Here is a 107,630-nt window from a genome sequence, read left to right as displayed (position 1 = left end):
GTAAATGAACAGCTACCCATGCTGCGAAGCTCCAGTGAGTCTCAGAACACATGTGACCTGGAGTTACTTAAGTGGTCAAGTAGTGTTTGCTGTACTGGAAACCCGACTGAATATAGACCAGCTGCGGAGCTGGGGACTGATAGATCTGCTGTTAGACGGGGCTGGTGGCACTCCTCTTTGGCAGTCCTATCATTCCGGAAATATTTGATGTTAGGAGAATACATAATGGAAAAAATAAGGCGGAAGTATGAAGCAAAGGCAGAGAAAAGCAATTGCATGGAACGGAGAGGGAGACAAAGTAACTTTTTGCCCCTTTTATCTTTAGAAGGAATTTCCCAGCTTTGTAAGAGTAAGTAGACTGTGCCACACAGCCCACAGCAGAAATGCAAACACCAGGCTGGTGCCAGTGCGTCAGCATGAGGGAAACCACACCTCGCTGTAAACTCAGAGCCAATTCTGCTGGCACTAAGCTAGGGAGAGTCACAGGGACCTTTATGATCAAGTCACACCTTCTGTGTAACACAAGAAAAACTTTTCTCAGGGTTTTTTGATGAAGCCTGCAACTTTTGTTGACATTAGAAAATTTTTCTTCTAGCTTTTAGAAGGATTTCTCTTAGGAAGTCAAAAAGCCTGACTGAAAGGCTACATGATAGAAAATTCACCACCCTTCTACATAAGGTGTCTTGGTGTTTTACTGTGGAATTATTTAAATTCACACCTGATTTTTTGCCTTGTCTATTTTTAAATTTTCAGCTACTGTATCTCATAAAGCTTTTTTCTACTAAATTAAGGAGCTCCTTGCTCCAACTCATGCAGTAATTTCAGAGGATTATGACCTTATTCAATGAAGAATTAGCCCTCTTAGATAAACTGGTTGGCTGAGATTCACTCATCCCTCACCGCAACTTGTCAGATCTCAGCTCTGAATCCTTCTGTTGGTTCTGGGCACAGAGGTCCAAGAAAAAAAATACGCTGCAGATTCATTCACCTTTGAAATGCACCTTGGGTGTTGGCATAAGAACAATCTCCTAGATGCATCACACAAATTCAACTCTACCCCAGGTTTTTGTTTCCCTCCACTGCAATTTAACAGGGACCGGGCCCACTCAGAGTTTACCTTTGCTTTGCTGGAAAATAAGTTTGCCAATACAAAAAACTGTAAAGGTGTGCTGTCCTGCAGGGACCTGCCCTGATGGGGGAAATACGTCTTCACACAAATATGCAGCCATCCTAGGCAAAGACCTAAGATTTTGCAAGTGCAGGTCATCAGTTTTCAGAAAGTGTGAGGCTTTTCCAAAGATGCTGTTAGGGAAGAAGAAACAAAAGGACTAGACCTACTAAAAAGGTCCAGGAAAAAATGGCAAAAATATATAATACAAAAATTCACTATTGTGGCACTATTTCTGTTTGACATTATTTGAGAGAAGTTCATTTTTTGCTTTTTTGTGAAATCTTTCACAGTATTTGCAATTTAAAGAATGTAGTTTCAGAAATTTGAAGTTTTGAAATGACTTTTTAAAAAAATATTGACCAAACTTCATTTAAAATACCTCATATTTTTCTGCAAAATACTTAGTATTTCTGCAACATAGTTAAGTATTTCTGTAATATATTTAAAGTATGAAAATGAAGACAAATTTTAATGTAAGAAATTTTGTCCGAGAAATTTGACAGGTTTGGAATGTGACACTGCATTCTTTATCAGGCTTTGGAAGTAAACAATTATACAAAAGCTAAATGACAAAATAATATCCAGTTGCTGCAAAATGACGCTTCTCTGTGATAGATCCAAGTCAAATGGGGGAATTCTTGTCTTTCCTAGTACTGACTCACCCTTTCCATCTTAAGCCACAGCATGTTGCAGATCTTCTTTGTATTTTTATGCAGCTCAGTTGGAAAGGTTTAAAAATGGCTTGTGGGGGAAGCCCTTAAATACAATGAGCACTTTGGCTAGAATAAAGTGCTTTCAGCATATGCACAGATTATACGACGGTTCTGCTTTCCATACAGTAGGAAGCGGCTGCATCAATAATATGGCATATAATAAGAACCCACAGGAATTGTCATTTGTATTATGTCATTAATCTATAGATTATGTGCCTTTTATAGAGCCTGTGACATAACAGATCATGATGGGTCATCATGTCAAACCTATGGGGGATTAAAAGAAGAGTACTTGCCACATTGAGATTTTGATTTTTAAAAGTTAATTATGCGTTTAAGAAGGAATCTTTTCCTTTCCCCAGCTTAGAAAAAGTTAGCCTAGCATACACCAAAGAATGAACCCATACACAAAAGTCAAAGAATGCAGGACATCCCTTTTCTCCACTTCACTAGGACTCTTCTGTAGATGCAGAAAATCCACAGTGGCTAATGACAAGTTTATACAGCAACAGGGATTCCAAAAGCATGAATTGTGGTTAAGAAAAATAAGGTCAAGCTTTGTTTTAACTTGCATGTCCTGGTAGTAAACTGGCTAGCAGTATTCATGTGAAGACTTGTCTAATGAAATTGTTAATACACCAGCACATGAGAGGACGTTAACTCCTAGCTCCTCCTTTTCCAAAGAACTGCATTTAAAAGCTTTTCATCAGCACAGAACAGACTGTACCAGAGATTATTTATGTATACCAGAAGTCATCACAGAACCTGAGGTGGCCTACAGGGATATTGGGGATGGGCAGACAAGGGTAAGAGGGATTATTCCTCCTCTTCACAGTATCTCCAGAGCCTAGTCAACTAGGAAAGGAAAACAGTACTGTGTGGCTATTGGACCTTGCTTCCATCACCTCTCGTCAGCAGCCAGTACTCAGTGTGAACCTCCTGGATGCCACTACAGCACAGGATGAAGCAGCCAAAATACTCTTGATCTGGGTGTTTCTGAGACTGCCATAATTGCTTCTGGATCAGTGCCTCTGTACAGCAAACTGTGTTCTCAGCAAAGCACACACTTTTAGTCCCAAAAGAGCAAACCGTATGTCTCAGAATTGTTGTGAATGAAACTGATGCACTTAACTCACCCCAAATAATGGCTTGATCCAGGTGCTACTCCCTGGAATAGATGAAAATGCGGGCCTTCTGTCATTCAGTTCAGCAGGGTCCAGATTTCACCAAGAAAGTGCAGGGACACTAGTTGGGTCCTGAAAATGTAGATTTTCAACAATAAACATGAGAATGTTTCACACGTTCTCAGCATCTGAGAAAAAAACCAGCAAACACTCTAGTTGTTTATATAATTTATTGATAGTGTATGTATTTTTATACAGTGCATTACAATACTGACTGCTATAATCTTTTATAAATGCTGAATTAACTATTTTTTAAAATTTTCACAACAAAAATAATCAAATATCATGCCAACATTTTGTAACAAATTATCACATTAAATCCATGTGGATTTCATGACATATCTGTACAAAGGACCCCATATCACAGAGCATTCACAGTGCATAAGGTCACAGTCATTGAAAAAATAAATAACATGATAAATAGATTTGTTATTTACAGTTTACAAACCCATCCCTTTCTGTTTTCAAAGTAAGCAGTTCTAGAAAGTTTTAATAGTATTTAAAGAGGTATTGCACCTCCTAAGGGTGCACTGCAAATGCCTGCAAGTATGAAACACAGAGAATTTTAAAAGTTTCAGAAGTTATTTCAGTGACCATAAATGATTCCAAATACTCTCTTGCAATGGAGGGGATAGGGGGAGCCAAATTCTACTCTCAGTTCCACTGATATAAATTTGTGCCAACTACCAGGACGTTAATGAGCACTGGCACCATTCCCAAGAACACGACGGCAAGAATTTGGTCATAACTTTGCTGCAGAGTTTCAGCCATTTGAAACATAGATGCTTCTGGGGAAGCAGACTTAAGAGTGTTCTTTGCATACACAACTAGTACATGAATGCAGGCCATAATCTGGCTGTAAAAGCCCTCTGAAGGAAGCATCTCAGTTGGTATTAGCCTTGCTAGAGATTATACCTGTCTGGGTTTGACATATTCTGATACCTTTAGATTTTGTCACAATTCCCTGTTGCTATAAATCAACCTTTATACCTGTCTTTCAAGTTTACCAAGATCATCTCAGTGATAAGATGGCAATGATTGCCTACATTCTTTGTGCAAGTGAATAAGAAAAATAAATGGAATTAAATTCAAACTGGTAATCTTTGTCAGAAAATATCCAAACAGTGTTAGTCTCCCATAATCATTCATTTCTTTCAGACAGTGCTTTGTATGTCAGAAGTATGGTAGCAAGCAGAACAATGTGATGTACAAATTGCCATAATCACAAGCCTGTGGAGAAGGAGCTACATGTAGCTCACATTTCAGGACAGGGATGTATAGGATTTCACAGCTTTCTCTGCGGAGAAAATACCAGGACCCCACATAGGGGGAAATGTGAGAAAAGTGTATCCTCAAGTTATTCAAAAGGAGTTTTTTAAACATATACACAATAGGACAGAAACTGGAATGCACATGTCAGTTGAAAGACATTCTTCTCTTTAGCAGAACATGGAACACTTGCATACAGATTTTTCAAAATAGTTCAAGGGAAAAATAAAGGGTTTGGTATAGAATTGCTGGACTAAATGATGACATTTACCTGTGCAATTATCATATAAATCTCACTACCCAACAAAATGAAAAATCCGGAGCTCAAACTCAAAGAAATAGACAGGAAATTGTGTAAATGCACGAGCTGCTGAGATTTTCTTCTGAGTGCTTGAACACAAATAACTGAGAGATCTGAGGCTTGCAATGAGAGAACGTTATGCTCAAAGGTGATGCATTTCAGTTAGGAAGATTCTTTGGTTTCACCTGGCTATCAGTGTTATTTTAGTGTCTCTTTCATATTGCATTAGGTCTGATCTTTCCTCGGCATGAATAATCAGGCAGAATTAACACAGCTTAAAGTACCAAAAACATCTAACTGTAAGACACAAATAAATGGTATTACCATTGCAAGAAACCCAAGAAAGGAAGACAACAAAACTAATGAGGGATTTGTGCAACTAGAGCAAACACATAATAGAAACAAGTGTGTGTAATTAGAGCACAGTCAGAAAGGAAACTGAGGCAGAATAGAGTCTTCTCTGTAACTGCAAAGTGTTAGACTAGTAAAGACCTTTTTCATTTGTTTACATGTTGACAGGATGTTTACAAATATAATCTAAAACCAGAAAATAATTATAGGTTTGTTACAGCTGCAGCAAGCATATAAAAATAAAATAAAATAAAATTGGCACGCCGATGACTGAGCCAGGAGAAAGGTGGCTGACTATGCTGTACCTGTTGGGAAGACTTAAGGTGTTCTTCTGGGCTAGACTTCAACACAGAGAGCAGCCCTTAGGTCATCAAATAGTCATTAAGATAACCATAACTGTAGCTTTTTAGATTTAGACATGTAGATCCTAAGCCTGAAATCTTTACTTCGGCAATACTTTTTAATGCAGTACAATTGTTAGGGTAGATAAATGGAATCAAACATTGTTGAACTCAATGGAAACACTCCCACTTGCTCACTACAGTCAGGATTGCACCCTGTGGGTCTGTGTGGGGCTGTGCTACTCCAGTGGAACTGCAGTGGAAAAGAGCTCCTAAAAACTCTCCTTGGCCAGCGGTAATTCAGTTTTGAACCTTCTGTACACCAGGGCAGATGCACGGTTTTGAAGTCTGAGACAAGGAACCAGTTCTTTTATTTACAAGACTGGAAATCCAAAGTGGTATCAACAGAGCAGAATTCCACAGATTCTAGCCAAAGCTTTTAATCTGCGAAAGCAATAAAATCTTTAGGCTACAAACCCAATAGAGTATGAAAAGATCTCAATACAACAGAAAACCTGGAAACCATGCTCTGCTGTCATCTTAGGACACAATCCAGCAAGGCACTTGGATATATGCTTAGCTTTAAGTATTGAGTCAATCCTACTGAAGTTAAGCTTTGCTGGATATGGGGTATCTTTTTCTGAGGTGGATTACTTTTCAGAGTTAGTGTGCTGGCAATTTTCAGATCACAGTAACAGTTTTCCCTCTCACATCCACCAGCTTTCTTTTCACTCTTGAGCTGAACATTAACTTACACAACATTGTGACATAGATTCCAGACTCAGCCAGTTTTGCAATAGTTAGTACAACAAAATGGCTACAAAATTTTACAGACAGAATCTGAACAGCTGCAATATAGAACTGTACTAATTGCAGAGAGCCAAGCACAAATCACTCCTTTTCTTGATTGGAAAATGGTAAAATTTGTAGTGGTTGCCTGACTACATGACCACATTTTTTTTTTGTACACACGTGAAAGGCACTGGTCTGCTATTACTCAGCAACAGCCTCCTGAATTACTGATACATTCTGATCTGGGTTTATCTGACATACAACAATTTGTCAGTCAGATCTTCCTCAGGCCATTCAGTTTATTTGCACGGCTTGGTCTATCTTTATTTATTTTAGTACATGGATAACAACTACATAGGGACTCTTTAAACTACTTCATATGATTATGTGTCATCAATGCCCTGATACAGCATCTAATAATGCTTTGGCAAACAATACAACCCTGGTCATGTGGTGCTGTCACAGGAGAATCTTACTAATATTATTTATAATGATAAGCATGGTATGGTACCTGTCTCACAGCAGAAGATGCACGAAATGCAACAAATTTAATAAAAATTGTCCTGAAGTGGGTCTATGTTTTATGGGGGACTATAGATGACAGGACTGGCCATGCAATTTAAGGTCAGTATTACCTTCTGAGACTGTCTCTTGCTACAACAGAACACTCTGGTTTTCTGGAGCAGGTGATATTCAGTTTAGGCAGAATAATTCTAAATGATGTCTAAAGGATTCATGGCATTAGCAAACACAATTTCATGCATATTTGGGCATATTTGCTACAGAACAATTTGGTGCCCCTATTCTTCTAAAGTTGCCCGGCTCAGAAATACGAAGGTACAGTACGATTTGCCAGGTCTGGCACTGTAAACATTGATGCCCTCATCACTGTCAACTCAGCTGATGACTAGGCATTCATAACTAGATTTTGGAACTACTCTTCTGTAGTGTAAAGACATCTGAGCTGCCTGAACTGTGCACAGAAGAGCAAATGTTTGCTTGGAGACGGCTAGTGCTCCAAGCCCACCCAACAGCAGAACATAAGAAAAACCCATTTACTCAGCCTCTCTCTCTGCTCCTTTCAGCCTCACATGACAAGATTTTCAGCAGCAAACTGTCCTCTTGAAAGATAGCAGGGAAGAGAGTAAAATGACAAGAGGGATGCTCCTACAGTGGCGCAGCAGTATGCTGCATCTTCACAGCCTTTCTGCAACAGAAGACTCATAAAGATGAACATGAATTCCATTAATTCCTCAACTTTACACTGCAGCAAAAATGTCTTGAATGCCTGGAAGTGGGGTTGCCGGCATACTTGGATCAAATGTGTTTACTGTCATGCTTGCCTATACAACAAAGCATTTTAATAATGCTGTATTTGTTGCCATCTTTAGGACTGGCTAGTACAAGTACATAACTACTTAAGGTGAAAAACCCTAAATGGATACTAATACTGATATTTGTAACAAAGTGTAAAGCAAATAACAAATAAGTTGCTCTTTTTTTCCTTAGGATTACATTGAAATGATCCAATTCCTACAAAAATTCAACAGCAGAACAAACTCCTTAATTTGTACCAAAATAATTTTAAAAATAGTCTTACTTGTAAACACATTGCCTGGTGTAAACAGTATTCTGCACATGAGCTGGCTAAACAGAATTATTTGTCATATATGTCAAAATAAGGAGCTTTCTGATTTAGCGCTTATTTGATAAGGTTTTATAGTATGTTCGCATTGACACAATAATGGGATTTTTTTATACATAGTCTTAAGTGCAAAATATTAATATATTAAAAACACATCAACTGTTAGTTGGTAGATTTGTTTTGGTTTATAAACATTAAAAAATTAAAAAAATCTATGTATAAAGTTAACTGTGCTTCTTTAGAAACTTTATGTGATCATTCACATGCAGCTTTAAAATATTTTCAAAGTTTAGTAGCAATTCAAAATACCACTGTCTCAGTGGTTTGCAATCATATGACTGCTACAATGTGGAATGTTACCCATTATTTTTAATACTCTGGGCCAGATCTTGCTGTCAATTACATACAGAGTAATTCCTTATATCAGATTTATGCTGGTGGAAAGGATATCAAAACTTGGCTTCTACTGGGGGTCAAAAAGAAGTATATCATCCTTCAAAACTGGTACGCAATCAAATCAAGGACCGCATTCTCTTGACAGACTTGCTTTTGTCTAGGTGTTTATCTGCAGTGCTCAGTGTCAGACACTCATCTTCATTAAGCTTCTGAGAATAAATAAAAAATGGAGAATACACCTGCTTCTTGACCAATGAAATAAGCTTCTTCCCCCCACCAATCAAATAAAATAATCAGGGTGGGTTTTGTTGTCAGAAAGTCTGGATTATGTTCAGATACTACTCTCAACTGATAACAATAACTAATAGTTACTGAGCACCCAGTTTTATTTTATTTGTTTAGTTTCTTCTAAATTTACACTATGGGCTTATAAGGGCCAATGCAAAGTTTTAATTGTGGTGTAATATTCCACAAATGTTAGTTTATATTTATGTATACAGCATTCCTCATTAATGGTAAAGCGTATTTTTCAAGTATGAATTTCTGCATGTAATTCTCTTCTTCAATATGCAGATACTCTGACTTTTAGTGTGCATCATCACAAGTGATACAACATACAACCATTTCCTCTTCTTTCTCTGCCACATTGTTCATGTACATTGAAGAGAGTGACAAATATCCAACACTGCCATCAAAAACTGTCAGTGCAGTTCCTCTATAAGCAGAGCACTTGAAGGGGGAAATGATGTCCTCAACAGTGCATGCCATGATATGTGCCTTGGACTTTCTGGTCCTGTAGTTGAGATATTTTGACGGAGCCAAGAAAAGTTCTAAACTTTCCTCTTATTCTTCCATAGAAAGTAAATGTCAAACCAAAAGAACTAGAAAGATTTTTCTCTCGTCCTCTTGCTAACGTTGTTGGTGGTGGTTGATTGTCTGCAAAAGGAGAATGAAAACCGCAGTAGAATGTCCCAGAAATGGGTCATTTTAGAGTCCTGCATCAGATCCACCCACACATCTTTCTGACTGAGCAGCAATATCCAGAAAGGAGGAAAATGCTTTGGTTGCCTCGAGCTAGCATGATAAAAGAAAGGTATGCTTTCCTTCCACACAGGTAAAAGTGCTTGTTAGCTGATGAAGCAGGAACAACACTCAAATTACTGATGGAAAGAAGGTAGAAATCTGAAATGCCTCCTGTCATTTACAGCACATGTAATCAGAAGAATTGCAGTCTCTTTCCCTATTGTGGTTTAAAGTTCTTCTCGGCACATAGGGAAGTTGACAAAGGTGAAGACATTAAATTCTATCAATATAGAGAAACACAGGAAAATAGCATAAAGAAACAACACGTAGATGCCTAATTTCCTGTCAAGTTTCCACTTATTTACATGGATTCCAAACACCTGCAAGCAAACAAAGTGTTAGTTAATTAAGCCTCGAAGGAGACTTTTGGAAATAAACATTACAAGCAAGAAATTAGTGTCTTTTGAATTAGAAATCCTGAACAAAGATAAAAATATATTGTAAGTATTTTATAGATCAAAAAGGCAACATTTGTTTTTCTGATCAAGAAGGAATGTAAAAGCCCAAACTAAGAACTCAAACCCTGCCCTGACTCTCAGATGTCCTGAGATCCTTCTACAAAATATTAAATGAACCTGTTTTAAGGCCCCTTCACAAGACCTTTCATGTAAATGAGAAACAGGCCCCCTAGGTGCTCAGTTTCAGTCTATGGTGCATTTTCAGAACATCAGGCATGTTCTAGTCAGGCAGCACTCATTCATTGATTCAGTATAAAGTAAAGGAAGGCACTGAACTACATGAATGCCTCTCCCTCCACTGTTCCCGTTACAGATCCTCTATGTCCCAGTAGTACACAAGCACCTAATGTTCATTCTTCCAACAGCTTCAGAGGAGGTGCTTTCTTTGATGTTTTGCTCAGCTCCAGAACTAAGGGGAGTTACAAGCTACAGGCCGCAAAGCAACGAAGTCCTCATGAAGTCATCTATTTTCAATGGTGTTGAGTGCCTCTGAATTATTACTCATTTTGCTCAAAACTCTCCATTGAGTTTTGCTGGGAGGGCCTGTTCAAATCAGGGTATCCAGCATAACAAATGATACAACAATAGATGCTTCGAACTCAGGTGCTACAGCTTCTGCTATGAAAAGACTCTTCAGAAAAGCATGAACAGCTAGCATAGTAACACACCTGCATAATCCTCCCATTTTTTTCCAAAGTGCTGATTACCAATATGCATGCAGCAGCATCAGATACAAATATCTACAGAACATCTTTGTTGGTTCACAGGCACTGTGCAGCATGGCAGAATTGGGGATAAGAAAAGATAGGCTCCCACAGCTTATGTATCAGGTACATTAAGAAGTTAGCGGCAGAGTGAACAGCCCTGGTCATTCTATCACTTAAGTCATGCACAGGTGATGCAGAGTTTTGTAGGACCTAGTCATGCAACAGTGTGAAATATCCAGTGACAAAACCCTCCTCTACACAGTCTCCACAGATGATCAGCGAAAGACATTAGTATAAGTGAATATTTTTATACCTTTGGGATTTGCTTCTTCCCACAGAGGGTTCCCTGGGAGTCAGCAGGATCAGACCGTAAGTACCAGCAAAATTGACTTTTGAAACAGAATTATTGTTTCAACTTAACAAGCCATGCGTTACAAGGGTAAATATCTTATGTTGAGTGACATTTAGCATGCCTGTTCAAAGTCCTGAGGTTCACAATCCTCACAGACTAGCCTTCATTAAGGGTTTTGGCTACAGCACTTCATTAGTCCAAGCTGGCTCTGGAAATCAGAGACAAGGGCAATGGGTGATTACCTGGGTCTTGTCACAACATAAAGTACAGACAGGCCTGGGGTATGCAGCTGAACACAGGCACACAGGTGTATTATTGGATCCCACAGTTTCAACATGGCCACTGAAATCAATGGGACCTACATGTATCCAGAATCTCTTACATGAAATGTCATATTTGAGTCCTCACTGAGGACAATGTTAGCTCTTGAACTCATGGTATTGCTAGAAGAATGATACTTTACAGGAATCAATGCTTTGGGGATAATAAGTATTGCCATTTTGTCCTTCTATAACGTGTAAATACCCATTAAATATTTTGCAGTTGGAATACTTGGACACACTCAAATACTTACAGTAAGTGCCACTGATCCTAGCAAAAGTGCAACTGAATAGACCAGCCCTTTGCTGTTTATCTTAACCTGTGGGAATTAGATAGAGAAGAGACCTTTAAAATGCTCAGCATATAATAACTGTGCTTTGGAGTTATTTACACTACAGATCAATTTACTGATCTATGGTCCACCTTCTGTTTTGAATAGTGACTGACTTACACATTTTAAACTATGCAAATCCCTGACAGATTTATCAAAATGAAGAATGGGACGATTAAGGAATCAAAACAAATGTATAAGTAATCCCACCTCCGTAAAAACAATTTGGCATTTATAATGGATTTTATATTAAAAGATCCTCATGAGAGAGAGATATGCCATTATGCTCATCTTACAGACAAAAATACTAAGGTACAGGGAGACAGGTGTGCTTGAAGTTGTGTAGTGAGAAAATGACAGAGCCATGAATGGATATCCATGGCGCTATTTTTCTTCTATACACTATAACGTACTGCAGTTGAGAAACTCAGAATTAATTGCAGCTTTTGGAAGGAGAATTGCTGCCGTAAGTCCTGGATCCTTGGCAAAGAAATAATACCTTATTTAGCAAACAATAACATGCTCAGCGGATTGTTGGCGTTTTTTTAGAATTTTATTTGCATGCTTTCTTTTTTAGGATTTTTTTTTAATAGACAAAAAGAACAAATTAAAGATTTGCCAAGTATACATACAGTTGATCCACAATCAATCACCATGGTCTGCAAACCCCATGGAATGCCAAGGCCCACCAGAATGTCAAAGACATTGCTCCCTACTGTGTTGGATACTGCCATGTCACCGAGGCCTGCAGAGAAAAAAAACAAACTCTTGGGTAAAAACAAAGTATAGGACTGTTACTTTGTGTACTAGAAGGGAATGATCTTTAGTACTTTGTGTACTAAAGGGGAATGATCTACACTGATCCAAGCCCCCTTGGACTGGCCAGAGTATCTGAGGTAGGGAGACAATTTCCATAATCTTTGCATGACTCCTGAAAAAAGTACCCAAATAATTGCACAGTCCAACTACATCCTCCTTGTGTCTTGGAGAACCTTTGCTGGGCGTGTGTATCCATTCAGCACCCAAGTTCAATGCCAGTTAAAATAACAAGTCTTATTCTAGGTAGCTGCAGCCACAGGGAACCTGGAGATTATGTACTGGATTTAGTTTGTGGACAGGTGGCCTTTATCTCATGTGAATGATGAAAAGTGATCCTGGAAAGAACCCAACCAGATGTTACTCAAAGATATCAAGCACTTCTGTGGGGCTTAATCAGCACTGATAACACTCCAGGAACAATAAAATGCTACAGGAAAGGAAAAATAAAAGAGTGAATGGTGGTCAAGTCTGAAGGCATTACTCAAAATCGACTAATGCTCATCACTGCTGGCATCTCATTCTGCACCAGTGTCAATGGGTGTGAGGAAGGCATAATTCTTCTCTGTCCCTGCTCACTTCCCTTAGGCACTGGCCTAACTATCGAATCACTTCCACAAAGGGAATACTGGAAAGGAAGAGACACACTGACGTAAATGGGACACATCCCACAAATACTTTGAGAGTACAGAGTGGAGACAGACACTACCATACCACAGCATCTTCTTGCAGGAAGCTGCTGAGAGAAAGGTTATGCTTTGGATCCATGTTATGGTAGCATCCATCTCTACTTTTTAGATATTTGTCTGCAATCTGTCAGTAAACATCTCTCTTGAATCCAAGGAGTGCAAAGTCCCTGTACTGTCTTTGAGAGAATAGGACTACTTTTTGCCAAGCTAGCGCTTACCTTCACTTTCAGAGGAAACAAACCCTACAGTAGTTTTGCCTAATGCTAAACCATAAGTAAACTAAAGAAGCAGTCTGTTAATTTTAAAATGTAACACATTTTCCTTCTGCTCTTGCAAAAGTCTGTTCACTTTAATACTATCCATGGAAAACTAATTTAGTAGGAAGTCCTGTAAGAATCCTGAATACTTTTTTGTCCTGCTTTTTGTGAGACTTTCCTGCACACGACAAATAATGAAACCTGGAAAATGGAATATTTTAAATATATAATTCTTCTCAATCGAGCAACATTTAACAGCACTTGTGCTGGTTTTGGCTGAGAAGGGGTTAATTCTCCTCACCGTGGGGGGGTCAGCTACTTTTCCAGCTTCCCTCTGCCAGGTGGCGGAGGGCTGGGAGGGGCGGGGCCATGGTGGGGGCGGCTGACCCCGACTGGCCAATGGGATGCTCATTCCATACCATGTGACACCATGACCAGTATATTAAGGGGCGGCAGTTTGTGGCTTGGGGGTGGTGTGAGGTTGGTGGCTGTGTTGTGTGTGGTTTGTTTTGGTGGTTTGTTGTGCTCCCTCCTTCCCCCCCGGGGTTTTGCGCCTCTTGTTGTTCTCCTTTACATTGCGTTTCTGTTGTTGTTTCTTTTAATTATTAAACTGTTCTTATCCCAACCCACGAGCATTACCGTTCTGATTCTCTCCCCCATCTACTGGTGGGGGAGTGAGCGAGCGACTGTGTGGGGCTGAGCTGCCGGCTAAACCACGACAGCACTACTCATCTCAAACTACAAAGGTGGGGCTTTTGAATACTTAATTTGTCACTTCAGAACCCGCGTTCTTTGCCCAGTGATGCGTGCTGGAGATCTCATTATCTGGAAAAAAAGACTATGGGAATTGGAATAGTGGAAAAGAAAATTAGGACCTTTTTTTATTCTACTGTAGTACAGGATATCACACTGTCAGTTTTAATGGTTTTCAACAACAGGAAGAGATGTGGCTACAGGTATTTCTCAAGTGAAAAAGGAAATGTAAAGAGCCTTAATCAAAACTTAAAGATACATGAGAAAGTCTTTGACAATTTCAGCTGGAAAGCTGATAAGGACATAGCTGACATTTACCTAAAACCCCTCCAGTGTGGCTATCCGTATGTCCCAATGGGAAAGAGGTCCTCATCTGGATGAGAAGTATGCCTGGAGCAACATCACTTCTGCCAGACCCTCTTAAACCACTTCACATCACTGGGCTCAAGAAGTCTTTTAGAAATCAGTACAAGTCTTACATGGACATGTGTTGGTCAGCATATATTCTTTGATGTAGTTTTCCCCAGCTGATATTCCAGTTTTGTCTAATGCTTTTATCTTTTTACCCTGACTGATACATACCATACATGGGATAGCTGAGTGTTGAATGACCTTCTAGAATGCTAGGGTGTGCCCAGTCCCAATAAGCAAAAGATAACAGGACAGGGATTATTTTTTTGGTTCACAATAATTAGCAAAGTGTTTTGGCTTTTAATGAGGCTGTGAAACAGTAAATATAAAAGAAAAAAAAAGAATAAAATTGCATTGAGGATTTGTGTATATGGAGGAAGCAAATTAGAGAGCACGTACATAAGATTGCAGTTGTGCTTCAGCAGACACAGTACCTTGTCTTGCTACTATTAAGCTGGCCATGCAGTCTGGGACGCTTGTTCCTGCAGCTAGGAAAGTAATGCCCATGATCACATCTGGTATCCCAAGGGTGTACCCAATCACAGTCACCTGAACAGTGAGGAAAATAGATTAATCTATCATATTTGGAAAGTCTCCTCATTCTAATGTAGTTGTGGCATACTCTTAACTTTAATTTCTGGTGTGGACCGTAACAGGATTAGATTCAGGATACTTATCCATGTCTGCAAATTAAATTATTGTGGAATAATCAGCCTAAAACCAATGCTGTGAAAAGGAAAAGTACTTTGGGTCATATTATTTAACATTTTATGAGCAAACAAAAAGCTCAATTTTCTCTACTTCTAACAGGACATAGAAATCTTTTAAAGAGGAGCACAGACACAATCCAACCTGTGGGTTTTTTTTTAATTATTATTCCCAAGAATGGCAAGATTCTCACTGATTCTATTCTCAAAAGGACTGCAACCAATTTATATTGTGATGTAGGGGCAGAGATATAAAGAACTTATTCTATGCCAACACATGAAGAAGGAACCAGTTCCTTGCACGACTTCTGATATAATCCCAAAGTGAGCAAGACTGGATATATTGTTCCCTGAGAGTCCAGATGCAGCTTTAAAAGAGCTTAGGAAATGGCTGATGCTTGTAGCAGAGCTCTTGGAAAGGACAGGGAACTGTATTTAGCTAGAACATCAGAAGGCGGTTGAAAAAGCATCAAGAAAAAAGGCTGAACAGGCAGCTGAAAAGGAAATAGCCTTGTGAGAGTGAGAAGACTGAATCAGGGACAGGCAGCTGCTTCCCTGCTGAGCCTGCTAATGGTGGCAGTCTTTAAGGCTCTGTGTTGTTTTTTTGAAACAGTTTGCCAGTCTCTTACATGAGGAAAACTGGACCCTTTGCCAAAGAAAAGGTGTATTTTAGGGACCCACTCATAAACCTTATTCTCAGGGGCAAGCTGTGGCTCAGAAATAGGAGCGGGCATACTTCCCCTGCTGCGAGTGATAATGGGGTATTAAGGTTTGGCTGCCTCTTAAAATAAGCAGTGTTGCAGCCTTCATGAGCACACCTCTCATTTGTGAAGGGGATATCTACAGATAGAACCAAGGTACAGAGCATGGCCTTTCAAAGGACATATAGTATGAAATGAATGTGTGGCTTTGGCACCATTATGCCAAGAATGAGTGGCTGCAATATGAGTTTCTCCAAAACAGTCTATGTTAAGAGGAAAGAGGATTACATTACAATGCAAAACTTACATAGGAAGTTGCAAAAAGTATATAGAAAACAGAATCTTCCATGAAAGGAAACATAAATATAAAGCAGTTCGCAAGTGCATGACACATTTGAGGAAGGTAGAGACGTTCTCCACCCAAAAAAGATTTTGCAGGTAAGAAGCTCATGAATAAAAATCCTTCCATATGTATGACTAAAAAAGTATATATATGTAAATATATATGACTATGACTGTATATACATGACACTACACATATTCCAGTACGAAACCAGCTGAAGGTTTCTTCACTATATTTTCCTCTGAAAGGAAAGATGGGCATATAAATTCTTCAGTGGCACATCCTATTAATCTTCCAATTATAGGCATATACAACTTTTTGGGTTTTCATCTTTTAGTGTAGAAAAAGGTAACTTTCTATACTTCAAAATATGGCTAATTTTTCCATCACAGAAACTATTTGAGGAGCTTTCCTATTCATGCCTCTTCTCTGACTGAAAACGTAAACTTGAGAAACTGAAAGAGGGAAAGAAAGAAAAAATAGGAACCGATTCAAATCTTCAAGTAAGCATGCTCCTGAACTGACAATGTTTTACAGACATGCACCTCATACACTGCTTCTCATAGATCTAGGGCAAATGGAGACATACCAGCAATCATAATACTCTTCACTAAGAAGGATTTTCTTGCTTTATTCCAGTCTGCCCAAGGTGTTTTACATCACTTCTGAGTCTTCAAATTATGCCATTCATCTTTTGTGAATGTTTCAGCATCAGACCCTGTAGCCAAATTTCTAAAGGTGTCTCAGCTGCTGAGAGTTAAACATTTTCATGTAAACTCCCTTTTACTAGTAGGATGTGGATGTCCACGTTCTCTTGAAAATCAAGCTGGAACCTTCCTGTACTGTATTGGGCCCTATACAGTAAAGGCCCAATTCTTTGTGCAGAAAAGAGCAGCAGAAAGCTAGAATTATAATAATTAGAGTATGAGCTGAAGAGACTGCACTACAACTACATGCCTTTCTTTAATAAATGCACAAAAGATCTATTTTGAGATGCACATTTCACTCAGTATGGAGAGTCCTGTTGCATGCACTTACCATCCACACCATGAAGTAGGAGAACAAGGCAATCCAGAGAGTGGATAAGATGAATGTCACCATAAAACATCTCTCCCACCGTGGTTTGCTGCAGTTTGGAATGGTGCAAAAGAGCACGAACATCAATGGCCATGTCAAAATCCATTTAATTTTGTTCATTTTTCCATCTACAGGACAAAGAAAGGAAAGAACCAGCTTAGCTTTCCCATCACTATCCCAGGTCCAGTTACACCTCTCTGAACACAGCAGATAATCCCAGAAGGATGCTTACAGCTGTGTGTGTCAGCTCGTTTTCCAGTGTACCTTTCATCTATACCTGCTCTCATCACTCAGCGAAGTTTTGCATGCGCATCCAGAAACTTATAGTCAAGTCTGCCAAGGTCTATGTAAATCCATGAAAGAATTACAATGATTTAAAAGCATGGCTGCTTTTAAAACCAAAATTAACGGTCATGTTTGTTGCTCTTTCAAAGACCTATATTACTATTAATCCAAAATAAAAAAAAAAAACACACCACAAAACAAACAGAACCAAACAACCTTTTAAAAGGGAAGATGGAAATCCTTGTAGTGAAAATAACCCATACCTTCTGTGCAGCAACAGAAAATACTTTCACAGAAAACCAGAGCACAGACCCAACCTATGAAAATGACAAACTTGTTTCACATGCCTCAGTCTGGTCACTTGGGCAGAACTTTAAACTGGTACTTGGGAGATCTAGACTTGTTAACTCTCTCCAACTGCATATAGCGCTACCTTGAGATGGTCTCTTATCCTCTATAAAAGGAAACTGAAGATAATGACTTCCCTTGTACAGCTCTCCAAAACCAACTGGTGAGAAATACAAGAGAACTGTCATTAGTGAAGACAGGTACACACCTTCTCATTTTTTAAAAATGTAAAGTGTTGTTAATGAGCATATAAATCTTAATACATAAAAGAGAATTATTTTATAATTGGGCCATAAATAAATGGGGCATTTATATTTCTATGTTTCATGAGGTATCTTGCTAGTAGGATAACAAATTTGTTTATCAGGCTAAACCAGATTATCACAGCCAACAGCATGGTGGTTTTTGTTTGGGTTTTCTTTACATTGCTTTAGAATTATGCTAGTAAGGATTTCCTCCATTAACTGATAACAATATGCATGAGATCTAATAAAATATGCCATTTTGAATAAAATGGTTGATCACATTGAAGAAAATTCCCAGATACATCTTCAGTGAAGTTATTTAGCTAAATTATAAAGGGCAGGTAATAGTCAGTGAAAGCCTCTACCAATTTCACCAGGAATTTTCTTTCAGCAAAGACACTGGGATTTAGGATTTGTTTAACGGGAGTTTCTGTAAGTGAATTTAATTAGACTGAAATCTGTTCTCTGGATCAATGTGCAGTAGATGCAATGAAATTAAATACTAAACATTTAAAAGTTAGTAATACTTTTGTAATTTATGAGGCTACTTACTAATCTAATTTTACTTGGTGACTCCAAATGCATGTCTTCATTAATTTACTTCAGTATGCATTCTATACTAAATTGTCTTGCCTAAGTTATGAATCAGCTCCTTAACTTGAGATTTCCTTGTGAATTCTGAGATGCCATCAACCCACCAGGAAACCTTAGACTAAACTTGGCTCTTTATTCCCATTTAGCTTGTGGCTGTGGCACTTCTAACACATAAAACTACAGAAGTCTTCTGGGGTCAAGTCTAATTCTAGAATTTTACATGTCACTGGGGATCTATTACAGATTTTACAGGAAAAATCTGCTATACAGATTTTTAACACAGTTATCTTTTATTTGTTCTGTCAAGAAAATGACATTTCTTAGCTCACATCTCACTTCAATTCTGTTAACAAGTCTGTAAATATCCTATGGTAATTTATAACTCCCCCTGTTTAATTTGTTACAGTTTGGATCATTAAAAGACTCCTGTTAGTTGATTTGTACTCTTTGTCTACCCAAGTTGCTAAGCTTGGTTCAGAGTCAAACAAGTCAGCATGGCCTAGGCCAGTAATTTCCTCAGTACATAATTCCAAATGCAGGGCGAGTGGGCAACAGTTTGTCAGGAAAAAATTATGGATCAGATTCTGATCTGATGTGGGTATAATCTCACTGACTTCAGTGCTGCTACACACAGGAGATTCAGTCCCATTTCTCTTTTCGGTAGCATGAGCATAAGAAACAAAATTGCCAGGAGAACAGAGAATAAATAGATGCACCCAGCCTCTGCTGGGGAATATATATCTTGTCAGGGATCCTGTCTAGTGCCATGAATTACTTAAATGCTTAACTCTGAGAGTTCACAGTGCCTTACCACCGGCATTGGTATGCTTGCTCAGTTCCAAGAAAACCAAAATGTTAATGGAGGAGGACTTGCCATTCCCTTATCTTTGCTCCGTTTGAATGGATGTGTGTCAGATTAAAATCCCTGGCTCTATTAGTGGTTATACTTCATCCACACAACATCATCAGTAAGAACTGTTTTTTATAGCTAGATGGTTTGTGGAAGTGACATTTGTATTCATTACAATGCAACTAGGCTTGAGACTTCTGGGAACAAGAAATGCATGTGATTCTGGGCTTTCTTGGGTTAACAGAGGATCTGTCTGGCCATTTACCGTTAGCCTGGTGTTTAGTTCTGAACCACCATGGCCAAAGAAGCCTACTTGACTCACTTTACATTGTTTTCTCTTTTGTGCCAGAATCTGCCAGCTTTTATAAACTTCTGTATAAAGCCTTAAGCGTATCTGGCTTCGGTTCTGCTCAGATGATTTTCTTCAGCTCCTACTATGCTGGGTCATAGAATTTGTGTAGCGCCCAGTGCTAAAGAAGTCTACTCTTATTCTGTAAGCTTGGCAGTTAAGTAAGAATTTAGTAAGTAAGTTTAGCAGCAACCTCGATAAAGTTAGAATTCATTTCCTCAGGAATGGATGACTGCATTCATTTCACCTGGCTTCAATGAATGCACAAACAATATATAGCTTGAAAATTTTTATTTTTAAAATTTCTTTCGAAATTACTTCTTGAGCTGCTCTATTGTTTGGTTTTTGACCACCCACTCTAAAATAATCATTATAATGATTTAGTGATAAATATGTTAAAACTGGGGTACGCTTTTAGTTCATGACAAATTGTTTTATGATTGTTGCTTAGCTCACTAGTACATCTGCAAGGAAGAAAATTATCATCTTCATCAAGGCTATTATTCAATACAGAGATGTTCTGCAAAAACAAACAGTCCCATTACAAGGCCTTAGCTCAGCTGTTTCAACAGCAGAACAAGGCACTCCTGCGTGCCCTGGGTCTGAAGTCTCCTGCAGCAACCCACATAGCTGAGGAAAGGTGTATTTTGGTTGTTGGACCTCCCATGACAATAATGAAAGAATATTGCCTTATTACAGAAAGCACCATGGGTTTATATTCTGTTCACTTTGCCCTACTGTGAAAGAAAAATATGAGGGTTTTTGCATGAAGTTGGTCCTCCTACTTTATACATGCATTTTTCTGCTTCTCCAGATATCTTGAAGCCAAGAATGCCAAGTATTTCAGAGAGGTATCATTACAGGAGAGCCTGATTACAAAGTTTCTGAAAACAAAGCAGCATCCCTACAACAAAGAGCCCTTTGCTAACTTTAAATATATTTCTGGGGTTGTCATCTTTCTAGATGTTTTGCTCACAGTAATTACTTTCACATACAGGTACTGTCCTGGTGAATGAAGTCAACAACACACATTACAGCACTGGCAGGAAAGGAAGGGTTCCTTAAGGTACTAAAGCAAGTGCCTTTTTACAGGAAAAATACTGTCCTATTCGCAACGTTCACAAAGAATTGAGAGGAGCTCAGTATAAAAGTATGAAACTACATTTCTGTTTTCATTTGGATCAGGAGCGTACCCTTGAAGTAAATCTCCTGATTGTCCCCATTGACTGTATTTTGATTTGCAATTTTACTGTATTTTAGTTTGCAACACAGAGCAGCCTTGCATTGCACCAATGTGATTCCCTTGGTATAAAGCTGAACCAGAGGCACAAAGTCCAAGGTGTTCCAAGTAATAGTGGGCGTTTAGTCCTTGGGACCAAGCTAGAGCTGGTCTGAAACAGAACTTCCAAACACATATAATGTAGACAGCCTAAGTGTCCCAGTCAAAAAGTTGCATAGAAAACACTTTTGCTGAGTTTAGACGGACCGGAGTCTGCAACTACACCATCAGGAGTCAGATTTAAGTTACTGTAGTTAGTTAAATGTGATAGCTTTTCCACTTAGTCTTCCCTTTAAAAGTGTGGCAGTCAGGCACAGACCACTGCTCCGCACATTAGCTACTTCAGAACATGCCTGAACCTTCACATGTGAAAAAAGTATCTCCTTACACAAAGCAATTAGTAGCTGATTGATCTAAAAAACCTGTAACATCCCTGAAAAGCATGAACCTAACTGGCACACAGGATTTTTCATAACTGTATTGTTATAAATCCATATAAATCTCTAATTTAAAGGAACTTGAAAAATGGGAAAGGTTTTATCTAATTTAAGTCTACCTGCAAAATGAGAAAGCCTTCCTGGAGTTTACTACCTATTTCTATTTTTCTGGGATTTTGCTTTTGACAATGGTAAACTTAGAAGAAAAATAAGGCCTAGGAAGATTATTGCTGCTGATTTTTTTTTTGTGCTCCACTTTTTCATTTTTAAATTCCTTTTATATCTTTTTAAATCTCTCTACCATTTTTCATTTGGGGAAAAAAAAAACAAACTGTTTTTCCCCCAGTTAAAAGTGATTTTTAAATCACCTGTCCCCTTGGTCCTAGTTAGGCTTTATGTTTACAAATATATATTTACACCCACATATCATTAGCAATATTAATTCACATTTCAACCTGAAAATGTCTAACACTAACATACACACCCCCACACTGGGAGCTTTGTAATAATCCAGACGGCAAGTAAATTTCTGCTAGAAAGTGCTGTCGTTTATCAGAGTTGAGACTGATTGGAAAATTTTAATATATGTAAATTACCCAATCTGAAAAGCCTTACTCATTTCTGAGCATGTGAGGAATCCAGAGGGATATAAATTTTTGACCCAAGTACAGGACTCAATATAGAAACAACTGAAACAGATATAACAAACTAGATCCATTGTGAATTTTCCATCAGAATTATTTTCCACTGAAAAATGCCTTTGTTGCAAAATAAAAAATTTCTGAGAAAATGGTTTTCAATTTGCTGTTAGGAAAACTAACACAGCAGCTGCCTCTCCACCTTCTCGGAGAATCCTTCTTGATTTCAGCTCTGCAACTTTCCTTAGAAACTGTGGAGGCAACAGATGTCTGCATTACCACACTAGAGACAGGATACATAGTGTGTAAAAGGGTATCAAAGAAGGCCTAACCTTTGCCAGCTTTCCAAGCAGGCAGTTGACCTACTAAAACATTCCTACTGCAATACTCCTGCAACACAGCTTTGTAAACAGTTCTTTTTCTGTGGAAAATACCGAGGTTTTACTTCTTATCCTCACCCAAAAAGAAAGTATTTTCCAAACTACTGACACTTTTCTTGGAAGTTCCATTTTCCAGAATACAAGTTCTAAATTCCAGACCATGAGATCTGTCCAAAACAACTCAGATTTCTATTTTCAGCCTGTGACTTTACTACACTTTGCATATTTGGATTTATGCCAGTAATTTTTTCTTGAAGACACATTTTTGGTACAGTGGGAACTGGTCCAGAAAAAGAATTTGCTCCAGTATGCAGAAACAAGCCTTACTCTCAGAGTTACTATAGGTTTACACATGACAATATTAAACAAAAATAAAATGTAATTGAGCAGAGATACTCCCCATATCTTGTTTGACTTTGTTGGATTTTGGCATGGTTTATTTTGTATGTTTTAACCTTGCTGTCTACTTTATCAATGTTTTTTGTAAGGGAGAACTGGGATTTATAGAATTCCTCAAGTCCTTCTTTGACCTTTCAGAATGAAGTGATGAGTTATTAGACTAAAGCCTTGCCCACTTCTCTTCCAATTTATCCTGTGTATCCTCCTCCAAGGCAGAGCACACTCATTGCTCTTCTGGAGCACATTTTCCAGTTTGGTTTTCTACAAAAGGAGCCTGGTTCATGAGCTCCAAGAGTCTGATGCAAATAGAAGTGCAGTTCATAAGGACAACAGTGAGATGTGCCTCAGAAGCACATTTGTATTCTGAAATAAAACTCTAAGGTAGATATGCCATTACATAGGCAGTGGCAAGAGGAAAAAAAAAATTCAGAATTTCATTCCAAAAAACATTTCAGAATGCTACAGTTCGGTCTTGCTCTGAACTACCTTCTTCGAAGAACTTCTCTCTTGTAACATCAAAGAAGCTATGGAAACTAGCTCTCTTCCTAACTCAGCCGCTTCATGTTTCTAAACTTTGGCAAAAGCACCATAAAGCAGGCCAAAAAGAGAGTCTGAGGAGCAACTACAAAGAGGAATCAAAATTCTCAATAAATCTTACTTCAAATACTTAGGAGCAGGAAGTCTGCTGGGTCCACGAGTGATCAAAGTATAAAGGAGCACTGAGAGAAGATAGGGGCATTGCAGAGAAGCTAAAAGAACTCTCTGCATCAGTGTTTGCAGAGACAGAAACTACAGAGGTTTCTACATGGAACTCTTGCCTGTCTTTAGCTCAACCTTGAGGACATACAACTCCATAGGGGATATAACAAAGAGTTACAGCATCCTCAGTGTTCAAGTGAGGTACATGGGGTTTGCTTTGTTCACTGTGTTTTCCAATAAAAGAAGACATCAAATGAAGCTAATAGGAGCCAGGTTCAAAGCAAGTAAAAGGAGACAGTTCTTCACACAACCATGAAACTCCTTCCCAAAGGATGTTGTGGGTGTTAAATTTTTGCAAAGATTCAATGAGAGTTAGACAGCTTAATGAAGAAGAAATACATTAACGATTTTTAAATACTTAGACATTACACCCAGTCCAGGAAGATCCTTGAGCTGAAAATAGCTGAAGGCCAACTTGTCCTGTCTCATTCTTCCCCAGGCTTCTTCATAAAGTCATGGTTGTAATCAGAATATTGGGCAAGACAAACATTTGGTTTGACCAAGTAGAAACATTTTTAATGTTATTAGCAGAAACTGTTAATTCCTTTTTGTGTTTACCATACGTGTTGTCTTCGTATTTTGAATCCATACAAAATGGGCAGGATTGCTAATCTCATTTTAGCTCTGGGAATTATTATTCCTATTTTAGCTAACACCATCACAATTTATATAAAGCATGCATGGTCCAGTCCTGTAAAAGAAGGAGTTCTTAATTTCTCTGAAACAAGCAGGAGCTGAGAACTCTGAGTATTTTAAAGGATCCTGAACATGTGACAGTGAATGGGATTTAAGCATCCATTAAGAGCTGCACAGAAGTGCTTTTCTAAGTCTAGTCTCTAAAAGACTGCTGAGCTATGCAAGGATTTTTACATATCATTCCATTGTCAACATATGCTTGCTCAGTTTCATCCTGCTTTATTCTGATCTGTGTGGGTTTTTTAAAAGTTTAAGACCTGTTTCCAAACAACTGTAGAGCAATCGAACTCTAAAGCATCAAATGAGTCTTTCTCTTGGAAGGTAATCATCATGGCCTAAAGGTTAGGTCAAGAAATAAATTCTTCTTTTAAAGGGACTGTTTCTTCCCACACAGAAACCAAAGGCAAAGGCTGGTTTGTATGATACTGTAGGTAGTTTCCACAAAAACTATGTGTTGTCTGCTGTTTCAAGATGGGTCTGAACCATGGCCTCGGGCTGAATCTCTGAATGTTTGATATATGGGATCTGGGCTGGATGCTGTAGTTTGAGACTGTTTTCATGTAACATTTTAATTCTCTATTTCTGTGTGCTAAAGCCCTACATTTATTGCTGATCACTACCATTGATTGAGGGTAAAAGAACATTAAGAAAAGCTTACAGATGGTAAATGATTACTGGGAATCACTCAGAGATTATATAGTGCTTTAAACTTCACTTATATTTATTTGTTTCAGAAAAAACTTGTTGCTGCAAAAGGCTGTAGAATACACTATTTGAAGGAGGAAAGACAAACCCCAAACTAGGATAAAAAAGGTGTCTACAGAACAGCAGAAAAAAGGGTTTGGTCCAATTCATGGCCATTTCTGTTGCAGCTCTTAAAATATTGGAGGGAATTTTCTACTTAGCACACTGCAAGCACTTGCCTTCCAAAGTCCTGCTGGAAAGTGAAAGCCTATTCTTCACAGAGCTCTTTATAGTACTGAAAGAATACATGAACTTCTGATCTTTAGAAAATATATGTGCCTTATTCCTGGCCTGAAAATATATCAAAAGAAAAACAGAAGGGATCCTGGGAAACTGTCTGCAAACTACCTTTTCCCTAAAGCCATTTCTAAATGTCAGGATTTTTTTAGGCTACTGATTGTGCCACAGTATTTAAATAACAACAAAGCATGATGCTGATTCTTTACATTTTCTCCGAAGTTATTAAAGTGATACTGCTGAAAGCAAAAATAACAGAACTGTCCCTCAGAATAAATGAGTTAAGCAATGAGAATCCAACCAATAGATAATCATCTCCAGACAACAGGAGTAACAAAACCTGATGAGGATTTTAAGCAATCACTTTATGACTTTTATACAGCTCTGAGTTCATGTTGAACTTTTGCTCCATTCCAGTATGAACTGTATCATCAGTGCTTCCACTTTGGCCTGTCACACCTCCATTATCTTTAAAGACTTTCTAAAAAATGCAGAAAAACTGCATTTAAAGAAGGCCAATGGCGTAACTAATAACTCTGTCCTTAATTCAAAGCATTTTGTCTATTGTGAATGTCTCACACTTAGGAAGCTCTACTCCTAAATCTATTTTTTATTCATAAAGAAGTTGTCTGAGTTTTGAACAAATCCAAATACAGTCTCCAGGTAATGTTGCCCCATGTTAAGATTTCTGCATTGTCCTGGAATGTAAGAAGAAATGCATGATTGCACTGCCCTAATTAAAACTAGAATCCAAAAACTTGATGAAAACAATTCTGTTAAAAAATCTTCTTTGCCAACACATGCATTGAATCCTGCATTTTTAAGATAGTTTGGGGAGACATTTTTGGTTTATAAAAGTTGTTTATTACTGTTAATATTATTGTTGTTGTTGTTGTTGTTGTTAACAACATGTTCATGTGCACAAGCATATTGCTGACTTGGATCCACTTATTTCACCATAAAATAAAACCAGTTTTTTCATTATCTCATTGATTATCATGAGCCCTTCTAATGGGCCTATCTTCAGTGAATCAGTTTGTTTTCATCCTTCACCCCCAATGAAAGTCCATGACTGCTGACTGCAAGAAGCTCCTGTAGGAGCAAACAGTACAGTAACACATGAAAACATACAGTTTTATCCAGTCTTCATATAGTATGCCTCAATGTTTGTCAGTCACAAACATCTCTTCTAAAATGACAGCAACAGAAGCAATGGGATCTCTAAGAAATTAGAATCACATACAATGTGGAAAAATCTTCCTCCTTTTTCACTGCGTGCGGTATTCATTTATACCAAGTAATATTTGTGTTAAACAGTAACTGTGTGACAGACGACTGCTGACTACATGTCTGTAAGGGGTGATCTAATCTCTGCCGTCTAATCTCCAAAGCATTTGGGGGAGCATCAACCTGCGATGTGTTAAGGGCACCAACATAATAACGTTGGTTATACTTAGCCCTTCAGACCAAAGCGTTTCCAAAAAATTTGAAAAGGTGAATATTATTACATACTGCTATTCTAAGAATTTTAAACACTGTCAAATATATTCAACATTCTTTCTCCCCCTAAACCTTTCTTCCTCTTCATCCAAGAAACCTAAATCAAGTTATTATATATTTATACACCTAACTCCCTCTGGCCTAGCAATCTCCAGCAGGCCATTATTAACTATGGACTTCAAAATTACTAGCAGTGCAGTGCTTATTGGGTTGGTCTCACATGATTTTTTAATATAAACCTGCCTTACTTGCTTTCCCTTCGCCTCTGGCAAACCAGCACTTCTACCGTTATTGTACATGATGGCTGGAAAACACTTTCCGAAGACCTGCTTTTAGCCATGAAGCCTCCAGCCCAGTTCTCCTGTCATCAAATCCAGCCTTCAGAGAGTCAAATCAATCCCCTACCTCCTTTCTCCCCACATATATTGTCTTTTCTTACAACCAAGTCTTTAGCATTTTAATTCTCTTCTGTTTTCTTGCAATAAACACCTGGAAAGTAAGACTTACCTGGCAATGAAAAAGGAGATAGACTGTCCTCTTCTTTTTCCTCCTCTTGGTTCACCACAGGGATGTTCCCATTTTCAATATTCTCACGTCTCCCATTCTGAAGTGGTTTGCCTGAGCCATTGGCAGACTGGATTAACCGCTGACGCTGCACAGTGTCAAAGACAAAACTGCCATAGTATGGAGAATATTGACTTTGTTAAATCTGGGTTTTGCTGTCTGTCCAGCCCCAGTCACGTGAGCCGTGATGTTTCTCCACAAAGCCTTCCTTCCAGTCAGCAACAAAAAAATCTGTCTGTGGCCTACCTGTCTTCATCAGGCCAGTGTTGACCATCCACCTCAAAATTACTGGCAGGAGTCTTTCAAGCCATGATGGAGAAACTTATCATATCTGTTCTTCCACACCATGTTTCAATGAGCATGGTTATTCTGAAGCACTTCTTACCCAACAGTTCCCACTCAAACCAGCAATAGCACCATAATCTAGTGGTAACAGTCAAGACATTTACACACTGTTAGAGTTGGTTTATGAATGACTCATTACCCAAGACTAACTCCTGTTGCCCTTGTCTGAGTATATACTTTCATGAAGCTCATAACTGCCCCTGCAGACATGTGTAAGACTGCTACAGTGCGAATACATAGTACAACAGTTACACGGACAGGATTTAAATGTCAGTATATATGCCCAGTAATACACTGGAGAACGTGAGATGTAACAGTAATTCTCTATGTTTATAAGGAAAGAAATAATTTTAGGTTTTCAGATGAGATAATGCAGGGTTGATAAGTGTTCTCTTTTTCATTGCAAATTGTTGCAACTTCCTAAAAAGTGCTCTGAAATACCTTGAAAAAATAGTTACTGCATAACATGCAAAAAAATTATGAACTAGTAGATCTGGATAGGCTGGAAGAGTGGGCTAACAAGAACCTTATGAAGTTCAACAAGGAGAAGTGTAAGGTCATGCACCTGGGAAAACATAATCCAGGAGTGCAGCACAGACTGGGATCCACTTGGCTGGAGAGCAGCTCTGTGGAAAGGGACCTGGGGGTCCTGGTGGACAGGAAGCTCAACATGAGCGAACAGTGTGCTGCTGCGGCCAAGAAGGCCAACAGGGAGCTGGGTTGCATCAAAAAGGGCATCCCCGGCAGAGATAAAGATGTCATCATCCCGCTCTACTCAGCGCTTGTCAGGCCACACCTGGAGGACTATGTACAGTTCTGGTCCCCTCTGTACAAAAGGGATGTGGCCAGGCTGGATGGGGCCCAGAGAAGGGCCACCGAGATGATCCAAGGACTGGGAAGCTGCCATATGAGGATAGGCTGGGAGAGCTGGGTTTGTTGAGCCTTGAGAAAAGGAGGCTCAGAGGGGATCTCATCACCATGTACCAGTACTTAAGGGGCAGCTACAAAGAAGATGGAGACTCCCTTTTTACACGGAGTCACATGGAGAGGACAAGGGGGAATGGACACAAGTTGCTCTTGGGGAGATTCCGATTGGACATGAGGGGGAAATTTTTCACATTGAGGACAGTCAACCATTTGAATAATCTCCCCAGGGAAATGGTTGACTCGGCCACATTGGACACCTTCAAGAGTCGCCTGGACAGGGTGCTGGGCCATCTTGTCTAGACTGTGCTCTTCCTAGAAAGGTTGGACTAGATGATCCCTGAGGCCCTTTCCAACCTGTGATTCTCTGTAATTAAAAATAGAGAAAACTCATATCTGAATACTTTCCAAAACTTTAGCAGTGAGAATACCTAAGAACATAGATCCAAAATGCTCTTGTTTAGAGAATGTTTTTTGCAGGTGTTGAACTGGCAAGTATCAGCTCTCTGTGTGCTTATCCATTAAGAAAGAAATATTTTCTGATCAGTGAATTGCCTTCAAGGCAGAACTTTTACAGGGTCAACTGCTGCTGTGTGCCCTAACTGATGTTCTGCTCGACTGTATACCACCAAACTGACTTCCTAATAAATAAATAATAAATGTTTTACTGTTAAACTGAACTTTTAGTACAAATATATTAGTGCTGCATTCTTTCATTGGGGTATTCACAGTACTGGGTAGACACAGGAACTGTGTTATGATGTTCAAATTCCAGGAAATTGCTAAAGTTTGTATTTCCTAAACTATTGAAATTAATTTATTTGCCAAAGTAAAAACCTCTCATATTTGACATTGTAGAGTGCAAAGGATAAAATCCTGCCTTCACAGAAGCCAAGGTTGGCAAGCCAAAGCTTTCACCCCAAGCACTTCATACAAGCTCAGAACAACATCACTTGGCCAGTCCTGTCACTTCAGCTGCAGGGTATGAAAGAAGCAATGTGTCGTGGTGACAATATATCAAGAAAGAGTTAACAGAAACTGTCTAGGGCAAATTCCCCTCATGAAAATATTTTGGTCCCCTTTGGTTTTGCGCTGAGTACTATGCTGAAGACTAAAGAGGTAGGCAAATATCTGATGTGATCCTGATGTCCTGCTAATGTAAGAGCAGTTCTTACAGATTTTTGGTTGCCCTGTCCATTATCCTGTCTTAGCCTGACCACTTTTGTAATGATCAAAAACAATTCTTCTGCTGCAGATAAAATCCAAATGAGCATACCCACCACAAACACACACTGAAACAAACATCATCTGGCAGGGAGATAAGGGAGTCCCTCCTTGATTACTGCCCTCCCATTAAGGCAGGAAGCATCACCAGTTGGGAATCCATCTTCAAATTTGCTGTGACACATCTGCTAGAGGAAAACATAGCTCTACCCCATCCCTAGGAACATGGCAGTATTTGACCTGAATCACTATGAGCACGGCTTTTTGGCAACCTCTCTGCCTCATAGTCATTTATTGCTTTCTTAATGAACCTACCTCATTAATGATGAGTCGGCTTGCCATCCGCATTCTGGTACGTGGTCCAAACTTATTTGTAATCATAATCCGTAATCCAGCTTCAGGGAACCGGTATTTGGGGGGACTGGAGCAGATGATCTCATCCACCATCACAACACTGTTTTTGCCATACTGCTGCATTCCCTTCACTAATGATCACAACAGACAGAGTTAGTTGTGGAATTGATCTTACCATCTTTCCCATCACCCAGAGCCATTCTTTTCAGGCTCAGGTGCGGGTAATATTCATCTGAATGCTTGAATTTATGAGTGACTTTCTTGTAATATTTCTACAGCCTGATGAATCTGCTCATCAGTTGTGCACTTTGTTTAGATCACATGCTGAAAAGGGATTTCACTCTGCTAAAGTAGCCACCAACCCACTCTCAGATGAGCAGGAGCAGATTTCACCCAGCCATTCATGCTGTAGTACCAGTATTCATTACTTGTCCCACTATGATTTTGTAAGCCTTCTCTAAAAGCATGTGCACTGTGGCAGTGTAGACAGCACTCCTGAAACCACTGAAGCTATCCCATTGGATCAGGTTGTTGCACATCCAGAAGTCCCTAATGTTGTGCTCACTCCTTTTGGAAATCTTCACTTTACTGTCACAGAATATTATCAATATCTCTAACATGACAAGATTTGAAATAATGAAAAACAATTGTCACAAACAAATACATGTTATAAGTAAGCCTTTGTTAATATAAAGGAACTTGTACCAAGGTTAAGAGTTTTGTTCTACTGTGTTAAGAACACAAACAAAGAGACAAACTTTTACTGGGAATCAACACAAGTACAGGCAAGGACTTTCAGAGCTCAACAACAAACCAATATTCTCACAAATGCTACAGACTACACATAGCAAGCAGTGCAAGGCTCAGCAGACAGGAGACATACCCATGTGGTATTAGAAAGCAGGGCAGGAAATAGGCATATGACTGTAATAAATATTAATTATTACATGTAATAACATGTATGGAAAAAAACCAACAAAATTCTTTACTGCTTGTTTTCTGCTTTGCTTACCTTGGCTTCACCCTCCCACTCCCCTTTTGCATTAAGTTACTTACATTAAGAAGAGGAAGAGAATTTAGGAGGTAGAAGTGAAAGGTAATTATTAGTGCATGGTTCCACTCAGGGAGCAAAGGAAATCTAAGAAAATATTCAACTCAAACAAAGGAATTAAAACAGACCTGTTCTAAACACACAGAAATCTGTATTGTGGTGTTTGTTTTTTTTTTTGTATTGCCACAATGTTGAAATATTTTTGTTTTTCAGGAAGAAGACTGGATCCATGCATGCATGTAAACCACATCATGCAATAAAGGCTTTGCTGTCTCAAGCACCTTCTAACGTATCTCAAGTTGAAGAAATATATCCTTCCACTGTCATTCAACAAGAAAAACCTAGCAAGCCTCTAAATTACCAATCAACAGCTATATCTTTTACCCTTTAGCATTTGAGTGTCTTGCTTTGTTTAACTAAAATGGGTTTTCAGTTGGTACACTGGGGTCCCCTGAAGTGTCATAAAGAGATCTTTGGTTTCACAAAGAAATACGCCCTACTCAAAGAATCCATGCTGTAGTTTTGTCTTGCAGCTTAGTATATCTCTAATAGAGAATAGGACTAGTAGTAATTTTGCCTTTGGTAAACATAAAGAAGCAATTATCCTCCCCCAGCGCCAACATCTAAAACAAATTAACCTTGATGAGTACTGCAGCTGATGACACAAATAAGTAGCAAATCCATTCCAATGACTCTTAGAGTGTAGCACCTTTTCTATGAAGGAATATATAGCCAGACAAGCTTCCTAGGAACCAGTCCTCACAGAACAGGACTCAACCACAGTAGCGTAACATTTGCTTTAGTTAGACAAAGAAAAAGAAATGTTTGACAGCAATCCTGGTAAGGTTCCATCGGATTAACTGTTCTCACGTGAGTTTCTCCAGTGGTCTCCAAAGTGCTTCTTTATTTTACAGCGTAATGAAAAACATGGAAGCACTGCAGTTTCTCAGAGCACTAAGGAGACAGTGACCAAATATACCCAGCTTTGATGCGATACCATGATAAAAGCCTCAGAACTGATGTAGAATACATCACTATAAATATATAACTAACTGCAGCTATTTTGACTTACTGCAGCACATTGCTCTTCCGTTTTCATAACCTCTCTTAATTCTCACTCCCCATGCCCATAAACACATGTACATTGGCCCCATATGGTACAAACAGGCTCCACCTAAAAATGGCAAAAGTGGTTTTCACAAATGTGAGACGGAGAAAAGGCTTCTTCACTTCTCTTCTGTGATATTCCTTAGAAAAATATCTTCTGAGAACAGCTTTTGCTTTTAACAAACTATCTAAACTTTATGCTCACCATGAAGAGTCATCACCAACAACCCTGTCAAAATCAACAGAAAGCTTCTTGCTGGTATTAGCTGACTGCTGATCAGGCCCTCAGAAACCCACTTTTTTCAAGAGTTTCTGGTTTGAGGCAGGAATCAAACCATGTCACCTGGTGGAAATTTGGGTCAACATAATAAAAGCCAAGGACAGTGAGCCACATGTTTGTACTTTTAAAACAGGAGCATTATAAACAACGTACAAATGTTTCACCTTTACTTGTGTGTTCGCCCTTGAAATTGAATTTATCTTATGGTGAAAAACTCTTTTTTCTCTCTGAAACTTGAGTAATGGAAGCTTTTATATTGTGCCATTGGAAGCTCTTGAAAGTAATAAAACAAGCATAAAAGAGAGCTGTGCAGCATGTGAACTCCCCTTTTATCTGCACCTTGGGCAACAGACTAACCATCCGTGGCAGGAAGAAAGTTCCTCACCCAAAGCAACTGTTCTTTTTTGGGAAGTAACCAGACTTTCCTCCTGTGGAAAATCAGACTAAGGTTAGACCTACATCTTGGTGAAGCCAAGAGAGATTTTTTGGTGGATCCTGAAACTTGCTAACCACTGGCTGGAAGTAAGGCAGAAGCCAGCTCTAGTTCTCTCCCTGCTACTAGCAGTGCTCCTGTTGCTGAAAGGTGCTGCTGGGATGGTGCAACTCAGCTTGTGAAGCCAGCCAAGTGTCAACTAACAACAAATCACTGATAGGTCATGGCATATTTTGACTCAACAGAAGGGAGACGCAACAGGCAGCCATGTGACTGTTTTCTAGGACAGCTTCTTGACACATAAAGCACCCATCTATAAAGCAGCTAGGCTAACACTGCCATCCTCCTCTCCCACTGCTCACTCCAAATCCTGTCACCTCCTTAATCTCTTCTTCATGTCCTCTTTCATCCCAGGTAGGTTTGCCTGTGATAATATCTACACTCTCACACTTTGAACAGTAGTCCCTCCAATGGAACATGTATTTGCTTAATGGATGCTGGAGAAGACAAAGGGAATCTGCCTGAAACTGCAGTCTCAGTGCATCTTTGAGGGAAATTAGAGAAGAAATCTGCTGTGGACAGTTGCTGGTGGAGACACCGTTCTCATGAGTCCAGGTTTTTATTAGCTTTCTTGCTCCTTTTCCTAAAAGTTCTGCATGTTCCTCACAAGCACTAAATAATCTTCACATTTCCTGAAAAGGAGCTAGGTGGACAGGCAAGCACTCTGTACTATTATGCCTTTAGCACAGAGTGGCTAGAGAGGAGAGCATGCAGGGAGATGACATCAGAACCCAACAAATGCCTCAGAAGTAAAAACCACTAATATCTGTGTTCTTTCACTGGATCACCCTTTTCTTTGTCCCCACTTGAATATGTAAGTAACAACTGCCCTAGGAGGTATCCTCTGAACCTTGTGTGTATGTACCTCAACATCCAAGTGACAGACTTCACTATATCCTAGCCAATGCTCACAAAATTCATTGTAAAATGAGATAACAGTATTTCAAAGACATCTTCATTTAATTATGCTACAATGTTCTATGAGAAGCAATTTAAAATCTCTATTAAACTAAATAATAGAGATAGGTCTAAATACCGTGTGTGCTCTCCCTGCACAAACCTGTTGTGACAGTACCTACCTTGAAAAGATTCCAGCCTAAACACTAAAAGCAGAAGAGTGGGATTCTCTGAGTCTGCTCTAAATTCCTGTTTGCTACTATTTGTTATTACATGAGGAGCTTTCCAAATGCTACCTACATTGCTGCTGAGCTCAGTCTCCTAGAATGGGAGATGTTTGCAAAGAACAAAACAAGGGAAGTTCACTCATGAAGAATAGCCCAAGAGCTCACTAAATTATATGGTTTGTGCTTTGAAGGTAGGAATGATTTTGCTCTACAGAGAAAAAAGGGAATGGAAGGGAAGAGGGATAAGACAATGATAAAAACAGGCTTACAAAAAAGCCAAAATTACCCAGGTAAGTTTGCTTACCTTCTGTACCGAAAGTTGGGTATCATCATCTTCCCCTTTATGACAAAGACACAGACAGCAAAGAACCTGTATTTCACAGTTTACTTATGTGCTTGGCAATGTATGCAGAACCATTCAGGTATGTGAAAAGCCAGTCTTCTGAGGATCTGAACTCAACATGTAATCCCTCTTGCCCACTGATCTGCCCATGTCCTTTCCTTCAACACTCAAGTCCCAGCTTCTAGTTCCAAAATAATTTTTGAAGTGAAAATTACCTTCTTCCTGGCAAAAAAAATATCTTTCTTTCACAGTGTTGTAGCTCACCACTGAACAGGAGATAAAAAGGGAGCAAAATTGCCAATGTGCAAAGCAGCTTGTTTCCAGAATATAAAAATATTTTTCATTGTTTTTTTTTTTATCTAGCAGTCTGACTGCTGAATTGTCAAGTTAACCCAATAAAAGTTTCTGCTTATGATTGAATTGTAATACTGTTTTGATCCGCATTAAAGAAATAAAAAGAATATCCTGTGAACTAGTCTTTTTCCAAGTCCTGTCTGCTCAGCCTTACCTTTCCTTAGTAATGGAATGGATGGGTCATCACAACTAGAGGCATAACATTTATTACCATCTTCCAGCTCATTGTTGACTGTGTCACCATTTCCAACATTCTTGCTTTTAAGGTTGAAGAAATTTTGCAACCTCATATTGTATCTGAAAGTGCAAAGTAAAGGTCTGAAAAGGTTGGATTGTTGCATTTCCTCGTCAAACTTTTAAGCACCTGAGAACAACTTATGCAGGCAAGCAGTAAAGCCTAGATGCATGTTCTCTGACAACTAACAGGAAGTTAAGAGAAAGGACTATACAATTTAGTGGCAAGCTGATAGGAAAGCAAGGGCTGTACCTATCTCTCATGAGACACAACAGACTGCAAAAAGACAGTAGAGCAGATTTATTGATGGAAAAACGCTGAAGCTGCAGATTTTGGAGCCAGGACATTCACTATACAATGGCTTCCTCCCTGCTGCATCAGCCTGCAATCCATCTCACTATTTATCTCAGTACTGTTTTCCCCATGGCAGGTGCTTGAGCATTTCTGGGACTGTTGACCTTACCCTTCTAAAGAAAGATGCACGTATTTTAGCACTAGGGTGGGATCTAAGAGGGCTGTCAATGAACTCTGCTAAGACCTGATGTAGAAGAAAAGGGAGGCTGAAGTTCAAAAAGGGTGATTTGTGAGGGAAGGGCACCAAGTCTAAGTAACTTGCAGTAGAAGGGTGAACTCACAGACCCTTGCAGTAACAGTCAGACCTCTAACTCTCCTGTCAGAGGCAGTGACACTACAAAAGAAGGATGTCAGTATACAATCTGGTATGAGACGATCTGAAGACCATTACATACTTAGCAGTCTGTGTAACGCTACTTGACCCTGTTCTTTTGTAACCTTGAGGTTACAAAATATGTCTAATAACTGACACGCTGTGTGCTTACAATCCAGGGTACCCAGTGGACTTTTTAATAGATCTCTGCATAAATGACATTTTGTCTCAACTTCTTCTGAAAGCTACTTTATTTCAGTGCACTATGAAAAGAATGCATGAAAATATTTGCTGTTAACTGAGCACAAATCTAGATGAAACTGATTATGCACAAAAAAGCAAGGGATCTTACACAGAAACATAACTGGCTGTATTGTCCTCAGCAGGAAGGCCAAGGACAAAATCACACCAAAAGAATGATGGTTATTTAACACCTAAAGGGCATACGGAGGAAAAAACCACTTACTTCATGATAAGTATGTAGAATGAATACATAATGATGAGTACAAGGCTTTCCCACCTCAAAGAGAAAAAAACCCAAAACACCTGTTAAAAGGCCATTCAAACAGCTGTATGCTTTACAAGTTTGATGTAGGAGTGTGCATTAAACATCTAGTACAAGTCACATTTTTATGTACACAGGATTCACATCATTAAGATTAGATGGTGTCTCAGCAGACTGGGGGGAAGCAGACCCTCAGGTTCCAATAAATGTGCAAATAAAATGTAATGCTTATATTTCAGAAATGTGCTATGCAGACTGAAACCATAGCTACCCTCTGAGGATCATAATGGCAATACCTTTTGTCATTTCAGTGCTGAAGCACAGGCCACACACTCTGAGAGGACTCTTTTAGAAAATGCTTATGATCTTCCACTAGGAGCCTGCTTGGACTGTTCCTAGGGACACCTAGCACCCCCATAAATGTTAACAGCCAGAATTGGAGCAGCAGAACTTTGGTTACCCTCTCTGCACGTGTGAGTCTTCAGGCCTTACATATAGCTTATTTACTTCATTAATGTTTCCAGGTTCTTAAATTTTCTTTTAGTTTTCCCTGATCATCATAAAAAATATAACCAAAGAAAATACATAGGATTTCCTAGGTGTCAAATCCAGCTCGTACTCCCAGTGGGTATGAATGAAAGTTAATTACACTGCAAGTCTAATTTACTAATCGAGTCTCATGGCAAATACAGGACTGTAGGGAATAATTTACACAACTTACCATTCTATTTTCTCATCATATATGAACTAGAAGAAGGAGAAAAAAAAAACCCACATAAATTGACCATTTCTCTCATCTACCTTGAAAAACAGTCAAATTTATTTAATAAATATCAGTCATATCTAGCCAGAAACCACTCAAGCTTTGACCCTTTCTAATCAGAACTTTCACTGTATGGATTGTACCCCTAACAAAGCACAGACCTCATGAACAAGGCTTAGATACCTCTCAGTGATTGTTATAAATACTATTTAGTAAAAGAGTGTAAGCATGTGATATGCACACATGTACTTGCACGCTGTGCGGTAGAAAAGACAGCAAGTATTCTGAAGATACCCAGCTCTGAGTCCTTTTAACAGCTAGACTAGTTTTAGCAAAAAAAATCAGTCATTTTACTTCTGCTCTTAGGCCAAAAGGTTATACACATTTTACTCCACCCTATGTAACTTCTGTAACTGAATGGGTGGCAAGTGATCGATATTAATTACCAAACAGACTAAGTGGATTCTTGCTCTCCTTGCCACCAAACACAGTAAATGTGTATGTTCAAGAACTACTACACTGCTCTAGATGAACAAAGTGGTATCTCACCCGTTCTCTATTTAGAAATATTTACCCAGAATCTGTGAAATAAAATTACTGTGTAGAAGCAAGAAACAGCCACCTTCCCTATTTAAAATAGAGATGCAGCTCAAATTTTTTATGTCCACAACAAGCAGTCTCCTAGGTCAGAAGAGAGTACTGCTCTGTTTAACAGTAGCCTGCAGAACCTTACAGGCTGTAGGCACAAGATGAATGGACATTGATGAACATGATGGACACATATTCTGTGGGTCTGTATGAAGTTTTCATGTTTGAACCGTATTGTGGAGCTGAGCCCTCACTTCCAGATGTCACTAGAACCAGCTAGAAAAATAAATATTTACCAATGTGTATCAATGGTTAGCAGGCTGGTCCTCCAAAAATTCAAGCAATGAAACACATTAATTGGTAAGAGAACTACTTACAACAATAAGTATGATCACAGATATTGTGTAGTACACAGAGTCCCGGAACACAGACCACTGGGTGAGACAAACCACCTGAAAAATATCACACCTTCAACCAACAAAGTATGTGATTTTAAAGACAAAACAAAGGGGTCTATCTTGCAATCACTTAGGTGTGTGAGCAGAATTATTATTAGCAACAATTCTGGAACCAATCACAGTTTTATGCTAACGGGAAGACATATCAATCTGTTAGACAATGGATCTATAATAGCCACCAGTAATAAAAATCATACAGAAACTTCCATTAATTAAATACATTTCTTACTAATGATATTTTAATTATCATAATTTCAACTGTAAAGTACCATTCATTGTAATGCAGTAAATCAATGATTCCCACTTCATTATATCTGTGGATATATCACACTTATTACTTGAAAAAATATGATACACATTCTAACCAACTACTGAGTAGATGGAGCAAATCTCATGCTTGTGTCCTAGATTCTTTGATCACCGTCAGTACCAGCAAGGATTAGCAGATACCATGGATCAGTTGACTGTGAACACATTATTGTATGAGAAGAACCAGTTTGCTCTGTATGGTACATGTTCAGAGTGCTGGAACTACAGCTTAACTTTTTGGAAACATTTGCTATTTTTAAAGCATTTGTACATTCTTTCTAACATTTCACATTTTTCACAATGCCAGCTCATTTTTGGCTTTGACTAATGCTCTTTTTTTTTTTAAATATCTGCCCATGGAAACATCTAAATTGTAAGCAAATGAGCTCCATAAAGATAAGTATCTTACTAACCTGCCCTGCAAACATTCCACAGACACCAACAATGCAGAGGATGTTGAAAACTGCTGAACCGACAATGGTCCCTACTCCTACGTCTCCATGAGTGATAAATACACCTGCAGAGGGAGCAAAACATGCATTATTACCTCTGCCATTTAATTTTAGGTCACAGGCAATTACTTAGAACATGTACCACCTGAGAACAAGACATAGTTTGAAAGATTAACCAAAACAGGTTTCATAATAAATGCTCACTTCTATGTGGAATACTTTGTGATTTTAGTCTAGCTAGCAGCTCACAATTTTTGACTTAACATCTCTACATATATATTTTTATTAAAAGTAAATTATTTTTTAGCTAGTATTTCAACAGTGAGTCCTGTATTTCACAGCTTAGTTGTTAGTGATGCAGTAATCCATTGAAATTAGTATAAAATGCCTCCAATCATATCAGGAGCAGGGAATTTATTTCAAACAGTGTAATAAAGCACAGAAACCTTTCTCCCAGGTATTCAATATTTAGTGTGTTCTTCTTTGCAATGTCTCATGAGAGTAAGAGATTCTTCCCTCAAAAAAATGGTAGTCACTTTGGGTGCAGTATTTTGTGCCTTCTGACTCGAACAGACAAGCAGGATTCAGACCTAACCTGTTCTAGTACTGACTTTCAGTTTTCCCTTAGTACTGAACCTACCTATGCCTCAGATCTGTACCTATGTCTCTATCTGTAACATAATTGTATCAGAATGACAAAAATTAATGGCTGGAGTGGAACTCCAGGGATTATCTAATGTAATCTTCAGCACTGAGACAGAACCAAAGATAATGTGAATGCACTACAGGGCTGTATCTACTTGTACTTTAAATTGTTCACTAATGGGAGCATTAAAGGTTTACACTCACTGCTTTTTCATAAGTTGGACTTGAGCTTATAGTGCATTCCCTTTAGCCTGTATTTCCCTAAAGTTTGTAAAAATGTCAGTTGGGATAGTAGCAGGAAGCTTACTAAGGCTTTACTAAAGAGAGATTTATCAAACTTAAGGCACTGTGCTGCTAGAAAACTACAAGCTAGTTGCCATTACTGAAACTTGGTGGGACAAATCCCATGACTGAAGTGGGGCTATTGATGGCTACAGGCTGTTCAGAAGTGACAGGCGAGGAAAGAGGGGTGGAGGGATTACCCTCTACATGAAGAAATGGATAGATTGTGAAGAGCTGTCTCTGAAGAATACTCATGAGCAGGTTATGGGTAAGAATTATAGACCGAGGCAACAAAGGCAACCTTGTGGTTGGTGTCTACTACAGGCCACCCAGTCAAGGGGAGCCTACTGACAAAGCCTTCATACTCCAGCTACAGGAGGCGTCATGCTCGCAGGCTCTCATGGTGCTGGGGGACTTCAGCCAGCCAACATCTGCTGGAAAAGTAGCACGGCAAGCTGTAGGCAATCGAGGAGACTCCTGGAGAGCACTGACAATAAATTTTTAAGCCAGGTAATATACAGCCCTACCAGAGGGGATGCGATACTGGACCTGTTGTTCACCAATGCAAGTGAGCTAATCAGTGACGTTAAGATTAGAAGCAGCTTGGGATGCAGTGATCATGCACTGGTGGAGTTTGCAGTCCTAAGGTATATGGTTCAGGCAAAGGGTAAAGTCAGAACCCTGAATTTTAAGAAAGCAAAATTCCAGCTGTTCAAGGAGTTAGTCATGAAGACCTCCTGGGAAAGTGCCTTCAGGGTCAAGGGAACAGAACAGATCTGGCAGATCTTTAAGGATACTTTTCATAGAGTGCAAGAGCTCTAGGTCCCAGGTGTAAGAAATCAGGAAAGGAAGGCAAGAGTCTGGCATGGATGAGTCGAGCCTGCTGGTCAAACTAAAGGGCAAGAAGGATATGCACAGGCAATGGAAGCAGTGACAGATATTCTGGGAAAGAGAGTAGGGACGCTGCCCAGTTGTGTAGGAATGGGGTCAGGGAGGCCAAGGCATGGCTGGAGCTGAACTTGGCAGGGGACACAAAGAATAATAAGAAGGGCTTCTAGAGGTATGTCAGCCAGAAAAGGATGGTCAAAGAAAGTGTACCCTCTTGATGAGTAAGACTGGCAAAGTAGTAACAATGGATGAGGAGATGGCTGAGGTACTCAACTACTTTATTGCCTTGGTCTCCACTGGCAACCTTTCTTCCCACAGCTCTCAAATGGATGCACCTCAAGACGGGGACTTGGGGGAGCAGAGTCCCTCCCACTGTAAGAGATCAGGTTCAAGACCGCCTGAGGAACCTGAACATACATAAGTCTATGGGACCTGACAAGATGCATCCCAGAGTCCTGCAGGAATCGGCTGATGTAGTTCCCAAGCCACTCTCCATGACATTTGAAGTCATGGCAGTCAGATGAATTGCACTCATTTTAAAAAACAGTAGAAAGGAGGACCCAGAGAATTACCGGCCTGTCAGCCTCACCTCTGTGCCTGGGAGGATCATGGAGCAGATGCTCCTAGAAGCTATGCTAAGGCACATGGAGGACAGGGAGGTGATTCAAGACAGCCAGCATGGCTTCACCAAGGGCAAGTCTTGCCTGACCCAACCTAGTAGCCTTCTGTGATGGAATGACTACATCAGTGGACAAGGGAAGCACTACAGATGTCATCTATCTGGACTTCTGTAAGGCCTTTGACACAGTCCGCCACAGCATCCTTCTCTCTCATTTGGAAAGATATGGATTTGATGGGTAGACTATTCGGTGGATGAGGAATTGGCTGGATAGTCACATCCAGAGAGTAGTGGTCAATGGCTCAATGTCCAGATGAAGATCAGTAACGAGTGACGTCCCTCGGGGGTCCGTACTGGGACCAGTGCTGCTTAATATCTTCATCAATGACATAGTGGGATCGAGTGCACCCTCAGCAAGTTTGCAGATGACACCAAGCTGTGTGGTGCAGTTGACATGCCTGAGGGAAGGGATGTCATCCAGAGGGGCCTGCACAAACTCAAGAAGTGGGCCCATGTGAACCTCATGAAGTTCAACTAGGCCAAGTGCAAGGTCCCTCTGCTCCCAAGGCAACCCCCCATATTAATACAGGCTGGGGAATGAAGGGACTGAGAGAAGCCCTGCAGAGAACGGCTTGAGGGTACTGAGGGATGAAAAGCTGGACATGAGCCAACATGTGCGCTCGCAGCCCAGAAGGCCAACCATATCCTGAGCTGCATCAAAAGAAGCGTGGCCAGCACATCGAGGGAGGTGATTCTGCCCCTCTATTCCACTCTGGTGAGACCCCACCTGCAGTGCTGCATCCAGCTTTGGAGCCCTCAGCACAGGAAGGACATGGAACTGTTGGAGCAGGTCTAGAGGAGGGACACAAAAATGATCCGAGGGCTGGAGCTCCTCTCCTTCGAGGACAGGCTGAGAGAGTTGGGGTTGTTCAGCCTGGAGAAGAGAAGGCTGCGGGGAGACCTTACTGAGGCCTTTCAGTACTTAAAGGGGGCTTATAAGAAAGATGGGGACAAACTTTTTAGTAGGGCCTGTAGCGATAAGACAAGGGGTAATGGTTTTAAACTAAAAGAAGGTAGATTCAGACAAGATATAAGGAAAAAATTTTTTATGATGAATTTGGTGAAACACTTGAACAGGTTGCTCAGAGAGGTGGTAGATGCCCCATCCCTGGAAACACTCAAGGTCAGGTTGGACAGGGCTCTGAGCAACCTGATCTAGTTGAACACGTCCCTGCTTATTGCAGGGGGCATTTGGACTAGATGACCTCTAAAGGTCCCTTCCAACCCAAACTATCCTATGATTCTATGACATTTATTGCTTTCTTCCTTCTCTGTCAGTGTAATCCTGTGTCCTTCCTTCTCTTAATAGGTACTGGTTTTGCCATTTAGACCTCCTTTTTATACCAATAATATTTCAGAGATTATTTCAGATAATTCTGTGATGTACACCATGTCCTTCTGCCTTTAACAGATCTGACTTACCTACACATTATTTTGTTCTTCTCCCATCTTCCCTGTTCTCATACTTCCTTGCTAAAATTAAGTTCCTTTATTTGTGAAGAAAGAAGCCAAAGAGTCATTAAATACCTCAAACCTTCTCTCAGGGGACTGCAATAAATCTCTTCTTTTACTTCCTATGTTCAGAACCAGCCTCTCCTCTCTGTGTTTTGAGAGGAGATTCACAGTTTCATGAGATATTTTGAGTAGGTAATTATACCATGAACCACAGACTAGCTGACAGCTGCAATTGCTGATTATAAATTGACAGAAGAATGGTAGCACTTTTGGATACCTCTGCTTGATCTGCTGCTGGTTTTTTAACGGCAGATCTCATAAAAGCTAGTATGTGGGCTCCATACCTATAACAGATGCAAACAGTTCTGGAGTGGAGCTCCCTGCTGCCATGAATGTGGCTCCAGCAACATCTTCACTCAAATGTAGTTTCTGGAAGAAAAGCATTGGTAATTGCAGTGCTGCTACTGTATTTACATTGCACAGTTCTACAGTTGCAAAGACAGAAGCTCTTCATTTTCTGTCCACAATGCTGTTAAAGGATGAACAGTCTCTATGATGCTAAATTAGACACTGCCTTTTGAGAAGGCAAATAGACTTTGGGCAAGTAAAATGTTTATGCCATAACTCAGTCAAGTGTCAGAAATAAATTACCTACTTGTATATAATTGAATAGCCAATTGTGGGTTACATGTAGCTGCATAGAGAAAAGCATCTCTGCCGATTCAGAAAGATTGTAAACATCTCAAATTGTTTTCATTAATTTATTTGGGGACTCTAAACACAATCATTCAAGAATTAAGGGCAATTCTCAAGGCTTCTAAATTTTGAAAACAAAAATCTGTAAGAGAAAAATATAACCTCTGTGAATAAGTCTTACAAACAGCAGGCCTGATTCTGGCTTCACTTTACAACTGTGTTAATCAAAAACGAGTCTGCTGACACAGACAAAACTAGTCCAATTAGACACCAAGAGGCATGTGTACTGTAGACAGTTCTATTTTTATGAGTGTGTCTTAAGCTCTAATAGGATACAGATAACTCAGACCAGCAGAAACGTGCGTAGGTCCACAAGTGGGCTGCATCAATTTTGTAATGTTTGAAGATCTTTCCCTTGAACTATAAAGGGGGTTTTATGGAGGAGCTTCTTCCTTTTTGAGAGTCTCTAGACTCATCTTTAGTAACTTATTTTCCTTCCAAGGACAGAAAAGTGATTAGTGACAAAAGGACCAGTACAGAAATCCTGTATTTTTCAGTCAATATGCAACATTTTGAGCTGATGAAAATGACATGCTACAGAACTTTGCAAAACATAAACACAAGCCCTTAATGTACCATTTGATCTATTACCAGTCATACTGTTGCAGGAGCTCAAATTTAAGTGTGCTATCTGAATTCTTCTTAGCTGTTTTAATGTTCGGCAGAACATGAGACGAAGATTTTATGAAGGATTAGTGACAACTTAATTGGTACAACAACCCAACTGGTACAACTTAAATATGGTGTATAAGGTGCATGCTGGAGACAGAATGTTTGAAAAGGGAAAGAAAAGATCCCTGTTGAGTATTTTACTATTATTGCCCACCTTCCTTATTCTTCTCTTTGTTCTTCAATTGGTAAGTGTAAGTATATAGCTCTGAGTAACACTAATAGGAATTCAGTACACATATCCATAGGAAAATAGACTTTTTAACTAGCTACAGGAGATTTTCAGAAAATGGTCACACACAGTTTTCTTAAAAAGCAAAGGAGATGAGATTTTCATTTTGCCTTCAAGGAGGAATTAAAATCTAGATTTGTATTTCGTATTCATTTTGTAGTTCACCAAAGCCTTACCTAACACAACATTTACAGGTCAAGTATAAATTCTACCCTGCCCCAATCACCTCACTTAAATAGAATCCTACATGTAATTTTGCAAAGCCTTCTCAACAGTTAGGTAAAAGAATTGCATTTATTTACTAATTTTTTGCATATAAAATATGTATTCTCATTCCGTATCAAACTGAAGTACATACTTTCCTCATGCATCCTCCCTTTTCTTGCTTTTCTCCACCTTATGCTAGGACCACATATGCTTGCTTTCTCCTTGCTGATACAGTGGTAGATGTGCAATAAAACTTGCATAGCCAACACATTAATTTGTCTGTGTATGATTTCTTTTCACAAGTGACTTTTAAAACTAGGAGTACAATAATAAATCCAACTCATCCATATGTCATATCCATTCTAGCTACACGCTTCAGGTATTTAAGAGTGGATTTTACCATCTGATCTCATTAAATCTTTCATTTTTTTCTCCTCGTGCATGGCCAGGGGGACCAATGTGCCCAGACCACAGGTTCATTTTTTGATGGAAAGCTTGAATCATTTGAAAAGGACGAAGGCCAGAAAGGTGACAGGAATGCTCTCCAAACAACAATGGCACAAAAGGTTTGATTCTATAATAGTTTCTAAATAAAATTGCAGAAGAGTAATAAAGTTCTTTAACGTACCTCACAAATCTTCTCTAAGGATGGAACAAAGAAGTCATCACATACTATAGCCAAAGCATAGAACATATAAAGAGCCTGTAAAGAAAATAAATTCGGGAAATACTTCAGATTTTTCCTGTACGTGAGAAGGAGGAGGAAGGCAATGCTATATTTATTCAGACTAACAGAAATATATAGCTTCATTTTCTATTCCATTCCAAAGATAAATCCCTCTACTGATCAATTTACAGCATAAAAACAGATTCTTGAATGTAATATTAAGTTTAGAACAAGAACTTTTGCCAGACCCTAGAATATGAAAGGTACCACAGTTTGACAGAATAGGGTGCCACAATTGAGTTCATATACAGGAAAGTAACTGGTAAGGCTTACAGTTACATAGTCATCATCTCTGTTTTCAAGTAATTATTGGACCAAGTAATTAAATAGAAATTTTGTTGATTAACAATACTCAAGAAATTATCACACCTGGAAAGAATCAGACCCTGGCCATGGCTCACTGCACCAAACCCCTCAGGAATGGTCCTGGCTCCCTGCATACATGTGATTCTGCCACTGCCTTATGTGGCTTTATGTGCTGTGCTCATGCAGTGGGCCTAATCCTGCCGTTGTCCATCAAACACAGCTCCTTTTTAATTTACTTTCACTGAGCTGGGAATGGAAAACCAGAGCTCACAGGCTTTCCTGTTTTGGGGTTTTTTTTCTATAATAAAATATAAAACTCTACACATTTTCTATATTTCTTCAGGGTTGATTTTGGGGTTTTTTTTGTTTGTTTGTGTTTTTTTAATTACAATTGCATCATTTGCATAGAGGCGCACTAGGAAATAGAGAGAATCAAGAAACTTCCACATCATGTTTGATGGCATCAGCAAAGGAATCCCACATCCTGTTTATACAAGATGAAATACAAACAGACACAAGCCTGTGATCCATGGGGCCAGGATTTTATCTCCAAGAGGTTGAATGCACAGGCACTGAAAATTCAGACTTGCATAATTTTCTTAAATAAACCATAAAATCATAGAATCATTTAGGTTAGAAAAGACCCTTAAGATCATTGAGTCAAAACCATTAACCTACCACTGTCAAGTCCACCACTAAACCAAGTCCCTAAGATGTTACCTTTTGAACATTTGTACCCATACAGACATATCAGAAATACCGAAATCAATGCATTAGAAACATGTTGATATATGCAGGGCTCTATTTAGTAAGGCCACTAAGATGATTAACTTCTTACAAGACAAATAAAAGGGAAACAAAAATGAAGCACAGTAGAGCAAACTTACAGCAATGATATGAAGCAGAACTCCTCCTTGCTGCCGTTCTTTGTTTGTAAATACATCTTCAGGAAATTCATTAATGGCTGAAAAAGAAATATACTTTTTTTTTTTTAATTGTACAGCACTTATAAAAGGAAGACTGAAAAATAAGGATGCATCTGTACAAATATATGACCAAACATGAGTGTATCTTCCAATTTATTACTTTATAGCTTGTCACCTTAGAATCTCTCTTCTGCTCTGTAGAAACAGAGGACTGATACTTAGGTATTATTAATTATCATCATTCCAGTGACTTAAAACAACCTCCACTGTAATGAGTTTCACATTCTTAATGCCTTATTTTTACTTTTGTCTGCTCTGTATGTCCTCTAAATATACTTCCAAAGTGACAGGCACAGGCAGAAAAATTCACCCTGAAATAAGAATCCTGACTTTAAGTGTGCCTTGCCTGAAAAAGTATGCAATAGTTGTAACCTTCTGTCAGATTCTTAACTTTTATAGGGCTCCACAGTCTTGCAAATCATTTCACAAGAAGTAAAGTGATTCCATGTACTTTCTCCAGAAAGTCTACTATCTAAATCTGGTGAAGGAAGGAATGAAACAGAAATGGTAGATGGACAAGAGGAATGTGCAAAGACATGAATTTTGGGATTATTTCTGTTTGACGGTGAAGTTGTGTGGAGCTCATTTAAAGGATCTATGTCCCACACAAAGGCAACAGAGTGAAAAAAAGATTCCAGATGGTGGAGACAAAGACAGCGACTAAACCAAAGGCCTGAAGAAATACATGAGAGAAAAAACATCCAGATTGACAAGACAGGCAGGGATAGAGATCTACAGTGCCTCAGACAGGAGTCTGGGAAGTTTAAGGGTAAAAATTATTTCAACCACTGAAATCCAGATGCACTGAGGTGATTAAATTATTATTCATAACAACATGTTCGTCTCTGCAAAGAGTTGTAGATGTAGGTTGACAACAAGATAAGCTCCAGAAGGTTCTTAGGAATTTACCACAGTATACTGAAACACAGGGAAGGAAACAGAGGGAATATATGATCATCTTCCCCATATTCAAGCCTGCCAGTTTAAAGAAATGCTTAAGAGCATAATAGATGATATTTATGCTGTTCCATTTTAAATTTCAATGGTATATTTTCTCAATTTCCGAGTATAATTCTGAACACAATAACCATGAACATAGAATCCAAGAATTTGAGGTATGGTTAATATTTTTAGCTATTAAACTTCAAACATGCTAAACCAGCCTTATTTTCAGGAAATGTTGCACTGTAACTCTTTGAAGATTACACTTTTTAGAGTATCTTAAATTTGAGTTATCTATAACCACCAAACACGCTTGAAAATCTTAGCTGCAGCGAGAGGATAATCTAGTTTCAAAGGCCCAAATGACTTCTCATCTCCTCAATCTCTGAGTTTTATACAAATACAAAAAGCCTCTTCTCAACCATACTACACATACCTACATATGTTGCATATGTCTAGTTTGACAAAGACTTGAACAGTGTCTCTATGCAAAGCTAAAGTTCCCATAGCTCTGTTTTTACCTTAGTGCCCACTACCATAAATGTATTATTTTTGAATTAATACACTGGCAGCAGGCAGTGTTTAAAACCTTACACACGTAAATCACACCTTTCTTCCAAAAGTCAAAGTCACCATTTTATAAAATCTCTCTAAATCCTCCAACATAATGTTTGAAAGCCACTATATTTTTGTTTAAAACTATTAATGGTCTGTAAAATATTTAGCATAGAATAACGAGTTCATCAACAATGACTGACTGCAGTTCCTTTACTGATTTTCATTAGGATTTTCAAGAAGACCTGTTCTTTCCGTTGTACTCTGACTGGAACCAATATCAGCACTTGATACGTTAAACAGAGCTTTCCCAAGATAGAGGTGCCTCTTTTCTTTTAAATCTCAGACAACAAAAACTACATAAATCTATATTAAATTTTGCTTAGATATTCCTGAATGTGATTTCCTACTCCTACTCCTAGGTAAATATTCTATTCCTGGTCCCCCTTCTGTAATCACCAGGAAAAATGAAAGCAATAGTGGATATAAACACACAAATGCATCAGCACAATAGCACAGAACTAGCTTCAAGAATGTGGATCTGCGTTGCTGCAGAACTCCAGAGGTTTCAAGGTTGTGATTTGCACTGTAAAGAGATTTGTGACCTTACCCAACAGTCAGGAATTAGCATTGCTATACAAATGCAAACCACACTGTAAATAGAAGACATTTGACTACTGAGATAAACAAATTCAAGTACTTCTAAAATCAAAATATGGGAGTAAAACATCTTCCTTTCTATTTGGTTTTAATCACTGTTACCCTCAAACAAGGAAAAGGATAGTGGAAATATACGTAAACTGGGAGAAAACTGGTTCCATTGTAGTTTTGAGACACTGTGTATTTAGAGTTGACATTCTTACTCTTTTACTGGAAGGCAGTGCAGCATAATCCACAAACTATGGTTGAGATGCAGCAATCTGCAACACTTTTATCTACAGATAAACCTTTTAAGGTGCCAGCAGAACCTCATATGCATGCAACAGCCAAGCACGTTCCCTGTAGTAATACACTGCTATATATAGTAATATGTAATAGAGTAAAATAGAGTAATAGCATTCCCCCCATGTAGCAATCAGGAAGGAATACCCTTCTGGAATAATACTGGAATACCATCAAATTTAAGAACGTCTCAGCTACACTAGCTGCCAAAAGCAAAATTTGTCAGAGGAATTATTCCCTACCACATGAAATAAAGTATGGCAAAAAAAAAAAAATCAGCACCCAAAGCATGTGATTTTAAATAAATTCTGACCATTAGCAATTAATATTAACTAAAATGATTAATAATTTTAAAAGCATTAAGGAGACTTCTCTGGGAGAAAAGACCCAGAGCTATAGCTGCCAGCATTGTACAAAATATGGTTGTTCTTGCAAGACTGGCTAAAATACCATGCCCACATGATTGTATTCAGGACATGTATACTGTTTTTCTTATTGCATGCCCCATTTGTCCTCTGCCTCCTCCATTCAAGCTGTGGCTGTAAGAATACACGTATTCCAGCAATGCACTAGGACAGCAGAGACCAGAGCCCTGGCTTGAGTCTCTAGCAACGATAGTGTGACCTTGCACACAGGGTACGTTCTTTCACATAATCTGATGCAAAGGTTTGCAGCTCCCATCACAGGTGCTTGTGCCAGGAGCACCATCCCCCTGCTGCCACCGCAGAGCAGAGGGAATATGACCCTGTCCCATAACCTGACAAAACAGATATAGTATCTGGGAAGTTATTACCTACCTGGTGACCTCGTTCAGTTGACTGTAAAATATTTCACAGTATAACATTAAAAATGGTTAAGTCAGTATAAACTGAAGTTTCGAGAAGCATAAATAAAAATCACTATCCTTCTAATGTGACTTTACTTATTCGAAGTTAATGTTAAATAGGAAACCAGACAACCAGATGTCAAAGGTAAGAGTCAGAAGATAGAAATGAGCCCTGGCATCGGACCACCAAGCAAAGCAAGCCACCTCCACTGCAAACCATCTTGCTGCATAGCTTAGGCCTGGAAATGAAAGTGACTTAACTGAGGGGGGCAGCGGTATTCCCTCATCTGTATGAGCTGACAGAGGGGATATGACATTACTATGGAGTTTGAGCGAGCACATTGTGCCCTCATAGTACAATCTGATGTGTGTGCACAGCGGGGCACCACTCTACTTCATGCAGAGATATTTTCTCGTGTATGGGAGACGGAGCTATCTGGCAGCCCGAGTGGGAGCTACATCTCCTCAGTTTCTACTGAAAAGAGACAGAACAGATGGGAGAAGGAGATGAAATGAAGAACAGTACATCTAATGGGGCTAACCTTTGCCAAAAAAAGGAGGAGAACATACAGCAATCATCTTAAAATCAGCTAGAAATACAGAAATATTTATCCTGCTGGGACTGTTGCAAACCCATGGCTCCTGCAGTTCATCTTATCAAGCACAGATTTACTGAGGGGGAAGGCAGGGCACGAAGAAAGCCAAGCCTATATTGGAACTGTCATCATCCCTCTCCCTGGTCATAAAATGAGTAGGGAAACAAAAGCAGCTTATCCAGCCACGACTTGGAGGGTACACTGCCACCTTTTTCTCTGAGTGATGGAAACAAAAAAATCCTTGATTATGCCATGACAAAAAGGCTGATTCACCTTTGATAAAAAGCTCTGGTTGAGCTGTCTGTGGCTAAAGATATACAGAATATAACAGCAACTGCACAGCTTAAGCTGTCTGCATGGCTCTGGAGTGAAGGTCTGGTATGAAGCAGCTGAGGTAACCCAGGCATGCCTGTGACACCTGCCCAGACTTAGGCTGTTACCGGATTACTTCTGGGTACCATCAGAACATTGTTCCCATATGCCCTACCCATACAGTGGCAGGCAGGCTGTCAATGAAGTTAAGTTTCAAAATCTCCTAAGCCTGACAGAACATCTCAACAACCACGTGGATCTGTGGTTTTATAACCTGCCTCGACATGTGATCTCTTCACCTTACCAGCAGTTGATTCACCCACAGAGGCAACAAACACGCCAACTCTTAATACCTGCTAAGCATTCAAGCCTGTTACAATTCTTAAATTCCTCCTCATAGGGAGAAGGGAGCTGTAGCTGTTTGAAAGGACACATGCAATCAACTCCACTCTGCCTTTGCAGGAAGCGGGTTAGGCAACTGATATACACAGAAGTCCACTTCTGCATCTTGTTCCTCTGCCTGTGTTCCTCTGTCCCTTCAGGACATGTTAGATCTACAGATCGCAATACCTACCCCTGTGCCTTGGCATTCAGGGGTTGTTGATCATCAGACTCACCCAAGGCAGAGGTATAAGGGGAAGAAGAACAGACAGAAGGCAGAATTACATACTTCCACTTTTATCCCCTCTATAATCATATTCACAAACCAGCTTGAATATTTCAAATTTGTGTCATTTGTTTAAGCACTGCAAGCAGCTTTAGGCACCTCTGCACTTAGTGTATTTCTGGTTATGTGCAATTCCCTTCTCACATTGCAGAGCGTCATCTTCTGAAGGCCTGGTGTTGCGTTCATGCACATGTATTTGTGCCTCAGGGACAGCAAACAAACTCCTCACTGTGTGCAGAAGTGAACTTCTTTATACCTGTTAAACAAATGCATGCATCATTACCTGGTGTCAGCAGCAAAATGTCAACAGTTTGTGCGCTGAGAGTTGAACTTGCAACAGCCTTCACAGTATTGCAACTTACACTAATTTATAATTCTGTACTAACAGAATGTGTTAGAAGATTTGAGTGAAAGCCAAAAAATCATTACTTCTTCCGACCACATCTCCCTGAATGCAGGGGTCCTATATGAGCTGAGTTGCAATGAATGGGATACAGATGTCTTAGAATCACCCTTGCTTTCAAAACATTTGTGGCTTTGGCCCATACTGTTCTTCAAAATCAGTGCACTGGGAACATTTTTATGGAAAGAAGGTTAGGCACTTTGAAAGCACACTGATGGCAATGGGAGAAATTCCTCCCATATTCTCTTTACGACCGATGTCAAGAGTGTCAGTCCCTAGTCACGTTTCACATATTAGCTCAGGCACTGAAGTGGCGACAGTCTCACCAAACAGGCACGTCGATAGTCTTGGGGAGTGGCATAATACACTCATCTGATCCTCTTGCATAACCTGTGCACTGTCAGTACTGTGACAGCAATTGTGTACTTTAGAAAGGAAGAGCAGGGTTGCTTTTGCTCATAGAAATGTATTGACCTGTTTTAGTTACGTATTCCAGTGTTAACACTGGAAATAAAGTCAACCTGAAATCATATTATCAGAGTGAAACCAGTTTACTCATATATAAAACGTGTCATATGAAAGTCCTCCTTTTCAATACTACTTCCCAAATCAGACACAATAAATTTTGACAGTCATTAGAAAATCATAAATGTGCCATAGTACATTAAACCTCTATTTTTTACAGAATTACAGAAAGCCTAAATTCATGGGGAAAAAAAATCACATAAATGTCAAATTTTAAAATAACCCTTTATAACACCACAAGCTAACATCCCCTTAACTCTGAATTGTCAGTTGAGAAAAATAGTATACTCAACAAGTGCTTTTATACACCTTAAAAATCTTACAAGGACCAAAGAAGGAAAAAAAAAGAACAATTCACTGATAATCCTGGATGCCATCCAGAAAAAAATAAGAATTACCAAGATTTAAGCTCCCATTCCCATTAGACAGCTGTTTCCAGTTTTCTGTAGCAGGATGACGTGGATTTTCCCTCAAATACTCACTTCAGCTTCTGCTGGATACTAATCTAGGCATCAGTGTTCAAGCAAATCAGGAATGGGCAATTCGAAGAAACACACACATTTACTTGAAAAATTCTGCAAGGAAATTCCTTAAGAGACAACTCTTTAGTAAACTGGTTTCATGGATTATATCACCTGGACAGCAACAGAGGATCTGAATGAAGCGCCATGAAAAGATATGAAATACCACCCAACTTCTTTGAGAGACATTTGTGCATCAGTGTAATGCTATGTGATGCCAAAGATCAAGCTTTCTATTTACAGGCAAAGTACTGTACGGCAGGAGGCACTGTAAGCATCCTCCTCCACAGTCCTCACCTCACATACAGTAGAATTATGAGCAAATTTTATCTCTGTGGTATACTAATTCAATTTGCATTGCTCAACCAACAGAGGACTGCCAAATGCAATTATCAGTGCAATGGTAAGTAGCAGCTTATGAAGCAAATAACTGATTCAACTTTAAACTATTAAATCCATTTAATATGTGTATTGTAAAAGATGGTATTTTAATGAAATAGCCTTCAAAACTCTCCTTCCATCAGCATTAAATTGTGACAATATCTAAACAAGACTGGATTAGCTACAATAAAAAGTAAAATTAATACCTTATTAAGTCCTGGACTTACAAGTAGTTTCTTTTCTCTTTTATAAAAAAGTATTTGCATTCATTAAGGCAATGTCAAACAATCAAATAAAAATACATTAACAATTATCTGCCAGTGAAAAGAAAATTGAAAGGCATGATGAAATCTCATCTCCTGACCCAGGGAGTCAGTGATGACACATGAATGCACAAATACTGCAACATGGGGATGTATATCAGAGTGCAGCATTTCACATGTACTGGGCTTTGTGTTAATGGTTTTAATGTCCTCAAGATAACTCTAAAAGGACCCCAAGATTTGGGACCATGGATTTTTTTCCTTCCCTGGCCTCCAGCTGATATACTCTTTAGAAACTGCCTTTAAAGAGCTAGAGATCAAGAACCTCATGATGAGTTTTCTTTCTGACAAGAGTTATTATTTTACATTATTTTCTGATATGGATAGTTCTTGCCTAATGCCTTCATACAGCTGTATCTCAACCTTATTACCGTAAAGTAACAGTTCCATAAAAGATGGCTAGAACCTGCCTGAACACCTCTACCACGATCCAGGATTTCAGCACAGCCAAACTGTGAAATCCTCTCAAATTAACTAAGAATGAGGACATGGAACATTCCTAAATCAGTGCTGAACAGAGGTGAAATTACCCACACCTAGCTTTATTACAGTCTAAAACCAACTTACATTAAAAGATTTTAATTCAGTGCAGTGCAGTGCCCTAAATCTGCATCCATTTGACAGTTCTCCAGTGCTTGTGTAGAATAACCCGTTGGTCTCAGTGACCAGTCACAGAATTTCTGATCTCTAACATCATCTGTGGTTATGATACTGGTTTTCCACAAATCACATGTGTATTCTTCAAAACCTCACCCAAGTGCATCAACCCTTTTATTTTACACCTCAGATTCCTCAACCAGGATACTAAAACATTTTTCACCGTCTCCCCTTTTTTACTTACTGTCTTATACTGCCTCAGCTGCGTTTGCACTACTCTGAGCCAAGGCTGCGAAAGCAGTTCAAACACTGGCAGGGTCCAGCACTGGTGCAGCTTATTTGGACATGTCATTTCCCAGCTTAGGGGAAATAATATGGTTCATCCTCCACTCAGGACTGAATAATCATTGTGGAATAATGTGAACGGGTTTAAATTGTGCCACCTCATGACTGTTCTGTGAATTAATCAGACATCAGTCACCAGTAAAAACTGGTGTCTTCTACCTGGAATTTCCCTCTGGTTTTCTGACTTTGAGTTTCATACGTTCAACCTCCCCTCTCCCCTTCACCTTTCCCTCATTTTTTGCTTCCTGAAAGTTGACAGTTTCTATGGCCTACAGCCTCTTATTTCATTTGAGAGAGGGAGCCCTCTGGCTATGCAGGGTTTTAGACTCAACTTGGCTGTGTCCTTTTTAAATACAGGTAGAAAGCAATGTCCCTGGCAAGTTCACTACCTGACAGGAAAAAAAGTTTTGGAAAAGGGATAATGACTGGATTAACTATCGATACTGTGACCTACATAAGGACAGTTATTAAAAGGTCAGGCAATTTTTCATCCCAATAGAAAAAGAATAATTCCTTATGTTTTTCACAGGCAAGCTTTCCAGCTGCAAACAAGCTGGAGAACCAAACACCGCTTGCTTTCTATGAGTTTTTAGTATTATCACCTCAAGCTCAATGAGGTCTTGTTTTGTTTGGTTTTTGCTTGGTTTTTGTTTTCCTTTTTCTTTTTTCTCCCAGTCAGACTTTTAGATTTCTTCCAGAACTAAAGGATAGAAAGTATTTATGCTAGTTGTTCAGCCTATCCATTTATAATCTCAGTTTGTTCACCTCTACACAATAAGGCCAAAAACCTGCTGCCAAGGAGAGGCTGCACTGCCTGCAACATCAATGACATCTGCAAGGGGATTTCACTACAAATCTATTAGTAAACTGTATAGCCAGGGAAAATTACAATCTGGTTTCGATACCTGAGGAGTTTGAAAATCAGCCAGGCAAGCTGTAGCACTTCACTGAAAAGATTATGAAGTGTAACACAATTTTAAGACACTGTGGACTAGTAACCCTCCTTGAAATAACACACTCCATTTGGCACAAAAAAAAGGACATTTTTACAGAAGGTGGGTTATACCTCCCCAGTTTTGTTACTGAATATACATTGGAGCTGCTTTTATATATACTGTTGTTGTATCATGCCTAATGAACAGCTCGACAATCAGAGTAGACCACTACCTCCTCCTTTGTTCTCAAAATGACTCTTTCAGCAGGTGCATGAGAACAACCACTACAGAAGTTGGCCTTGACAGATTTCCCTACACGACAGAATTTCATAGCTGGAATATCTCTTTTCTGTGCTGCTTGAATATGCAAGCAAGACAGATCAGTTAAGTGAATCTGGCCCAAGGTTGAAGTCTCCTTCCTCTCTGAACATCTGAAGAGCTCATTTGGCAGATGTCACCCATTCCAAAAAGGGAATGCATTATTATTCCATTGATGCCATGTAACAATGGGATCAAAACTGCCCTTCAAAGACAAAAAGAAAAGCTGGCTACCAGTGGCAGAGCTAATATGAAAGATTATCACATTTATGAATAGATATAGATGCATGAAATAACATTTTTCGTTAGAAAATACCACTGATACTGTTTAACAAATACCTCTGCTTGCAAACTGACTATAAAAGTATTTTTCTTTACAACCAAGTTCGTTCTTCCTAGCCTTCTTCAGATAATAAAATAGGGTGTTATTACCTCAAATAACATAGAATATGAGGCTATTTCCTGCCTAGTACATCCACAGATAGAAGTGACAACCCCATTCAAATGGCAAAATGACTGGCAAAATTTGACTTGATCAAAGTCAGACCACAGATTAAGTTTGAACTGCTGGTAGCCAGTAAAGCTACCAGGTTACTTGAAAACTGCACAGGTTGAGAAGGAAGAAACAGCAAGAGCTGCTAGAGCAGCTATCTTTCAGAATAGAAGTGCACTTCAAATGAAACTGTGCTATTGTGCCTTCAGCACAGTTAATGCATAATAACAGGCTTTTGAAACCCTTCTACTTCAGCAAAAGCTGTAGTATGGCTCATTTAAAAGCAGCTGTTTTGGCAGACACCATTCTTTTTCCCCAAATGCATGGAAAATGAAATTAAATTCAATATTTAACATATATGTATTTTTACCGTTTTTCTGACACCAAATCCAAGTAGGGATTTTAACCATCCAGGAAAATTGGGTTACCCTCCAAATGGAAACAGCACAAAACCTATACATGATCTCTTCTAGCAGGCTAAGATTAAGTTAAATAAACTGTTTTTCTAGAAACAAATGGGCATGAGGTAGCAGAGCAACAGTAGTCTTTAGGTCAGGCCTACAGAGACCAGAGAAAGACATAAAATGAAGTCAGGCATTAGTATTGTTTGCACTTTCTTTACTTTGAAGTTTTTCTTTCTGGATATAGAAGGAAAACGCTGGAAAGCAGCAGTAGAAAGACCTATTCAAACATTTATTCCACCCCCACCAATTCAGGATTGTTTCCAACAGTGAGTTTTCTTGAGCTTTGTCCAAAAAGCTCCATCAGTCAAGACGGAACAGGTGAAATACAAAGACACAATATTATGACAGAGGAAGCCCCTCAAAGCTGTTTATTAGGTAACCTTTCTGGGTCCAGAATTCCCAAGAGGGTTCAGCACAGGCAAGACCAGGTTTTCAAGGAACTCAGCTCACCAGACACACCATGCCCAGCCCTTATAAAAATCAGGCTGTTGATGCCATAAGCTGAGATCAGCTGATTCATTCTCTGAATTTTGCTTTTATTTTGGAAGGAAGATCAATTTTGAAAAGATTGTTTCAAGTTGCACACATTAAGCTCTCAAAAAAACAGCATCAAAAACCACTGGATCTATAATGAAGTCAGGTTTTGGAGCTGAGTATTTAGGATAATTTTCTGTTCCATGTACCACTTGGTGTTTTGAAAAACCTATTTTCATACGGACAAACAGAAGCACAACAGTTTCTCCCTGTGAGCCATGCTCATGTGGTGTAGCCAATTCTCATTACTTTGTTGCAAGCCATGTGATATTTGCTTTTTACTTTTCCTGAAGCCACAGTCCTGGAATCATGCAATTATGTAAGAACATCAGCTTTCACTTAAAACAAAAAAATCTGCTTCTAGCCTTTCTGTTTGTGGAAGAAGGCCCAACCCCAAAAATCAAAAGGACTTATGAAACCCAGAAGACAAAAAAAAAAAGAGAGACCTGACTTCTTGTTTATCTTTTAAACAAACATCACAGTTTTGCAGGGTCAGGTTTACACTTTCTGAGCACACAGGATTACTAGTATTACTCCTCAGTTCATATGCTTTAGCTCAAAGTCACAAATATATGCACATTCCAGTCTGCAGTTTCTGCCTGATAATACCAAATGATGCCAATGTGCTTCTTACACTATAGGCTAAAGCCTACTTCACCTTTTCCATGGAAGTAAGCCCATCTACGGCAACCAAGATTTAACCCTCCAGCTCCTATGTCATGATTCATTTACTACATTAATAATTTTTCAAATGGCAGATTTGCACAGTTCTCTGGTTGTTTTCCCCAGACAATATCCCTTGGGACATTTTCTCCTTACCCTAGAAATCCAATAAGTAGCTGTAAACACTACTGGAGTACTTCAAGAATGATCCCTTTTCAAGTCCTACCCTCTGCTATATACTTCATTTGATATGAAAGCTGGTAAAAACCAGTTTCTTAAAAGATTTGGAGACTTCCACATATTTAGCAGCATCTTAAGTGATGCTTAAGATTTGAGGAAGGGAGAGTGATTTTTTTCCTAAATGCATATTAATTATTTCAGAACAGAAGTAATCTTAATCCAGAATAGAGGCATATAGAAGGAGAGTCCACTGCTGGAAGGTAAGAAGATAAGCATTATAGTAATTCCACAATCCAAATTTACAGTCCTTTTCACACTGTCTTTGTCCACGTGAAATTCTATCTCATGATTATTTAGTATCTGTAAATGAATGTTGCAATGAGCTCATACCAATTCACAAAGAAGGAGACCTAACCTTCACTTCGAGCAGAGCATACATGAAACTGAGTACAAGGCCAAAGGCCACAGAAGTGAAATTAGCAAAAGGAAAGGAAGAGGGAAAAAAGGTACATTGATGTAGCGATGTCACAGGCCAATCACAAAAGATTAGTACAGGGCTTTTTTTTAGACTTTAGAAGTTAAGCGTAGAATGTATAGTTTAATACAACACATCTCTCTCTAATCTAGCCAGGTCAGCTACCAGTAATAGAACTACTTTCACAGAAGCCCCAGCACACATGGTGCAAGCCCAGCTGGAAGCCTGGATATTTAGGCCATAACTGGAGCTTCTGCTTCGCTGCTGCTGGTACCAGAGCTAGTTCACTGAAACTCAGGTATTTCTCCATTACTGCAAAAATACTCCAGCAGTAAGTCTGGAGTGTTGCTGTCTAAAAACAAGCATCACACTATCACAATCCTGCATGCACATACACTGTCTGAAAACAAGTCAGAGAACAGCATTTCTCATGCCAAAGCAGCCATGAGAAGTGCAAACAATTTAAAGCAGATTTTGTTTTAATTTATTTTCAAACTTCATTGGCTGACCAGCAAATTGATAAAAGTGATACCTAGAGTTCTCTCCAGCTTACTTTGCAGTGGTTTACTACCCAGCATGCATACTGACTACGGGGTAACCCTCAGCAAAAAATCCAAATCAGCACATCAGAAATGTACTTGTACCCAATGGACATCTGCACTTGGCTCAACAGGCACCAAACTACATTATCTGGTCTTGAGAGGCAAGAAAGGTACATTTATCTGGAGTCTCAGAAGGACGCCCATGCGAAACAATCCCTGTCTATAAATATCACTGAGGTAACTATATAAATAAAGGGAATTATGGAGAGTCTCAGAACATGGCAGGAAAAGAATGAATATATGAAAGCTAAAGAAGAAAAAAATATCAGTTAAATATATGCACCAAATTCTTCACAGAAGGAGAAATAGGAAAATTACATACCCATCCTACCAAACAGCAGGTATTTAAGACAGATATATTAAAAAGCACTTTCTGAGACCACATATAGCAAATTAAAAAAATCGCTAGGAGCACCGTCTAAAATATTCTCAAGAATCATCACACCAAGATGGTGCCCAGCAAAATATACATAGCTAGAAATAGCTGATTCAAGGTATCTTTTTCAGTCTGGTCTGCATTTGGCTAGACTCCAGAGTCACCCACATCATACTTTATAGAGCTATTCAATGCACTAGGACCATACAAGATATAACCAGCTGCAAAACATACAAAATGCTTTCACACCTGTCTATATAGGAATAATATTGCATTACTCTTTCTTCAAATAAGCTTGTTTCATCTTTGCCTCATTGCATCAGGTGGTTCAGAAATTGCTTTTGCTCTCCTACCACTTGTTTAGATGAACTGAAGAGGTAAACCCATCTTCCTAATATATATTACAAATACACAGAAAAAAATATATATTCTGTTTATATTCTCTCTACATACATCTATTTAGGTTTGCCTCAAACTGTTAGGCAAAAAAAAAACCTGCCATGCAGAAATAAGGTGGTTGCCTGTACTCCTGGTGTGCACCAGAAAACGGAGACAGAATCATAGTAAGAAATCTGATAGAATATGGTTGCGGGAGCACAAAGGTGCTGAAAGACCAGCGTGGTCACAAAAACAAGTATTGTGGACTAGGACAGTGAGTACTCAAAGGCAGTAGAGCCTCACCACAAACTTCACCTGCTTTCAGCTGACGTAAAGAGAGCAGACCAGGAGTCATGGCTTTACCTGCTGATCTGATCGATCATATCTCACCTGCCCAGACAGCCAGATCTAACATTTCAAAGATTATTTATACGCCCGTGTTGGATTACTAAAAAAATGAATTAACTTAACTTATTGTGTCACTATGTCATGTAACACCAATCTCTTTCACAGTCAGAACTCATACTGTTTGTACCTCCCTTCAACAGCCTGGCTGAATGTAGGTGATGAATGCAGCAAGCTGACTGACCTGACTATGTATTTCAATTTACTTGGATTCTAGAATTTGCAAACCCGTTACAAACACCAAGGGACATGACCAGATAAGTACCATTCTTCCAGTCTTTTGTTCTGTGAAAATGCTTCTTCTATTACCTTGCAGTCATCAAATACTGGGCATAAAATGTACCTGGTTTGTGAAACAGTAAGGCCTGGTAAACCTTTCTTGCTTAATAATGGATTACATCTTTTAAAATCCTTAACGTGAGCACAGCAGTGCTTTGATTTAAGTTGGCTAGCCTGTCAGAAAGCACTAGTTACAGCTTACATTAGCACATCTCATCAGCCACTAACAATCACTCTGCAGTCATTCAATCACTGTGTGAAGTTCTTGAGTTATTTTCCACTGCAGTCACTCTCATCTATGTTAACCTAATCCAAGATAGATCATTCAAGTTAATTTTGCAGTGAAGACACAAGATGAATGAGAGAACATGATTTTCCCAAATCCATGGCATAGTTAATGCCACAGTTGGGAACGATACCTATGAATTTGATTTCCAACAGTTGTTCCATCTACTAGATAAACCTCTCCCATTCCTACTGTGAAAGCATATATTGTGGTTTAATACAGGACTGGGCAGTTGACCAAGTAACAGCTTGTTTTTTTCAGTTCGGGTTTTTTTTCCTAAATTTAACAGTTGGAAGATTTTGAAATGTATCTGCAGATGAATCAACAGCTTAAATGGTTCAGTGAACAAAATGATTGTATGGAATTTTTTTTTTGTCAACATGGGGATTTTAACACATTTGCATTTGGCGACATAACAAATTTGAGTAAACTCATTTCAGTTCAATTTCTGTTCTCTTTAACTCTCATTCCTTATCATATTTCTGCTGAAAGGCTAATATTGAAATAAAGAAACACAGCTCTACAAAAGTCAATCGACTTTCCTGATTTACATCAGCTTGAGATTCCAGCCAACATATTTTTCTTTAATTAGAAAGGTTCAGAGGCATAAATAGTGTAGACACAGTAAGTGCATGATGCTGTTCTCATGTATGAGCTTAGAACTAGACAAAAGAATTCTGAAGTAGAAAAAGACATGTGGATGGTGCATTTCAACAAAGACAGAAAGTTTTCATGTCTTTTTGTAACAACTACAAGGCACAAATCAAGGACCTAGATTCCGTAATGGGCTATGAGTGCTGTGTCCCTCAGCCCAAATCCAGCCCACCAGTTACTGCTATTAATGTTGGTCCCATTTCATTTAGACCTCTTGGTTTTTTGAGTAAGGCACCTATTTAAGTACTCTGCTAAAGCTCCTGTGATGATCTCATCTAAAAAAAAGTCACCATGCAAAGACATATTTGCCGTTGCAGTTTATTTCACTGATGACAGTTCAAGCTGTAACTAAACAGCAAAACCGCATTCTACTAGACTACAGTACTATTTACACTGAGGAATAATTATAAGGAATTATCACTGATAGGTGAAATGAAATCGAGAAACATATGTTGACATTTTAGCTATTAATTATAATCAATGGCACTGATGCCCTTTTCTAATGGATTCATACTAGTAAGGTTAACAGAAGTCCAGTTCATGCAGCTGCTATACAAACAGCACAGTCAAAACAGAGCCGAGCTAGCACACAGGCTCTGCTACATCCTCAGAACCACTGGTACTGCTTTCTACACAACTGATGGGGAAAAGTACTGAGATAACTATGTCAGACCAGGCTCCTTATTCCAGCTTGTAATTTGGAATTGTGGGCACTATGCTCCACTAGCTGCATGATGAACCAGTGGTAGTTCTGCATAGACGTGATCTGAATTACTTAGGCACTCTCTTAAAATGTGATGCCAGAAAAGCTGCCACACCTAAGAGATTCCTTGTAGAAAGCAATCGGAATAATGAGAATAAAATAAAATAGGAATAATCCCTTAAGGAAGCAAGTATAATGTCCAAGTATTAGAGAATTCCAGCCATATACAGTAACATACACTGATAACATCCCAAGCTATCCTTACCCCTTTTATTCAAGGGGTGCTGTGGCAGTTAGGAATGTGATTGCCAGACTGGCACAGGAGATATCAGAGGACTCAAAGACAACAGTGGTGTTACACACCGGAAGAGGCCTGCCTTGGTTTTTGGATGAGGAACACTGCACTTAAGAATGGGCTGCAGATGGTGAAAATGTAAGGAAATGATAGATTCTGACACATACAGTAGTAACTGTAGACCTTAACAAATACCACGAATATCTAGTAATGACAGAGAAGACTGCAGCCAAGGAGGAGTAATGGAGTACTGTCCACAGGGCTCCTCTGCCACCACATCAAGTGAGAAGAAATTTGTTTGAAAACGAAAAGCAGGCACAGCTTCCGAGAAAAGGAGGACGGCGCAGCTGTGCCAGCAGGCTGAGGAGGTGTCAGTGGCAGCTGGAAGAAGCTGAGGAGGGGGTGGTAATTGTCTAAAATTAACATTTAAAGAAGGAACAGTGTACACATGGATAACTGACACGAACAATCACAAGACAAGTTGAATGTTTTCCTACTAATAAGTGCAGCTACATAAAGGCATCAGAACGTTGACCAACCTTCAGTGAATAAAGCACCATTAAAAGTAGTGACAGCAGGAACACTGTAGGAAAACTAGATATAGGATACAGAATAATGTTAGTGCATACAGGAAAAAAAAACAAAACCACATACACAGACTTTACAAAGTCACATTTCCCCACACATTTGATCTGAAATCAAATATTTCATTTTCCCTCAACAAACCAAAGAGGCCCCACCTGGCATAGCTCTAGTTTAAGGGATAGAGACTGCACGAGGCAAGGGTTTGGAGGAGATTCCTCAAAGCCAATTACATGCATTTGGCTTAAACGTCAGCTGCACTTCTAGTAAGCCTTTAAATGCTGACATCCTAGAGACACGAAAGTGAGATCACAGGCCTGTATATGTTTAAAATAATCAAGTAACAGCCTAATTTTGCAAGCAATTTCCTACAAGTCAAATCCAGCGAAGTAGAGCTACAAATCAGTTCACACAAAAGTCATGCCATCATTATGGCATGTTCTTGTTAGAAGCTGCAGATTATTTTCACAGCATTCTTAAAATTCATTATTACATATACACTATTTGTAAAAGATATGTACATAATAATACAACTAAGCACAATAGTTAATGTCATGAAAACAAAAAGAAATCAGACAACACTACACAGGATGAAGAGATTACTGATAAAGAAACTGCTATGGGAGTAAAAGGTTTTAAGGAAAAATAGCATGTAATGAGAAGAAATCAGAGACTATAAAAAGACACAAAAAGCTAAGAAAAAGAGGACTCAAACAAGTGCAGAGCATACAGAGAAGTACAGAAAATAAAATGAGGAGTTGGAAATTGCACAAAACATGCGTAGTAAGGAATAACTACTGAGAGGCAAAACAATGTACCATTTTTGACTAAACATTCAGGGATAGGCTAATGAGGCACAAGGACATCCAGGAAGAAATGCCTGAAGGTTCAAGATCTGAGAACAGAAAAACATGTCAGAAGCAGGTACAGACACACATACTTGGAAATTACCATCAGAGAAGTTATGACTGAACAGGAGGAGGGAACAATGTTTCAGGTTCCTTTTCATTTACTGAATTAGAACACATTTGAAACTGGTTATAAAGCACATCTGTAACAAAACAATAAAGACTGTACTAGGTTTTGGTTTGGGGCTTTTTATTTTCAGGGGTTGTTGACCAGAGCAAGGGTATATAACATTTTCCTATATATTCTTCCTAGTTTTTTCAATTTACAGCTCTCTCTCTATTACAATATAGCCTAAATAACTAACAATTGCCCCTTCTCCTTCTATTCCTATCTTTTAAAAGTTCTCAAAACCAGCTACTTTAAGGTAACTGGTCACAACAGGATACCGAATGACTGAGATAAACAGCTTTTATCCCGTACAATGAAAGGAAACAATTAAGAAGCCAGAAGCATCCTTCTTGGTCTTACAAAACTGCAGCACAAAAGAGGAATACTTAGTAGCAAAAGAATGAAGATTCGAGGTTTCAAAGACAACTGAAGAAGTAAGTCCTATTTTGATTTTATTGACATTGTGTATCCACATCCCTTAACCAACTGTGAAAATTTCAGCTACAAAGTTCAGATTCCATGACACTAGAGGGAAATTGTCTAAAATGCTGGTTTCCATGTGCAGTGTCATATAGGAGATAGTACACTCAGTGGATCTAACAAGATACTCCATTAAGACTCGTACTTCGAGTATTTTCAAGTAAAATAACATTTCTAACATGCTAATTACCTTAGAATCCAATTTTAAGTGTTACGTAAAACAGAATAATTAACTCCAGCTAAAAAGCTGCCATACTGGAAGCCTAAGAGTTCAGCTCCTTGGATCATATGTAAAGAATTAGAGAAACTTCCAAAATTTTGCAAGTTGATCCATTTCTTCCTCAAAAAAGTAACAAAGGAAAAATGAAGTTTAAAAAATATAAGAAGGAAGTAATAAAGAAGAAGAAGCAAAGAGAGGAGATGAAGATACAATAAACAGAATCCTGGAAAACTTTTCCAGTCATAAAGGGTATGATTAGTACTATCTGGCTTTATATGATGCACTCTTTCCTGAGTTTTCTATGCCTATCTGATACAGGGCCAAAGGCCCAGCACTTCCTAGGTGATTAAAAGAGGAGAAGTAGTAATTTCTATTAATAGCTAATGCATGCAAAATTTAAAATATGTATTCAAACCAAATATACTGCTCACATAACGAGGTAGTCAAACTGAGTGCTAAGAAATCTATTCTTTCAGAAATTTCAGCCCAATAACTACACTTCAAGAATAATCTCTAATATAGGATCAATGTTCAAGATGAGTCCCTTACTGCTTGTACTATTCCCTTCTGAGATAATCGGGGATAAAAAACAAAGTGCCAATACACAGTTTATCTTCCCAAGAAAGCATTAACTTGCTAGGAATAAGAATTGCAAAGCCTGTATATTACAGCACCACCTGGTGTGGCTTGCCACAGATACAAATTATAAGTGCACAAAACCTTATCTGATTTACCTGTCAAGCAGTGCAAAATTCATCACTATAAAATAGCTTTGGTGCTTTTAATTTTCTTTTTTGTTTTACATTATTTGTTTTGGAAGACATTATTAATATTTAATCAGATTTCTGAACAATATTTGATGCAGAAGTGGGTTATAAAATTCCAGTTACAAGACTGATAGTTCAGTTTTAATTAACAAATATACTGTTGGTAAACCCCATGACTTCCCACATCATGATGACTGTCCAGCAAGCAAGAAAACATGCCACTGTCTTCTTGGAAGTTTAACTTCATTAAGTGTTTCAAGCAGAAAAATGGGAAATCTCAATGTGAAAACATAAGGTGGTTTAGAAGACCAAGTTACAAAGCAGCATGGCCCCTCAAATCCTACGAGAGAAGGTCTTTCAGGTGATAAAGGGGCATTCTGCTGAGATTACATAGTGGGCTATACAGCACACTGAATTGCATTGTGTGTAGCTATTTACATGCTTAACTGCTTGGCAAATTATAAAAGAGAAATTAATTCTTTCATTATTCTATCAACATTAGGATAGACAGCCTTCTATGTATCTGGGTCACAGGCACCCTATGCATTACTTTATAAAGTGTTCCATTTCCCCTTACCTTTCTCTGCTAAAGAAGAAAAGCTATTGCATGATATATATAACCCAAAAAGCCAAAGGGCTTATTTACTTCTTGTGCTGTCATAAATGACGACTAGTTGCATGAAATCTAACAGAATGTGAACTGATATAGATTAGCAGAAAATCTGCCCCAAAAACCTCTACTACATAAGCCAGACCATTTTCTTGCCAGAGAGAAAAAATGAGTTGGTGTGCTTAGCTACACGATTCTCTTTAACAAACAGGTATTAGAGCGCTTGTGTTTATTTTTTGTCCCAGGCTACTGGTAGGGAGGCAAATATCTGGCCAGGTACAGAACAAGCTAGCATCTGTCTAGTCACACAAAGGTGCTGAAATTTAGAACAGAATATAGAAATCTTATTTAATCCTGCCAAATCCTAGTGTCTAAATATTCTGTAAAACTGATTTGTGTGTGCATAGTAATCCATTGTCCTCCATTCTGCAAAAAGAAGAGCATTCTTGACAATAAATCACAATCCAACTTTCATGAATAAGCTTGCATATCTCACTATAAAGTGGCATAACTCATTATAAATGTGTACAAAAGAAAAGGTGAAACTAACACTGAAGGATGGACAGAGCTCCTTTCTAAAACACTGGATAGTAATATTCTCTACATTCTTGCTATGTCATTGTCACGAATTTGGATAAAGGCCAAGCAACTTGCAGACAGGCCTTTCTTTACAATCAACAGCTTGCTAAGTTTCTAATTACCTCTCAAATTCTGCCAGACACTTCTGGCAATTTTTAAATAGTTGGGGCTTTTTTGTAATTGCAATGCCATTACAAAGGGGAATCTGATAAGCTAAATCACTTCCATAAGTTCTGAGTCTGCATACAAAAAGCTTGTGCACACACATCATCCACTGCCCCATAAGATAAGCCCCTAAAAACAGAGTATTAACACTGTCATTCAAGCTGAAACAGCCTAAAGGAACGAGTAAATTTCCTTTATTACATATTTAATTTTGAAGACACCATCTGCCAAGTTCTTCTGAAAAACAGAGGGGTATGTTTCAATGGAAGAAAAAGTATGAATGTTAGTCACAAATACACACAACGCTCAAGTGGTAATTGAAAATTCATTTTGCTGTTTGCTTATCCCCTTCACTTCTCATTTTATGTGTATGTAAGTCATTAAAGTTTCCCGTAGGACCAGTCTACGCTTATTTTTTCAGCTTCTTTTCTTTGAGGTTGAGAGTATGCATCACCAGAATATCATCAACTGTCAGCAATTAAATTAGGTAAAACAATATCAGGCAATTTTGAAAATAATTTTCAAAGAAACTACTCCCTCTGCAAGAAAATTAAGTGAGCAAAATATCTGTAACCCCTTGTCAGTATCCTGAAAAACTAATTAGGTCTATGCTTTTGATAAAGTAAGCTGACAAGAACTTTTCACCTCTTCTGTAAGATCCAATTTGCCTTGGAAATTTCTAATTTCTCTTTTGGTGTGTCACATGTGACTCATCCAAATACAAAGAAAAAAAAAAAGGAAAGGAAAGATGAATTGTTTTTGGATGTGTACTAATGAATAATGTATATCATTATTCCAACCATAGTATAAATTTTCTAAATCTAAACTTTCATGCCTAACAGTTTATCAAACACTTTCAAAATTACCATAAAAATAACTTGAGAGTGTTTTTTTACCAAAAATAGTACAACCTGTCAGAAAAGTGGTTTAAATTATGACCTCTGTTCTCCCTAGCTGTCACCAGAATCTAAACATTTACGCTAATAACACCAAATGTGCAAAAATAGGTTTAGGGAAGTCTTATGGTCCTTGGGAACTGCTGAATCTAGAAGGTGTCCAGCTCACTGTGGTATAATGTTTTGCATACTTATTTCAGCTGGTCTATATGAAACACCTTGGTGACTTGACTCAGCACACAGGGATCTTGGAAAAACACCTTCCACCTTACCCACCACTACTTTTGATGTTAGAAGGGAGAAAGCAAACCATATAGTCAATTAGTAGAACTACATTCTTCATTTGTGGGCAGTCCTGCTTCAGGAAGGCTGAAATCTTTGAACAAAAAGACTCAACTCGGACTGGTCATATGTCCAAGAATCTGAACACCTACAGTCCCCAGAAATGAAGAGGCAGGGTGCCCATTTTCTCAGTTACTCTTAAATTTCATTTCAGTGTGTCTTCCCATTTCCTAAGAACCAAATCAAAACCAAAAAAAAAAACAAAGAACAAAATATCAAGTAGTGATCGTCTTTCACACACTGGGCAAGACTTTTTTAACATCCATTTTTTAAATGCTAAATACTATTTTTTCAAAGAGCAACTTGTGTGGTGTCTTTTAAATAGGCCCTTTGATAGGGGATCATTTTATCATTGCTCTCCCAAATCAGGAATGCAATATTCTTTGTCCTCTGAATATTTCATATCAAGTTCGCAAACACATGTAAAAATCAGTGAGGTGATACCCTAGCATAAGTTTCTATCACAGCAAATGCTATTTGCTCTTTTCCAATCGATTTTCATAGATTTGCACGTTTTGAAGCTAGGAAGGACCTTTCTGATCAGGTGTCTTAATCTTCTAATTACCCTACTGCAGGATAGGTTATGTCAAGAAATCCCACATAATAATTTTTTTATTAATACACTCTGGATTTAAAGAAAATACATTATGTTTCTAAGTATCTTTTTTGAAGCTAATTACACTCTCTGTTAAAACATTAATTTGCTTTTTACTGTGAAATTATCATAGACTTGCTTGTGATTTCCATTTCCTGCTGGATTAAAGTGCCAGTTTTTCAAAGATTTCAGACAGTTATACTCATTTATGTCAGGTAAGGATCACATAATGCAGAGTACAGTTCTGCATCATTACTGCTTAAGACATGATGAGATATAAAACTGCAAGATTTTCAACAACTCATCTAATAAATTATTTCAAAATGCTGATAAGCATATAGGCACTGAGGCATTCAGTTCTGTAACAAGAAAAAAGATGATGGGCTATTTTGGTCAGGGATGGGTGTTCCTGTGTCCTGAGTCACAGAGGCAGACACAAGCTTATGTCCATAAATGTTTGTAAAAAGCAGATTCTGTTCCTGACAGGGGTTCTTGGTGGCTAATGTTGTATATCTACATATTATAGACACAAACAGTGTTATTTTTTAGTGCTCGAAAATCCTATTACAACCAGATATCTTGGTTGCAGACCTATACTTAGACATCACTGTACAAACATAAAGCAATTACCAAATGCAGAAAATCACTTCTTATTTAGGCAAAATAACAGTTACCCAGATCTTACATACATGAAGCAGATAACTTTATCTGCATTTTTCTTTATTGTTTCACATGGAAGATTGTTAGGCTTATGTGCCCACACCAGTACTATTAAAGCACAAATGATCACGAGCAAGACTGATGCTATTCCTTGGTATTCTACCCAGAGGTAAACACCTGCTGCAACCTGAAAACACTACCTTGGCTGGACAACTGTCTCTGATTTGCAGTTCAGGTATGGAGGCTAACCACAGTGAAATGGCTGCAGTGACAGAGGCTGGAAAGAGTCCATGGCTTGCAGCTTCCCTTGAAATGAAGAGCTGATGCTTACCATATGAACCCTGCCGGGCTGCTGGTGAGGTGTTGAACCCCAGCTGCACCACTCAAATGCCAGAATTGCAGAACAGTTTATACTGCTGTTAATCCATATTGTGAAAAATGTAGAAAACAGCTGAGTCCAAAGAACTATGTATACTCAGAGCCATCTCAGGCTGGTGTGATAATGGCACCCTTTAAAAGATCTTATTTTTAATAAAAGGTCAAATTATGCCACCAAACACGTACACAGGAATAACTTTAATACGGAAAATAAAGCTGTAGGCTACATTATACATCATTAGCTAACTTCTCTATATTGACAAGAACAAGAACATATCAAAAGCGAGGATTTCAATGTCAAGGCAAAAAAACCCTATATCTGAATTAGTATTCACTCATTACTAATATGCATACGAGTCAAAAAGATGCACATACAACAGGTGACTGTTATGTTTACATATTTCAGCTGTTTTCCAGATCTGAAAATAACAGTACTGAAGTTGCATGCATGAATGGTGTCAGACCCAGGAGGAGTACAGAAGGAATGCATACTCGGAATGAAAGGAAGGATAAAATTTAGAGATAACAGGGAAATGGTCAGATTCAGCAACTCAGTGCTAGTATCTACGTTAGGGGGGTAAAAAAGAGAGTGAAGAAAAGACTGGGAGAGTGGGTAAAAAAAGAACCACCACAGATTTGCTGAGGAATAGGCTTTCCAAAAGACCTTTCCAAATACGTTTGGTGGCATGTGTACCCACACACACATTCCTTATTGTTACCCAATAATAATGTTAAAAAAGAAAGCATTTGGCTACAAGACATATGAGATGAAGCCATAAGCTGTCTCTCTCCTGAGATCTACCCAAAGCTGACAGCCTGACTTAGCAAAAACAAAGTTTCCAATGTGTTTGGAGAAGAGACAGCTTAGGAGCAGCTTGGTTTTGGTGACAGTCAGAGGACAACTCAAAAAGAAAGATATGAGAGTCACTTGCACGAAGATGGCAGTAAAAGAATGAAGAGAAAAAAGAATACCAATGACAGACACCTGAGGGATCCCAAAGGATGACAGCAGTGACAAGTGACTTTTGGAAAACACTGGAATTAATAGTACTTCAAAACTAAAAAAAACCCAAACATGTTATTTACATGTTGTGAGACGGTCCTTTAAATGAGTGCATTTAAAAGAGCAATAGGTGATCCTGCTCTTCACTCCTCATGCACTGACACTCCTTTCCAGTCTCTTCAGCTGGACGTACAGGAATTCTCTTTAATTAATGCCTGACTGTTCAGTGAGAACTAAGCACAGTTGCGAAGAGACCACACTGAAAAGTACCTATGGGCTAGAGAGACAAATACATAAGCTTGAACAGCTACTAAAACGCCTAAACTAGATACGGATTTAAACAAGACTTAAGCTTTTTAGTAAGAGCTGAGCATACCTACAGCACTGAAGTCCAGGTTATTCTAGAGATTAAAAATACTTCTAATTGCAAAGAGAACATGTATCAAATAAACCAGCATTACTCCTTATCACTATTAGAGTACTGGCATTCTACTAACAATACAAATCAAGCTGTTCCCTTGCACAAAATGCTTACATACCTCAATTATTACATACAACCAAATAAGTGAGAGCCACAGTGTGGCAAAAAGTGGTAAAGCTAGTAATAAGACAACAAAATACATCTGTAATGTTCCTTAGTTACAAAGTCAGTTTCATCTTCAAAACCTGAACAGCACCACCACCTTTGTCCTAAGATTTTAAGTTGTGAAATAAAAATCCACACTAAACCCTGGCTGACTGTAGCCAAACGGAGCTTTGATTCAATATAAAATAGACCAAATTTCATAGACAATGAACTCCAAGTTCTTTCTAATAGGCATGAAAGAAACAACTGCAGACAGACACCACCTAATGCCAAAGGCACTGTATATAATTGTAACCCCAAGACATGCAGAGAACAGCAAGAGTTCTGTCTCAGCTTTAATTCTTTGGTTTCAGTGGCTTTGGTATACTGGATGCCAAGGGAAGTTTGATTCATGAAACTGAGTAGATTTTAAACATTCTGCTTACACAGAGAAATCCTTGACCACTGCGATGGAAGAGCCAACACTTCACACAATCTGGTCAATAAAAGAAAGGAAACTAAGTGGTTGTCAGGTATAGTATAGCAATTTCAGTATTTTCTGAAAGAGTCTCTGAAATGTATTCTCATTCCCCAGAATACAAACATGTTATACTCTGTGTACCAGCCTACAGCAAAACAGAGAGTTGCATTTGGCTGACTTGGTTACAACCTATATAGTATTTTGAGCTGAATTGGCAGAGGAACTGGTAATCTAATGGTAGTTTTCAGTGCTAAAAAGTTGAGCATAAACACCTGTGTATAACTTTTATGCTTGCATTTCTTTATTACATCATTTCACCAAAGCACTTAAATTTGGGCACGTCAGTAGCTTGAGTAATAGCTAGAAGCTTTTTTGAATTGGGCCCTAAGGCAGTGCTGATGAGTAGAGAAGGCCTGTATCTAGAATCAAAGACAATTACATAGTAGACTGTTTCCCAGACCAACAAAATTCTTCAGCTCATTTTCAAAACAGCAACAATGGCCTCAACTAAATCACACACCTGCCTGTTATACATCTACAATCTTTTTGCTGTTTAATATTCAGAGCTTCCCCTTATTGTCATGAAGCTATGGAATATTTTCATGCCCATGTCATCAGAAAGAAATTATCTGCAAGGCCGATTTTTTTTTTAATGTGGCACAGGAAATAATTATTGGGTATTATTTATGACTTTAAAAATTGCTAATTTCTGCAAGACAAGAACAAGCTTTCAAAGCTCTAGGAACTACATACAGAAGAGCAGATAGCGTTTGCAAACTCTATTCACTAAGTAGAAGAAAAAAAGAAAGAAGAAAATATCATAGTAACAAGGGACACAGAAAAAACTCAATTCTACTACCTACCTTGTCACTTGATATACTGCACTATCATGTTTATCACAGCTGTTGAAAGAATGTTTAACCTTAAAAAACACATCCCATCTAAGGCACAGTTCATATTTGCATTGCCCAGGATTAAGGTAGGAATCAGAGGCTCAGGACCATCAGTGCAGCCTGCACATGTATGCTCAGATTTCAAAATACAGTATTTATCAGATCTACGCTCTCCTTCTAGAAAGCTGAAGCCATTCTATTTTCTTCAATGTCTCTGGATTTACATCTCAGAGCAGAAAGTGTCCCTCGGTCCTTGGTTTATCTGGGGCAGGGGGAGGAGGTATTTTCTGGCTAGGGGAAGAATCACATATAGGCTCAGATTTTTTGGAGGTCTCAAAATCAGCAAAGCACTTTTGTGGACACGCTATGGTTATTTCAGTATTGCACAGTATGGGGCTCTGCAGGCCCAGGAAGCAGATTAGCCATCCTAGGTGGTGCCGCACCAAGGCTATAACTCCACATGTAATTAAAAAAACCCCAAGCCTCAGGTGGTGGCAAAGCTGGAGTAAGAAGTTCCTGTCTTGTTTCTGCCCTGCCATACAATTTTTTCCCACTTTTGTTCTCCCCACCATCCAAGCTGTGCATGTACATCTATTCTGAGATGCCTTCAAATAACGGCAGTTCTTTACCTAGAGCTTTACCTGAGATGCTTTACAGACAACAAAAGCAACAATAAATGGGAGTAAGGCATCAGAAAAAAGAGTTCAAATGTTAGGTCTTCTTAAGTCAGTTTTATCACCATAGCCAGCATCTCATAGAAGGAGCTTCAAGATTTCACATACTTCCAGACAATTCCTACCTAGCTGCACAGCACCAGACATAGCAGCCTAGCACTACTATGCTTGCCTGAGGCCAGGTTCTGACAGATTGCCTGTACAGACATGTAGGAAGCAGTACACATCCATTTACTCACCCATACAGACACAAAACCTACAAAAAACAAAAGTAGGATCTGCTGCAGATCCCCCTATCTTCCTTTATGAGGTTAGCTACATTTTCTTCTCTCATTTAATTGCATCATATGTCATATGTGTGGGGCATAATTGCATAATGGATGTGACATCCATGCCTGTGTATGCAATAAAGGCGTATTGCAGTAACTGTATGAGCATCTTGCGCTCCATTTTCTTATGCTCTCAGCACTTCTAATGCATATATGACCACAAAGCACAATACGAACAGAATCAAAATACCCTCTTTATAAGCTGAAAAATATTATGTTGGGAAGAAAATTTCAGCCTGATGCTTTAACACTATAAGATAGCACATCTAGTAATCTCTAGTAGCAACAAACAGCAGGCATTATCTCGCTTACAGTACAGTAGGTACTCTGTTTCAAGAGACATTTGGAAAAGCTTTTGATGGTTCACAATTACAATGTTTTTTAGATCAAAATGTACTCCACAATTTCTTCTCTTTTAGCATGTGTTCACAGATGACTCAATTTTCTGACAAATACTTATTTAATACTTTTGCTTAATAGAAAAACCAGTGAGAAAAACAGAAAAATACTGATGGGAGATCCATAATAAGAGTAAGGTGCCTACTCTTTCAATTTTTTTTTTTGCTTTCTGCTAGCTCCAAATGTTTGATTTATTGGCTGCCCATTTTGTATCATGGATGTTTTGGGTAGGTGTAAACCCTATCTATTTTTAATGCAGTAAGAATTTAAGAGATGTATTAAAAAGGGTTACACACCTACAAAAATAATGTCTTGGCAAAAAACTGCTTCTGGTTTTGCCAAGTGGAATGTTTTGAAGACACTTCAGGGGGAGTCAGGGGAAACATTAGTAGTTCCTCCTACTGTATTTGAACCACCCATAAAGCACATGAAATTATTTCACATTGCTTAAAATATAAGAAAAATACCTGATAAGGCTTAATTTTGGCCAATAGATCTAGGCTAAAAACTTATGACCTAGATGAAGAAGATTCAATTACTTAGACCCACAGATGGAAAGATGCTTAGGTCGTATGATACCAAAAATCAGCCTGCTAATCTGTTAGGTAGCAGCTCTATGAGCAGGAAGAGTGAAGTAACGGTATGCCAAAGGGGATCAGTAAAATAATCACCCCTCTTTCTTGAGTTTTACAGTCTGCCTCTGTTCTAGAAGAAGATGTTGAAAAACAGCTAGCAGAGATAGCATCTAAGATATGTGCAAATAATTCCCTTTATACCTAGCCCATCCAACTTGCTAGCTGAATCAAGAGGTTACAGAGTAAGGTGCCCCTCTTGCTTGCTGTTCATCTTGATCAAAGATTAATCTGTCTTTTCCAGGAAAGAAAAGAAGTGGTAACTCTGCACTACGCAAAGCAGAAATTAATAAACTCCTTTTAGCTGCACTTTCCCTTAGGCACACTCATGCAACTTTCCTGGCTACACAGTCATCCAATTTCAGCCTGAAGGATGTACTATGCTCTCAGCTAGACTACTTAAGAGTCCTTACTACCTAGAATCATTTGGGTTGAAAAAGACATTTAAGATCATCAAGCCCAGCCGATAACCTAGCACTGCCAAGTCCACCACTAAACCATGTCCCTAAGCACCACACCCACACATCTTTTAAATACCTCCAGGGATGGTGACTCAGCCACTTCCCTCGGCAGCCTGTTTCAATCCTTGACAACCCTTTCAGTGAAGAAAACTTTCCTTAATATCCAATCTAAACCTCCCCTGGAGCAACCTGAGGCCATTTCCTCTTGTCCTATCACTTGTTACTTGGGAGAAGAGACCGACACCCACCTCACTACAGCCTTCTTTCAGGTAGTTGTAGAAAGCAATAAAGTCTCCCCTCAGCCTCCTCCTCTCCAGGCTGAACAACCCCAGTTCCCTCAGCCACTCCTCATAAGACTTGTGCTCTAGACCCTTCACCAGCTTCGTTGCCCTTCTTTGGACACACTCCAGCACCTCAACATCTTTCTTTTAGTGAGGGGCCCAAAACTGAACACAGTATTCGAGGTGCGCCTCACCAGTGCCGAGTACAGGGGCACGATGATCACTGCCCTGCTCCTGCTGGCCACACTATTCCTGACACAAGCCAGGATGCTCTTGGCCTTCTTGGTCACCGGGGCACACTGCTGGCTCATGTTCAGCCAGCTCTTAACGAACACCCCCAGGCCCTTTTCCTCCAGGGAGCTCTCCAGCCACTCTTCCCCAAGCCTGTAGTGTTGCATGGGGCTGTTGTGACACAAGTGCAAGGCCCCTGTTGAATTTCATACAATTGGCCTCGGCCCATCAGTCGAGCCTGTAGAGCCTTCCCACCCTCAAGCAGATAAACACTCCCGCCCAACTTGGTGTCACCTGCAGACTTCCTGAGGGTGCACTAGATCCCTTTGTCCAGACCATTGATAAAGGTATTAAACAGAACTGCCCCCAGTACTGAGCCCTGGCGAACACCACTTGTGACCAGCCACCACCTGGATTTAACTCCATTCACCACATGTTTGGGCCCAGCCATCCAGCCAGTTTTTCACTCAGCAAAGAGTACACCCATCTAAGCCACGAGCAGACAGTTTCTCCAGGAGAATGCTGCAGGAAACAGTGCCAAAGGCTTTACTAAAGTCTAGGTAGACAACATCCACAGCCTTTCCCTCATCCGCTAAGCGGGTCACTTTGTTACAAAAGGAGATCAGGTTATTCAAGCAGGACCTGTCTTTCATAAACTCATGCTGACTGGGCCTGATCACCTGGTTGTCCTGTACATGCCACGTGATGGCATTCAGGATGATCTGCTCCATAACCTTCCCCTGCATTGGGGTCAGACTGACAGGCCTGTAGTTCCCTGGATCCTCCTTCCGGACCTTCCTGTAGATGGGTGTCACATTTGCTAACCTCCAGTCAGCTGGGACCTCCTCAGAAACATGGCTTTGAATCCACTTAGGCTGTGGTGGAAACAATGTGACTCACTATGAATTCCCCAAGCAAGCCTCTCAACTCCTAGAGAGCTACACAAAATGCAACCACTGTTGTCTCTCCTTCAGCCACAGCTTTGAGAGAAAATGGCCACAGTTTCCCTACTTGGGGCTAAGCTCAGTGAAATGATATGCTCCAAGCACACCACTACACCATTTCTACCACTACACCAGGTTTGCAAATAGTGTTGGCATCAATACTGAACATGGGCAATACCCACGGTGCACACCAGAACTCTGAAGTAAATTTTGGTGCTTCTTTCTTTCATTGCACTTTGTGGATGACCAGATCATGCAAAAATTCAGGCTAGAAGAGACCTCAGTGGGTCTTCCAGTCCAACCTCCTGCTCAGAGCAGGATGAGCTGTGAAATCAGACCAGACTGCTCAGTGCTTACACACTCATATCTTTAGAAATCTCCAAGGATGGACACGGCATAACATTTCTGTGCAACCTTGTCCAATGCCTGGTTTCCCTCATGGTGAAAAACCTTTCCCTTATACCTTGTCTGAACTTTTCTGGCCTCACTCCTTTATGTGCTTAAATTTGCTCCTGAGCTCAGTTCTCTGTGTAAAATGGGTCCAATAATTGTTCTCTGCGTAAAATGGGTCCAATAATTATTCTCTGCCTCTAGGGACAGGAGAGGTTGTAAGAATAAATTACTTAATATTACTCATTATTGTTAGATCTATTAGGTGAGGGGCTCACATACGAGAATGTTGTAGGGCACCTATGTAGAAAAGATACTTTAACACAGCATATATTTCACTGAGCTCTTAGTCTGGAGCTGTCAGCTGACCAGTTTTGCAGATGCTACATGATCTGTAGAGGGACTTGGCAGGGGGAGGGGAAGAGTTGGAATGAGATCAATAGTTCATGCAAGAAGAAACCTCCAGGTTTGTTTGTAAACTCAAAACAGAAGAAATTAAGTGCTGACATCACATTCACTCCTTAAGATTCAAAGCACTGCTCTATGTTATGCTTGTGCATAATCCAATGTATGCATGGAACAGGTAATAATTAGAAGAGATTTTGTTTCTTTTCATACAAGCAATCTTTCTTTTCAACAGCACTGTTTCACAGCTTCTGAAGGAGCATCGCTCTGCCACAATAATATCAGTTCAAAAACAAGAATTAAATTTTCTTTGAGAACTCTAAGAACACTCAAAATTTCTACCTTCAGCAGAGCTTGTTAACAGCGTTGTTAAATGCTCTCCTGAATTAGGGCCATAATTTGATTATGTATTGCATGAGATCAAGCTGGCATTTGATTTTAAAATATTTCCTTAAAACATCCACAGATGTAGTATTATATAATTAAGCTATTTTATATCATTTAATGAGGTTTCAAAAATGTACTGATAGTAATTTGTAACTTGAGAGCTTGCGCTGTTGGACTTACGGTTAAGTAAGGCAGCCTGCCTTACTAGAGCAGTGGAACAGGGAAAAAAAATCTTTGTGAAAAAAAAATACAACCTTCTAAACATTTTAATTAAGAGTAAATTTGCTTTAATATCTAGAGTAAACAAAACCAGAGTATGATATGGGATACTATACAGGTTTTATTAGTATTCACTTGAGATGACCTCTATGTCCTGGTTTCAGCTGGGAGAGAGTTAAATTTCTTTGTAGTAGCTAGTATGGGACTATGTTTTGGATTTTTGCTGGAAACAGCAGTGATAATGTGGAGATGTTTTAGTTGTTAAGTAGTGCTTACACTACTGGTCAAGGACTTTTTCAGCTCCCCGTGCTCTGCCGGGGGCACAAGAAGCTGGGAGGGGACACAGCCGGGACAGCTGACCCAAAGTGACCAATGGGATATTCCAGACCATATGACGTCATGCTCAGTATATAAAGCAGGGGAAAAAGAAGGAGGGGGGGACATTGGGAGTGATGGTGTTTGTCTTCCCAAGTAACCATTATGCGTGATGGAGCCCTGCTTTCCTGGAGATGGCTGAACACCTGCCTGTCCATGGGAAGTAGTGAATGAATTCCTTGTTTTGCTTTGCTTCCATGCGCAGCTTTTGCTTTACCTATTAAACTGTCTTTATCTCAACCCATGAGTTTCCTCACTTTTACTCTTCCGATTCTCTCCCCCATCCCACCGGTGGGAGTGAGCGAGCAGCTGCGTGGTGCTTGGTTGCTGACTGGGGCTAAACCACGACAGTCCATTTTGGCACCCAACGTGGGGCACGAAAGGTTTGAGATAATGACACATTTGATTGGAATGTGCTAGATGGAATTTATAGCGGTTATTGCTGTTTAGCTATTAATTGGCAGGCTTCTGTGCTTGCTATGGGGCTTGTCTGACTTACTGTATGCCTTAAAATCTAGTGCTCATTAGTGGTACTTTTTGCTTTTGTTGCTTGCTGTACTGCTTATCACCTTACCCTGCCGGGCCTGGGAACATTCTGATAACAGCCATGGCGGTGCGCCTGGGCTGGCAGATGGCCAGGGCCCAGCTGCTGTTTCTGTGCTGCTGCACTGGACAGGCTGGAACTCTACTGTAAACTCGAGTCAAAGGGACTGTGACCGGAGGATGAGTCCATGTGGGAGCAGGACACCCCAAAGCATCTGTGTCTGTGTATAAGCCCGTGCCAAAGCAGGTATATCTCGAAGCATCTGTGGCCTTGGTTATGTCTGTGCCACAGCAGGTATACCTCTGAGGCAATTGTGGCCCAAGGATATATCCAGCTTGGAGAAGGTACACCTTGAAGTGTCTGTGGCTGTAGCTAAGTCTGTGCTGCAGCAGGTACACCTTGAAGCATCAGTGGCTGTGCATGAGGTCATGCCAGAGCACCTCAAAGTGCGTGGCCGTGGATTAGCCCAAAACGGAGCAGGCTTACTTCTGGAGGGACTGAAGCTATGGGGCAAAGCCATGTTGGAGCAGGCTTTGGAGGGACTACAGCCATGGGCAAGGCTGTGTTGGAGCAGATTTACTTCTGGAGGGACTGCAGCTGTGGGTAAGGCCATGCTGGAGCAGGTGTAGCTCTGAAAGCATTGAGGCCCATGCAGATGGCCACCCTGGAACAGGCGCATGTCAAAGCGACTGTGGCTCTGGGTAAGTCTATGCTGCAGCAGGTGTGCCCCTGGAGAGACTGTGGCTCCTGGGTAAGGCTCCACTTGGAGCAGGTACAACCCTAAAGGACTACAGTCTGTGGATAAGACCAAACCAGATCAGGGGCAAGGGGAGGAGTTCATTACAATGTTAAACCTGATGGTCTCATCCAAATGGACCAGGGGTGGAGATTGTAATGGAAATACCTTTAAATTGTTCTAACCCAGGATTTGAGTTACATACTATGGAAATTACTATATATAGCAGAAACCCCTTGTTGCTAGCCAGGCTGGGAGCAAGGGGAGGAGTTCATTGCAATGTTAACACCTATAACCTGGCCCAAAGGGGCCAGGGGTGGAGACTGTAATGGATATACCTTTAAATTGTTGTAACCTGTGATTTGAGTTGTGTGTTATAGGAATTACTACAGCAGGAACCACCTGAACCACTGGAGGACAAGCGTTTCAAGAAGCAGTGCATATTTACTAGCACTAGCATATTTAAGCATTGGAAACACTAACAAAATGTTCACACGACAAAAACACAACTGTTTATTCTGCTCCTGCTTCAGTCACTCACCACATGTGCACACGTCAGTGACAGTAGGCATGTGGCATGCATCACAGGATCTCTCAATTGAGCATCTTAGCCCTGGGGGGTTTTTTTGATAATTATGCCAAAGCAACATGACTTGCTCTTGCAATCTTGTCTCTCAGAGTTCAAAATTCAGAGTCCTTTCCTCAAGAAATCTGTATTTAACAAGTGCTCCATGGCAAACAATTTACATACAAGTGGCCAGAATCATAAAATAATGCTGACTACTGAGTGCTTGAAATGGACAGGCTTGGTTGCTGTTCCAAAGGTTACAGGACATAATGGAAATGCCCTGCTATAGCAGAGGAAGATGGCTATGAGCACTGGTCTTGAGTGTGTATACTCAGATGTTGTAAGTTTCCATTTATTTTTATGAGCTTGGCTGGTCAGCCAAATTTCCATCTCCTGTGCTACACTGCACCCATCTGACTGATATGAGGTAGACTTGCTTTTCACAAAGAGGGGAAAACACAGAACGTGGTAAGACTATAAAGAAAGGGAACAAAATATTTCAGCTTTGATGTTTCAGCAAACATACATACTTACAGAAAAAAAAAATATAGTCTTTGTCTTCTGGTCAAATGCACTCAGAACACACATATTACTGAATGGACAGAACCATGTCGGTGTTCGTACATGGGGCTGGGAGGTTACCAACGCTGTCCAAAAAAAGATGTAAGACAAACAAGTGAACACGAGGGGGAGCTGTAAGCGCAGAGGGAGAGAGGCACAAACGGCACACCATCAATCTCTTGTGATGGCCCAATTTCCTCACAATTTCAACAAAAAATACTCTCTCAGTTCAACACCTCTAGTTAAAAAGCGACCCACACTCAATAAGTGCCCCAACTTCATTATGGTTTATGTTCTTTGGATGGAAAAAGCATTGCTATGCATGCCCAAAAATTATGAAGTCTAATTATGACCTCAGCTACTCTGCTGTAACATACTTTGAAAGTGAGACCAATAAGCAGTGGGACATGCAGAAAGCCTGCAGTCCACGCACATTTTAGTGCCATTCCACACAGGAGCTAGTGACAATGTACAATGAGGATATAAAGACTGGGAATTGTTTAAATACAGTATTTAAAAATGTGTAGCATGAACAAGATAAGCAGTGCTGCTACTGATAGACTGTGTGAGCATGCTCAGTAGATGAATAAAGAAATCAATTTAAAAAGCACTCAAAGGTACACCGTAGAAGATAACAACCAGTAAGATGATGTATGATATAGTGTCTAAGGAACAGTCTCAGCTTCTGTAGAATTGAATCCTCCAGTGCAGGTTTAAGTCACAAGAGCACTAAGCTGCTGCCTGGGGCAGTAAGTGACAGCCGCAGTGGCGGCTGGGCTGCCTGACAAATTTGGCGATGAACAGCGTTTGAGGAGTGAGTCAGCAATGCCTGCTTGGTGGGAAAAGCAGATTTGGAGCACTCTATACTAACACTTAGGGGTAAATTGCAAGTCTGGGAAAAGCAAGGAGAGGACAAGAGTCCTAAAATACCTCTAGTGCCCAATATGAGAGCCAGACCCTTGGAGAAAGAATCATTTGGCATTTTGAAATCGCATACTCCATATGCAGATGGTAAGCTGAGTACCCTGATTTTTACTTCCTAAACCTCTTTACTCTACTACATGTAATCAATAAGAAATTAGTAATGGAAAGGTCCAGTTGCATTACACATCTCTGTCACTTGTTCTATAAGACAGAGCACTAATGCCTACAGCAACACAAATGAAACAAACGTCCTTCAAAGTCACACATATGCAATTTATTCCAAAATAATATTTTAGTATAAGGGTCTCTTAATGAAAGCAATTCACAAAAGTCTAAGACAAAGCAAAGCAAAATTAAGTGTCATGGGCAAAACGTGAAGAAATACAATGCAATAGCAAATTAAGAGAAAAGTTGGTCATGTTTCTACCATCTTAGCTGGGCCTTTACCAAAATGTACTCAGAATTGTGTCTCTGGAGATTGAATTTCTCTCATATAACAATGACTATGAAAAATGCTTGTTTTAGAAGAGAAAACTAAGATACACCAAATTCTTTCAACCTTCAGTGTGCAAGGTATTTGGGATCCCTGTCTCCACCGAGGATAAACGTGGTCTACGTGACTAACAGTCTGAATTTTAAATGGCTAATGCCACACGGAAGTTATTCCTATCATAAACAACCAACATGATATGCATTACAGGGAATGAAACTTTTAACAGTAAGTGTTCACTACTGTCTAAAGAGCCAAATATTCAACAGTTTAAAAAACAAACAAAAAACCCCACTGTCATCACTGCTTTTGAATGGGTGAATATTATTTTAAATTCGCAGATACAATAGCTATAGCATAAGTCTTGGTATGTAATTTGAAAGGTCTGTAATTTTGTCAAGAAATATTTTCAGAGAGGAGTTATTTAAAATTAAATGTTCAATTTGAGAAACAACTTAAGTCTATCTTGGGCATACATAACTGCCTAGTGTCAAGTATTCTGTGGTTATGACTGTTTCTGTTTGTAGGATTCTGCAGATTCCACCACTGTGGCATAGCATCTCAGTCTATTGCATGCAACTTCACTGTTCTTTTGTGAGACACAAAAGTATTTTTAGTCAAAGTCCGTAAATGAGGCCTTCAACACACAGGATTAGATCAGAACCACCAAATTTAGGACTAAAACAGGATTAACACAGAACTCAAGTAAATAATTCTAAAGAAACAATCCAGAAAGCCTGCACTAGCTGTTACCTATTCCTGGAGGAAGCAGGAATTCAGCACCTCCCTGTTTATCTTGCAGGTTCCCTAGGCAATTTCACCTGTGCAGAGCTACCTTCATCTGGGAAAAGATGCAACTAGGTTTTACCTGAGCAACACTACTCTCCAGTAATTGGGTAAAACAGCATTAAAATCTGCCAAAGCCCCTGGAGAGGCTAGATCAATTAGGTATGCTCAAAGTACTCCTTACACATCTCAGTAAGACTGAAGTAAGACTGCACAAGCCACGGTTACTATGGCCATTTTCATTAAAAAAAGGTAAACCTAAATCTTTCATTTTCCAGACTAGCACTCTCACATCTCACTGGTTGCTAATTCAAGAGAATACTGCCTCTCCCTGCCATCCCCTCCCCCCCCAAAAAAACCAACAAAACACCACCAACCAACCAAAAAAAACCACCCCAGATTATAACTCTCAACTACAGAGCTAAAGTTGATTCATACAGTATAACACTTTTGCATCTTTGCACATTCACTAATAAGTCAGTCCAAATGAGTAAGAAAGTGTTGCTAGCAAGGCGAAACAGTTCCACAGTTCCAAACCTGCTCCACAAGAACTGCTAACTTTTGAGCATGAGTTTTCTCCTACAGTCAGAGACTTCTGCACTCTGCTACTTCGCTGTCCTCCACTCAACAGCTCCTAGTGTGAAAGATTCTGTACCAAGGGCAACTCATCCAATCCTACCTGAGGTACTTGTGAAAAATCCATTTCGTGTTCAGAAGTCCTCACCAACTTCACTGGGAGTGCTGCAGGTGTGATTTAGGGTTAGAGACCTACAACACTCCAGAGAAAAAATACAGTTCTAAAACACGGCAGAAAGTTTTCTTTAACTGTTGAAGTGTCAAGATGTCCAGGTACCTAAGGACGCACTTACTCAGACTGCCAAAGACATCTAACTCCAACTGAGATCCAGAGAACTGAGAACCTTTACTCCAGAGATTTTACAGAGAACCTGTCTATATCTAACTATTGAGGCCCTTAAAATCCCCCTCTGTACCCTGTTTCCCTCTCCTGTTCAAGGGAATTTTCCTTACTGACTTTAATGAGAATGGAATCAATTGTTTTTTAGTAATATATCCAGTTATTTCACTGTCAGAGAAACAATTTCTATGGACAGGGGTACTACTCACACTACAATAATATTTTGCATTATTAAGCTGCCAGTATCAGTTCCATAGCTTTGGACGCACAGGAGTAGGTAAAGAAATTAATTTTTAAGGGGGACACAGTGATTTTGGACCACATGCAACACTTGCTAACATCATCTGGCACTTTTCCGCAGGGCAAGGATGACAGTCTCAAGCATAGAGGTTTACAGTTTCTGTTTTATCACCCAAAGTCATCTACATGATTCAAGGCACTTCTATGCAAAATGTAGCACAAGAAGATTGCCTGGAAGTAATTAATTTCCATCGTCTTCCTCTCTGAGAGGGAAACATTTCAAGCAATGGCTACTTTGCTTTCCACCAGGCAAATCAGTTTCACTGTGATCTTTTTCAGGTGTATAACCCACGAATTTTGAGTTGGTTGTAAAAGTCCACAGAAACCTGGTTTATCATCTTCCATCTGCACTGATTCAAACACTCTTCTTGAACAGCAACAATAATAGTTTTAAAGTGTCCTTTCCCTTGGCTCCCCTCCTTCCACCTACTTATATATACATTCTAATTATTTTGATGACACAGGGATACTTCAGCACTTTAACAATAAAATTGAGCACATCAATGTTTTCACTATGTAATTAGTGGAGGAAATACAAACACCTGATAGCAAACTCTGTGACTTTGTATGATTTAATATCAGAAGAGAGTTCCACTATTTAAAATTACAAATAAGCTTCATAGACTGCTACGTAGTCCTGCTGTGAAAGATGATTTCACAATAAATCAAGAGAAAACTTTAAATTTTTTCACTTTTATAAGGTGTATTAGTAACACAAATCAAGAATAATGTATCTGAAAATGCCAAAATAAAGGATATTTCTCTCAGTGGAATTAAGATTTTAATACTTTGCCTTTGAGCTGAATTACATAGTATTCTTTAAATCCAAGAGCACAAAATTCCAGGCCTCTCTAAATAACCTGGAGTTTTCTAGCACAAATCTGTAAACTCCCTCTTCATCTCTCCAAAGACTGCATTTCTAAAGGTCATTAGATGGTCAGCTCACACACTAGCTTTACAGATCATGTAAATATAACAGGCAAAGACACATAAAATCTCCATTCCCCATTTAAGTAGCAGTGCTTCAAGCCTATCACCCCTGATGTAAATCAGAAAACCTGCAGGCAATAATAGCAAGATGCTAGCTTGCACTAGATGAAGCAGTCCAATGCTGCATTTGTTGTTTATGGAGAAGTCCTACTGATATAAACAGTGGCTTAGGAAAGGCCAGTGGGGCCAAAACACTAAAAATATTCCTTGGGGAAACAAGGGGATGGGGGAACAGGACAAAAAAACTAATAAAAAACCCCAACCAACAAACCCCACCCCAAAAACCTTGATTCCTGGGTCCAGGTCCCCATTTTGCCTGAACACAGGTTGAAACTTGAATGATCCTTCCTGACTGATACTCAAAGCATTGGAAATGTCACCATTTGAGAAAGGATCAACAACTTCAACTTACATGTTTAAAATTAAATTTTTGCATAAATGCTGTATTAAATCAGAATGTTTGCTCAAGTGAGCCAAGTAAAACAATGAATTAGAACCACCATGAGTATATTTAAAAATTTGCCCATCAAACTGAAGTGAATGAAATGTAGTATGGGGTATTGTAACAAACTTGCAGTTCTAGACAGCTTTGTTCTGAGGCAAAAATGGTCCCCTCCAGGGACTGCTGTTTGTGAGCTAGTACTTCAACTGCAAAGCTCCATTCCATGGCCTCCATTTCCAAAAAGTGGACAATAAAAAAAAAGTCAATTAAATGAAAAATTCATCCAAACACCAAAAGTAAAAAAATACAAACTTCTAAATCTAGCCATACATTTAGAATAACTTTGAGAGAGAGGACTATTTCTGTAATACAGAAGTGCAGCCATGTTTGTGTGGGTCATTTCACTTTAGCTGAGATGTCACTCCAGCCTGTCTTCAATGCTATGTGGGAACATGATTTACACTAATCAGCTTTTTCTGAAGTTTAAATTCTAGTATCACATCAATAGCTGTTACACAACAACAAGAAATACGATCGGTGCTGATTTATGAAAGCCAACCTGGTCCTATTTTCAAGCATCTGAATTAACAGATACTTTCCCACATAAAATTATTTTACATCATAAAGTTCAATGTGTTAGTTAAGAACAAATACAATGATGCATCATGCTCTAAAAAGCCAGAACTATTTTACAGTCAGCATTAACTTTTTGTAAGCAGGGGGAGAACAAAAAATATTTTTGAGATTATTATCAATGAATACCTCACAACAGTATGGTTTTTCTCACAACTTATTTGTTTCTATCTTAATATATTGGAGAGTGAACACTTTCCCAGAAGGGGAAAAAAGCTCACTCCTTTCCTGAGTTTGTTTCAAAAAAAATCAAATCACCTGAATTATTTTCTCATGAAACATAGACCATACAGCTCAACAGCCAGTAAAGGCAAATCTCTATTCTTGGTTTTCATTATTTTGCAGTAGTAAAGCTGCCTGGCACTCACAGCAGCGTCTGAAGGAACACCCATGGAACTTAAGTCTTTTAAATTCTTCCAATATCTTTCAGCTAGCAGAATTTTTCTCTAACATAAAAAAAAAAAAAAAAGAGCAAAACTTAAAAAGTCAAATACATGTCCAGTCAAAGCACATATGTATTCACATATCAGACTTCAGGAAGATTCAAAACATAGTGTAACTCTGGTTAATCTCATAATTGCAAGAGGCTTTTATCCATGGCCGTTAAATAATATGATCCAAGTTGCCTCTCCAAGATTAAGTGTATAAAGTCACCATGCAACTAAAATAGCAAGTCACTGAAGGGTATGCTACACCATTTACATAAAACTCAGTTTTTACTCATGTAAATGCCTAATCTTATACACTATTTTAAAACAGGAAATCCATTTGTTTTTCCCATGTTAAAGATAAATTTTTCAGGCAGAAAAGCAGAAAAGGTATTTTGGCAGAGGAAAAAAGAAATAATCAGAGCAATGAACTGAATAATCTGAGGATAAGAAACAGGTGCCTCATTGACAAGCTACACCACATTTACACTCATTCTAAATCAGAATTTATACTGTGGCACCTAAGTGCAAATTACCATTGGAAAAGCCAGGATCATCTTCATTCTCTATGGAGAAAAAGGCTTGCTATTATAAAGATGCTTTTCATGTTCAGACCCCAATCTAACTGGATAATATTTGTAGAAGGGATAAAGGGATCTAGGTTTCCCACTAGTGTTCAATTAATTTTTTGCTCCGGGGGATGGGAGTGGGGGAGTGGGGATGGAGGTGGGGTGTGAGTCAGAGTTTGTGGAGTGAAAGAATATAGGGGAAGATCACAAAGGGCAGTCACTGCTGCAGCCACAGCTAGAATTGAGGGTTTCCTGGTCCCCGTGCCATGCTGAAACACTGGATCTGGGTCTCTTGCAGTAAAAATTGGCGTATAAGGTTATTATGCAGCCCCGTATATTTCATGTCAAAGCACAGAACTACAGAACACAAACTTCAGCTACTACATTAAAATAGTCATTGCAACGAGACAAACATGTCTGTAACTTACAAAAAGGGAAGCAAGATTTTGTTTTAAAAACTCCAAACAAGATGAACAAAAACCTGACTCTACTTAGTACAGTGACTTAACTTAGTTTTCTACACAAAACAGATTAAAATCTGGTTTTTATAATAATGATCAAGATGTCAGTTTGGGGTCATGTCTGTAGGCTCTCCTAAATTGTGAGATTCATGTGAGATATCACCCCCTACTACAGCCTGAGCACAGTGAGATGTCACAGGGCTAAGCACCTTAGCACAGACAGGCACATAGCCAATGCTGTCCAACACAGCCATTTTCCACCCTACACTTTGGATAGAGGAGGTGCTTACCTCTTCCACAAGTTATCACATGCAGCCTCTCACAGCTGAAAAACCCTTTGGAGGACAAAATTGACCCACAGACCACAGCTGGGGCCCTGTCAAAAAGTATCTGGCAGAGGTGCAATCTGTCCTCCTCAGAGATGCACAGTGGTGCTCAACTCTAAAAGTCCCGTCTGGAGTCAGCAATGCAAGAGGACCAAAATATTTGGAATCAGTCACTGGATGGAAGGGAAGAATTTTAGTTGTGGAGATGATAATTTTATTCATTAAGCATATAGTACATGCATCACCTCCCATCCCATCTGCAATCTCATCCCAGAAGAAAGTAAGGCTAGTGGCATGTAGCTTTACATGGCATAAATGGTAGTAACATTCAACCGTGCAAGGGCTGTAATGGAGATGAAAACATAGAATTTTGAAAAAGTCCAACAAACCCAAAAGATTCTGCAAATGATTTTATGCATTCCACCAAATCTGACTAATTTCAAATTCAAACTGAGGTTATAGAAACATAGTTCTTTTAAAGACCCTGAAGTGCTGTATGACCATGGCAACTGCCCTTTTCTCAATGTAACATCTCTCTTACATGTGCAAATTGGTCTTGTGCCTACATTGATGGGTACAAACTGGTGAAAGTTACTGAGTAAAGACAATTTCACAAGTAGTTCTTTAGCTGAGACTTAATCAGCCAGTGTGCATTTGTTTCTCTAAAGCAAATTTGAGTCTAGAGTGCAAAATGGATACCCTGATTGTTTCATAAACAGCTAGAAATACTCCTTTCAACATAAGCAATTGGTGCTAGTTTTGCTACCACCAAGACTACATGAAGAGTAATATTATTTCTGCTGTCAAAACCCCGTAACACACTAGAAAATCAAATTCTGAGTTGGGTAGGACCAGACTCTGCTATACAGAAGGTAACACTGAACCCAGTCTGCTGTCTTGCAGAGAAAGCAGCCCAGCTCCAACGTTTAATTACCTAAGTAGTACTTACTAAACTTAGTTGCCCTGAATATCCACAGATTAAAGCAATTCTGGAGATGATCCCAGATAGCCTTCCAAGTAAGAACTCTCCCAGCAGGTCCTGTTACTAATCAACCCTGGACTATCAAATAACTATAGTAAACCCATACAGAATTAAAAAACATAACCTATTAACTTCATATCTCAAGTACTTGTTCTTTACTCAAGTCATTACAGCCAAGACAAAGCCTCCCCTCAGCCCACCCATCCCCAATCAAATAACCCCCCCAAATAGTCAAAAAACCTTTGAATCAAGCACAAGCAGAGGTTTCCTCACACATGAGGAAGTACTGCTGAATTCTTTCTTTCTTTTTCAGCCTCCATGCAACAAGAGATGCTCATTTTATCAAATGGCAAAGGAGTGTTGGTATTTTGTGCAGTCCCTCTCACATAGTGGTCCCAAAAAAACATTGCACAATGGTAGAACCATCACCACAGCAGAGATCTGCAACTTCCCTAGTCACAATTATTCATCTCCATTCTCTAGATAGCAGCTGGCCCACAGATGGGCCAGCCAGGCATCTCCTCATCCCCTTGTGGGAACAACTGAAAAGATCTATACGTTCCACAGTTCCTCCATCGGGCCTTCTCCCTCTAAGAGGATACTTCACTTGACAACCTTTGGGTATCACCATAAATCAAAAACATTCAGCATACTGAAGGAGGTCTGGGCGTATCCTCACCCCATATATATTAATAACTAGTCTTGGTGGCCTGTTTTAGGCTTTGTAAAAAACATCCAGTGGGGGAAAAATATCTCTATTGTGAAAAGTTACATTTCTCATGAAAAAAACATAATAAAAGAGTCAAGTCTTTACAAACTGGTCAGGAAGGAGAGCAGAGAGGTGATGGGAGTACCCAGAAACAGCTCCAGGCTCAGTGAACTTAGTATGGCTACAATTTATGATTAAGCGGAGGAAAAAAATGCAGCTTAGCTACTGACCCTCTCTGCAGACTTCAGGCAAGTCACTTGGCCTTTTTCAGTCTTATTTTCCCTTTTCCTTGTCCATTTCCATTAGACACTCTTAGGGACTGCCACTGCATCTCACAACAAGGACAGACAACACTATAGCTCTATAGGGACCCTCCTCCCTCCACCCTCAACTAGCAAAGCCTCCGTGCATGACTGAAACAGGACTAATTAATATGCTAGCTTTGACTTCTTCCCTGTCTAGCCAATCATCGCTGGCCTATCTCCTGAGAGCACGATGATACTCACAGCTCATGAAGTGAGATTAAAAAACAGAGAGAATTATTATTATTCCAGATAGTTTCTTTCACATACTAATCTGCAAGGGGCACAAAAATGAGAAGAAAAGGCAAATGGACATTGGAAACTCATCTGAAAGTTTCAGTGCAGGTAAAGGAAGCAGACAAAGGCTAGCAGCAACAGGGAAGGGGAAGACTTGTGAAAGGCTTAAGAAGGTAAGAAAAAGCCTCACAATTTTAGGCAACAGCAGCCAAAGATCCTGTGGAGGGATTTAAAGATAATATATCATAATCATAACATAACATAATCAGGCAAATAATGCAACCTTTATGAAGGCATGAAAAGTATTTAGAGGGAGAAGATTCTCACCAAAGAACTAAACCAGAAAAAGCATCTTGCCATCCAGCAACAAATCTGTAGAGCAGAACCTCAGCTGCTATAAACTGTCATAGCGGAGCTAAGACAGCATACACTAGCATGGATATGCTCCCAGAAGCCCTAAAGACCAAACACCTCTCTCAGAGACTATGGTTTGGGCTAAGAACTCACAAAATTCAAAGCATATCTTGATTCACAGTAATGGGGGGGGGATCTGTTTTCCCCATTTCTGTCTCTTTGAGCTTCTAAACATAAATTTCATCCATTTTAACTTTACTGTTCACAAAGTTTAAATGTTTCCCACCATCTATGAATATTTACATCTTGCTATTTGAAGGTATAAATACATCTGTGCAATAGACCCAGTCACATTACCCTCAACCCACTGAACAAGTGAGTGCATCATATGCAGAGGAAAAATAATTCATCAGGTTTTGGCAATCTCTGAGAATAGTACAACAAGCAAGTATGTATGGAAACTGAACAGGCAGAGTCTAAATTATCATCTTGCTCCCAGGAAGGTACATTTGCCACTGTTCCCCACTATGGTAGAGCCTATCACTCTCTCAAGATTGTTAATGCACACCTGTCATTAACATTAAACTGTTAATTTAATGTTGCAAAAAAAGGAACAATTGAATGAGCACTTCTACCTGAACTGTCTGCTCTGCTGTACTTCAACTTATCAGTAGAGTCCCAGCAGGAATGAATTTGACTCAGTTTCTAAGGCTATTACTTTTTCTACTATAAAGTCTTCAACGTCCGTCAACTTTAAAGGATAAAGGAAACCGCCAATCTATTGCCTAAATGTCTTGCCTTCCTGTAGAACAGGAGTGATGCCAGTTTAATTGTCAGCAGGTTCCTGGAATATTTTCAGCCTCCTAGGTGGATAACCACATCTATTCTGTAAAAAGTCATTGGCATTAATGAATACAGTAATCACAGAATCCCAGGTTGGAAGGGACCTCAGGGATCATCTAGTCCAACCTTTCTAGGAAGAGCACAGTCTAGACAAGATGGCCCAGCACCCTGTCCAGGTGACTCTTGAAGGTGTCCAACGTGGCAGAGTCAACCACTTCCCTGGGGAGATTATTCCAACGGTTGACTGTCCTCACTGTGAAAAATCTCCCCCTCATGTCCAATTGGAATCTCCCCAAGAGTACCTTGTGTCCATTCCCCCTTGTCCTCTCCATGTGACTCTGTGTAAAAAGGGAGTCTCCATCTTCTTTGTAGCTGCCCCTTAAGTACTGGTACATGGTGATGAGATCCCCTCTGAGCCTCCTTTTCTCAAGGCTCAACAAACCCTGTTCTCCCAGCCTATCCTCGTATGCCAGGCTTCCCAGTCCTTGGATCATCTTGGTGGCCCTTCTCTGGGCCCCTTCCAGCCTGTCCACATCCCTTTTGTATAGCGGGGACCAGAACTGTACACAGCCCTCCAGGTGTGGCCTGACAAGCGCTGAGTAGAGCGGGATGATGACATCTTTATCTCTGCCGGGGATGCCCTTTTTGATGCAACCCAGCTCCCTGTTGGCCTTCTTGGCCGCAGCAGCACACTGTTCGCTCATGTTGAGCTTCCTGTCTACCAGGACCCCCAGGTCCCTTTCCACAGAGCTGCTCTCCAGCCAAGTGGATCCCAGTCTGTGCTGCACTCCTGGATTATGCTTTCCCAGGTGCATGACCTTACACTTTTCCTTGTTGAACTTCATAAGGTTCTTGTTAGCCCACTCTTCCAGCCTATCCAAATCTTCCTGTAGAGCAGCTCTCCCTTCTGGAGTGTCTTCTTCCCTACTCAGTTTGGTGATATGTATAATAAAATTTTGTAACTTCTGAAAAAATAATTCCATTATGAGGTTTCTTACCAGAAATATTAGCAGAAGAAAGTTTAAAATTGATTTACTGTAATGAAATTGCACACTGTGCCTAAGTGTATTTTTAAGTTCAGTCATTTTGACCCTCAAAACAAACACTGAGATTCAGAGAGACACAGCTGAGGCTCAGGAGGGCCTGGTTTTGGTGAAGCTTTCTAAATTGCTTTATATCTAGATGCTGTCATCAGTACAAGCTCTGAAAATGTTCTTTGTTGATACCCAATCCATGATAAAAAAAACAAAACCAAACAAAATCCTAATAAATAAATAAAAGTATATAAATTGTGAATGTTTCTACTTTTATGTGCCAAACACAAGGCTATGAAAGGTAGCTCTTTTGTAACTTAAGCCCTTTTTAGAGGTTCCCTTTGCTTTTCATTCTAGATTCCTTGCCCAACCAAAACCAAACCTCTCACTGCATTTTGCTTTTCATACTTCTTTTATCACTTTCACTGCTTACTACTTCCCAAGGCCTGCCTCCTTACCCTGTTATTCCCAGGATTCTCCAATGGTTCATTATCCAAAATCAGCCTCCCTCCACTCTTGTCTTTGTGTCCCTTTCACCTATCCTCCAACTCCAGGGTCCATGACGGGATAATCTTAGTCCTTCTACACCCAATTCCAAACCCCAACTTTCTCTGTCCCTCTTGCAGTTTCTGGTGACCATTTTCTACTTCCAGGTGCTTTTCACAATCTACTTCCCTGCAGTCCTGCTCTGTACTTGTCCAGTTTTGCCTGTCCTCCACGTTGGTGGTCCAGGCTATGGACTGATGAAACACTGAGAGCACAGAGATGAAGTAATGAATGCAGAGTTTTAACATTTATTAAAGAACCCAGTACCTCATAAAGACTCTGTCCTTGGCTGATCTCAGGAGTATGGATTAATGCTCACAGACTGATTTAGAATGCCTTTTCATCGCGCTTGATATAACGACAAAGTGAGGTGTGGTAACAACTGTGAATGATACAAAGCAAGACAGCAGCATTTTCTGTCTCAACTGCAGTACATGATGACATGTCACAGACAATAAGGTAAAAAGTAAGGAGTGAAAATGAAATTGCCATGGATGAGGATGGGTAAATTTAAACACAGATTTTATACCAACAGCAGTTTTCTGAGCGGAAAATGGAGCAGATTTCCATACAAAAATGTCTATCTGCAAAGTCCTACTAATGAAGAACAGATGTAAATAAATACACATTATCCCACATTAAGGGTGAGACAGTCAGTGATACCATGGAGATCTGCATGCCCAAGTCCCATTAACTTTGGTTTGAAATCCACAATTCAGGATTTCAAATACATCCCGAGTGAAATGTAATTCATTTGGCTTCCGTACTAGATCACAGGAAAACTGATGTTGGATAGAACCTCAGAAGGTCGTACTAGTTCAAACATCAGCTTTGCAGGAGCCTACATCAGGACTGAGGTCTCTGGTTTGATTCTTTGTTCTACCACATATTTCCTCTTTGACCTCAGGTCTCTAATTTACACAGCTGCTGTCTGCTTGAGTTGTCTGCAGTCATAGAAAAATAGATGTTGCACTATTACTGTATTTGAGAAATTTGCATATTACTACATTTGAGAAATGCTTAGGTAATGTGGTTTGAAATATGGGCAAATCAGACATCTAAATATTAGAGCTGGGCTAACACAGGAAACTTTAGTCTAGCTCTCCAGAGCATTCAACCTGGGTATTTTGTTCCATTCAAAGGAAATAAGGGCCTGTGTCCACAGATGTTACATTTGGTTCTGAAGTTGCTACATTTTAGAAATTCTGATTTTTGTTTCAAGTCTGTTTCTTGGTTTCAGAGCAAACACTTAGCTTGTAAAAGTCCTTATCCACAGTGTGCTTCAACTGGACCAAACCCAACTATAAATAAATCTGAGTCATATGAAATAAAGATTATATTAAGTAACGTTTTTATTAGGTTGAAGAATACACAGTAATATATTGAGTAGTATTTCTTTTTGTTTCATCTGGCCTTGTTTACTACATCTCTAAATGGCATTTTAGTCAGACACTTATTTGCTGCCTGTTAAACTACTTCCTGCAAGCTTGGCACCTAGACCTGGGGATATGGATAAATTATCCTGGAGTTCATTTTCTGTTCTCACCTCTCTGGGGGATGCCACTGGCAGGTTGAGCCAAAGCACAGAGAGATGTTTGTCTCATTTCTTTCTACTATTTTGGATGCCAGTATTAATACACTGTTAGAAAATTAACAGCTCAGAGAGAAGGTTAGTTATTTTTTCAATTTCTAATATCAAACAAAACACATTTCCTAAACTGGTTCACAAAAAAATAAACAAAACACTTTTCCCAATTAACTTCAATGACATCTACCTACCAAGCCTTTTAATACCCACATCAATAAGCCAGGCAAAGAGTGTCAGAAGTTCAACCTGAATCTACGTGTGAATTCTGTTTAGGAGACCTTGGGAGCCACATAAGAAAAACTTGCCATTAAACATTTGCCCTCAACTAGTCCACTGAAAGTGGTTTCAAATCATCACACATCTATCTCCTCCTGGAAACAGAAACCATCCAAGTGAGATCACAATCAATAAAGTTTACTGCTTGGCATCTACAGGGACAAGAGTGAGACCAGAGACACAGTGGGGGTGGGCAAGGAACAACCCAAAACTGACCCGAAACAAAATCCTGCAAGCATGACTAGTGGCTAAAGAGACAAACTACATGCAGGCTGGTTAGTGAGTCTTTCCACTACCTAAGTATGTGCACCTGTGCATATATACACACACACGCTCGCTGGACACTGTACCTATATGTTATATGAATACCATATGCATAAAGCAACTAATAAATTTTTCCTTAAACATTTCCTCATTTTCATTTCCTTTTATACCAGTGCAAGAATAGGATATTTAAGGGTGGTAAATTGCCTGGTCTTTGAGAGCATAAGACTTTGAAGTAAAGAAACATTTCAAATCAAAATGTATGCACTATCAAGAAATCTATCGTACTACAATAGCTGCACATTTTCCATGTATCAAGGTAGAGAGCAAGTCTGACTAAAAGGCCAGTGGGGAATATTTGCAAATAACAAAGTTATTGTCTGTATTACCTCAATGAGAGCATATTTTCTGCGCTAGGTACTATATGAATGCATAGTAAGAGAACCTGCACATTGTGCTGAGCTAACCAGTTTAGACTGTTCATGATACAAAGGGTTATTTGTGAAGTTATTAATACCACCTCCTTAAAAGTGAGGGTCTAAAGCATTTATCTGTGCTACAAAGCAGAAGTTTGATCTAGGGACGATCATGAGCACATTCACATTGTTTAAAATACAGACATAATAGCACTTTGTTTAAAGACAATTTACATCAGCACAAAATTACATTCCACCAGCAACAAAAGTATGTTTAGATCAGAATTTATTACACAAAGTTTATGATGAGTTTATTAAGGTGCCTGTAAGGATTAAGAAAAAATTGATACATCAATCCAGCATATTGAGAATAATGCATTTAACTAGGCACTGCATTTGTTCAATAAAACTGGTGGAAATTGATGCTTCCTGCATTGTCTGTACTACAAATGTACAAGAAATAGCTTTTTCTCTATCCTTTTGGAAAATTACTTTGAAGAGTCAGTCCTGTCTTCTCCAGTCAGTGAGAACACCATCATCGATTTTTGTAGAAAAAGTAACAGGCTCTTGTACTCTCTATGGTATGTTAACAAAACTGTCTAAGATTTCTGTAGTTTCTCTACAGTGCATCACATCCTACATGAGTCCCCAAGGTTATAACTAACAGTGTAAAATATACACAGACTTAATGACTTTTGATCCTGACTCAGAACTCAGTTATACACATGCTGCTGGGAAACACACTTTAATTCACTGTAGAGGACTGATTCTTTCTCACCGCAAGGACAGAAAGCATTCCTACAATGTGCCTTTTATTCTAAAGTAAAAACGCAGCATAGCTCAGGAAGAAGTGCTAATCCCTGCCTTTCCCCCAACCCACAATTCATCTTTATCCACTGATAACAACAGAAGAGCGTACTTGAACCAAATCCCCAGCTATTTAAAAATCAATGTAGCTCATGAACTGTCCACAGCTGACAAACCGCTGGACAGAAAACCCCACCAACTCTTTCAATTTCAAGGCAGCTCACTGACTGGTGTCAGAAGACTAACGGAAATATATTCTGATACATTTCCAATTCACAGCAAGTAGTTTAAATATCATCTGTGCTGTATACAGGGATTACTTGAAAATATTTGCAACAGAAAGAAGTCCAGATCAGTTGCCGTAACAGCCTAACATGACCCAGTGGAGTCACAAGGTTGGAAACATTGCACCACCCAGTAACCTCACCTTGTAATTGCTCTGGAAACGTTACTCAGAGTTCTGGAGGACATGGAGACATGGGAACATTTTGAAACAAGAGGCGAGCCATTGGAGCAGAGCAGCTATAAATCAGACTTGCTGGGCAGATGGCACTGCAAGCTAGCGAGCTGATGGCAGATGGAAGTGAGAGCTTGGATAAGGCAAAAAAACTGGTTGCAAACTAATGAGATCTGTTAAGATGCTAGAGGCAACAACTCACCCTTTCTGATCACTCTGCTTTAAGCGAGGGTCAGATGAATCCCTCCTCCCACAGAAATTTACGCAGGAAGTTTTCAGAGTGATAAAGAAAAGGTAGTTTGGTTTCCCTCAAAGAAGGATACTCACAGCACCCACCCAGAGAGTTACTCAATGCAAAATAAGCATAAGATTCATAATGCAAAAATCCCAAGGATCTCATTAAATTTTTGAAGTCCAGAGCCTTCTACTTACTATCTATAAGCCCTCCAGCCTGGCTGCAGGACAATATAAAGACTTGTATCTTTTCACAGCACAGGAGCTTCCAACAAAGGGGAAGTTTCAAGCCAGGAAGGATCTTTAATGGAAAATGCTACACAACACATTAACTTTAGTGAGGATTTCATCTTAGTCCAGACTTGAACTGAGGTTGGCTTGGTGCTCACAAATGCTCCACCTCCTTCCTGCAGCTGGCCTACAGTTCCTTTTCTGCTGTTGTAGGATAGATAGCATCTGTAACTCCTTATGACTACAGAATAGTTACCAACAGAAAAAATGTGTAGCACCTCTTAAGATATTAATGAATATCAGTCCCTCTAACATCCACATGTTAGAAAAAACTTTCTCTTCTAGTTATATATAATACACACACATACATACACACACATGCAGACATGTATTTTTTCCTTTCCTTTGTCAGAGCCTCAGGGTTATTTTTTAAAGTAGCATTGCCAAGACTTCAAAGTTTTTTTTCTGATCTGATACAGTGGCCCCAGAAGCATTAATAATGTTTTCAGAAGAACACAATACAAAATCATCTACTTTAGTAAATGAGACAATCTCAGACAGTGTAGGCTATGTGAGCTTCTAGCAGACAGCAGCTTCCACAAGTTTCTAACATTACTTCTAGAAGCTTATGGAGTTTCTCCTCCCAAGATGTATTACCAAGGGTGAGCCTTTCTTACCACTGTCATGAACTGCAAGGTTCTCATGGTCTTATAAACTTCTATAGCTGCAATTTCTGACAACTGGGTATTTTTTATTTGCATGTAAGTCAGAAAAGGGGTTGAAGTGGTAAATAAATTAACTCTGTTGAGAGCCTTTGGGAAAAGGGAAGTAAAGCTGCAGACTTGTGTGGGAAGCTAATAAAGAGGGAGCACAGCAATAGCACTGCAATGACACAACGGATTAACAGGCTCTCAGCAAGAACTTGCATTTCCCAAGGTATTATGAAGTTCTCGTGTCCTAAACACACATAGAAAAACATCCACATAACCTAAGAAAACTGCTATATACCATGTACACACCCATACATTTGTAGGGCCCCTAGTGCTTAAGACAGATACAGAAATGACATAGGTAAGAATAAGTACTTCTCATAAAGGAGCCTAGAGAAAGCACTGTATTCCTACAACATACATACATATTAATTATCTGCTCTTAAGACTAAAAAAAAAAAAAAAAAGGACCAGAAATAAAGTCCAGCTACTTAAAGTGTTTCACAGCACATTCCTGAGATTTTCATTGCATGGGAATAAGCACAAGACTGAAAGCTTGCATATTCCAACTGAAAATCCACATTATCTCACCAATTTTTAATGCAATTTTCATCATGTCTCTTGACCTTCCTGGGACTACTGTTTCCAGATGTAGTCATGGGGTTACACAAGCTACATTCCTATGGAGGTGAGCTATGCTACTCGCTCTTTTTTGACAGGTTTTAGGTCATTGTACCTCCTTTTCATTACAGAGAAAATCTCAATCTCTGGCTACCAGACATGAATGAAAAAAAAAACCAAAAAAAACCACAAAAAAACAACCCACCCCAAACCAACCAATCAACCCAAAAAAATATCAAAACCCAAAAAAACCCAAATCTACAGAAGTTGTAACTGAGCAATAACAATCATGGGTTCTTACAGACCCATTCCTCTCCAACAAACATCAGCTTCAGGTATTTTCAGATACTCCATTTAACTGCAGCTATCTTACATCTAGCCACTCTCCCATCTAAATCCCCCCTTCAGCTGCAGAAAATACAGAGAGATAAGCTGTACATAACTGCAGAATAACAGGAAGTGACAAAAAATGCTACAGTTGCAATCCTGTGACATATTTGATCTGTAAATCTGTGTTCTAACAGAAGAAACATCTTTAAAAAGAAAGGCTAATTCCAGCACTGTGACTAGGAATCATTAATTTAATGCAAGTCGCATGATATTTTTCTTAAAACCTCAGCATCCTGAGGCATATTTGGGCCTCTCGTGTCCAGCTCTTCTGGTTACAGAGAAAAGTGCATCTCAGTGACCTGAATTTCAGAAAGCACATCAAAATGACCCTACTCTATTTATTTATTCCAGTTGTTCTTAAACTAATCTTACAATTTTAGAGGAATGGAGGGAGCCAAGCTATTTGTTCTAAACATCTGGAGAAGTCAGCACTGCTCCTGGTATTCTAAATTACACATAAGCATATGATTTTCCTTGGCAGTTTTAGCATAACATTGTAAAAAAGTTCTCATTCATACTAAATGGAAATCCCCATCAAGAACTTTGATTGGCTTGTTTCTGATCCAGCTTCTGTGATTCTGTGGCCTTTGTTGGCTTTGCTCCAAGCGTGCTGCCAAGTATGTGTTCAGACACGATCACATTGATGCATCCACATATGTGGAGAAATAGGAAAGAGGAGAGGGAAACAATAGTATTTTCTGACTATTCATCAAGAATAATTACATGCTTCCAAAAGGTCATTTTTGTCTTCTTTGTCTGTGAACAACTTTGACAGACGAATCAACAGCATCATAAGGTTACAGATGCAGACAACAGCAAACTAAACCAAGACGTTTGTAACAGAAGCACAGAGAAGCTCTTAGACATCAACATGATACAGTTAAAGCTTTTGGACCCACATACTTTGCACAATGTTCTTCCACTCCTCTCTCAGAAGCGGATATGCACAGCAATGATCCTCACCTCAACAGGTGCTTCAGCGTTACAACATACGTGTAACAGGGAGGAGGTGGGGGTATTGCTCCAAACTCTTCGAGTGCCTGGGGCTGACAGTATCCCAGAACTCATGTTGTCACTGTTTGCAAGAAGGCAGACTCTGCTGTCATCAAAGAGTTGATCAAAGACTCATATTAAAAACAACAAAAAAAAATCTGAACTTTAAATTAATTTGGCAGTGCCATTGGCAAAATGTCTCGTCTCCCACACACTGTAAACCACAGAGAGGCAAGAAGAAAGAGAAAAAGGACATACACAGTGGAAAGACAGATGGGAAGATGAAAGCACTGTGGACTAACACTGATACTGAAATGTGTCGTCTATCCCTGCCCTCAATCAATTATTATGACCTGGCCAGGATAGTAACCTGAACTAAAATGGACTCCAAGGCTTCCACATTACTTACCTCATCATTCCCCTCCACACAATATGAATTCCTATTCTGAATAGTTTATCATTAAACTAGCAAAACACAATTAAATGTATAATGGTAATGAACACAGATTACTGGGCTCAGATGGCATCTCAAACACTACATGTTTAGCTGCCCATAGTTTCAAGAGGAGTACACCTCTCATTATCAGTGCAATACACACAGTATCCACTAGATAGGAATAATCACCAAAAGAAACAAATTAGAGAAATCAAATTGTCAGCACAAGTCTCATAATGACCCCAAAACATTCTTACATCTGAACATTAACTTCTGCTTTTGAAGTCATGGCATTATACAGCACAATAAACATCATTTCTACAGAGAAAAAAATTAAAAAGCAGGACTGTTAAGTTTGACACTTTTATGTTTACCCTAACATATCACTGCAGCTTGATCACGACAGCACTACACATTACATCTCAAGAGCTTATAAGACATTGCAAAGTTTTCCCATCCTACCTGGCTCTGTGCAGTTCTTTTCTTCATGTGTCCTGTTAGGTGATGCCATCAACCTTCTATTCCTCCATATTTCTGACAAAATGCCTCTGTCTGAAGTAGTTGATTCTCGGCCTATATTAAATAGAAGGAGGTTATGTCCACTGTCACTAATTTTTTCCTGCATCATCTTAACTGGACTATATGCCCCCACTAGTGAGGAGCATGAACAGACCATCATTGTGTAAATACAGCAAAATCAAGGTGTGACTGGGAGACTTGCCAATGTATATATGCTAGGTGCTCCTGGCTACAAAGGGTGAAACTAGCTGTGAAGGTGCAGTGTCAGAGCCGTTAGCATGTTCTGGCCATCAGAATACCTGGCTGCGACCCACAACAGGAAAATATTCTGCAGCAAGCAAATGCTGAAGCCTGTACCTGTGAAACTCCAAAGTTAACAGTTCCTGTAGATAAAACAGCCCAGCTCTGCTGACAAGAGCAACAATCACACTTCCATTTAGTCATATGCACTTGCACATATTGCATTACTGATTCCTAAGAGAATAAAAATGCATATGGGCATGTTCCAATTACATTTTGGTTTATTCTGAGTCTAAGGGCTGATCCTTTCAGTGTTGGGTATACTTGATAATACCTATCCCTGCATAACTTGTCAAAGAAGATGGAAAATAACCGCACTGTGAATCCCCACAAGTCTTAAGAAAAACAAACTTTTTTAGAAGTCAATGGTGCTTTTGCCTAAACTCATATTCCAGAAGCATTCTGAATGGAACTTGCTGAATAGAGTACAGAAGGAGCACTTGTAATAATTCAGGGTATGCAATTATAATAGTCAAGGGAAGAATACAACCTCTTAATTAAATCACTTCCATCTCAACCTTATCCATTTCAAATGAACATATTATAGTAACAAAAATTCTTCCACGGCTGATCTTAGAGTTTCTGTTCAGTCATCATGTAATGCTTCTGCTTTGCTACATGGACTCTTGCAAAAAAAATCTAGCTTGGAAGTTAGTTTGGCTAGAGTATTTGCTAAAATATTCTGACGCCACAATTACGAAAAACATGGAGAACAGATGGTCAGTGTTTATATACTGTAAGTTAGCCAGATAAAAGAAAACCTACCTGATGCAGCATACCATCAAAAATTAGGTTATGAGGGATTTAGTTGATAATGCAGGAGATTAAAAACTTTCGCTAGTAATGACATTTTTCCTGTGAACCTAAATAAGTTCTGGAAAACTGTTATCTGCAATTAAAAAAAACCCTCAAACTGTAAACTTAATCATACCGCAATTACTTGCTTTCACAAACCAGTAAGTTTATGAAAATAAACAGCTGGTACAAGGGGACAGGGGGAAGCATAGGCATGCCAAACAGTTCTAAATAAAGAAAGCAACAGTATACTCTAAAACCACAATTTAGAAGAGTTGAAAGTTCTAAGATGAACAATATGCTAATATGGTCTAAGACACTGAATTCTTATATGGGTGGCTTGTTGCCATTCTAGAGATGTATCTCAAAGAACCCAAGCAATAATTTGAGCACAAGAGCATTACAAAGTATGACAACTTCCACAAGATTTTTCTTCTCTAAAGCACACATTTTAACTTCATCTTTAATTTAAGCAGATGGCACATCCTAATTCTGCTGAACTCTGATTTTCTTACATTAAACGTGGATCTAGGATCTGGGCTTAGTTTGATTTTGTTCTTAAAACCTCAAGGACTGTTGACAGTCCTACCTAGAGACCCAGGCGCTGTCCCAGCAACCTTAGACTTCGTATCAGAGGAAGAGGGCCTGAAGCTGCACACTTACAGCCCAAACTGTGCTAGTGGTAGGGAAAAAAACCGAATGGGAATGATGTAGTTTATTATGAATGCATCAGTTTACCAACACTGCACTTGCAGAAAGGCTGCAACAGACTTTGTCTCTAAAACATGAGATTAGCACTGCTCCTGGCCTAAAATACGGATTTTTCTGTCAAATCCACACTGTAAAGGGGGGGGGGGGGGGTGGAGAGAAACGAAGCAGTTGTAGCTGATGGTGGTTTACAACCTAAGGATGAAAACGAAAGGTGGTCCGAAGTTGCAGCGGGGTCCGTAAGCGACAGGAGCTCCGATGCAGCGGCAGGGGGGAAACTACTTCACGGCCGTTCCCGGCACGCAGCTGCCCGATGATTACCCTTCGACTCCCGGGCGGAAGCCCTCCGAGGGACAGGGCTCGGTGCCGGCAAGCCCGCAGCCATCAGGCGCTTCTCCCCGGGCCGCGGCCGCGCACCTGCCCGGCGCCGGGGTTTCTCCTGAGGAACCCGAGCTGCTCCTCCGCCCGCTGGGGTATTTCCAACGAGAAACTCAAAAGGGGAACAGCCGCGGACGCCTGACCCCGCCAACCCCCGGCGGTCCCCGGGACGGCAGCTCCCGGGCCGCTCCAGCCTCCCTCCCGGCCCTGCCGCTGTACGCCGGTCCCGCCGCCGCGGCCACTCACCCAGTCTGGAGAGCAGGCTGGACATGCACCAGACGAAGAAGAGGATGGCGCAGATGAAGCCCAGCTGCTGCAGCAGCATCTCCCTCCTCTTGCGAACTTTCCTCAGCACAAGCAGCATGGTCTTCGGCGGCGCGAGCGGCGCCTCGTCCGGCTCCATCGGAGCAAGCGCGGGCGCCGAGGAGGCGGCCGGCAGGTCGGTCGGAAAGCAGGGATCACTCCCGGCGGCTCCCCGCAGACACCTCCATGTCGGGCGGGCTGTAGCGCGGAGAGAAGCCGATGCCCGAGGCCTCAGGTCGGCAGCGGCGAAGCGGAGAGGCAGGTAGCGACGGGCAGGGGCTCAGGGAAGGCGGCGGCAGACCGGGGAGGGGGAAGGCGAGGCGCCGCTCTCAGCGGCCGGGCTGAGCCCCGCGCACCTCACGCACCATGGCCGGCAGCGGCGGCACGGCGGGCCCCCGCGCTCCTCTGGCAGCGGCCGCCCCACAGCGTGCCGCGGGCTGCGAGTCAGCACCGAGGGACGGCGGCATCCATGCGGCTCTCCGCCTGGCCAGCCAAGTTTAAAGTTTATCCCTTTCCTTCCTTCCTCCCTCCCTCCCGCCGCGGCCAGCCGTTGGCGGTAGGTGGGCTTAACAGCCGCCGCCGCGGGAGTAGCTGGCCTCACAGCTCTCAGCGCGGCGGCGGGCGGGCGGCCGCTCCCCCGAGCGCCCGGCCCCCTTCTCCCCGCCCCTCTCCCGCAACTTTCTGGGTGCTCCTCCGGCACCCATGGCAACGCGCAAGTACCCTCCCCTCCCCCACCAGGAGAATTAACCGGCTAAATTAATCCTTTCCCCTGAGCGGCGCAGGAATTACCTGCTCTCGGTGTCGCGTTTGGCGGGGCCATCCGTGCGAGGAGGGGAGGGGGCAGCGGCCGGTGCTGCGGCGCCGAGGTGCGGGGGCCGTTGGGGAGGCGGGAGGGAGGGCCGGGCTCGCGCCGCTTGAGTGCGGGGGGACAGTGGCGGGGTGCCGCGGCGAGAGGCGGGCCGGGTGTTGATGGCACCTGGCTTCTCCCACCTGTCTGTAGGAGATGCGTTTCACGGTGGACTTCCATGAGGGGACGTGGCACTTTTCTTGTCCCCGCTCTACGTAGCTTGCACGGTAACGAACGTGTGGTGTTTAAGACGACAAAGGGAATGACCCATTTGGTGAAACAGCAGTTAGTTCCAGACTGTCCCAAAACGTTGGGGGTTTTTTGTAACTAAAGTTCGGTATTTACATTAATGAAGTGGTTACTCTTAGCCAAAAGAACAGTTCTGGGAACTTCCTACAGCAGCACAGGCATAGGTTCTGTATTCCTTCCAGGTATCCAGAAATGCTGTGCATGTCAGGGAGGATAGGTAGACAAAACAGGATTAACTCATCCGATCTTATTTTCGATACAGCATTTGGTTTACAGTGGAAGACCTTTCAGCTGGTTCCCTCTGGATCTGTCTCCTTGTACTTAAGAACATAAAATGCTTCATATCTAGCATTGTTTCTAACAGTGTCATAATACAAATATCCTAGCTTACAAAAGCAAGTCTTCACAAATAAGATATCACTAATCCTCTGTGTTTTCTCATCTTTGTGCAAATGTGTTTTTTTCTTATGTTTATGAATTATATCTGCTATAGTGAGATGTGGCAGCACAGTGCTCAGGGTGCTCTGGTGCACACCACGTGTGAAATTGCTCTAGATTCATGCTGAAGGCTACCCAGTTGTCTCAAGTGCAAAAGGCATTACTCAAGCTGGAGAACCAAAGAGAAGCAGCTATGTTCCTTGCTTGCATGCACGTAGCTACAGAAATTTCTGTGCCTTAACTGTTCAAGCTCCACGGGCACCAATGCTCTGATGGGCCTTTGACTTCCTGATTTACATTGAAGCAGGAAAACAACTGCATTTTAGAAGAATGGCTCTAAGACAAAACCCAGTCTCCTAGCTTTCATTCAATTTATAGTTGCTGAGAGAGGAAGAGTAACTCTGAAAGCTCTTGCCTACTATAAAAATGGTAGTGGAGAAGATTACAAGTCGGCTTATGTCCCTTTGTCTCTACGGCCATGTTGGAAATCTCACAGTTGAACCCCGAATGATGAAAGCCATCCCTGACTGAAAGAACTTACAGGCTGATAAGATGGAGGGGCATGGGGAGCTGGATAAAGGCAACTGAAGCTCTCTAGACCAGGACCGTTATTTATAGTGGACTGTTTTATCGTTGAAGACCTTAAGCTTCAGTGAAGTTGTTGGTTGGCTATGTCAGCAGAGGTGACACTGCATAGTTAGATGCCACTGCATATCCTGTCAGCTGTCGTAATGCCTGAGAGCTGGTTCTTCATGTGGCTTTTTAACACCTCTTTTCTGGGACTAAAGTCTTTCCTTTCACTCAAAGTGGCAATTGCAACATCAGTCTGCCATCCCCTTGTTCTGTGTTTAAGAAGAGTTGCAGTGCTGACAAGACTAGTTTTCTCTGTGAAGATTTCATCTAGCAATGGAAAGATGGTGACACTGGAAGGGATTGCAGAGATTTGTTGTTTTTTCAGTATCCACTTGCCTTAAGTTTATAATCTTCACTGATAAAGCAGACCATGGCTTCAGAGAGGCTGTCCTGATGGCTGGGTTTCTCTCCACAGCTGACGGAGGTTGCCTGTGGTTTTTATGTTTATCATGTTTATTCTCTTACTTGCTTTTTACACGAAAGACATTTTCAAAGCCATGGCACTCCTGATCTGAAAAGCTACTGATATTAAGACATGCAACGACAAGTTTGTCTGGAATTGAGGTGAATTTTAGGCTGGAGATGAGGCTGTGATTCACAGATACTCCATAATTGTGTCTATAGGTTGTTTACACAAAGACCATAGAACTGAAGCATTGTTAGAGGTCCTGAGTTTCACATGTGAGGGATTTTCATTAATTCTGTCGGGTCCTATGAACATCACATGGATCAAACCAAAACACATGGTTAGTTACAGGAATGCAAGTATAATATTGCCCTCTTTTGACATAAGATTTTTTCCTTTTTCTGGCTGTTAAAAAGTTGTCTGTTTTAGAGGTAACAGTTAGTGACTATAGAAACCCCAGGGCCATCCCTGTGAGGAACTGAAAGCGAGAAACAAAAAAAAAAAAAAAAAGTGAAGAGATCTTTTGTGAACCCTTTACACAAATCTGACTCTGTGAAAAGAAATCTGCTACCCATGAAAGCAGTTCTTAGAGTGATTGTGTGTGTGTCTCCCTCTCTGTGTACACAAATGAGGCAGATCAAAGTTCAGACAGTATTAATCTCCTAATCATACAAGCTTCTGATTAGCATTTTTAATCAGTCTGGTGATCACAGGGCAGCCTCAAAATTATTCTGGAATACTAAACTTTCAGAACAGAATTCCAACTCACTTTTTATTTTGGTGTTTCCTGTGAAAATATGTCAGGTTACTATTTGTGTAGGACATCTCAAAGGGATGTGGTGCACTGCAGAATTCAGCTCCAGTTACCTCTCCCCCAACAGCAGGCAGGACCCGCGCCTGGAGGGTCTGTCTGAGTACGCTCAAGCCATTCACACTGAGGTCATTACTGGAATAACGTCCCAATACTACTTCTAATTTGAGAGATCCTTGCTGTGTATGACAGAGTGGTGATACAAGGTCAGAGGCAAAAAAAGAAGCAAATGCTTTCTGCGTAAGGTGGCATTAGAGAAATTTACATTCATTTCTTAAATCCTAACTTTCCGCTATCTCTTACTGCAACGAGAAGAACTGTAT

The 107,630-nt window shown here is 39.8% G+C and overlaps 1 protein-coding gene across 2 annotated transcripts; it reads right to left on the bottom strand.

The window, feature by feature from the left end:
* Positions 1-9,314: 9,314 nt before the first annotated feature.
* SLC24A4 (solute carrier family 24 member 4) lies at positions 9,315-104,435 on the bottom strand. Of its 2 annotated transcripts, none has more exons than XM_075103744.1 (17): positions 103,867-104,435; positions 101,383-101,493; positions 46,783-46,859; positions 45,491-45,565; positions 43,343-43,427; positions 39,011-39,114; positions 38,208-38,282; positions 37,201-37,226; positions 36,441-36,494; positions 35,227-35,369; positions 30,282-30,451; positions 27,417-27,561; positions 17,131-17,297; positions 14,776-14,890; positions 12,048-12,160; positions 11,338-11,403; positions 9,315-9,566 (listed from the first exon to the last, which is right to left on the bottom strand). In XM_075103744.1, the coding sequence occupies exons 1-17, from the start codon at positions 104,021-104,023 to the stop codon at positions 9,414-9,416; spliced, it is 1,836 nt and encodes a 611-aa protein (XP_074959845.1). In that variant the 5' UTR covers positions 104,024-104,435; the 3' UTR covers positions 9,315-9,413. The 2 variants fall into 2 exon arrangements, with proteins under 2 accessions (XP_074959845.1, XP_074959846.1); XM_075103745.1 differs by having other exon boundaries at positions 35,284-35,369; positions 103,867-104,118.
* Positions 104,436-107,630: the final 3,195 nt, after the last annotated feature.

The sequence above is a fragment of the Phalacrocorax aristotelis genome, chromosome 9 (genome assembly GCF_949628215.1).
Source record: "Phalacrocorax aristotelis chromosome 9, bGulAri2.1, whole genome shotgun sequence".
Lineage (NCBI taxonomy): Eukaryota > Metazoa > Chordata > Aves > Suliformes > Phalacrocoracidae > Phalacrocorax > Phalacrocorax aristotelis.
The sequence above is the reverse complement of the archived record's forward strand: the minus strand, read 5'-3'. Positions and strand labels throughout refer to the sequence as shown.

What these genes read in the sequence shown, in the direction of transcription:
- SLC24A4 (XM_075103744.1), bottom strand. Translation starts at nt 104,023, where the DNA reads ATGGAGCCGGACGAGGCGCCGCTCGCGCCGCCGAAGACCATGCTGCTT. An exon ending in AAAGAACTGCACAGAGCCAG is followed by an intron (nt 46,860 to 101,382) that starts GTAGGATGGGAA and finishes TTTCTTTTTCAG; the next exon opens with CCATTAATGAATTTCCTGAA. An exon ending in CTTAATAGTAGCAAGACAAG is followed by an intron (nt 12,161 to 14,775) that starts GTACTGTGTCTG and finishes TTTTCTCTGCAG; the next exon opens with GCCTCGGTGACATGGCAGTA.